General features: G+C 44.4%; 1 protein-coding gene across 1 annotated transcript; it reads left to right on the top strand.

Annotated features, from left to right (window-relative positions):
• The first annotated feature begins 34,945 nt into the window (after positions 1 to 34,945).
• LOC140721468 (uncharacterized) lies at positions 34,946 to 123,114 on the top strand. The gene is made up of 16 exons (XM_073036294.1): positions 34,946 to 35,036; positions 36,537 to 36,797; positions 37,827 to 37,943; positions 40,824 to 40,925; positions 43,823 to 43,936; positions 65,044 to 65,145; positions 65,883 to 65,987; positions 68,966 to 69,079; positions 71,470 to 71,541; positions 81,457 to 81,555; positions 100,480 to 100,563; positions 103,507 to 103,614; positions 109,461 to 109,553; positions 114,301 to 114,396; positions 121,199 to 121,245; positions 121,390 to 123,114. The coding sequence occupies exons 1-16, from the start codon at positions 34,946 to 34,948 to the stop codon at positions 121,465 to 121,467; spliced, it is 1,683 nt and encodes a 560-aa protein (XP_072892395.1). The 3' UTR covers positions 121,468 to 123,114.
• The last annotated feature ends 21,065 nt before the right edge of the window (positions 123,115 to 144,179 follow it).

Here is a 144,179-nt window from a genome sequence, read left to right as displayed (position 1 = left end):
AGTCCGCTTCCCTAAACTCTGCCAAAAGCTCCTTCACCACTCCACAGGGTGGGTTATCAGTGGTCACCTCAGCCAAGGGGACCACTACTGAGGACTGTACCTTGAGGACGTAGGCCTCCCACATTCTCCTCCTCTCTTACTTCTCTGATCAGCTTAACAAGCGAGGGAGGTTGGTGCATCTTACAAGATATTCTTAGACCCTAAGCGATCAGGTCCGGTGAATGGGAACTGTTCACCATTTGGTCCATTCTTAACTGACTCACCTCCGCTGTTTGAACGGCCCCTCTACGTCACAAGCAATTTAGCTGCCTCTGTAACCTAAAAATGTATGCAGAAAGCTTCTCTCCCTTCTCCTGAAACATATTCTGAAACCCCGTTGTAAGCTCCAATGGGCTTCCCATCACGCCAAACACCTTTTCTAGCACAGGCATGTTGGCTGCAGAGGTAACAAAGGGGTTCTGTTTCTTTACAGATCTCACTACATCAACAGCTGGCCCCTTCAAACTTCCAACCAATCTCTGTCTCTCTTGCTCATCAGAGCACTGCCCCTCAGTTACTCACGCGTCCCTTTGTGTGCATCCATGACAGCCTACTCCATACTGTTCAACTCCTTCCTCTCACTGTCTCATCCCAGAACTGTTGGCGATATTCTCTGACATTCAGGTTCGTACTTGCTATCAATTTGTTGTGTCTGTGCAATTACATATCAATTAAATAAAGGCATGCACATGGGAGATGGCTTTAACTGGTGTATTCTCACTACAGTGTGAGAGAGAGAGAGAGAGAGAGGGGCAATGTGCATGTGTAGACAACAGTCCATACGTAGTGCTAAGGGTGGGTCATTGCTCTAAAAGAAATAGATTGGCAAGATAGACAAAGGAGAATCAGTTGAAGTTGTGAACTTGGATTTTCAGAAGGCATTTGACAAGATGCCACACAAGGCTGTTTAATAAGCTACGAGCCCGTGGTATTACAGGAAAGATTGTAGCATGGATAAAGCAGTGGCTGATGACAGGAGTCAAAGAGTGGGACTGAAGGAAGCCTTTTCTGATTGGCTGCCAGAGACTAGTGGTGTTCCACAGGGGTCTGTGTAGGGACCAATTCTTTTTATGTTATATATCAATCAATTGGCTGATGGAATTGATGGCATAGTTGAAAAGTTTGCAGATGACATGAAAATAGGTGTAGAGACAGGTGGTTTTTAGGAAGTAGGCTACTGAAGTAATTAGATTAGGAGAATGGGCAAAGAAATGGCAGATGGAATACAGTGTCAGGAAGTGTATGGTCATGCAATTTGGTAGAAGAAATGAAATGGTTGAATATTTTCTAAATGGGGAGAAAATACAAAAAACTGAGGTGCAAACAGACTTGGAAGACCTTGTGCAGAATTACCTAAAACCTAATTGGCAGGTTGTATCTGTGGTGAGGAAGGCAAATGCAATGTTAGCATTCATTTCAAGAAGACTAGAATATTAAAGCAAGTATGTAATGTTGAAACTTTATAAAGCACTGGTCAGGCCTCACTTTGAGTACTGTGAGCAGTACTGGGCCATGTATCTTAGAAAGGATGTTCTGAAGCTGGAGAGAGTTCAAAGGAGATTCACAAAAGTGATTCCCAGATTGAATGTCTGGTCATATGAAGAGCATTAGATGGCTCTGGGCCTGTATTCACTAGAATTCGGAAGAATGAGGGATGACCTCATTGAAACATATGGAATGGTGAAAGGCCTTGATGGACTGGATATGGAGAGGATGTTTCCTATAGTGGAGGAGTCTAAGCGGACCAGCATAGGCCAGCGGAAGCAACCTCAGAATAGAGGGGCATCCTTTTAGAACGCAGATGAGGAGGAATTTCTGTGGAATCTGGGGAACAGGCAGTTGTGGAGACCAAGTATTTATGTATATTTAAGGCAGAGTTTGATAGATTCTTGTTTGGTCAGGGCATGAAGGAATACTGGGAGAAAGCAGGAGATTGGGGCTGATAGGACAATGGGATCAGCCATGACAGAATGGCGGAGCAGATTTGATGGGCCAAATGGCATAATTCTGCTCCTATCTGCTCTTATACACCTGCCGTGTGAGAGAGAACAGCTGTCAACAGTTGATAGAATGACCCTGTGTCAGGGATGAGGAGATCAGATCTGGATATTTAAATGTTATGTATCCAATCTGTTGTTGTGTACAGATAGGGTCCTAACTAATTAGATTTAGTGGTCTTTGTTATTATTACTGAGAATACATGTGTATTAAGAGATGGAAAAAGAAATGTTTCAATATCATTTTTTTATTCTGACTCTATCTGCCCACTGAGTGTATAAGAGAAGGCAGCAGTCAGTAATCAATGAATTAGTTGGGATGGTATTCTTCACAATTCATTCTTCAGAGGTATCCTCAGTATTGTACCTGCTCAGGGATGGCAGATAATAGGAATGAAAAGCTGCAGTGAAAACAAGATGATAAATGAAAGGTAGAAATAAAATATTAAGAAAAGCGTCAGTACCACAAGCTGAGTTCTTGAAGAAATAAGCATGAATCTGCATAAGAAAGCAGAAAATCCTTCAGGGAGGGAGGGATAGCAGAGATAGAAAAATACAGCTGAAAATACACTCAGCGAACACTTTGTGAAACTAGATGCATGCTAAAGAAATGTTTCCAAATTCAGGAACTTATTTAACTAACCCCGCCTCCAGAAAAAGAAAACCTGTTCTCAGCAGTGAAGGAATCATCTGCCCTATCTGATTTCACATTCTTCAGAGCATTCCTACCTGGGGCGAGGTGGGGGGAGGTGCCCCTGAGTTTGGAGCAGCACGTACTAGTTGTTAAACAAGTGTAGAAAAACACAGATGCCATAGTATGAGTAACAAATGTTTCAAAGGTATCATTTGTACCAAAACTATATGTTGTGGTGGTGGTGGGGGGGGGGGGGGGTGTTGATCAGAGTCAGGAAAACAGACCCCTTTCAAAATTTTTCACAGATGGATGATGTCTGAAGTGGATAAGTGACCAGGATGAAAGTGTGGATGGGTGGGTTAGTCGGTTTGCTGATGATATGAAGATTGTTTGCATCGTGCATAGTGTAGAGGACTGGCAAAGAAGAGATCAGTTGCAAATCTGGGCAGAGAAACATCAGACTGTGTTTAAACCAGTGAAATATGAAGTGTAAAATGTAAAAAACAAGATCCTTCGCAGTGTTGATGAGCAAGTGGATCTTGGGGTCAATGCTCATTGATAATGTTGACATAGATTGTAGGGTGGTTAAGAAGGCAGATGGCATTTAGCCTTTATTAGTCAAGGCAGTGAGTTCAAAAGTTAGAAAGTTTTGTTGCAGCTTTATAAATCTCTCCCTGCCAGCAGGTGGCGTAGTGGCATCAGCCCCAGACTTCGGAGCGAAGATTCCAGAGTTCAAGTCCAGCCAGGTCCCGAGCTGAGCATCAAGCTAGCAACTCAACCTCTTAAAAATCAGAAGGCCTGCAAAAAAAGTGCTTTCACAATGGCATCCAGATGACTTCACTCGGAGTTAAGGGCTTTCTTCTTTTTCTTCTTTATAAATCTTTAGCTTGGCCACATCTGGAGTATTGCATAGAGTTCTGGTCAACCATTATAGGAAGGACGCCTTGGATTTGGAGAGAGTAGAGAAGAGATTTACCAGGATGGCATCTGGATTAGAGGACATATGCAATAACGAGAGGTTGTTTTCTTTGGAGCGTTGGAGTCTGAAGGGAGATCTGATAGAGGTTTATAAGATTATGTGAGGCATAGATAGAGTAGACAGAGAGTATATTTTTTCCAGGGATGAAATGTCTAATACCAGAGGAGTATTTAAGGAGAAGAGGGTAATTTCAAAGGAGAAATGAAGGGCAGTTTTTTTACACAGTGTGGTGGCTACCTGGTGTGATGGTAGAAAATGGAAGCATATGGACAGTGTGTAAACTAAAGAGATTAACTTCATTAGCCATTTGATTACAATTGAATTGGTTCAGCACAACATTGTGGGCTGAAGGGCCTGTTCCTGTACTGTACTGTTCCATGTTCTATGGACCATCCATGGTGGAAGTTGAGAGGAAAACGTGGTTCAGTGATTCTGTTCAGGATGACAGCAGACAAGAAATTATGACAGCAGCTCTTAAACTATCAGAAACCACGAGTACAACACACTGAATTAGTGACGGTGACATGGACAGTTAGTGATTCAGAATAATTGGGGAGTCATAGAATCATTGAGCACTACACCACAGAAACAGGATCTCCAGCACATCTAGTCTGTGCTGAACTGGTATTCTGTCCAGTCCCATTGACCTGCACCTAGAACACAGCCCTCCATACCCCTCCAATCCATGTACGTATCCAAACCTGTCTTAAACGTTCCAGTCAAACCCTCATCCACCACTTCTGCTGGCAGCTCGTCCCATGCTCACACCACCCACTGAGTGAAGAAGTTCCCTTTCAGGTTCCACTTCAATATTTCACCTTTCACCCCTAACCTATGGCCTTGCTCCTTACTGTCTGCATCACCCAGGACATGTCCTCTTCTCATTGCTACCATCAGGGAGAAGGTACAGGAAACTGAAGGTTTCTGATTCAGCAACAGCTTCTCGCCCTCCATCATCAGATTTCTGAATGGACATTGAACCATAAACACGATCTCTACTCGTTTTTCTCTTTAGCACAACTTCTTTAATTTAACTGTTTTACATAAATATATATATACACCGTAATTTACAGTTTTTTTGTTATTTATTGCAATGTACTGCTGCAGCATAACAACAAATTTCATGACAAATGCCAGTGATATTAAACCTGATTCTGATTCTGCTCTTCACTTTGTTTGTCACGGTAACACTTTATTCTGCATTGTTATTGTTTTCCCTTATACTACCTCGATGTACTGATGTGATGAATTGCTCTGGTGTTAAATCTGCTCTTCAATGGGAGTTCAGTGAAACCCTCTCTCACTGCTTCTCCTTTGTGATGTCTGCTGCTCTCCGACTCTTCCACCATGTGCTCACCCAGACCCTCTACCACAACCACGTAACCTTCCTGGGAGCTTGTCTATGCCACCATCTTGTGCCAAATGGCTTCCAGCTGCGTTTTCAGGTCTCTAGGTCTGGACCCACTGAGGATTCCAGGTACTCGTGTTTAATTGACTGCTTCTCCCTCCACTTTCCACACAAGACTCTTTCTGCCATGCAGAGATACCTGGTGACTCTGTCTCAGTATCTGCCACAGCTCTGGGCCTTTCTCTCTCCAGCCTGTCATGGGCCTATTCAATATTTTATCCTGAATTAGATCCATGCCTTCACCTGCCAGATCTTCGCCTTCTGCACATCCAGCAAAGGTTGAAAGATTGTCCATCTCCAGACCACTCTGCAACCCTGTGTCTCTCACCTCTCCACCTTCCCTGAACACTCCAAACCTCGTCCCTCCTGTGACACCATCAGTTCTCTTCTCCTCTCTGATCCCAGCTCTGATCTTTGCCATGTCTTCTCAATTTCCTCCGACCTTCCCCTCTTTGAGGCTGAAGGTTTTTTGTACCCTTTTGCTCACACCTCTGTGAGTTCCATGCCCACTACAGCATTGAGCTCTTCTTCCATCACCACTATCTCCAGGCCCACCTCTTCGGCAAGGATTTCACACCCTGTGCTGATGACCCCTTCTCCTGTCTCCTATCTCTCATCAATGAGGCCTCTGCGCTTCTTTCTTGACGAAGAACTAACCATTTCCCCTTCACCACCATACTCCTTCGTCTGGCAGAACTGGACCTCACCCTCAAAAATTTTTCAAATTTGGCTTCCTTCCTCTTTCTCCAAACTCGAGGTGTAGCCATTGGAACTCGCATGGGCCCTACCTACACCTGCCTCTTCACTGGCAATGTAGAACAGTCCATGTTCGGCCTTCCCCAGTTATACTCCCCAACTCTTCCACTGCTACAATGACAACTGCATTGGTGCTACTTCATGCACCCATGCTGAGCTCATCAATTTTATCAACTTTGCCTCGAACTTCCACCCTTTCCTTAAATTCAGTTGTTCCATCTCTGACATCTCCCTCCCCTTTCTCGATCTCCCTGTCTCCATCTTTGGAGGTAAACTGTCAACCAGCATCTTTTATAAACCTCTGATTTCTACGATTATGTCGACTAACCTCTTCCCTATCTCTTGTAAAAAATGTTATTCCCTTTTCTCTGTTTCTTCGCCTTCACTGCATCTCATTTGTGATGCAGCACAAAGTTTCTAAAGAGCTCAGGGGAGTCAGTTTTCTTTCTGCTGGCTGAAATCAGCTCTGGATCAATAAAAAGAAAGGAGGTGTAAGCACAGTGGCCATTGTCGGAGTGGACCAGTGTTAGTAGTCCAGATTTGGCTCAACAGTCTTGGGCAAACATATCTGGAGGTTCTAAGTAAGTAAGCAAGAAAGTTTCTGGTAATATTTTTTCATTTAGTACATAGCTAGTGTGCTGAGAATGGGTCCGGAGTTAGTGTGTGTTACTTGTCGAGATGTGGGAACTCTGGGAGACCTGCAGTCTCACTGATAACGACATCTGCATGGAGTGCACAGAGTTACATCTCCTCAGAGACTGTGTTAAAGAACTGGAGCTGCAGCTGGATGACCTTCAGCTCATACGGGAAAATGAGGAGGTGACAGACAGGAGCTACAGGGAGATAGTCACCCCTCAGGTACAGGATGCAGGTACCTGGGTGATTGTCAGGAGAGGGAAAGGGAAGAGGCAGCCAGTGCAGAGTACCCCTGTGGCCGTTTCCCACAATAATAAGTATAACACTTTGGATACTGTTGAGCAGCGGCTGGGTCTCTGGCACTGAGTCTGGCTCTGCAGCTTCGAAGTGAATGAGGAGAAGAGGAGTCCATAATGACAGGGGATTCCATAATTAGAGGATCAGAAAGCAGGTTCTGTGGATGTGAAAGAGAAACCCAGATGGTCTGTTACCTCCCATGGCATTCTATGGGGAGAATGGACAGCTGTAAGATGTGGCACATATTGGTACCAATAACATAGGTAGGAAAAGGGAGGAGCTCCTGAAGAGAGAATCTAGGGAGTTAGACAGTAAGCTGAAAAGCTGGACCATCAGGGTAGTAATCACTGGATTATCACCTGTACCACGTGCCAGTGAGGGTAAGAATAGGATGATCTGTCTGAGGAATTGGTGCAGGGGGCAGGGTTTCAGATTTCTGGATCACTGGGATCTCTTCTGGGGAAGGAACCACCTGTACAAAAGGACAGGTTACACCTGAACCTGAGGGTCCAATATTCTTGCAGGCATGTTTGTTAGAGTTGTTGGGGAGGGTTTAAAGTAATTTGGCAGCGGGATGGGAACCGCAGTGATAGGGCTGAGGATGGACAGTTGGTATACAACTAGTCGCAGTGTGCAGTGAGGCTGTGAGGACAGACAGACAAACGATAGGGCAAAATTGCAGTCAGTGGGATGAGTTAAATTGTAACAGGGGCCAAAAGCAAAAAGGGTGATGAAGGTGTTATATTTCAATGTACACAGTAGATGGAATAAGGGAGTTGATCCTGTGGCACAGTTAGAGATTGGCAGGTATGATGTTGTGGGCATCTGAGTTGTGGCTGAAAGAAGATTAGAGTTGGGAGCTTAATATCCAAGTATACACATTGTATGGAAAAGATACGCAGGTAGGCAGAGGGGTTGGGGTGGCTCTATTGGTAAATATTCAATTAGATCCTTGGAAAGAGATCTACATCAGAAGATGTAGAAACCTTGTGGGTAGAGTTAAGAAACTACAAGGGTGAAAAAAAGATCCTGATGGGAATTCTATACAGGCCTCCAAACAGTAGGCCAAATATGGTCAACAAATTACAGAGGGAGATAGAAAACGCATGTAAAAAGGGCAACATTGTGATAATTATGGGGTATTTAAATATTCAGGAGATTGGGAAAATCGGATTGGAAGTTAGGTTTCAGCAGAGTGGCCATTGTGTGAGTAGGCCAGTGTTAGAGTGGGATTTGAGGGTTTGGCTCATCGAGGCTTAGGGGAGGATTAGTCCGTAGGTAGATTTTTTTGTCATTTATTCTTTCTTTTTTTTTGAAAATTTAGAGCAGTGGGGGTGCCGGACAGGGCAGTGGAATGCTCTTCTTGCAGGATGTGGGAAGGCAGGGAGACCTTCAGTGTCCCTGACGACAAAACCTACAAGAAGTGCATCCAGCTGCAGCTTCTAATAGACTGTGTGAAGGAGTTGGAGCTGGAACTGGATGAACTCTGGATCATTCAGGAGGCTGAGATCATTTGATAGACAGCACACACAGTCAGGTAGTTCCACACACTGTGCAGGACACGGGTAAATGGGTGACTGTCAGGTGGAGAAGGTGAGAGGCAGCCAGTGCAGAGTACCCCTGTGGCCTTTCCCCTCAACAGCAGGTAGGATGTGTTCGATACTGTTGAGGCGGGGTATCACCTAGCAGAGGAAAGCCACAGCAGTCGGGTATCTGGTACTGAGTCTGGCTCTGTGCCTCAGAAGGGAAGAGGGAGAAAAGGCAAGTGGCAGTGATAGGGAATTCAGATTGATGAGGGTAACAGAAAGGAGCTTCTGTGGCTGAGAGTGAGATTCCCAGATGATATGTTGCCTCCTGGGTGCCAGGATCAAGGACATCTCAGCTGAAGTCCACAGTATTGTTAAGTGGGTGGGTGAGCGGCCAGAGGTCGTGGCCTACGTCAGTACCAATGGCATGGGTAAGAGGTGACGAGATCCAGTAAAGTGAGTCCAGGGAATTAGGTGCCCAGTTAGAGGGCAGGATCTCCAGGGCTGTGATCTCAGGATTTCTGCCCATACCATGTGCTATTGAGGCCAGAAATAGGAAGATCATACAGTTTAACATATGGCTGAGGAGATGGTGCAGGATGGAGGGCTTCAGATATTTTGATCATTGCACTTTCTTTCTGGAAAGTGAGACTTGTAGAGAAGGTATGGTTTGCACCTGAACTGGGGGACTAATATCCTAGTGGGAAGGGTTACTAGTGCTGCACAGGTGCGGGGTGGTATTAGGGAGGGAGACAGGGCAAGTGACAAAAGTATGTGATCATAATGCCATTAGTTTTATGGTAATTATGGAAAAGGATAGATGTGGTCAGGTTAAGATGCTAAATTGCAGAAAGAATAATTTCAATGGTATCAGAAAGGATATGGCAAATGTGGATTGGGACAGGTTGTTTTCTGGGAAAAGTATACTTGGGAAGTGGGAGGCCTTCAAAAGCAAACTTTTGAGAATACAGAATTTGGATAATAAATTTTGGTAATCTTGATTTTTGAGAGATATTGTGCCCTGGTTAAGTAAAAGGAGATGCATAAAAGTACAGGCAGGTAGGAACAAATGAGATACTTGAGCAGTATAAGAAATGGAAGAGAACAATGAAGAAGGAAATCAGGGGGGGGGGGGGGGGCGCTAAAACAAGACATGGCTTTGTGCGTGGTAAGTCAAGTCTAACCATTTTTACTGTATTTTTGAAGGAAGTTACCAGTGTAATGCCCTATGTTGTAGGTGTTTCATTTTAGCAAAAGCATTGTGTCCTGCTGGTAGAACGTTTTGGTTATGGCTAAGATAAGGAGACCTGCTGTTCAACTTAGGAATGTTGTATCAGCCAGTCAGTATGGTGGGATCTGGAGAAAGTTCTCAAGAGAGTGAAGTGGATGGAGCTTTGTGATGCACAGTAGTCAGGTTTGGGGTCATTTTAGCAGGAGCTGCGGAGTGGGACAGAAGGGAAGATACCACAGAATGCCATGGGAAGGAGAGTCCCCATTGCAAGAGGTGCTTTGTGCAGATGAATATCTCTAAGGATGAGTGCCAATACTCGTAAGACAAAGCCGATTTGTTGAAGATGGCCTTCAAGGGAAGTTAGGACTGTGGTAGGTGTTTTCAGGCAGACTGGGGGTTCAGCACAATGAGTAACGGTTATATCCAGCTTTGGAAAAGATGAGCTTCAATATTAAGACAGGTTTAACAGTTATAGGCCCTTTTATTTCTTCTTTCTTTTCTTTCTTTTAATAACTGTTTGATAAAGCTGCAATTGGTAAATATACTTTCTTTATAATATTATGTGGTGTACAATCTGTTATTTCTTGCCAATTGATAATTGGGTGTGGGCAGAATTTACAAAACATTCGCTCAAATTGAGGTTTCTTTAATCAGAACATCATGACCTTCCTGTTTGGTTATGAAAGGTGGCTTCTCACCATTGAGTCACGTGGCTGTTGTTGCACCAGGAACGTTGAAGGCAAGGCATGGATGTTGTTTACATAGACTTTAGAAAGTCCTTTGAAATGGTCCCACATGGGAGGCTGCTCAAGAAGGTTCAGTTGCTTGGCATTCAAAATGAGGTGGTAATTTGGATTGGACATTGGCTTCACTGGAGAAGGGAGAAGCCAAAGAGTGGAAGTAGATAGTTACCTCTCTGACTGGAGAGCCGTGACTAATGGTGTGTCACAGGGATCACTGCTGGGTCCATTAGTTGTTTGTCATCCATATCAATGATCTGGATGATAATGTCGTATTCTGGATCAGCAGATTTGTGGATAACACTAAGATTGAGGGTCTGGTGGATAGCGAGGAAGACTTTCAAAGCTTGCAGTAGGATCTGGAGCAGCTGGGAAAATGGGCTCAAAAATGGCAGATGGAATTTAGTGTAGACAAGTGTGAGGTGTTGCACTTGGCAGGATCTTCCCGGCTGGGCTTGCAAGATGAGGGGTTGGACACAGAGGAGTGTTTGTAGAACAGAGAGATCTGGAAATGCAGATGCATAGTTCCGTGAATGTGGCATGAATGTGAATATGGTTGTAAAGAAAGCCTTTGGCACATTTTGTGCACAGAAGTTGAGATGCTATATTGAAATTGTATAACCATTTGTGGTCATAATTTGGAGTATTTTGTCCAGTTGTGGTCATTTCCCATAAGACTATTAGACCAGAAAATATAGGAGCAGAATTTGGCCCATCAAGTCTACTCCGCCATTTCACCTCAGCCCCAATCTCTGCCTTCTCCACATATCCCTTCATGCCCTGACCAATTCAAGAATCTATCAACCTCTTCCTTAAGTATACCATACATAAATACTTGGCCTTCAGAGCTTCCTAGAAACATAGAAAACCTACAGTTCCATAAAGGCCATTCGGCCCACAATGCTGTGCCTTACATGTCCTTACTTTAGAAATTACCTAGAGTTACCCATAGCCCTCTATTTCTCTCAGCCCCATGCACCTATACAGGAGTCTCTTAAAAGACCCTGTTGTATCCGCCTCCAACACCATCACCGGCAGCCCATTCCATGCACTCACCACTCTCTGTGTCAAAAAACGTACCGCTGACATCTCCTCTGTACCCACTTCCAAACACATTAAATCTGTGCCTTCTCGTTTTAGCCATTTCAGCCCCATGAAAAAGCCTCTGACTATCCACATAATCAATGCCTCTCATCATCTTATACACATCTATCAGGTCACCTCTCATCCTCTGTCGCTTGTAAAAGAAAAGGCCAAGTTCACTCAACCTATTCTCATAAGGCATGCTCCACAATCCAACAACATCCTTGTTAATCTATTCTGCACCCTTTCTATAGTTTCCACATCCTTCCTGTAGTGAGCTGAGCATAACTGAGCACAGTACTCCAAGTGGGGTCTGACAAGGGTCCTATGTAGCTGTAACATTACCACTCGACTGTTGAACTCAATCCCACTGTTGATGGAGGCCAATACACCATATGCCTTCTTAACCACAGAGTCAACCCGCGCAGCAGCTTTGAGTGTCCTTTGGACTCTGTCCCCAAGATCCCTCTGATCCACACTGCCAAGAGTTTCACCATTAATACTATATTCTGCCATCATATTTGGCCTACCAAAATGAACCACTTCACACTTATCTGGGTTGAACTCCGTCTGCCACTTCTCAGCCCAGTTTTGCATCCTATCAATGTCCCGCTGTAACCTCTCACTATCCTCCACACTACCCACAACACCCATAACCTTTGTGTCATCAGCAAATTTACTAACCCATCCCTCCAGTTCCTCATCCAGGTAATTTATATAAACCACAAACAGAAGGGGTCCCAGAACAGATCCCTAGGGCACTCCACTGGTCACCGGCCCCCATGCAAAATATGACCCATCTACAACCACTCTTTGCCTTCTGTGTGCAGGCCAATTCTGGATCCACAAAGTGAGGTCTGCTTGCATCCCATGCCTCCTTACTTTCTCAATAAGCCTTGCATGGGTTAACTTATCAAATGCCTTGCTGAAATCCATATTCACTACATCTACTGCTCTACCTTCATCAATGTGTTTAGTCACATCCTCAAAAAATTCAGTCAAGCTCGTAAGGCACAACCTGCCTGTGACAAAGCAATGCTAACTATTCCAAATCATATTATGCCTCTCCAAATATTCATAAATCCTGCCTCTCAGGATCTTTTCCATCAACTTACCAACCACTGAGGTAAGACTCATTGGTCTATAATTTCCTGGGCTATCTCTACTCCCTTTCTTGAATAATGGAACAACATCTGCAACCCTCCAATCCTCCGGAACCTCTCCCGTCCCCATTGATGATGCAAAGATCATTGCCAGAGGCTCAGCAATCTCCTCCCTTGCCTCCTATAGAAGCCTGGGGTATATCTTGTCCTAACTTGATGCTTTCCAAAAGCTCAGCAGATCCTCTTTCTTAATATCTATATGCTCAAATTTTTCAGTCATCCCTACAATTGCCAAAGTCCTTTTCTGTAGTGAATACTGAAGCAAGGTATTCATTAAGTCCCTCCACTACCTCCTCCGGTGCCATGCACTCTTTCACTGTTACACTTGATTGGTCCTATTCTCTCATGTCTTATCCTCTTGCTCTTCACATACCTGTAGTATATCTTGGCGTTTTCCTTAATCCTGCTCACCAAAGCCTTCTCATGACCCCTTCGAGCTCTCCTAATTTCATTCTTAATCTCCTTCCTACTAGCCTTATAATTTTCTAGATCTCTACCATTACCTAGTTTTCTGAACTTTTTGTAAGGTTTTCTTCTTGACAAGATTTTCCCAGCCTTTGTACACCGTGGTTTCTGTACCCTACATCCTTTCCCTGTCTCATTGGAATGTACCTATGCAGAACGCCACACAAATATCCCCTGAACATTTGCCATATTTCTGCCGTATATTTCTCTGAGAACAGCTGTTCCCAATTTATACTTCCAAGTTCCTGGCTGGTAGCTTCATATTTCCCCTTACTCCAATTAAACGCTTTCCTAACTTGTCTGTTACTATCCTTGTCCAACACTATGGTAAAGGAGACAGATTTGTGATCACCATCTCCAAAATGCTCTCCCACTGAGAGACCTGACACCGGACCAAGTTCATTTCCCAATACCAGATCACATACAGCCTCTCCTCTTGTAGGGTGATGTACAAATGTACATACTGTGTCACGAAATCTGACGCACCGAACAAACTCCACCCCATCTAAACTCCTTGCTCTGGGGAGATTCCAATCAATATCTGGGAAATAAAAATCTCGCATCATGACAACCCTGTTAGACCATAAGACTATAAGATATAGGAGCAGAAGTAGGCCATTCATCCCATTGAGTCTGTTCTGCCATCCCTTCATGGGCTGACCCAATTCTTCCAGTCATCCCCATTCTCCTGCCTTCTCCCCATACCCCTTGATGCCTGGCTAATCAAGAACCTATCTATCTCTGCGGGATGTTCCTGAAAAGGGGATGAATGGACCCCAGAGAAATCTGAAGGTGAGGCAATTCAACTTTCTGAGAGATGGAGAATAGAGAAATCTGAAGCCAGTGAATTGCCAGTTTTGGAGCCAGTGTAGATCAGAAGCACTGGGATCTGGCTTGAACAGGTATAGTGTGAGAGTGTTGGATCAGCCAAAGTTGATGAGGGGTTTGAGGTGGGAGGCTGGGCCAGAAAGAATTTCCACAACATTCTTGTCCGAAAGACAAGTTCCTGTAACCCCAGTAAAGAGTGGCTCAATATCTATTCAGTAATATGTTCTCATTTGCTGTAGTTTCACAAAGTTCTCTGTTTAAGTGTTTCACAGACACCCCATTTTAAATGAGTACAATTATTTTTATTAACAGATAAAGTTAAAGAAGAGGTTGGTCTCCTTGGCTCATCAGTTTTACTGGATCCTGAACTCAAAGTTGATCCCAGCAAGAGTGAAATAGTTTGGACCTTCATCGGCAGGAGCATTTTGCATCATGTCCCAGGTCACAGCTTAGCAGAACCGAGTGACCAGTTCAAGTTTCGTCTGCACTTTAATACTTCTAATGGTGCTCTGACTGTGAATGGAGCAGAACATGGTGACCAAGGAGATTACACCTTCATTGTGGATGGACAAGAGCTGAGAATAATACAACTACGCCTTGTTGGTAAGTAGCTTTATGTTTCATAGAACGTAGATCAGTACAACACAGTTCAGCCTACAATGTTATGCTGACCTTTTAACCCATTCCAAGATAAATCTAAGCCTTCTGTCCCACATGGACATCTGTTTTTCTTTCATCTGTGTGTTTATTCATAATGTGATTGGGTAAAGAATTCACCATAGTTTTTGTAGTTGTTTTGTTCCAGTAGAGGCTAAGTTGGGCACCTCACCTGATAGAATAAACACTGGGGTGGCAGATATTGAATGCAGCCATCATTCAACCCCCATCTCTGTGACGTACCTGTCATCCCATGGAGGATTTGATCCAACATTCATTGCTGCACTGGTGGGATGAGAGAAGAAGAACTGTTTGTCAAACCTGAGGCTTGGGTTTTCTGTTGGAGAGAACAGAAGGAAATGGTTGTGAAGTGAAAGTGTGGATGGATGGAAAAGGTGGAGAAATGGAAAAAGTAGCAAGAGAAGGGATGGGAGGGGAGGGAGGTACAAAATGCATTAGATTTGTGTGGGAAATGGGGAAAGGGGTGTGGCATGATGGTGAAAGAAATTTCAATAACAATGATAAATGAAAGAAGATGAGATTTATTTATCGAGCACTTTTCAAGCAGGTGATGTAGTTCAAAGTTGCTTGCAATGGGATAAAAGTACAAATATGAAAAATAAAATAAAAAAGTAAATAAAAGACAAAATGATGTTTGTTAAAAGCAAGGTTAAATAAAAAGATTTTAAGCTTTTATTTAAAAGTGTCAACTGAGTCTGAGTCCCTTATAGTTTTAGGTATTTAATTCCACAGTTTAGGAGCATAGTTTTAAAACGCTGACTTGCCTATTTTCTTCTGAGGGAGATTTTTTTTTAATTTAAGAGACCGGTGGCAGAAAACCTGAGAGCCTGAGCAGGATTATGAAAGGAAAGTGATTCTGTGATGTAATCTGGTCACAAACCAGCAAGAGTTTTAAAAACAGGGAAGACAAGATTAATATTAAATTTAAAAGATACAAAGCTCCTGGAGCTGCCAAATTCCACCCCACCTAATTTTTATTGGTAGGTTTATGTGAAATAAAACCATTCTCTGCACTGTGAAGTCAACAATGTATTGTAATAAACTTTTCCATTCTGTTTGATAATTCCAGGTACAGAGATAAGGACTAGAATTTTGGGAAACAGACCAGGGAGAAAGATGGAGGGTATAAAAAGAATTTAGATTGGTGTCTCTTTACTTTTTTGAAATACATACAATGTCCGCAATGATCACATTAATCTTGTTGTTTAAACCCTGCTTCTGACATAAACATTCAGCCCCTGGAGAAGGTGATCAATGAGAAATACTTTGACCCTGGCTGACAAAAAGGCGGTAAACCTGAGGATGTTCTCTGAAATAACAAGACCAGAATCTTATTGAAAAGGCTGAGATGTCAGGGTATCGATGTTCCCTGTGCAGATGGGTCACTGGTGGGTCAAAATGCACTAATGGAGTGTGAGGGAGGGGGTAATTCCACACAGCCTATTAAATGTACACCATCCCCTTCCTCCTGAGGTGTCGTGTCTGATGGTTTCCACGGCAGTGCCCGTTTCATTGATTTCAATGTCTGTTCCTCATGACAAAAGTCAGGAAAGCATTTCCATGTGTGAGGCTGCTCAGTAACACTGGGAAAACAGCAAGAGTTCTTGGAGCTGGTGGTAATTCTGGGATGAAAGGTGGTGATGAATCAACATATAGGAGGGAGACTGAATATCTGTCTGAGTGGTGCCACAGCAATAACCTCTTCCTCAGTGTCAGCAAGACCAAGGACCTGATTACTGACTTCAGGAGGAAACCAGAGGTCCATGAGCCATTCCCATCAGAGGATCAGAGTCGGAGAGGGTCGGCAACTTTAAATTCCTTGGTGTATCATTACAGAGGACTTGTGCTGGGCGCAGTAGTTAAGAACAAAATGAAGAAGGTGCAGCAGTGCCTCTACTTCCTTCGAAATTTGCGGAGATTGGTGTGACATCTTAAAATCTGACAGATGTGTTGTGGAGAGTATATTGACTGGCTGCATCATACCCTGGTATCGAAACACCAATGCCCTTCAACAGAAAATTCTCAAAAATAGTGTATATGTACCAGTCCATCATGGGTAAAGCACATCTACATGGAGAGTTGTTACAGGAAAGCAGCCTCCATCATCAGGGACCCCCACCACCCAGGTTACACTCTCTTCTCATTGCTGCTATCAGGATGAAAGTATGGGAGCTTTAGGAAGCACACCACATTCGGAAACAGGTTTTACCGGTCAACCATCAGGCTCTTGAATCAAAGCGGAGTGAGTGGGAAGATGGATGGTTGGGAAGCTTTTAAAATCCAACAAAAGGTCTTCCACAGATGACCTCCTGTTTGTCTAGCTGACCCAGCAGTCTCTATTCCCCTCCTACTAGAATATATAAATTCCTTTGGGAGTATTTCTGGCTTTACCATAAATTAGGAAAGAGTGAATTCATGCCCTTAGTGGATCAATTTCCTGAAGACTTCCTGAAAAAGTTGTCTTTTAGAGTAGAGAAGGACTGTTTCACCTATTTGGGGATTAAACTGACTAAGAACCCAAAGCATCTTTTCAAAATAACTTTACAGAATCCTTGGAAAAACTCAGAACAAATATCGAGTCCTGGAGGATACTGCCCTTATCTATGATGGGACGGGTAAATGCGATCAAAATGGTGACCCTACCTAGGTTTCTATATCTTTTTCAAAACCTGCCTATATACTTAAATGCATCCTTTATTATGGAACTTGACTCTATCAGATTGCCCTTCGTGTGGGGCTATAAATCACACAGGATATCTAAGGCTCACCTACACAAACATCTTAAGAAGGGCGGCGGTCTCAAGATGGCGCTCATGGAGTAAACCGCTTCTAGGCTTTGCTCCAAACCTTTTACGTCTTTTTAACCTACAAACACCCCTTAAACTTATTCTAAAGGGGTCTAAACATACAGAATTCTTCTTTTTAAACTATTTGAATTATTTTCAACTTGCTGAAATGTCTAAAGCAAAAGAACCGAAACAGACGAAAGAACCGATAACTTTAGAAACAGTTGTGAAGCTTATAGAAGTCAAATTTGAAGAACTGGAGAGAAAAATATTCGTAAAGTTGTTACAGTATGACCAACATTTGAAATCACTTGAAGAAAAGTTCCAGACCCTTTCACTGGAATCACAAAAACAACAAGCAAGTATTTTGGCTCTTGAAGAAGCCGCTCTTAAGAAAGATCGTATAATCGAAAAAATACAAGAAGAGCAAACTTCGACGTTCCAACAAATGGATCGCTATAAAGTTAAAATTACTGATTTGGAAAATCGCTCTCGAAGACAAAATCTTCGGTTAATTGGGATTCCGGAAAAATTTGAAAGTGGTGATCTTACCGTTTTCTTCTCTAAATTTCTAATGGATGTCCTGGGCTCAGAGGTACTGGATATTCCCCCGATAATCGATCGGGCACATCGGGTATCCCGATTTCAGGCAGATTCAAGTTTGAAACCACGGCACGTAATTCTTCGGATTCATTATCCCCATATCAAAGAACGTTTGATTCGGGCAGCTCGTAAAAAAGGCATGATAACCCATCAAAATTTCAAATTTCGCATTTTGGAGGATTATAGCCCGGAGGTTTTACGGGCTAGGCTGGCTTTTAGATCGGTTATGTCGAATTTTCACCAGAAAGGCTACAAGCAAGCGCTGTTATTTCCAGCACACTTGAGAGTCACTCTTCAGGATGGAACTTTCCGGCTGTTTAAATCGCCAGCGGATGCTCAAGGTTTCCTGGAACAATGACATTCTATCGGGCTGACCAATGTAATCTAGCCTATAGATTTGGATCTGTTATAGATTGACGTTTGGTTTTTTTTTGATACGGTTTACATGTATTTCTTACATACGGTTAAAGCTTTTTTTTGCTGGGTTTATTCTGATTTTATATTTTTTCATATTATTAATCTATTAGCATTGAAAATAACTTATTAGGGTTTTTTCTTCCTTTTTGCTTTTCTTTTTTTAAATCGATATACGCTCTCTTTTACACTTTTAACATTTGAATATTAAGATTGGGAAAAAAATAAAATGGCGTTTCTTCTTCCCGACAGACTCCAGTGTTTGGAGCGTCATAACTGTTTTGATGTGTTTGAAAGTTTTAAACTTTCATTTATTGTTTTAATTCTTTTTTTAACCCTTTTGTTTATATACATTTATAATACTAATTTTATATTTTAACTTTTGTTATATCAACCCTTTTTTATAATGTGGGTTGTTTGTATTTTTTTTTAACTTTGTTACGTTCGAGTTGCCGTCTTGAGACAAGGGGGTAATTTTAGTATTAGATCGCTCGCTTGCCTTTTTTTGGCTTTTTTCCTGGGGTTTTGAGGGTGGTGGGAGAGGGATTTTTCTTTTTTCCTCTTTTTTTCGCTTGCTTTTTGCTTAGTTTTATTTCATGGGCTTATATGAAACTACAAAAATGGCTGCAGTGCTGTGACTTCCGGTTTCCACTTGAACTTACTTCCTTCTTCCGGGTTCATGAGTTCACTTTTCTTTCAAACTTATGTGTTAACTGTAATATATATTGTCAATATGGATAAGACTATTAACTTTGTTTCTTGGAATACTAATGGTTTAAATCATCCGATCAAACGGAAAAAAATATTCAAAGTATTCCATAGAATGAATGCTAATGTTATTTTTGTACAAGAGACTCATGTAAGGAAGGTGGATAGTCAGCGGTTGTTTAGGTTTTGGAAGGGCCAACAGTATCACTCAAATTCGCAAGCCAAAGTGAGAGGTGTTTCTATTTTTATAGACTCATCAACTGCTTTTATACATCATGAAACAATTTCAGATCCACAAGGTAGATTTTTGCTTATTACTGGTTTACTTTTTAATCAAAAAGTTGTTTTAGTTAATGTTTATGCTCCAAATACTGACTGTCCTGAATTTTTTAAATGCTTATTTACATCCTTTCCCAATCTGAATCAATATAGATTGATAATGGGCGGGGATTTTAATTGTTGTCTAAACCCTTTGATGGATAGATCCAAGCCCACTCAAACTTTTCCGAATAAATCGGCTTCTCTTATTAATTCTTTTATGATTGATTCAGCTATTTGTGAAATTTGGCGTTTTTTACACCCTAATGACAAAGAGTTCTCATACTTTTCCCATGTGTATCATAATTACTCAAGAATTGATTACTTTTTCATTGATCAGCATTTACTTACAGATGTTATGGATTGTAAATATGACTCTATTACTATTTCTGATCATGCACCTTTGAAGTTATCTATTAAGGTGACGGATTCATATATTAGTACTAAAGGTTGGAGGTTTAATCCTGTTTTACTGCAGGACTCTGACTTTGTCAACTTTATTAAACAGCAAATTGATTTGTTTTTCTCAATAAATTCTACAGCAGAGATCTCTAGTGGAATTTTGTGGGATACTTTTAAGGCATATATTCGTGGACAGATTATTTCATATTCTGCTGGAGTTAGGAAACGAACTAATTCTAAAATATTAACATTAGTTGATAAAATTAAGGCAATTGACAAGATCTACTCATTGACCCCTAGTAAAGAACTTTATAAAGAAAGAGTGGAACTTCAAATGGAGCATAGTTTATTATTAACCTCCTCGATTGAAAGTCAGTTAATTAAATCGAAAGCTCAATTCTATACATATGGAGATAAGTCTGGTAAACTACTAGCTAAGCAATTGAAAATTGCTTCGGATAAGCGACAGATTACTAGGATTCGCAAACAAGATGGTACTTTGACGATTGATCATAAAGAGATAAATAAAGTCTTTCAAGATTTTTATAATTCCTTATATCAATCAGAATGTACTAAGGACTCTTCTATAATGAATGAATTCTTAAGGAAATTGAATATTGCAAAAGTAACTGTTGAGGATAGTGTATTTTTGGATACACCTATTACGGAGTCTGAAATAGAAAAGGCTATATTTTCAATGAACTCGGGTAAAGCTTCGGGTCCAGATGGTTTTTCTGCAGAATTTTTTAAATCCTTTTCTTCCATACTTTCTCCTTGGCTTTGTAAAATTTTTAAAGATGCATTAAGTATAGGCAAACTACCACAATCTTTTTATGAAGCTTCTATTTCTTTAATTCTTAAAAAAGATAAAGACCCTACTGAATGTGCATCCTATCGGCCTATATCTTTGCTGAATACGGATTTTAAGATTTTTAGTAAAATTTTGGCTATTAGATTAGAAAATATATTGCCTCGGATTATTTCTGAGGATCAGACTGGATTTATTAAAAATCGCTATTCATCTTTTAACATTAGAAAATTAATTAGTATTGTTTATACCTCTTCATCTAAAATCCCAGAATGTGTCATTTCTTTAGATGCCGAAAAAGCATTTGATAGAGTCGAATGGTCATATTTATTTAATACATTGCAACATTTTAATTTTAGTTCAAAATTTATATCATGGATTAAATTAATATATCATAAACCTTTAGCTTCGGTCTTTACCAATAATCAAAGATCCCCTTTTTTTCAGTTATTTCAGGGTACAAGGCAAGGTTGTCCTTTAAGCCCTTTATTATTTGACATTGCTTTAGAACCCTTGGCTATAGCCATTCGTGAATCACCCAATATTTTAGGTATTACCCGTGGGGAGACGATGTATAAGGTATCATTATATGCGGATGATTTGTTATTATATATATCTGACCCTGAAAGATCTATTCCTGCTATTTCTTCTTTGTTTGCTCAATTTAGTAATTTTTCTGGATATAAATTGAATTTTAATAAGAGTGAACTTTTTCCATTAAATATGCATATTTCAATTTATAATCATGTACCATATAGAATTGTTACAGATTATTTTACTTATTTAGGTATTAAAATTACTAAAAAACATAAAGATTTATTTAAAACCAATTTTTTACCTTTAATAGATCAAATTAAGCAACTTGCTAATAGGTGGTCCCCACTATCTTTGTCTTTGGTGGGCAGAGTTAATGCCATTAAGATGATGATACTACCTAAATTTCTATATCTATTTCAAGCATTACCAATTTTTATTCCTAAATCTTTTTTTGATATGGTTGACTCTAAAATATCTTCGTATTTGTGGCAGAACAAAAATCCTAGGCTAGGTAAAAAATATTTACAGAAGCCTAAGAAGGAGGGCGGCTTGGCTCTACCAAATTTAAGATTTTACTATTGGGCAGTTAATATACGGTATTTGATATTTTGGACACAAGAATCGACTACAGTTGCTGGCCCACAATGGGTAAATTTGGAATGTAAATCTGTGCAAGATTTCTCATTGATCTCAATCTTAGGATCTTCACTTCCTTTTTCGTTACTCAAAATGAATAAACAGATAACTAATCCCATAGTCAAGTATACATTACGAATCTGGTTTCAATTTCGTAATTTTTTTGGTTTGAATAAGTTTATGCTGTCAAGTCCTATAATATCTAACTATTTCTTCCGACCATCATCTATAGATCAAGCTTTTCTTTTATGGAAAACAAAAGGTATAACATGTTTTCGTGATCTGTTTTTGGATGATAACATTATGTCCTTTGAACAGTTATCTAATAAATATAATTGATCTAAAACCCATTTTTTTAGATATTTGCAAGTTAGAAATTTTCTATATAATGAACTAAAGTCTTTTTCGAAAGAATGTCCATTGGACATTACAGAAAGAATTTTAGCTCTCAATCCTTGTCAAAAGGGTTTAGTAGCTATCATTTATAATATGATTATGAATGTGCAGCCAGATATATCAGAAAAAGTTAAGAAGGAATGGCAGGAAGAATTGCATTGCCCTATATCAATTGAGCAATGGGAAAAAATTTTATCATTGGTAAACTCATCCTCTATCTGTGCTAAACACGCTCTAATACAATTTAAGGTTGTACATAGAGCTCACATGTCTAAAGATAAACTTGCTCGATTTTATTCTTATGTTAATCCAACCTGTGATAGATGTCATTCTGATGTTGCTTCATTGACCCATATGTTTTGATCTTGTCCTTGTTTACAAAACTATTGGAAAGATATTTTTAATATTATTTCAAGAGTTTTAAATATTAATCTCCAACCACATCCTTTTACCGCAATTTTTGGTCTACCAATGATAGATAATAAGCGTTTATCCGCTTCATCCCAACAGATGATTGCATTTGTTACACTAATGGCTAGAAGATCTATTTTACTGAATTGGAAAGAAATTAACCCTCCAACTGTATTTCAGTGGTTTTCTCAAACTATTTCCTGTTTGAGTTTAGAAAAAATTAGAAGTGTGGTTTTTGATTCTTCAGTTAAATTTGAGGAAACTTGGAGACCATTTATTCAACATTTTCATATGAATTAAATGGTCTGATCCTGAACCTTATTGTTACTATCCTGAATTGTGTTGGTGGAGGTTCGGAGTCATCGGCACTACTGTATGTATTTAACATTATGCAATTGCCCATGTTGGTTACCGTAGATTCCGGACTACAGAGCGCACCTGATTAAAAGCCGCTGGCTCTAATTTTAGAAATAAAATCAATTTTTTAATTGTAAAGGCCGCACCGGATTTTAGGCCGCACCACTACTTTTAAATATACATACGTATCGGTAACACAAATTACGTTGCATATACTTTTTTACTGAACAGCACGAACAACATTCCAATATCTCCTAGCGACTGGTAAAAATATATATACTGCAGCCTACCAGGAAAAGTTATTGATCGCCTTTAACTTAAAAGCAGCGTTTTCGCTCGGGTCTGACGCGCTTGCGTAACGCGATCGGGTCTAATCGGGTCTGACGCGCTTGCGTAACGCGATCGGGTCTGATCGGGTCTAATCGGGTCTGACGCGCTCGGGTCTGACGCGCTTGCGTAACGCGATCGGGTCTGACGCGCTTGCGTAACGCGATCGGGTCTAATCGGGTCTGACGCGCTCGGGTCTTGCTTTTCTTCGAGTATTTTCCATGTTGATGAGGGTGAGTACAAATGACTGATTTACAATAATTTAATTGTGAAAGTGCGCTTGATTTATCGTACAATTTCATTGGACCTCTGTGAACTACTCATCAATTTTATTGGTCTACTGTTACGAGGCAAAATGTTTACGAGGCGGCATGAAAAAAAACCATGTATTAGCCGCTCTGGATTAAAGGCTGCAGAGTTCAAAGCTGTTCAAAATGTGGGAAAAAAGTAGCGGCTTATAATCCGGAATCTACGGTAGTTTTTTTTATTAGTTGTTTTTTTTAAATTCTTTTAGTTTTTTTTTGGGGGGGGGGGCTTTCTTTTTCTTCTTTTTCTTTTTTTCTTAATTCCTTTACATTAATACTATGAGTTTGGGAGACTTTATATATTGATTAATACATATCTGATTGTTAATTAATCTATTAATTGTGTACTCTCAAATGTTTTGTACTTATATTTTACTTATGTTTTTCTTAAAAATTAATAAAAAGATTTGAAAAGAAGGGCGGTGTTGGTCTGCCAGTTTTCAAACATTACTATTGGGCAGCTAACTCCAGGGCTCTTACACTCTGGAAATGTGGAGGTGCTGAGACCGAAGAAAAACCTCCATGGCTACAGCTGGAAGCCTCTGTTATTAAATATTCTTCACTTCCTGCTCTTCTGCTTTCCACTTATGCCTCAAAAGACAAGCTAATCCAACAAAACTTTACCTTAAAGAATTCTTTACGAATATTAAACCAGATAAAAGTGACTCACCAAATTCCCAGTGTTTCCATACACGCTCACATTTGTCAAAATCACTCATTTAAGCCTGGACAATTAGATGGGGTTTTTGCAGTCTGGAGAGAGACAGGTATCAAAACTTTCTTAGATCTGTACATCGATGGCCAATTTGCATCACTCACACAATTAAGCTCTAAGTTCAATCTTCCAAATTGACTTTTTTTTTTGCTACCTCCAAGTTAGACACTACGTTAAGGTAAAGTGCCCACAATTCGAGCCTATTTCCACCATCCATCCCTTTCTTGTAAACCTCTTGCTCCCTCCAGACTCCAAACAGTTAATAACAAAATTAGAGAATTGCTTTACTCCTTCATTTTCTACAGATTTTATTAGAGAAGCCTGGGCTAGGGATTTGAACTCCGAGATATCAGTGAAACTTTGGGAGGAGGCGATATCCTGGGTTCACTGTTCTATTAATTCACACTACAGGTTAATCCAGTACAAGGTGATGCATAGATTGCATTATTCAAAAACAAAACTGAATCGCATCTTCCCATCTGTGTCTCCTGTTTGAGTCAAGTGCCGCTCTGCCGAGGGCTCACTAGCACATCTTTTCTGGTTTTGCCCTACATTATACAACTTTTGGACTGCAATTTTTGAGTGGCTCTCAAAAGCCTATTCTAGAGACATTCAGCCCAATCACGAACTCGGCATCTTTGGATGTTCTGCAGTGACTTTTGAGTTGCCGCACAACATGCAGATTGCTTTGCATCTAGGAATGGTGGCGGCTAAGAAACTTATTCTTCTGACCTGGAAGTCTACTACCCCACCTACCTTTGCACACTGGCTCAAGGAGATGTTGTCTATTGTACAAATGGAAAGACTGCGTCTGCACAAACCCAATACACAGAATATATTTGAGAGAATATGGGGAGCGTTCTTGGCTCAGTGTCATATTACCTCACACACATAGTGACCTTGACCTGTCTAGTCTCATGAGTGGGTGTGGTGCCTAACCGGATTCCTTCACTCATTTTATTTTACATTGCTTCCGTGATACCACTATTGTGTCAATTCTTTTTTTTGAAAGTCTATTTATGTAATTTTGTAAGTTGTCTGGCAGCCTTTTTATTTTTGATTTGTTTTGTCTGTGCTCCACCGGAAGCTGCATCTCCCTTGCATTGTTTTGTACGTCTTCAATATGTTCTGTCTTTGTAAAACTGAAAATTGTAAATAAAGTATTTTTTAAAAATCCAACAAAAGGCAACTGAAAAGCCATAAGAAGGGAAAAGATGATATATGAGGGCAGACTAGTCAATAATATAAAGCAGGATACCAAAAGCTTTTTCAGTATATAAACAGTAAAAGGGAAGTGAGAGTTGATATTGGTCCACTGGAAAGTGATGCCGGTGAAGTAGTAATGGGAGACAAGGAAATGGCAGATGAACTTAATCGGTACTTTGTATCTGTCTTCACTGTGGAAGACACTAGCAGTGTGCCAGAGGTCTGTGAGTGTCACTGCTATTACAAAGGAAAAAGTGTGCGGCAAAGTGAAAGGTCTTAAGGTGGATAAGTCACCTGGGCCAGATGGACAACATCCCAGAGCCCTGAGAGAGGTTGCTGAAGAGATAACGGATGCATTGGTCATGACCTTTCAAGAATCACTTGATTCTGGCATGGTCCCAGAGGACCGGAAGATTACCAATGTCACTCCACTCTCTAAGACCATAAGATCTCGGAGCAGAAGTAGGCCATTTCACCCCTTGAGTCTGCTTTGCCATTCAATCATGTGCTGATACAATTCATCCAGTCATCCCCACTCCCCTGTCTTCTCACCATACCCTTTGATGCCCTGAGTAATAAAGAACCTATCTATCTCTGCCTTAAATACGCCCAGTGACTTGGCCTCCACAGTTGCTCGTGGCACAAAATTCCACAAATTTGTAATTTCTCCACATCTCTGTTCTAAAAGGACATCCTTCAATCCTGAAGTCCTGCCCTTTGTCCTAGGCTCTCCTTCCATGGGAAATAACTTTGCCATATCTAATCTGTTCAGGCCTTTTCACATTCAGAATGCTTCTATGAGACCCCCCCTCATTCTCCTGAACTCCAGGGAATACAGCTCAAGAGCTGCCAGATGTTTCTCATACAGTAACCCTTTCATTCCTGGAATAATTCTCGTGAATCTTCTCTGAACCCGCTCCAATGTCAGTATAACCTTTCTAAAATAAGGAGCCGAATACTGTGCAATATACTCCAAGTGTGGTCTCATGAGTGCCTTATAGAGCCTCAACATCACATCCCTGCTCTTGTATTCTATACCTCCAGAAATCAATGCCAACATTGCATTTGTTTTCTTCACCACCGACTCAACCTGGAGGTTAACCTTTCGGGTATCCTGCACAAGGACTCCCAAGTTCCTTTCCATCTCTGCATTTTGAATCCTCTTCCCATCTAAATAATAGTCTGCCCAATTATTTCTTCCACCAAAGTGCATGATCATACACTTTCCAACATTGTATTTCATTTGCCACTTCTTTGCCCATTCCCCTAAGCTATCTAGGTCTAAAAAAAACCATCTAGGTCTCTCTGCAGGCTCTGTTTCCTCAACTCTACCCGCTCCTCCACCTATCGTTGTATCATCAGCAAATTTAGCCACAAATTGATTATTCCATAGTCCAAGTCATGATATACATCATAAAAAGCAGCAGTCTCAACACCAACTCCTGTGGAACTCCACTGGTAACCGGCAGCCAGTCAGAATAGGATCCCTTTATTCCCACTCTCTGTTTTCTACTGATCAGCCAATGCTCCACCCATGCTAGTAACTTCCCTATAATTCCAAGGGCCCTTATCGTGCAGTCTCATGAGCAGCACCTTGTCAAAGGTCTTCTGAAAATCCAAGTACACCATGTCTACTGCATCTCCTTTGTCTACTCTGCTTGTAATTTCCTCAAAAAATTGCAGTAGGTTAGTCAGGCAGTGTTTTCCATTCAGGAACCCTTGCTCGCTCTTGACTATCTTGTCATGTGCTTCCAGATACTCTGTAATCTCATCCCTCACGATCGATTCCAACAACTTCCCAACCACTGATGTCAGAGTAACAGGTCTATAGTTTCCATTCTGCTGCCTGCCGCCCTTCTTAAATAGCAGAGTAACATTTGCAATTTTCGAGTCATCCAGCACGATGCCAGAATCTATCGGTTCCGTCAGGTGCAGGAGTTCTATCCACCCTCAGACCATTAAGCTTCCTGAGCACCTTCTCAGTTGTAATTTTCACTGCACAAACTTCACTTCCCTGACACTCTTGAATGTCAGGTACACTGTAGATGTCTTCCACTGTGAAGACCGATGCAAAATATGCATTCATTTCCTCTGCCATCTCTGTGTCTCTCATTACAATACCTCCAGCATCATTTTCTATTGGTCCCATATCTACCCTCGACTCCCCTTTACCCTTTATATACTTTTAAAAAAAGCTAGTAGGGGACTTCCGGTAAGATGGCGATTGCTTAGCTGCTCCGAACTTTTGTTCCGTTACTGTCGCTACCTTTGCACTAAATGTCTCCATTTTATAAAGCTTAGTTAGGAATTATTTCGGTATCTCTTACTTGCCTGTGAATATATCTAACCTACAATGTCTAGCAAGAGTTCTAAATCCGGGAGAAAAGAAACTACGACTTGAAAATCTCCGAGATGAAATCTTAAAGGAAATTAAAACCACTTTCAAACAGTTAGAAGAGAAACTGGATCGGATCAACGATAAAGTGGACAAACATGCTGAACACTTATCTCGCATCGATTCGACTTCTGAAGCTTTAGAAAGTCGGGTTCGATACTTGGAGACTCTCTGTTCCAGCTTAGAGGAAAAATCTAACAAACTTCTTTTCAAAATGGTGGATCTCGAAAATCGCAGCAGACGCTGCAACATCAGAATTCTGGGATTACCAGAGGCAACTGAGAAGGGGTCAACCATGAAGTTTTTCGCCGAGTTTCTCTGTGAGATGTTTGGGAAGGATCTGCTTCCGAAGCCGCCCGAGCTCGAACGGGCACACAGAGTTAACGTCCCCCCCGGAATTCAGGGTTCCCGTCCGCGACCAGTAATCTTGTGTTTCCATCAATACCAGGTAAAACACAGTCTGATTGTGGAGGCACGTCGCAGAGGCTCTTTTTCTTTCCAGGATACAACCATTCGCTTTGTGGAAGATTTTGCACCCCAGACCTTAAAGATGCGCGCTGAGTATAAAGGCGCAATGAAAGTGCTTTTTGATCGTGGTTTCAAACCTTCCTTTCGTAATCTTGCTGACCTAAGAATCAAGTTTAATACCGGGGAATTCAAGTGGTTCAAATCAGCAAGGGAAGCTGAAGCGTTTGTGGCAAGTCTTCCGGCTATCCAGTCATCTTCGGAATCTGATCGGGCCTCCTAAAATGGTGGATAAGTACTCCTCGTAGTAAAATTACTTTCTCTGGACTCGGAATTCACTTGAATCACTCAGACATTATTCACTGAAACTCTAAAGGCTGTTGACAATCTCTCCCGGGATTTGGTGTGTGTGTGATCTATTTTTACCTCTGTATAACTTTACCTACAGAGTTCTACAACTAATTCTAACTTGTTTTGGAGGTTTGAAGTCTTTAGTGAAGGCCTCCCTGTTTGTTGGTTCACAGTTGAACTGCTGATTTATTTTTCCTCTGTTTTAAATATTTATTTATTTTATCTCTTTCTTTTCTTCACCCCCTTTTTTTTCCATTCTCTGATTTTTTTACTCCCTTCTCAGTAAACGGTTGATAAATACTCGTCTTGAATTTATAATTTTCCCCTTCCTCTTTTTTCTTTTTCCTTCTTACCTTTTTTTTCCCCTTCTCTTACTTTATTCTTCTATAATATTTCGCGGGTAGGTTAGTTTTGGTTTTCTTCCGATTTTCTCTGTATTAAGTTGTATATCTCGGCAGAAGGTGTTCTAATCTGTAGTTATGTTTTCTATTGCATAAACTAGTTACTGTTTGTTATAGCATTTATACGGAACTGCTGTCAATGACACAGATCTGGAAGTTGTATTTGGGTTAATTTTTTTGGTAGAGCTAGCTACTTGTTTTGGTAGCCGTCTAGTTATGGGTTGTGTGGGTGGGGTGGATTTTCCAGTTCCAACATTTCTTTATTGTTTAGGACATGTTTATATTTTGACCTTACGAATCTATGTTTACATCTCTGCTCCCAGACTGCTATTGTACCGCTTGATTTTTTATATGCCTGCTGCCTTTTATGCATTAGTAATTGATAATGGCTAGTGCACTTAAATTTGTGAGCTGGAATGTAAAGGGACTGAACCACCCTGTTAAAAGGAGGAAGGTATTCTCACATATTAAACAACTCAAAGCTGACATTGCTTTCCTCCAAGAAACTCATATTCGTTGTTTCGATAACTCCCGGCTTCTGTCCAAGTGGGCGGGTCAGCATTTTCATTCATCCTTTACCGCTAAAGCTAGGGGAGTCTCCATTCTTATTAACTCAAATATTCCTTTTGAACTCCATAATAAAATATCGGACACAAATGGCCGTTTTATTATTATTTCTGGTAAACTATATAACACTAAAGTTGCACTAGCAAACCTGTATGCCCCCAACTTTGATGATGTTAACTTCTTTGAACGGTTTTTTTCCTCACTACCAGACCTAAACTCATAGTCTCTTATATTGGGTGGTGACTTTAACTGTTGGTTGGATCCTAAACTGGACCGATCGTCCTCTGTTACCAGATCACCTACCAAATCTGCCTTAGCTATTCAGTCGTTTCTCTCTAATTTTGGTATCTCTGATATATGGCGTTTCCTCCATCCTACGGAGAGAGATTATTCCTTTTTCTCACATGTTCACCATACCTTCACTAGAATTGACTATTTCCTACTCAATAACCAACTTATCCCATTTGCCCACACTTGTGACTATCAGAGTATACTGATTTCTGACCATGCCCCAATTACCCTCTCTCTGAACTTTCCCGGTCTCCCTCAGAGGAACAAACACTGCCGGTTCGATTCAACTTTATTATCGGATGATGATTTCGTAAAATTTATTAAAGACCAGATAACCTTCTATTTTAACACTAATACATCACCTGAAGTGCCATCCCAGACTGTCTGGGATGCCATGAAAGCATATTTGAGGGGTCAAATAATCTCTTACACAGCAAATCTCAACAGAAGATCCCGTGCAGATCGAGCAGACCTCATTAACCAGATCAAAGATGTGGATCAATTATATGCCCAAACTAAGAACCCTGAATTATACAAGAAGCGCGTTGAACTCCAAACTAAATTTAACCTTCTGTCCACTCAACCTGTCGAACGCCAACTTCTCGAAAGCAAGAGCCGCTTTTACATTCATGGGGATAAGTCTGGTAAATTCCTAGCCAATCAGCTGAGGCGTTCTAAAGCCAAACAACATATTACAAAGATCCGGAAGGAGAACGGAGACTTTACATCGGATCATTTAGAAATTAATGACGCATTTAAAAATTTTTATTCTCGGCTTTATTCCTCTGAATCCCTGAATAACAATATCTCTGTGGATCAATTTTTACAGAATCTGAATATCCCCTCACTTTCATCTGATTTCAAAGCCAAACTTAATGCACCTATATCACTAGAAGAAATATCTTCTGCAATTTCTGCACTGTCCTCAGGGAAATCTCCTGGGCCTGATGGGTTTCCTGTGGAATTTTATAAATCATTCTCCTCACTTCTTTCTCCTCAGTTACTTTCAGTATTAACTGACTCGTTTAACTACGGAAAATTGCCACCCTCTTTCAATGAGGCATCTATTATTCTTCTTTTAAAAAAGGGCAAAGACCCAACAGAGTGTTCCTCGTTCAGGCCGATCTCTCTGCTCAATGTTGATGTAAAAATCTTAGCTAAAGTGTTGGCTCATAGATTAGAAACCGTTATTCCCTCCATTATCTCTGATGACCAAACAGGCTTTATTAAAAACCATCTCCCTTTTTTTAACATTCGGCGTCTATTTAATATTTTATACTCAGTTCCAACTGGGACTCCTGAATGTGTTATCTCCCTTGATGCGGAGAAAGCATTTGATCGTATAGAGTGGAACTACCTTTTTGCAGTCTTAGAAAAATTTGACCTTGGCCAAAGTTTCATCTCTTGGATCCAATTGCTGTACCTGTGTCCTACTGCTTCTGTTCTAACTAACTTTCAGAAATCCCAAGTATTCAATCTCAAACGTGGCACCCATCAGGGATGCCCCTTAAGTCCCTTTCTCTTTGATTTGGCTATAGAACCTCTGGCGATAGCATTTCGAAAATGTCCTGAACTGACCGGGATTTGGAGAGGGGGTGTTGAGCATAAAGTCTCTCTCTATGCTGATGACTTACTACTCTTTCTCTCATATCCGTCTACATCCTTACCTCTAATGTTTTCACTTCTTGACCAGTTTAGCCAGATCTCTGGCTATAAACTCAACTTACATAAGAGTGAACTTTTCCCAATTAATAAAGAAGCACAAGAACTAATATTTCGTGATCTCCCTTTTAAAGTATTCCATAATCAATTTACTTATCTTGGAATTACAGTCACAAGGAAGTTTAAAGATCTCTTTTGTGAAAACTTTGTCAATCTTTCATATGCTACAAAACAGAATCTGGTACAATGGTCACCTCTATCTATGTGCTTGGTAGGTCGTATCAATGTTGTCAAAATGTATGTTCTCCCCAAATTTTTATACTTATTTCAATCTATCCCAATTTTTATTCCTAAATCCTTTTTTGATTCCTTAGACTCTATTATTTTGTCATATCTGTGGCAGAATAAGCGCTCTAGAATTAATAAAATCCACCTCCAAAAATCTAAAAAAGAGGGTGGCATGGCTTTACCTAACTTTCGCTTATATTACTGGGCAGCTAATATACGTTGTGTTGCCTTCTGGTCTTTCTTCCACGGTCAACCTGAGTGCCCTAACTGGGTGGCAATGGAGTTGAGCTCCACTAAAGAATTATCTATATCTGCACTTCTTGGCTCTGCACTCCCTAGCAGTCTGCCCAGATCAATAGCTAATCCTCTGGTTAGACACACTTTGCGTATATGGGCTCAGTTCAGGAAATGCTATGGTTTCCAAGGGTTTTCCATTTCTAGCCCTGTCGCACACAATCACCTTTTTTTACCTACCACGTTCGATTCAGCATTCCATGTTTGGTACAGGAAGGGCATTAGACATTTTGAAGATCTCTTCATTGATAACCGCTTCGCTTCTTTTCAACAGCTCTCTGTTAAGTTCAACCTGCCTAATGCTCACTTTTTCAGATATCTTCAAATCCGACACTTCACTGCTCCTTTAATTCCTAACTTTCCTGAAATGCCTGCGAAAAATGCTATGGACCTATTTCTCTCCATTAATCCACTAGGTAAAGGTTTAATTTCAATTATCCAAGATAAACTAGCAGCCTTACGACGGGCCCCTGTGGATAAAATTAAAATGGCCTGGGAGCAGGATTTAAATATCTCCTTATCCGAGGAGAGCTGGGACTCAGTTCTCAAGTCGGTTAACTCAACCTCTCTTTGTGCTCGCCATTGTCTCTTACAGTTTAAGATTGTTCATAGAGCCCATATGTCTAAATCTAAACTATCTCGATTCTACCCTGGCATTAGTCCGCTCTGTGTTAAATGCAAGAGGGGCGTGGCCTCTCTCATCCATATGTACTGGCTCTGTCCTAGCTTGGAGAAATTCTGGAAAGATGTCTTCACTACACTATCGGGTATTCTGAATCAGCACCTAGAACCTAACCCCTTAATTGCTCTGTTCGGTCTTTGGGGCGAGACAGATTTATGTCTGGGTCCGACCAAATGCCGAATACTATCCTTTGCCTCTCTCCTGGCGAGACGCTTGATCCTCCTTAGATGGAGAGATGTTGCCCCGCCCACTCATGCGCAATGGCTTAACGACATTATGGCCTGCTTGGACCTCGAAAAAATTCATTATTCAGTTCTCAATTCGGATTTAAAGTTCCATAAGATCTGGGGGCCTTTTATCGAGTACTTTCATAACCTTCCTCTTGACTAGGGTTTTTTTTTTCGTTTCGGTCCCTTGCTTTCAGCTCCCTTTTTTTTTCTGGTAGTAGGCATTATTATCCTCTGTTGCTAAGTGTATTCACAGTCTGGGAGTTTGACTGTCCGGACTTATACTCTCTATATTGTGTGGTGGTTGGTCTGGAATTGTTGTTTTTTTCTTGTGTTGTGGGGTTTGGGGAGGACACTAAGCTCACTTGTCTTTAATTTAGGTGCTTTTTTGTTAAATTCTCTTCCTTTGTAGCATATTGTTATTGTATGCTTAACCTTGCTCTGTATTAATGCTCCTCACTGGGATTTGGGGTTTTTAATTTTGTAAAATGTTTTGAAAAACTAATAAAAAATTTTTTTTAAAAAAGCTAGTAGTATTTTCTTTGATATTACTCGCCTGCTTCCTTTCATAATTCATCTTTGCCTTCCTAATGACCTTCTTAGTTTCCTTCTCCAAGTTTTTAAGAGCTTCCCAATCCTCTATCTTCCCACTACTTTGGCTTCCTTGTATGCCCTCTCTTTTGCTTTTACTTTGGCTCTGACTTCACTTGTCAGCTACGGTAGTGTCCTTCATCCATTCTGATTTGGAATATACCTGCCTTGCACTTCCCTCATTTTTCACAGAAACTCCAGCCATTGCTGCTCTGCTGTCCTTCGTGCTAGTGTCCCTTTCCAGTCAATTTTGGCCAGTTCCCCTTAAGAAGGGAGGAAGAAGGCAAAAGAAAGGATATTGTAGTCTAGTTTGCCTAACCCCAGTGGTTGGGAACATGTTGGAGTCTATTATTAAGGACGAGGTTTTGAGGTATTTGGAGACTAATGGTAAAATAAGTCAAAGTCAGCATGGTTTCTGTGAAGGGAATTTTGTTAGAGTTCTTCGAGGAAGTAACAAGCAATGCGGACAAAGAAGAGGAAGTGGATGTCATTTGCTTGGATTTTCAGAAGGCATTTGATAAGGTACCACAAATGACACTGTTTAGCATGATAAAATCCTACAGTGTTGCAGGACAGTTTCAGCAATGGATGGCAGAATGGCTGGCAGGCAGGAGGCAGTGAGTGGAAATAAAAGGAGACTTTTCTGGTTGGCTGCTGGTGATGAGTGGTGTTCTTGGGGGGTGGGAGGGTTGTCTGTATTGGGACTGGATAAGCAGAGAGTGAACTGTTATTGTGAGAGATGGGAATGTCTACCATCAGGTTAGCTGTGATCTTGTGCAATAGCAGAGCAGAAGAAGAAGAAGAAGAAATGCTCTTATCTCCTGGTGGAGTCATCGGTGTGTCATCATGACAAGCTTTTAGCACTGTTATGTGATCAGCAACAATGAAAATAGAATTGAGGCAGATTTTATAAACAAGCATAAACTTTTATTAAACACTGCTTAACAAAAAAGTGAAATGTAAATAAACGACTAACTTAACCAGAAGTTAACAGCTTTGCGGCAATTTAACAAGCAGCCGAACTCTGGAACAGTTCTTAAAGTGGTAAATTTGAACACAGTCTTAAAGTGGTAAATTCAAAATGTCCAAGTGTTTTATACAGTCAGTAAGGAGAGATTTCCCTGGAAAACAGATTTCTTCCAAGTAATGATGATCTGACGATCTGCCGATCCCAGCCGAGAGATGCCTTGTACAAAGGATTTACAACGAAGGAAATAAAACGGCTTAAAGGAACTGAGCTTTTCCTGGAGAATGAGCACTGCACAAACCTTCCTGTCTTGCAGGGGTTATCTCAGATGCAGGTCACTATTCTTGAAAGAGGATTTGATAAGGTTGGTCCTTTATGAAACCGCCGAACGACACCAACTTTACTCAATCCTTCGGGTACCCATACTTCAGTAAGGTCTTCACTCTCCAATACTTAGACTTTAAAGGTAAATCAAAGGTACACCAAACGAAACTGGCAGTGACTGGCGAAACTGCCAGCACAATGATTCTGTACCTTACAATAGAAAGTAAAACTCCACTTTAAAACGAAACTGCGTCATGAGACAAATACGCAGCATAATGGAGTAACTAACGAATTAAACAATGAATCATCTGCGTAACAACAGCTGTTTCCCGTTATATACCTGTTGAGAACATGTCATCACATGACCTCACCAGTGTGAAAATGACATCATGTGACCTCACACTGGCAGGAAAATTACATTACCCCTCCATCACAAGACAATTACATCATGCTCACAAGATACTCAATTACAACATGGTCATAAGACAGTCACAAGATACTGTTATGATCCCAGCCCCCTCCTTTCTGAGAATCGCAAGATCGCTATTAATTCGGGTCTTGGACCCAGGAAATGAGAGAGAATCCTCAGAAAGACAACGCAACAGATTTGACCATTGTTTCTTGGAGACACCTTTGTGGATTGCAACTCTATGCTACGTGCCAGCGATCAGGGCTGCGTGTACACCCTCGGGCAATGTGGGGTGGGGATTGTATCACCCCACCTTGATTGACATCTACAACTCTGCAAGTCAAGATAAAAGAGGGGCTGTAGGGGGCAGTTCCCGTGATGACGGGAAGCTATTCGGAAGCCACGTGTGGTCCATTTCCCCTGGCCTGGGGAACGGGTGGCTGATAACACCGAAAAGGACTTCGAACTGACAACGGGGAACCCACGTTCCCGATTCAACGGTTTGCGTCCAAAAAGACTGGGCAAGTTTTTCTTCTCACCAAAAATCTCTCTCTCTCTCCAACAAGTGAAACCCAGCGGTCCCCAAAAGCCTGCATGAGCTCGAGAGACTTTTATATTTCCATCGGACAATATTTTACCCCTAGATACCAAAGCGATAGAGCTACTTCTTATTGTTGATTATTACTATACCCGCACTTTAGATTGAGTATTGACGACGTATATTATCTGAATGTTTGTATTAACCTTACTTTTGTGCCCCTTTATAAATAAAAACGTTTAAAAATGGTACCCTCAGACTTCAACGGACCTCTCTATCTTTGCTAGTAAGTGACCCAGTTACGGGGTTCATAACAATACCCACAGGGTATGTAACAACACTGATCTTTTTTGGTGAATGCTCATCATGTGCAGTTTTTTTTGCATTATTTACGAGGTCAAGTTGCTAGCTCAACGCTCAACCCAGATGGAAAGCATGCAAGAGAGTCGGCCGGGCTTCAAACTTGGGACCTGTCGCCCCAAACTCCAGCACTGATGCCGCTACGCCACCAGATGGCGAAACGGCAGAGCAGGATCGAGGTTTAAATGGCTTTTATTTCCATTGTTGTGTAAATATTTGGTGTGTAGAACTGAATGTGCTTATGTTCCTATGTGCATATCTAGTGCAATGTCACATGGTAAGTTTGCTTTCTACTTCATCATAGGAATATCATGGTTTCATATTCTCTCCTTTAGATGAGCTGTCAGAAGCTTCCATATTTACCAACATCGAATCACTGGGTTTCACGGTCGAGCTCACCTGTGATGTCTTTGGAGATTCGAATGTGTATCAGTGGCAAAAGAATGGAGGGGAAATCTCCCAGCATCACCAACTAACAGATGAAAACAGAACACTGGTTATCCCAAGCGCTTCATCTGAAGACTGTGGAGTGTACACCTGCATCACAACCAATCCTGTCAGCTCCATCCAGACAAACTACACCTTAATGTTGCAAGGTGAGCTTCATTTATGAATGACATTTTGCAGTTAACATTTAGACCATATTGGTGGGCTATTGAATGCAGCCGATGCAAATCAGTGTTGCAGCAGAGAGAGGCAAAAGCTGAATTAATTGTGTTCACAGAATCCCAGAACAGTTATCGCAGAGAAGGAAGCCATTCAGCCCTTTAAGAATAGATTGGTTCTATCACTGAGCAAACAACTGAATCCTATTGTTCTGTCCTCTCCCCATAGCTCTGTAATTTCTTTCTTTCAGATAATTATCCAGCCCTCATATGAAATTACAGTTGAATACCCCTTCACTATTCCTGATGATGAATTCTAGATCCTGTCCACTACTCTGCATAAAGAAAACCCAAGATATTTTTAGTTCTTTTCCCAATCACCTTCATTCCCTCTCATGACTGGTTTTAGGAAGTTTCACTATGATCTTCCACTTTATGCCTCTATATATGAAGGCAAAGATCCTATCTTTGTTAAATTACTTTCTTAACTCTTTCTACAAATGTCTTGTTGGTGTAACACTTTTAGAATCGGCTCTTTGAGTTTGTATGCTCTTCTCATTCTTCCTACTCTCGGGATGGATCAATCGGCAGATAATGCACTTCACCGATCAATGAGAACAAACTGCCCACATGTGCATTTGTGTAGCAGCCCCTGACATCAGGTGGAAAGTAGCACCAGAGTGTGTGGTGACACTTGCAGGCTGCCCTGCCCTCAGCACATCCTCAGGTTGTGTTGGTTGTTAATGCAAACAATACATTTCATTGTATGTTGTGATGTACATCTGATAAATAAATGAATCTGAATAATCCATTCTTGACTGGTATGATGATGCATTGTGATTAATGATTCTCAGAGTAGAGTCAGTTGGTGTCAGCCTGGGTCACAGATCGGTGAGATTAGATGAGGGGGTTGGAACATTCCCTTCTCAGCAGTAAATTATGGAACATTATGGCTGTTGCATCATTTGTCATCCACTGCCCGTGAGATGTTTAATGATTTGAATTTAATTTTAATTTCAGGGTTTTCCCTCAAGGACATTATACTGATCGCTGTATTGACTGCAGGACAGGTGATTTCTGTAGCATCTCTTCGTTCAGCCGTGTTACCGGACCAGTGGAGGTGGAAAACCCTCGGAGGTATCTGTCATTGATTAATTTGCTCTTGCATGAACTTTCAGACACCACCCAGTAAACCTGAATGAAATTTAAACCTGAATAATCAAGGGAAAATGTGGGTATTCGATTACACCTTTGACCCCTCCCCCCACATCCCCTCTGTCCCTGTGACCTGTGGGATGCAATTGCCTATTTTTTCCGGGTTTTGATGTGCTTTGCAGTGACACAGAATACCTGAAACAGTCCTGGAGTCACCTCTGACCACACTGCAGAAGATATTTGGGAGAAGTGGCCATGAGAGGAGCCGATTTCATTCACTCGTGTTTGCTGCATTGTGTTCTCTCATCTCACTGTGTCACCAAGTCTGTTTAGAGGTGGGACTGAGGGAAAGATGCCCTTTCATCCTGATGGTGGCTGTGCCTTTGGAAACAGGGGCCTCATTCACATAGAGGGCAGAGTTGTGAAGGGAGTTCTACTCCCCATCTAGTGTCAGGGGTTTGAGCAGTTGTCTCTCAGACCTGCTGGTGAGCATACAGTACATGTGGCTCTTTCTTTCAGACTTGGTGGCAATTTCTCTTGGGTGTTTGCAAAAGTTTATTTTGAAAGAACCTCTCTTTCCAATGCAGTTTTCCACATGGGACACCTCTGTCTCCCAGAACCAAAGAAGATGCAACACCTGCTTTATTACCTCTTCCCTTTCCCCATTCCTGCCACACATATAACCCTCCAGGTAAAGCAGTGAGTGACTTGTACTTCCAATTCTGTGTCCTCACAGCAGTTTCCTGCACATTGGAGAAACCGTTACAGGTTGTGTGACCACTTTGCAGAACACCGAGGGTAACAGTGAGCTTCCAGTTGCCGATCACTTTAGTTTTCTCTCTGATTTCCCATCTTTACCCTCTTCCCCAGTTCCAGCAAAGCCCATTGAGGAGCAGCATCCCTTATTCCACATTGAGTCCCAGGAGCTGCAATAATGAATTCATCAATTTCAGATAACCAGCCATTCCAGTTTATGTTAGAACTGACCACTTCTGATACAAGATCAGAGTGTGTGACCATAACTCTGTTTTCCACTCTCCACAGATGCAGAAATGGAAATCCGGAATTCATTTTTATTCCAAATTTCCAGCAACTGCAGTGTATCGTACACCGTTGTTTTTCTTTCTCTTGTATTTCTCAGGATTTCTCTCACTCTTCTCTGTGACTAGAAACATCAAATCTCTGCACAAATGCTGCTTCTACTGCAGTGTACCTCCAGCATTTTCTCTGATACACTCAGTGACCACTTTATCAGCTCCCTCCTGTACCTAATAAAGTGGCCACTGAGTGTGTGTTCATGGTCTTCTGCTGCTGTAGCCCACCCACTTCAAGGTTCAATATGTTGTCTGTCAAAGATGTTCTGCTGCACACCACTGTCGTAACACGTGGTTATTTGAATTACTGTCACCTTCCTGTCAGCTTGACACAGTCTGGCCATTCTCTGACAAAACATTTTCAGCCACAGAACTGTCACTCACTGGATGTTTTATTTTGCTTTTTGGACCATTCTCTGTGAACTCTAGAGACTGTTGTGCATGACAATCTCTGTAGATCATCTGGCACCAACAATCATTCCGCAGTCAAAGTCACTTAGATCACATTTCTGCCCCATTCTAGTGTTTGGTCTGAACAACAATTGAACCTCATGACAATGTTTGAATGCCATGATGCATTGAGTTGCTGCCGGATGATTGGCTGATCAGATATTCACATTAACGAGCAGGTGTATCTAATAAAGTGGCCACTGAGTGTATTTCAGATTCTCAACACGTGGGGATTTCCAGTCACTATATTGTTTTGGACACATTGTGTTCAGCTCCAGTCACCAGGCAACCGGATGGATTTGAATGACCAGACAGTGATGTTGCCATGGCTGAGGGGCAGGATTTTGCTTTTATTTAAATGCAGAGAGGTGACGATGGGAGATTTCAAAGTAGGAGGATCAATATCTGAGGAGAAGGAACCATTAACAATGTCAGTTAACATTTGCCCTGGAAGAGAAGTTGGCAGTGAAGAGGATCAATTGAACAAGAAGGGGCAGGATTAGAATGGGAATGGTACATCAGAGTTCAAAGTACATTTATTATCAAAGTATGTGTACGATATACAACATTGAGATCCGTCTCCTTACAGGCAGCCACAAAACAAAGACACACAATAGAACCCATTAAAAAGAAAACAGTCAAACACCCGATGTGTAGAAAAAAATACAAACAATAAAATTAAACAGATAACATTCAGAACTGAAGTTGATGAAAGTGAGTCCACAGACACGAAGCCTGACACAGACACACGGTGGCTTTGTAGAGAAACTGAAATTAGAACTGAGATGGGATAGAATCCAGTGAGAGAGAGATGCAATTTCGACACCAGGGCAAAAGGAACATTTGGGAACATTGATCCAGGGGGCAAAGGGATGGGAGGGAACCACAGAGACAGGTGGACAGTCTCAGTCACACCCATCGATGGGCATCTAACATGTTGTTGGAGCAAAATTACAGAGACAAGAGCAAATTCTTGCACTTATTCTTGCACTTCAGGTTAATCTTTGAACAAATAATTTAGTGATGGGGAGGAAGACCGATGATGCTGAATCAGGTGCAGCTGGATCTGATGGTTTAAAACTGTTCTCACCAAGGACATTTACTGTTATGTCTTCTACATTTGGGGGAGATGAGATGGAGGGTTTGCCATTGGTAACAACTGGGGTGAGAGAGTAACAGTTAAAGTGGGGTCAACGGTGGGATTGTGATTGCTTCCTGGGGAGCTAGCATTGATTGATGTCCAGAATGGCCTCCAGTGTCATAATCAGTCTGCATAGATTGTTAACGGCTTTCACATGCTTTTTTTATTTCTCCACAGGACGTCTGGGATACAGATTTTATTTTCTAATCCTGTGGATCTGTAATACTTTGTCACTTACCACCATGTACATTGTGTTCGTGTATTGGTCTGTGGTTGAAGGTACGTGACCAATACTCTTATCATTCACAATTGTTTAATTCAGAATTTTTTAATGTCGTTTCCTTGTACACAAATGTTAAGGAGAGCAAAATAATTATTATTCTGGAATGATGCAGCTAAATCATAATATTTGAATAATAATAATAATAATATTCACTTCAGAACCCATGGTACTGAGGTGGAAACAGATCAACCCTAATCCTGAGGGGCTGCTGATGTGCTGGATTTGATTGAGGTTTAATTGTGTTCATACAATGATATCACAGTGTCAGCACACAGAGACCAGTAGTTTATTGTCTCTGGGTTAGTTTCCTGGAGTCTCTACCCAGTTCCCATCATGAGAGATTCCAGTGGGATGCTCAATATCACCCTCTCAGGACAAGCTGAGGGGAGTAACTACAGGACCCACATCCCCCAAACCAGTGCGAGGGAAGTGTTGCATTTTCAGAAGTCTGGTCTTGGCCATTTAAACAAGTGATGGGGACTTCAGACGGTGTTACTGAGGCTACATTTACTCACTGAGAGGAGACCATGGCAGGTAGTCAGGAGCATCTCCAAGTTCCAGTCCAATGACACTGCAGTTTCCCAACAGGAGGATGTTGCACAGGAAATGACATCACCAGTGTTCCGGATGTGGAAACCCCATTAGGGTGTGAGGATGACCACTGTACACAGCACAATATTGAATTTCTGTGGAGGGCATTTGCACTCTGGAAAAAGTAAATCCCAACTGTAAAACACTGAATCAAAACGGTGCTTTGTAAGGGAATTTCTGTGGTAATGTTTCTCAGTCCCAACGTGTGGAAATAGCTTCCATCTACCATTAATATCTTGAAAACTCCAATTACACCTGAGTAAACTGCAGGGAATGCAGTCCTGGTCTGTGTAATCTCTGATAATTTAACACTCCAGTACACCTCTGCCTTTGGATGAGACATGAAGCCAAGGAACCATTTATGTTCCCTGGGAGAATGTAACGGATCACCTGGTGCTATTTCCTAAAGAGAAACAAAGTTCTCACCAGTATCCAAGAAAATAATTCTCCCAACCGCATCACTAAAGCAGATTTAGCTTGGTTGTCAGAGGCAGAGGTGGCAATGGATGACAAATAGTGTACTGCAGTGATTGGTGCTCGGTCCCCTGTTGTTTGTCATTGACGTTAACGATTTGGACAAAAATGTAGGTGACATGATCAGTAAATCCGTGGACAACAGCAAAATTGGTGTGATAGTGGACAGTGAAGAAAGTTGTCTCAGTGTACAACAAGACCAAGATCATCTGTGTCAGTGGGCATAGGAATGGCAGATGGTAATTAACTTAGGACAAGTACATAGTTCCCTGGAAGTGGTGACACAGACAGACAGGATTGTAAAGAAGGTGCGTGGTGTGCTTGCCTACATCGGTAGGGCATCGAGTACAAGGTTGGGACGTCACGTTACAACTGTACCATCTTTAGTCAGGCCACACCTGGAGCATACTGTTTCAATCTTGCAGACATAAATAAATATTACATAAATGTAATCATAAATGAATATTATATAATCAGAATTAGGTTTATTAGCACCAGCATGTGTCGTGAAATTTGTTAACTTAGCAGTGGTAGTTCAATGCAATACATAATATAGAAGAAAATAATATTAGTAAATAATTAAGTAAATCAATTACAGTGTATGTATATTGAATAGATTAAATATTGTGTAAAAAAAAAATATGAAAGTGAGGTCATGTTCAAGGGCTTACTGTCCATTTAGGAATCAGATGGCAGAGGGGAAGAATCTGTTCCTGAATCGCTGAGTGTGTGCCTTCAGGCTTCTGTACCTTCTACCTGATGGTAACAGTGAGAAAAGGGCATGGCCTGGGTGCTGGGGTTCCTTGATAATGGACGCTGCCTTTCTGAGACACTGCTTCTTAAAGATGTCCTGGGTACTTTGTAGGCTAGTACCCAGGATGGAGCCGACTAAACTTATAACCCTCTGAGGTTTCTTTTGGTCCTGTGCAGTATCCGACCCCCACCCCCCACACCAGACAGTGATGCAGCCTGTCAGAATGTGATTAGACTAGAAAGAGTGCAGAAAACATTCACCAAGATGGTGGGCAGAGTTAAAGTAGATTTTCACTGTGGTCCCCATTCACAGAATTTGTCTGAATTGTTCAATCTATGTACATCAGTGAATAGATATGCAGAGTCAAAGCAGCTGTCAGAAACACTCCTGTTTCCTTCCTCTGTTCACCATCTGACATTCCAACACAAACATCTGGAGTGATGGAGCTGGTGACAGTGATTGACATGTCTGAGTGTTCGATGTTTTCTTCCCCGATGGACTGTTGACCACATCATGAAATGAGGGAAATTGGGTTGCAATCACACTGAATGCAGCCAGTGAGGAATTTCCACCAGTGAAGAACTGGCATCGAGCTCCAGTTATGAATAGCAGACACTATGGAAACTGATCAGAATTGGAATGGAAATTTCAGCAACTTTCTGTGAAATTTATGTTTTCTCCATAATCAGTTGTTGTGGATGTTGGGAGAAAGAAACTATGGATCTTAATGAACTCTTTAAGGTCTGGCCATTGGAACCACAAGGAGCAGCCAGTGCAGAAATTGGCAGCAGGTGACATGTAAAGACTGGGCTGGAGACCCACGTGGAAAATAGAGTGGGCACCGTGAATTATTCATTCTTGCCTGACACTGCAGTTCAGTGTCTTGTTAATCTACTACAGGGTCTGCTGGTGCAGGTCTGGGTCACAGGTTGGCACACTGGGTGGGAATTGGCATCTTCCCTTCACTGGGACATCAGTGCAAGAGTTTGGTTGTTGCAGCCACTGGAAGTTTTCATTGACATTTCTCTGGAGCTTTGTTACATGTTTGCTTATTTGATTTATTTTTAATTGCAGGCCTTTCGCCGTTGGACTTTGTTGTGATTTGTGTGATGATCGTAGGATTGCAGCTTTCTTCATTTTATATCAGTGCACTTCCATATGTGACCAAGATCAAGGAATTACTGAAAGGTATCTGTCATAGTTTAATACACACTTGCATATAAATTTGCAAGCAAGTAAAATGTGACATATCTTCAAAAAGAAAAGGGTATCAAATTAAATCTTGTCTGAATTAACAACACCTTATCCCAATTCTTCCAGTCCTCTACATTTAGGTGAAGTTGTCTTGTTCATTCCAGTTATGAGCTGATGTTTTGCAGTGACACAGAATGCCTGGAAATATTTGGGAATTGTCTCTGAACTGACTCTGATGGGTCTTTAACAGAAGGGGCCCTGAGAGGGGCTGACTCAATTCATTTGTGTTTCACATTGTGTTGAACTTCAATGTAACAGAAAATCAGTTTGGAGCTGATGATCGAGGGAAAGGTTCCCCCCATGATCCTGACAGTGATAAGGTTGGGAAGGTGTAGGACTGTCACTTGGATACTTACAACAACATTTTCATTCAACAGCAGCTTTCTGCTCTGAGGCTTTTACCCCCAAGTTCTTTTCCAGCTTATAAAACAAAGTTCAAAATATTGTTATTCCTTCCTCATGTCCTCATTCAGGAACTTCCTGGCCAAGTCCACTTCACAAATAAATTTTCAACACAGATTATAGTTCAAGAATAGTAACAAAACCTCCAGCTCCTGGCATTAATATAATGAATTATATTAATTTGTAAGGTTTGCCTTATGAGCCTGATTGGAATTTTTTGAAGATGTGACTAAACACATTGATGAAGGAAGGGCAGTAGATGTAGTGTATATGGACTTCAGCAAGGCATTTGATAAGGTATCCCATGCAAGGCTTATTCAGAAAGTAAGTAAGCATGGGATCCAAGGGGACATTGCTTTGTAGATCCAGAACTGGCTTGTCCACAGAAGGCAAAGAGTGGTTGTAGATGAGTCATAGTCTGTATGGAGGCCGGTGACCAGTGGAGTGCCTCAGGGATCTGTTCTGGGACCCTTACTCTTTGTAATTTTTTATAAATGACCTGGATGAGGAAGTGGAGGGATGGGTTAGTAAGTTTGCTGATGACACAAAGGTTGGAGGTGTTGTGGATAGTGTGGAGGGCTGTCAGAGGTTACAGCGGGACATTGATAGGATGCAAAACATGGGCTGAGAAGCGGCAGATGAAGTTCAACCCAGATAAGTGTGAAGTGGTTCATTTTGGTAGGTCAAATATGATGTCAGAATATAGTATTAATGGTAAGACTCTTGGCAGTATGGAGGATCAGAGAGATCTTGGGGTCCGAGTCCATAAGATGCTCAAAGCAGCTGCGCAGGTTTACTCTGTGGTTAAGAAGGCGTACAGTGTATTGGCCTTCATCAATCGTAGAATTGAGTTTAGGAGCCGAGAGGTAATGTTGTAGCTATATAGGACCCTGGTCAGACCCCACTTGGAGTACTGTGCTCAGTTCTAGTCGCCTCACTACAGGAAGGATGTAGAAGCCATAGAAAGGGTGCAGAGGAGATTTACAAGGATGTTGCCTGGACTGGGGAGCATGCCTTATGAGAATAGGTTGAGTGAACTCGGCCTTTTCTCCTTGGAGCAACGGAGGATGAGAGGTGACCTGATAGAGGTGTATAAGATGATGAGAGGCATTGTTTGTGTGGATAGTCAGAGGCTTTTTCCCAGGGCTGAAATGGTTGCCACAAGAGGACACAGGTTTAAGGTGCTGGAGAGTAGGTACAGAGGAGACGTTAGGGTAAGTGTTTTACTCAGAGAGTGGTGAGTGCGTGGAATGGGCTGCTGGCAATGGTGGTGGAGGCGGATATGATAGGGTATTTTAAGAGACTTTTGGATAGGTACATGGAGCTTAGTAAAATAGAGGGCTATAGGTAAGCCTAGTAATTTCTAAGGTAGGGACATGTTCGACACTACTTTGTGGGCCGAAGGGCCTGTATTGTGCTGTAAGTTTTCTATGTTTCTATGAAAAGTACTGTGAAGCTTCAGAGGCAAATTGCACAATAATATGTCAGCAAGTCACAGGGAACAATAATGATGCCGGTGACCCTGGACTGAACATAGAGTTCGGTTTGAAAGGAGGAGCATAAGTGCAGAGTTTCAGACAGGGAAAGTCAGAGTTTGGTCTTTGTGGTAAATCAAAGCACACACACCAGTGGTGGAGAGATGAAGATCAGGAGTTCACAGGAGAAGAGAGTTAGAGAAGTGAAGGAATTTCAAATGCATCTGGACTAAACTGTTGTAGAACTGGGTCAGGGAATGTGAGGTATACAGATTCAGCAGGTTCTGAGAGCACAGATGAGATTTTTTCAATCTTTTTATTAATATCAACATAAGATTAATACATAGATATTGGGATTACAAACTTACAAAATTGAAATGAACATAAAAGGATACACAAGCAATAAGTACAATATAGTTAAGTCTTCCCAAATCATGAATGATACAAATATCATATAAACGAAACACAAAAAAAACTAGGTATAGCATGTTGAAAAAAAGCAGAAAAGAGAAAAAGAAAAAAATATATTATTACCCTGAGAAAAACTAATCTAACAAACTAACCACTAACTAATAAAGAAAAAAAAGGGCTGTTTATAGTATCTATAAAAAGATAAAAAATCATCAGTGTCCCCAACTTCGATCCTCTGGACATATATATAATCAAAATCGGAAAAACAAATAGGATTGGAACAGGATCAAATTACATCATGTGAAAATATTGAATAAATGGCCTCCAAATCTTTTCAAATTTAATAGAAGTGTCATATACGACGCTTCTAATTTTTTCCAAATTTAGACATAACATGGTTTGAGAAAACCAATGAAATATGGTAGGGGGATTAATTTCTTTCCAATTCAACAAAATAGATCTTCTAGCCATTAATGTAAGAAATGCAGTCATCTGACAAGCAGAAGAAGATAAATGAATTGACTCCATCAATAGTAAACCAAAGATTGCAGTAATAGGATGTGGTTGTAAATCAATGTTCAATACCATGGAAATAATATCAAAAATGTCTTTCCAATATTTTTTCAAAAATGGACATGACCAAAACATATGAGTTAAAGAAGGTATCTCAGAATGACATCTGTCACATATAGGATTTATATGGGAATAAAAACGAGCCAATTTATCCTTGGACATATGAGCCCTGTGCACAACTTTAAACTGTATCAATGAGATTTTAATCATTTGGCATAATAACAGGACACCTAAAACAAACATCCCTGAATCAGTAAACATCAACATGGTTCAGTGAGAGGGATATCATGTTTGATCTATTTACTGGCCTCTTTTTACAGTGATAACGTGCTGTGGGTAAAGGTGGATCTGCTGTGTTTAGATTTCCAGTGAACATTTACTATGGTATCATATCAAAGGTTATTGTGGAGAATGTAAAACAGGAAGAAGACAGTGGGCATAAATGGGTCTTTTCTGGTTGTCTGGATGTAAAAGTGGGTGCCGCTGTGTTTGGATCTGGGAACAGGAGATTTTCATAATTTTCTGTAATGTTCTTGCTGTGGGAGATGAAGGTACCAATGATATGGTGGTTAAATTTGACACCAGCATAAGGAGGAAAGTAAATTGTGATAAGGACGTATGGAGGGTCCAAAGCGATGAAAATGGGCAGATCATCTGACAAATGGAGTGTAAGGTGGCAGAATGTGGAATTGTTCATTTTATCAGGGAAAACGAAGGAGTGTATTATTGAAATGGGGAGAGGCTGCAGATGCAGAGGGAGCTGGGTTCACTGGGCATCATTAGCAACTGTCTCAATTTCAGCTTCAGCAAGTAATCAGATAAGGTATCAGAATGTCACATTTATTGTAGAGTGAACTGACTATACAAGAGTTAAAATTATCTTCAGTTAAATAGGACATGTTCAAGTTTATTGTCATCTGACTGTACATAATACAACCAAATGAAACAAATATTCCTCCAGACCACGGTGCACCCACAAAACACAGATCACTCACAGCACAGAAAACAAAATATTACCACAAATACATTAATAAAACATAATTCAGAGTGCATGTAGTGTGCAGCACAGGTAAACAGTAAACAGCTTGCTGAGGGGGAGCAGTTTCAAGTTGCTGGGTGTCAGCATCTCTGAGGATCTATCCTGGCCCAACATCTTGATACAATTACAGTGGCAGCGGCACGACAGCGGCTATATTTCCTGAGGAACTTGAGGACAACTGGGATGTCACCAAAGACACTCACAACTTTCTACAGATGCACTGTGAAGAGCTTTCTAACTGGTTGCATCACCGTCTGGTGTGAGGGGTCACTGTACAGGATCGGAATAAGCTGCAGAAAGTTGTAAACTCAGTCAGCTCCATCACGGGCACCAGCCTCCCCAACATCCAGGACATCTTTTAAAGGCAATGCCTCAAAAAGGCGGCATTGACCCTTCAGGCCCCCAACAACCAGGATATGCCCTCTTCTCATTGCTAAGATCTAGGAGGAGGTAGAAGATCTGAAGACACTGACGTGAAGTTTCAAACCAAACTTGAATCAACGATGGGATCCTCGACAGCTGTGACAGGGTTTGAATTCTATCACCTCTTATAAAGTTAAATCAAGTGACATGGGAGACAGCAGAGCTTCACTTCCAGATGAGCTCAATGTTTTCTCTGCTCACGTTGACTATCAGAACATGGAGGAACCATCACAAACTCCCACATCCCCCGATGATCTGAAGTGTGGGTTGTCTTCAGGAGGGTGAATCCCAGGAAAGCATCTGGAGCGGACTGGGTAACTGGCCACGTACTAAAATGCTGATCAACTGTCTGGTGTGTTCACTGAGATCTTTAACCTCTTGCTTCGGCAGAGTGTGGTACCACCTGCATCAAGCAGGCTTCATTCATATTGGTGTTCAGGAAGAGCTTGGTGACCTGCTTCAATGACTATCGCCCAGTTACACTGAGGTACATCGACAGTGATGACGTGTTTTGACAGGTTGGTGATGAAACATATCAGCTCCTGCCTGAGAGGCGACTTGGATCCACTCCAATTTGACAATAGACAATAGACAATAGGTGCAGAAGTAGACCATTCGGCCCTTCGAGCCTGCACCGCCATTCTGAGTTCATGGCTGATCATCCACTATCAATACCCGTTTCCTGCCTTGTCCCCATCTCCCTTGATTCCCCTATCCATAAGATACCTATCTAGCTCCTTCTTGAAAGCATCCAGAGAATTGGCCTCCACTGCCTTCCAAGGCAGTGCATTCCAGACCCCCACAACTCTCTGGGAGAAGAAGTTTTTCCTTAACTCTGTCTTAAATGACCTACCCCTTATTCTCAAACATATCAGCTCCTGCCTGAGAGGTGACTTGGATCCACTCCAGTTTGCATCTGGAGCAACAGGTCTACAGCAGATGCCATCTCATTGGCTCTTCACTTAATGCTGGAACATCTGGACCGCAAAGATTCATCAGGATGTTCATTATTATCTACAGGTCATCATTCAATACCATCATCCCCTCAAATCTAATCACTACGTTACAAGACCTTGGCCTCAATATCTCCCTGTGCAATTGCATCCTGAATTTCCTCCCTTGTAAACCCCAGTCAGTTCAGATTGGCAACAACATCTCCTCCACGATCTCCATCAGCACAGGTGTACCACAGGGCTGTGAGCTTAGACCCTGCTCTACTTGCTTTACACTTATGACTGTGTGGCTGAGCACAGTTCCAATGCCACATTCAGGTTTGCTGACAACACCACTGTCACAGGCCAAATCAAAGTGTTGATGAATCAGCATACAGGAGGGAGATTGAAAATCTGTCTGAGTGGCGTCACAACAACAACCTCTCACTCAATGTCAGAAAGACCAAGGAGTTGATTACAGACTTCAGGAGAAGGAAACCAGAGGTCCATGAGCCAGTCCTCATCAGAGGATCAGAGGCGGAGAGGGTCAGCAGTTTTAAATTCCTGGGTGCTACTATTTCAGAGGACCTGTCCCGGGTCCAGCATGTACAGGCAGTCCCCGGGTTACGTACGAGTTCCGTTCCTGAGTCCGTCTTTAAGTCGGATTTGTATGTAAGTCGGAACAAGTACAACCGGTAATATTTAGCATCAGTTAGTCAAACGTTTGTCTTAGTATATAGTTTATATTTTACCTTTCTGTGCAAATAAAACACTTAAGAAACATATGTATTCCAATAATTAAACTACTGCATTGCTTCGTAATAATTGTAGCTTTCATCGGGGCAGGGCGTTTCACACGCTCCATTATTCTCACTTTATCCGTTATCCTTTAAAGTTGTTCCGATCATTGACCGACTGTAGCCTAAAGCTTTTCCAATGACTGATGGCGTTTCACCTCTTTCCAAACGCTTTATTATTTCCACTTTATTTCTGATCGCGATCGCTTCCTGTCAATGGAACAGAAACACTGCGGGCGGCAGGTCCCGAGCTCTGCCGGCTTCTGAGGTCCGCTGGGTCCTAAGGACCACCGCATTGAGACAGGCTAAATGGGACAAGTGGGGGCTGTGCTTGGCTTGGGTATTTGATCCTCCACATATTCCGCGTGGAAATTTAAACTGGAGGTGGCAGTGTTTTTTTTAACGAGGTCGAGTTGTGAGCTCGACATCAACCTGGCACGGACGGTACGGTAGTCACCGGATCGACATCAACCCGGAACGGACAGTACGGGAGTCACTGAATCGACATCAACCCAGCACGGATGGTACGGGAGTCACCGGATCGACATCAACCCGGCACTGACGGTACGGGAGTCACCGGATCGACATCAACCCGGCACGGACGGTACGGGAGTGATCTGTCACTGGATCGACACCAACCCGGCACGGACGGTACGGGAGTCACTGGATCCACGTCAACCCGGCACGGACGGTACGGGAGTCACTGGATCCACATCAACCCGGCACGGACGGTACGGGAGTCACCGGATCCACGTCAACCCGGCACGGACGGTACGGGAGTGATCTGTCACTGGATCGACACCAACCCGGCACGGACGGTACGGGAGTCACTGGATCGACGTCAACCCGGCACGGACGGTACGGGAGTCACCGGATCGACGTCAACCCGGCACGGACGGTACGGGAGTCACTGGATCGACCTCAACCCGGCACGGACGGTACGGGAGTCACCGGATCGACGTCAACCCGGCACGGACGGTACGGGAGTCACCGGATCGACGTCAACCCGGCACGGACGGTACGGGAGTCACCGGATCGATGTCAACCCGGCACGGACGGTACGGGAGTCACCGGATCGACGTCAACCCGGCACGGACGGTACGGGAGTCACCGGATCGACGTCAACCCGGCACGGACGGTACGGGAGTCACTGGATCCACGTCAACCCGGCACGGACGGTACGGGAGTCACCGGATCTACGTCAACCCGGCACGGACGGTATGGGAGTCACCGGATCGACGTCAACCCGGCACGGACGGTACAGGAGTCACTGGATCCACGTCGACCCGGCACGGACGGTACAGGAGTCACCGGATCCACGTGAACCCGGCACGGACGGTACGGGAGTCACTGCATCCACGTCAACCCGGCACGGACGGTACGGGAGTCACCGGATCGACATCAACCCGGCACGGACGGTACGGGAGTGATCTGTCACTGGATCGACATCAACCCGGCACGGACGGTACGGGAGTGATCTGTCACTGGATCAACAACAACCCGGCACGGACGGTATGGGAGTGATCTGTCACTGGATCGACATCAACCCGGCACGGACGGTACGGGAGTCACTGGATCGACGTCAACCCGGCACGGACGGTACGGGAGTGATCTGTCACTGGATCAACAACAACCCGGCACGGACGGTACGGGAGTCACTGGATCCACGTCAACCCGGCACGGACGGTACGGGAGTCACTGGATCGACATCAACCCGGAACGGACAGTACGGGAGTCACTGGATCCACGTCAACCCGGCACGGACGGTACGGTAGTCACCGGATCGACATCAACCCGGAACGGACAGTACGGTAGTCACCGGATCGACATCAACCCGGAACGGACAGTACGGGAGTCACTGAATCGACATCAACCCAGCACGGATGGTACGGGAGTCACCGGATCGACATCAACCCGGCACTGACGGTACGGGAGTCACCGGATCGACATCAACCCGGCACGGACGGTACGGGAGTGATCTGTCACTGGATCGACACCAACCCGGCACGGACGGTACGGGAGTCACTGGATCCACGTCAACCCGGCACGGACGGTACGGGAGTCACTGGATCCACATCAACCCGGCACGGACGGTACGGGAGTCACCGGATCCACGTCAACCCGGCACGGACGGTACGGGAGTGATCTGTCACTGGATCGACACCAACCCGGCACGGACGGTACGGGAGTCACTGGATCGACGTCAACCCGGCACGGACGGTACGGGAGTCACCGGATCGACGTCAACCCGGCACGGACGGTACGGGAGTCACTGGATCGACCTCAACCCGGCACGGACGGTACGGGAGTCACCGGATCGACGTTAACCCGGCACGGACGGTACGGGAGTCACCGGATCGACGTCAACCCGGCACGGACGGTACGGGAGTCACCGGATCGATGTCAACCCGGCACGGACGGTACGGGAGTCACCGGATCGACGTCAACCCGGCACGGACGGTACGGGAGTCACCGGATCGACGTCAACCCGGCACGGACGGTACGGGAGTCACTGGATCCACGTCAACCCGGCACGGACGGTACGGGAGTCACCGGATCTACGTCAACCCGGCACGGACGGTATGGGAGTCACCGGATCGACGTCGACCCGGCACGGACGGTACGGGAGTCACTGGATCCACGTCGACCCGGCACGGACGGTACAGGAGTCACCGGATCCACGTGAACCCGGCACGGACGGTACGGGAGTCACTGCATCCACGTCAACCCGGCACGGACGGTACGGGAGTCACCGGATCGACATCAACCCGGCACGGACGGTACGGGAGTGATCTGTCACTGGATCGACATCAACCCGGCACGGACGGTACGGGAGTGATCTGTCACTGGATCAACAACAACCCGGCACGGACGGTATGGGAGTGATCTGTCACTGGATCGACATCAACCCGGCACGGACGGTACGGGAGTCACTGGATCGACGTCAACCCGGCACGGACGGTACGGGAGTGATCTGTCACTGGATCAACAACAACCCGGCACGGACGGTATGGGAGTGATCTGTCACTGGATCGACATCAACCCGGCACGGACGGTACGGGAGTCACCGGATCGACATCAACCCAGCACGGGCGGTACGGGAGTCACCGGATCCTCATCAACCCGGCACGGACGGTACGGGAGTGATCTGTCACTGGATCGACATCAACCCGGCACGGACGGTACGGGAGTGATCTGTCACTGGATCGACATCAACCCGGCACGGAAGGTACGGGAGTCACTGGATCGACGTCAACCCGGACCGGACGGTACGGGAGTCACTGGATCGACATCAACCCGGCACGGACGGTCCGGGAGTCACTGGATCCACATCAACCCGGCACGGACGGTACGGGAGTCACTGGATCCACATCAACCCGGCACGGACGGTACGGGAGTCACTGGATCGACGTCAACCCGGCACGGACGGTACGGGAGTCACTGGATCGACATCAACCCGGCACGGACGGTACGGGAGTCACCGGATCCACATCAACCCGGCACAGATGGTACGGGAGTCACGGGATTGACATGAACCCGGCACGGACGGTACGGGAGTCACTGGATCGACGTCAACCCGGCATGGACGGTACGGGAGTCACTGGATTGACATGAACCCGGCATGGACGGTACGGGAGTCACTGGATCCACATCAACCCGGCACGGACGGTACGGGAGTCACTGGATCGACGTCAACCCGGCACGGACGGTACGGGAGTCACTGGATCGACGTCAACCCGACACGGACGGTACGGGAGTCACTGGATCCACATCAACCCGGCACGGACGGTAAACCCAGCACTGACGGTACGGGAGTCACTGGATCCACGTCAACCCAGGACGGACGGTACGGGAGTCACTGGATCGACGTCAACCCGGCACGGACGGTACGGGAGTCACCGGATCGACGTCAACCCGGCACGGACGGTACGGGAGTCACCGGATCGACGTCAACCCGGCACGGACGGTACGGGCGTCACCGGATCGACGTCAACCCGGCACGGACGGTACGGGAGTCATCGGATCGACGTCAACCCGGCACGGACGGTACGGGAGTCACCGGATCCACGTCAACCCGGCACGGACGGTACTGGAGTCACCGGATCCACGTCAACCCGGCACGGACGGTACGGGAGTCACTGGATCCACGTCAACCCGGCACGGACGGTACGGGAGTCACTGGATCGACGTCAACCCGGAACGGACGGTACGGGAGTCACCGGATCGACGTCAACCCGGCACGGACGGTACGGGAGTCACCGGATCGACGTCAACCCGGCACGGACGGTACGGGCGTCACCGGATCGACGTCAACCCGGCACGGACGGTACGGGAGTCACTGGATCCACGTCAACCCGGCACGGACGGTACGGGAGTCACCGGATCGACGTCAACCCGGCACGGACGGTACTGGAGTCACTGGATCCACGTCAACCCGGCACGGACGGTACGGGAGTCACTGGATCCACGTCAACCCGGCTCGGACGGTACGGGAGTCACCGGATCCACGTCAACCCGGCACGGACGGTACGGGAGTCACCGGATCGACGTCAACCCGGCACGGACGGTACGGGAGTCACTGGATCCACGTCAACCCGGCACGGACGGTACGGGAGTCACGGGATCAACATCAACCCGGCACGGAAGGTACGGGAGTCACTGGATCCACGTCAACCCGGCACGGACGGCACGGGAGTCAGTGGATTGACATGAACCCGGCACGGACGGTACGGGCGTCACCGGATCGACGTCAACCCGGCACGGACGGTACTGGAGTCACCGGATCCACGTCAACCCGGCACGGACGGTATGGGAGTCACCGGATCGACGTCAACCCGGCACGGATGGTACGGGAGTCACTGGATCCACATCAACCCGGGACGGACGGTACGGGAGTCACTGGATCGACGTCACCCCGACACGGACGGTACGGGAGTCACTGGATCCACATCAACCCGGCACGGACGGTAAACCCAGCACTGACGGTACGGGAGTCACTGGATCCACGTCAACCCAGGACGGACGGTACGGGAGTCACTGGATCGACGTCAACCCGGCACGGACGGTACGGGAGTCACCGGATCGACGTCAACCCGGCACGGACGGTACGGGAGTCACCGGATCGACGTCAACCCGGCACGGACGGTACGGGCGTCACCGGATCGACGTCAACCCGGCACGGACGGTACGGGAGTCATCGGATCGACGTCAACCCGGCACGGACGGTACGGGAGTCACCGGATCCACGTCAACCCGGCACGGACGGTACTGGAGTCACCGGATCCACGTCAACCCGGCACGGACGGTACGGGAGTCACTGGATCCACGTCAACCCGGCACGGACGGTACGGGAGTCACTGGATCGACGTCAACCCGGAACGGACGGTACGGGAGTCACCGGATCGACGTCAACCCGGCACGGACGGTACGGGAGTCACCGGATCGACGTCAACCCGGCACGGACGGTACGGGCGTCACCGGATCGACGTCAACCCGGCACGGACGGTACGGGAGTCACTGGATCCACGTCAACCCGGCACGGACGGTACGGGAGTCACCGGATCGACGTCAACCCGGCACGGACGGTACTGGAGTCACTGGATCCACGTCAACCCGGCACGGACGGTACGGGAGTCACTGGATCCACGTCAACCCGGCTCGGACGGTACGGGAGTCACCGGATCCACGTCAACCCGGCACGGACGGTACGGGAGTCACCGGATCGACGTCAACCCGGCACGGACGGTACGGGAGTCACTGGATCCACGTCAACCCGGCACGGACGGTACGGGAGTCACGGGATCAACATCAACCCGGCACGGAAGGTACGGGAGTCACTGGATCCACGTCAACCCGGCACGGACGGCACGGGAGTCAGTGGATTGACATGAACCCGGCACGGACGGTACGGGAGTCACTGGATCGACGTCAACCCGGCACGGACGGTACAGGAGACACTGGATCCACATCAACCCGGGACGGACGGTACGGGAGTCACCGGATCGACGTCAACCCGGCACGGACGGTACGGGAGTCACGGGATCGACGTCAACCCGGCACGGACGGTATGGGAGTCACCGGATCGACGTCAACCCGGCACGGACGGTACGGGAGTCACCGGATCCACATCAACTGGGCACGGACGGTACGGGAGTGATCTGTCACTGGATCGACGTCAACCCGGCACGGACGGTACGGGAGTCACCGGATCCTCATCAACCCGGCACGGACGGTACGGGAGTCACTGGATCCACATCAACCCGGCACGGACGGTACGGGAGTCACCGGATCGACGTCAACCCGGCACGGATGGTACGGGAGTCACTGGATCCACGTCGACCCGGCACGGACGGTACGGGAGTCACTGGATCCACGTCGACCCGGCACGGACGGTACGGGAGTCACCGGATCGACGTCAACCCGGCACGGACGGTACGGGAGTCACTGGATCCACGTGAACCCGGCACGGACGGTACGGGAGTCACTGGATCCACGTCAACCCGGCACGGACGGTACGGGAGTCACTGGATCGACGTCAACCCGGCACGGACGGTACGTGAGTCACCGGATCGACGTCAACCCGGCACGGACGGTACGGGAGTCACCGGATCGACGTCAACCCGGCACGGACGGTACGGGCGTCACCGGATCGACGTCAACCCGGCACGGACGGTACGGGAGTCACCGGATCCACGTCAACCCGGCACGGACGGTACGGGAGTCACCGGATCGACGTCAACCCGGCACGGACGGTACTGGAGTCACCGGATCCACGTCAACCCGGCACGGACGGTACGGGAGTCACTGGATCCACGTCAACCCGGCACGGACGGTACGGGAGTCACCGGATCGACGTCAACCCGGCACGGACGGTACGGGAGTCACCGGATCGACGTCAACCCGGCACGGACGGTACGGGAGTCACGGGATCCACATCAACCCGGCACGGACGGTACGGGAGTCACTGGATCCACGTCAACCCGGCACGGACGGTACGGGAGTCACGGGATCGACATCAACCCGGCACGGAAGGTACGGGAGTCACTGGATCCACGTCAACCCGGCACGGACGGCACGGGAGTCACTGGATCCACATCAACCCGGCACGGACGGTACGGGAGTCACTGGATCGACGTCAACCCGGCACGGACGGTACGGGAGTCACTGGATCCACATCAACCCGGGACGGACGGTACGGGAGTCACCGGATCGACGTCAACCCGGCACGGACGGTACGGGAGTCACGGGATCGACGTCAACCCGGCACGGATGGTACGGGAGTCACCGGATCGACGTCAACCCGGCACGGACGGTACGGGAGTCACCGGATCCACATCAACCGGGCACGGACGGTACGGGAGTGATCTGTCACTGGATCGACGTCAACCCGGCACGGACGGTACGGGAGTCACCGGATCCTCATCAACCCGGCACGGACGGTACGGGAGTCACTGGATCCACATCAACCCGGCACGGACGGTACGGGAGTCACCGGATCGACGTCAACCCGGCACGGACGGTACGGGAGTCACTGGATCCACGTCGACCCGGCACGGACGGTACGGGAGTCACTGGATCCACGTCGACCCGGCACGGACGGTACGGGAGTCACCGGATCGACGTCAACCCGGCACGGACGGTACGGGAGTCACTGGATCCACGTCGACCCGGCACGGACGGTACGGGAGTCACCGGATCCACATCAACCTGGCACGGACGGTACGGGAGTCACCGGATCCACGTCAATGTGTCACGGGAGCGATCTGTCACTGGATCGAACGTCCGTTCTTGAGCCCGGCGCTGATCTCACTGCGCGACCAGCTAACCGGAACCGGGGGTGGGGTTTGGTGGGGGTGGGGCGGGGTCAGGGTGAATCTTACTAAGAAAAATTTAAGCCAAATACCAAGTTAAACACCCAACACAGTGGCAACGACTTACAATGGCGGATGGTGTTCTCCTTCCTCGGTTCGTAAGTACGAGTTGTCCGTAAGTCGGACGTTCGTAACTCGGGGACTACCTGTAAATGCAATTCTGAAGAAAGCATGGCAGCACCTGCACCATTTCCTTAGCAGTTGGCAGAGATTCGGCATGACATCTAAAACTTTGACAAACTTTCTAACATCTACACTTCTATCGATGTGTAGTGGAGACTATATTGACTGGCTGCATCATAGCCTGGTATGGAAATACTAATGACTTTGAATGGAAAACTTGACACAAAATAACAGATTCATCCCAGTACATCACGGGTAAAGCCCTCTGAACCATTGAGCACATCTACATGAAACACTGTCGTAGGAAAGCAGCACCCATCATCAGGGATTCCCACCAACCAGGTCATGCTCTCTTCTCACTGTGGCCATCAGGTAGAAGGTACAAGAGCCTCAGGACTCACACCACCAGGTTCAAGAACAGTTACTACCCCTCAACCATCCGGCTCTTGAACAAAAGAGGATAACTACACTCAACTTCACTTGTCTCATCCTTGAAATGTTCCCACAACCAATGATCTCACTTTCAAGGACTCTGTCTCATTATCTCATGTACTTGTTATTTATTTGCATTTGCGCAGTTGTTGTCTTCTGCACTCTGGTTGATCTTTCATTGATCCTGTTATCGTTACTATTCTAGAGATTTGCAGGGCAGCACACAAGAAAGTGAATCTCAGGGTTGTATATGGTGATATTTATGTACTTTGATAATAAAATTGACTTTGAACTTTGAACAACTGACACTCTGTCAAGACCCTCAGGATTTTTACGTAGAACAGTACAGCACAGGAACCGGTCCTGAGGCAGAGTGTCTGTGCTGAACATGATACCAAATCAAACTCAGCCCTTCCGCCTGAACACGATCCATATCCCTCCATCCCCTGCAGATTCTTCTGCCTGAACACGATCCATATCCCTCCATCCCCTGCAGATTCTTCTGCCTGAACACGATCCATATCCCTCCATCCCCTGCAGATTCTTCTGCCTGAACACGATCCATATCCCTCCATCCCCTGCAGATTCTTCTGTCTGAACACGATCCATATCCCTCCATCCCCTGCAGATTCTTCTGCCTGAACAGGATCCATATCCCTCCATCCCCTGCAGATTCTTCTGCCTGAACACAATCCATATCCCTCCATACCCTGCAGATTCTTCTGCCTGAACACCATCCATATCCCTCCATCCCCTGCAGATTCTTCTGCCTGTCTGAATGCCTTTTAAATGCCTCCTCCACCCCTGGCAGCCCACTCCAGACACTTGACACTCTGTAAAATAATTTGCCTTGCACATCTCCTTTAATCTTTTTCCCATTGACCTTCCAGCAACAGCCTCTAGTTTTCGACATTTCCACCATGGGTAAAAGACTGACTGTCTACCCTATCTACTCCTCTCATAATCTTATAAACTTCTATCAGGTATTCCGCCTCACCCCTCGGCCTCTGACACTCCAGATAAAACAATCAGAATTTGCCCAATCTCTCGTTGTAGCTCATACCCTCTAATCCAGGCAGCATCTTGGTAAAACTTTTCTGCACCCTCTCCAAAGCCTCCACATCCTTCAAACAAAACTGCACACAATATCTGTACAATGTCTGCAACTCTTTCAATATTTTTTTTGTCATCAGAAAAGTTACCATCTAAATTTCCATCCAAGTCACTTCTGCATTACAAACAACAGAGGTCCCAGCACAGATACCTACAAAACACCAAGAGTCACAGACCCCCACCCAGAATAACAACCATGCTGAAGAGTAGAGGTCACCAACCTTTTTAAGCCCAAGATCCCCTACCTCGGCCTTAGTGAAAGGCAAGATCGACCCCAGATCGATTAGTTACACGCATGCACACCGGGGCAGAAAAGACCGGAAGTAAAACACAGCAACCCGGAAGTAGAAATAATGCATGAACACCAGCGGTCACTACAATTTTTTGCACCGCGGACCGGTTTAATATTGACTACATTCTTGCGGACCGGCCGACGGGGGGGGCGGGGGGGGGGGGGAGTGTTTAAACCACGACCGGAATACAGCGATACTCGAAGCAGGTTCCTTATGTCCAATCTGTTCCGCAGTTTAGTTTTCGTGGCTCTCAGCATTTAGCTTCTGTCCCACTTGCTCATGTTTTTGCCACTGAAAAAGCTCAGTGGGTTTGTCTTTAAGAGCAGGGTGCTTGGAGTCAAGGTGCCGAAGCAGTTTTGAGGGATTCAATGCCTCATTACACAACCGCTCGCCCGTCTGCTGCCAGGCGCCTTGGCCAGGTGCAGCTATTCCCGTACTGGGGCCGCGGTGGTCGCAGTCCGGAGACAGCGACCAACCGAGCGAGGAGTGTGACAGGATGTGCATCAGCCCCCCTTGTAGGATCTATCGGCCGAGAAAAGTTTGGCTTGAGGGATGACTTTCAGTAGATCACAGCGAGGTAGCTGCTCTGCTACATACGAAACCTTGAGCCAGAATTAGGTCGTCTGCGAATATTTTAGCACCAGGTTCATGAATACTTGGTGTGGTAAGCAGGTTTAGAGGCAGCGCCCATCTGTCCGTGCTCCTGGCCAGTAGCAACGGCACTTCCCGCCGGCCGCATGTGGCGGCCAGTTACCCGAGGCCAACCAGTGATCCCTGGCGCTAGGGTATCACTGCGTTTAGGCGACTGATGACCTCGCGTGTATTCAAGTTCAACAGTGGGCGTGACAGGGAATGAGGAAAGGTGCAGCTGACTCATCGTTTCCTCGTGGCCCGGTGGTTGGGGACCACTGAAGTACACTGTAGTGCGTGGCGGGGGAGCTACACGCACGCGCACTGGGCAGAAAGAACGGAACTAAAACCCCACAACCCGGAAACAATCTCTCAACAGTATTTGTGTATTTATTTTTCATTTTTTTTCGGGATCTACTGGGAAAGTCTCTAAGATCGACCAGTCGATTGCGATCGACGGGTTGGCGACCACTACTGAAGAGCGTGGCCTCACTCTTCCCGTGGTCGACCCTGGTCCCCGATGCCAACTCAGACTGGTTGCAGATGCTCATCAATCTGTAATCTGACCAAATGTGGTTTCTCATTACCCATGCAAAGGTGCAGGGCCAGACAACAGACCTGGTGGGATGTAGAGGGATTGTCCAACCCAGCTAACACAGGTCTTTACAGACATCTTTAACATCTCTCTGAAACAGTTCACTGTCCCTGCAGGTTTCCAGGCAGCCACCATCATTTCAGTGTCCGAGAGAGACAGTAATTGGCCGAATTGATTACCACTCAGTGGCAGTGACCTCAACAATCATGAAGTGCTTTGAGCAGCTGGTAATGGATCGTATGAAATCCCACCTTCCAGCTACATTGGACCCTTCCCAGATCACCCACCACTCAAACCACTCATGTCAGAGAGTTAACCATAAAACACACACCTTCTCCTTTTGCCTTCCCCGAGTCAGCAGTTGGGTCCATTCTGTGAATTGTGAATCCCTCTGGTCTGTCTGCTGCATCCGGCGTGTCTGGAGAAAGCCACGTTTCCATAAAGCATACAATTGAGCCGACTCTCAGCTGCCTCTGATGCAGCAGTCTTGCCCTCAGATCCGTGATTTTGTTCTCCAGCGACGGCACATTTGCCAACAGGATGCCGGGTAGAGGAGGCCTCATCCCCCTGTGTTTCAGCCTGGCTTGGATTCCCCTCTCCGGCCTCACTTTCAGACATGGCGATGAGCCTTAAAGGCCCCACACCTGACTGGTCCGGGACCTTTTAAGTGTTATTGATGTTCCTGCCTCAAACACAATATACAGGTTGAGTAACCCTTCTCTGAAATGCTCGGGGCCAGAAGGTTGGTCAGAAAGGTTCAGACACTTGGCTTTCAGGATGAGATAGTAAATTGATTAGACATTGGCTTTGTGGGAGAAGCCAGACAGTGGTTGCCTCTCTGACTGAAGGCCTGTGACTAGTGGAGTGTCACAGGATCAACACTGGGTCCGTTGTTTGTCATCAATATTACTGATCAGGATGATAATCTGGTTAACAGGATCAGTAAATATGCAGATTACACCAGGATTAGGGGTGCATGGGAGTGGGGTAGAACAAAGGGATCTGGGAATACAGGTCCACGATTTATTGAAAGTGGTGTCATGGGTAGATAGGGTCATAAAGAAAGCTTTTGGCACATTGGCCTTCATAAATCAATGTATTGAGTACAGGAGATGCTTAGGTTGAAGTTGTCTAAAACTTTGGTGAGGACTAATTTGGAGTATCATGTGCAGTTTTGGTCACCTACCAACAGGAAAGATGTAAATAAGGTTGAAAGAATGCAGAGAAAATTGCAGAGATTTTGGAAGACCTGAGTTACAGGGAAAGATTGAATAAGTTAGGACTTTATTCCTTGGAAAGTAGAAGTTTGGGGAGAGATTTGACAGAGATTTTGAAGGGTACAGATAGGGTAAATGCAAACAGGATTTTTCCACTGAGGCTGGGTGGATCTACAAATAGAGGTCAAGGTTAAGTTTCAAAGTGCATTTATTATCAAAGAATGTAGAAATTATACAACGTTGAGATTTGTTTGCTTACAGGCAGTCACAAAGCAAGGAACTCGAAAGAACCCAGTTGAAGAAAATGAGACCAACTCCTCAGTGCCCAGAGAGAAAGAGAAACAGAAACACCAAAACAAATCATATAAACAATAGAAGCGAGCAACAACAACAGCATTCCGAACCAAACTGAGTCTTTAGATCCAAATCCCTGGAGCAGCCTGGAGTAGGCCCAAAGCCTCGGTATTCACTTCATCATTGTAACGGGGTAAACAGCTGCAAAGTTCACAGACACGAAGCGCAGCAACCGGGGTAGTCTCACAGTCTTAGCATCACAGAGAGAGAAACCCCCAGACTATCTGAGCTGGTATTTAAATTCAAAGTTCAAAGTACATTTTATTATCCAAGTATGTATACATTATACAACCTTGAGATTCGTTTCCTAACAGGCAGCCATGAAAGGACAAAACACAAGCACTAACCCCATATATCTGAAGAAAGTCTCTCTAATGCCCAATGTGCAGAGAATTACAAGAAACATGTCCAGAAGAAAGTAAAAGAATAAATTAACCCACAAAAAAGACCTTCCCTTCCCTTCCAGCTCCAAATCTTAACAAATTTGACAGGACTGATCATTCAGAGCTGGAAGGGAAATTGGTAATGAATGGAAGGTATGCTTCATGGGTAAGTTTAACGTGGGGAGGTAGTGGGATAAAATCCAGACTGAGATAAAATTCCACGATGGGGCAACAAGGACAAAGAGAAAGGAGAGGCTGATGAATAGTCTGACCCACAAGTCTCCATGGAGACAGGAGACTGATGACACTGGGATCAGGAACAGAAAACAAGTTGCTGGAGGAACTCGGTGGGTCAGCAGCATCTGTGAAGGTAAAGGGGTTGCACACACAAAATGGTCCTGCTGAAGGATTTCGGCCCGAAACATCGACTCTGCTTTGTTCTGCCTGGCCTCCGAGTTTCTCCAACATTTTGTGTGTATTCCTCGGATTTCCAGCATCTGCAGATTTTCTCTTGTCTGAGGTAAAGGGGTTGTGAACATTTCAGGTTGAGACCTGATGCTGCTTGTTTTATTTTTACACAAACATTCACGGTTTGGTTCATATCGTTGAAAAACATCAAGGTGAAGACCTGGGAGATAACTTTAGATTCTAGTTCATCCTCAGACTGTTCACTGGGCAAGAGCTGAATCTATTTGTGATTAGTTAAACCAGTTTATCAGACAGGTGTTCAGGCCTGTTAATCTTGAGTGAAAGTGATGGAAATTGTGCCAATGGGCAGAGTCTCAGGTGAATGAGTTATAGTTATAATGGGGAAAGGGGATTTGGTGATATGAAGAGGGTTTGATTCAACACCTCAGTAACTCCTGCGATGTGGACTATAAGTTTGGGAATGTGAAAGGGCATTTGTGAGGAAATTGAGAGAAATTATTTTTCAGTAATGTGGGGTCTGAAGAGGGTGGGAATTTAGGTGGTGGGTGCAAAATAAGAAACCAGCTCTTCCATCCCCCCCTTTCTTGAGAGCAATTGGAAATGAACAAAAACCACTACAAGAGAGGTGTCCTTGGATCGTGTGCACTGCTCACCACTGGATGTCCTGGACAACCTCTCCCCTTACCTGTATTAAATATCCCAGCATTTGGACAGTTCAGCCTGTACCCTTGAGCTGTTTAGTTTCAATGTTGGAATAAACCACTGCCTGATGCTGTGAGCAGCTGTTCCAGTCCTCGGCATCAGAACAGGATTCACAGTCAAACAGTGGAACCTCAGTGTTACAGCTGGGGTTGGTTTTTGTTAACACTGGCAACTTGATGTCAGTCTCAGCCCTTGAGATCATGAGGGAATACAGCAGAGAATATCGACAGTGGCTGTTGCCTTATCTGCTGGACATGTCCAGAGGGAAGCTGCAGTCTATCTGTTTCCACATGCACAGTCACTGGCTGAGGGTTTATCTAAGTTATCAACTGTAAAACAAATCCTGGTAGCAGCCACAAACTGTGTTTTGTGTCTCTCTGAGCTCCCCATTTGCTGCAGTGGTGAGTGAACTCCTGAACCTCCTTCAATCCAAAGCTCTGACATCTGATCCATTTCAGAGTTGTTTGGGTTGCTTGATGTTTAGGACATGCAATATCATCACCAATCGAAACAACCTGAGTCAAGCTCTGTTACCGGGACATTTGTCCATTGATGCATGTGTTACATCATTCATATTGTGTGGTTAACAAATGTTGACCAACAGGCAGCCATGAAAGGACAAAACACAAGCACTAACCCCATATATCTGAAGAAAGTCTCTCTAATGCCCAATGTGCAGAGAATTACAAGAAACATGTCCAGAAGAAAGTAAAAGAATAAATTAACCCACAAAAAAGACCTTCCCTTCCCTTCCAGCTCCGAATCTTAACAAATTTGACAGGAACCCAGTTGAAGAAAATGAGACCAACTCTTTAAATGTTGTAAATTTCTTTTTATTTTTGAAAAGGTTCTAAGATGATCACAATTTTGTGGAAGTTGAAAGCCGTCTGTGATATTGTCCTCATCAATTGTTTCATCATTGCCTGGATCGTCAGTGCTACGATTTTTGGTATGTGGTCAAATAAACTTGTATGAAAGTGATGAACTCAGTTCTCTGCAGGGTGGTTGGAATGCATTGGGTATCTCAGTCAGTACATTGTAAGATGCTTTATCAGGACCACCAGCATCTGCAGTCCTCAGACCCACAACTGGGTGCAGGGAAACCTGCTGGAGGTTCAGACAGTAATGGCCAAACATCAACAGTTCAGAACCACCAGAAACACAGTACAGGTCAGCTGAACACATACAGGTCAGATAAATCACTGGAGGACACACAGGTAAACCGGACTGAGTGATGGAACTTGGGTGATTCGGTGAGTTTCCAGTGAAATTGTGGGACAGCCGCATAACCAATTGTTGTGGATGTCAGGAGAGTCAAACCATGGACCATGTGGGATGTCTGGCTGCAGTGTCGTGCACTCCTCAAGGTGTGGCCATTGGAACACCAGAAGATGCAGCCAGTGCAGAATATTGACAGCAAGTGACCAGGATAGATGAGACTGCAGGGAATAATTCAGGTCTGGAATAACTGGTCAGCATGTTGTTATCCCACATCGGAGGCCATGCAGAGTCAGTTGGTTCAGTCACGTAGACAAAGTTAGCAAGTCTGGGCAGAGGCGGGTACATCTCCTGCCCTGTGGAGATAAGTGGAATAGTTTGGTTCTTTGCATCAATAGGCAGCTGTTACGGTCACTTACCTGATGAATTGTTACAGGTTTACTCATTTGAATTTGTTTTTAATTGCAGGCCTTTCCATCGCGGGAATTGTCAGTATCGTCTTGTCAATCATACTGCCAATTGTGTTCGTTTTAATACTGATGTGCCTGGCCATTAAAAAGGCTTTGGGCGAAGGTATCTGTCATTGTATTTTCACTCTTGTGTATCAACTCCAGTCACATCTCCAAGTAATTTTAGACTCATTTTAATAAAAAGATAGAAAAGAAAAAACCCTGAATAATCTTCACCCCCACCGAACCCTCTGGATCCCTGTGACTTGTGGGATGAAATTGTCTGACATTTTTCCCAGTTATGAAAGTCTGATTTACAGTGTCACCACAGCTGGAATGATTCTGGAGTCACCTCTGATCTGACTCCAGAGGGTCTTTAGAAAAAGTAGTCTGGAGAGGAACGTGTCTCAGCTCACTGGTGTTTGATCATGGTGTTGTCAAATTTCAGCATCATATCGGGTTGGTGTAAAGGATCCCAATGATGGTGAGGTGAGTGAGTGAGTGTTTCTCATCCTTGATACAGTTGGGTGTGGGAAGGCCTCTCTTTCAGGCTGCCAGGAATCTTGCTTGGATATTTGCATCAATTTTGTTTTCAACAGCATCTTCTAATCAATTAATGAAAGGGAACACCACCTTCTCCCTCTTCCTCCTTAAGTTCTAAACCATCCAAAGTTCAAAATATTGACATTCCTTCCTCATGGCCTAGTTTAATTTTTGCCAGTCCTGTTCACTTTGAGAGTAACTTAACCACACAGACTATAGTTATCCAAGAACAGTACCAGTAGCTACTGGTGTTTGTAGTGTAAATGTTCTTTGCTGATTCACAGACAAATTACCAAATGAAGTCTGTCTCCGAGAGACAGGAATCAGGAAAAGTGCCGATGTCCCCAGGTTTGGTCAGGGAGTTGTGTATTAAAGAAGAGTTTAATGGATCAGGGAGGGATAGAGAGCTTTATTGGGGGTAAATTCAAGATAAGGAACAAGACAGCTCAAAGCACAAAGTGATGACGATCAGGTTGTCTCAGGTGGACAGGAGGAAAGGGATGCAGAAATACAGAAACTTGTAGACTGAGAGAGACAGGGAGTGAAATGTAAAGTCAGAGGGGTCTGAAAGAACAGATCAGCATTTTAATATTGAGCCATTGTCTGAGGGAGAACCATGTGGGGCAGTAAACTGAGTACATTACCATCACCAGGGAAGAGGTACTGAGCACATTGTCAGAGCTTCCATCTGCCAAGTCCCAGGTCAAGATGGACTTCATCCTGGGGTCTAAAAGAATGAACTAGAGTTGTAATTTATGATCGGTATTAATTTTTTCAAGTTTTCTTGAGTGGGAGAACGTTGCATTAGATATGAAATCCATTTTCCACTCCTCAGCCCTCTTCCCTAAATGGTCAAATTCCCTCTGCAACCCACAATAACCTTCACTATTACGAACAACACCTAATTTTGTGTCATCCACAAACTTAATGATCAAGCCTTGTGCATTTGCATCCAAATCACTGATAAAAATATCAAATAACAGGAGTCCCGACACTGATAACTGCATCACACCACGAGTCACCGGCTTCCATTATGGAAAACAATTTTCTCTCTGCTTTCTACCTCGGAGCCAATTTTGAATCCCCTGGAAGCCCCTGGATTCATGTCAGGATCATGTCAAAATAAATAATGTTCATTGTCCTATCTATCCTTTTGGATATCTCTTCAAAAAAACTGAATGATTCATCGACCTTGACTCCCTGTACATAAAGCTATGATGTCTCCTCCTAATCAGATTTTGTCTAATGAAATCCTGGTGGATCCTATTGCTCAGAATTCCCTCCAGTAACTTCCCCACCACTGATGTCAGGCTGACCAGGCTGTAGTTCCCGGGCTTGTCCTTGCTGCCCCTCTTAAACAACAGACCAACACCCAGCATCACCATGAGAACAACAGAGGTTCCAGTGCGAGGCTCACCATCCCCCTGTCAGGGTAAACTGTCAGGGAATATCTGTGGCTTTACCAGCATCACCCACATTCTCAGAACCAGTGTGGAGGAAGTGTTGCACGTTGAGAGATCTCCACTTTTGGATGAGACATTAAACCAGAGTCCCATCTGCTTTCTTCAGGAAGGTGTAAATGATCCTTCGGTGTTATTTCCAAAAGAGCAAAGGATTTCTCCGCAGTATCGGAAAAATAATTCTGTTCACCAACATCACAAAGCCAGCTTTTACATGACTGTTTGTTCAGCCTTACTCAGTACAAACTGAGTCTCATTCCCTCCAACAGTGACTGCACTGAAAGTACTTCACTGTCTGGACCAGAGACTGGTAAAAGATGCTGTGAGATTACAGGTTCTGTTTCTCACGTGGAGAAGTTCACTCTGCCCCCGCTCATAGGAGTTGGCTGAATTTTTCAGTTCCTGTGTGACGTCATTGAAACAATATGAAGAATGTAAAGAGCTGTCAGACACACTCCTGTTCCTGGCACGATGCAACATCAGACCCTGATATCTGAAATAAAGTCGCTGGTGACAATAAGTCTGATGTGCAGGTGTCAGTCAGCTGTCTGGGCATCAACCTGCCCTTCACAAGGAGACTTTCTCTCCTCGAATGTGCCCCTGACCAGATTGTGGATATCAGCCTGAGCTCCTCTGGCTAAATGAGTGGGAGAACTTTTGTGACAAAATGTGGAATCGAGTCAGAGGTTGAGAGTTTCAGTGACTTTCCAGTGAAATTGTGGGGTAACTCCATAACCAATTGTTGTGGAAGTTGGGAAATCAAACCCTGGATCATGTGGGTCAGTGTAGTGCACTCCCAGAGGAGTGGCCATTGCAACACCAGAAGGAGCAGCTGGTGCAGAATATTGGCAGGAGGTGACCTGGAAAGATTGGACTGGAGACCTCTGAGGACAACTGATCAGGCTCGGGAATTGTCTGTTCCAGGTTTCCCACAGCACAGGACATGCAGTCGATAAGACTGGGCAGAGGTTGGCACATGCCGGTCTCCGCAGGGTGAAAGTGGATCAGTTTGGCTGTTTGCAACATTGTGCAGCTGTTGTGGTCATTTCTCTGGGGAATTGTTACATGTTTTCTGATTTGAATTGATTTTCACTTGCAGGTGATTCCATCAAGGACGCTTTAATTACAGCCTTGCAGTTGGTTGGCCTGATGTTGCCATTGGTGAATGTTCTGCTTCTGTTTTACTTGATCTACAAGAAGATTTTTGATGAAGGTGTGTGACTTTGTGTAATTCACCTTTGTATATAAACACCAGTCGTCTCTGCAAGTAATATGTGACTAATTTTAATAAAGACATTAATGAAATGAAAAACTTAAAAATTCACCCCCCTTCCCCCACAGACGCCCCCCCCCAACACACTGTGACCTGTGGGATGAAACTGCATCATTTTTCACCCAGTTGTGAAGTGTTGGTCACAGTGATACCATCTCTTACCTGACTCCAGAGGGATCTTTAGAAGACGTCGGGTTGAGAAGAAGCTATCTCAGCTGTCTGGTGTTTGACACGTGGTGTTGTTCAACTTCAAAATGAAATCAGCTGAGGAATGAGGGACAGAATCCCCTTTATTCCAGTGATGGTGAGGTGTTTGCATGATAGGTATCCCTCTGACCCTCGATAGAATTCAGTGTTGGGAGGCCTCTCACCGATCTTTCCTGGATATTTACAATAGTTTTGTTTTCAACAGCACCTTCCAGATAGTCAGCATAAGGGAACACATTCCCCCTCTTCCTTCTCAAGTTGTAAACTATCCAGGGGTCAAAATATTGACATTCCTTCCTCATGGCCGAATTCAAGCAAGTCCTGGCTAGGTTCACTTTGAGATCTACTTCACCGTAGAGGCTAAAGTTGTCCAAGAATAGAATCAATGTTTGTACAGTAAACACCCCCAACTGATTCACTGGCAAATGACCAAATGAAGTCAGTCACCAAGCCAAGTAAAGCAAGATGAGGGCAGATGACCCCAGGCTTGGTCAGACAGTGAGGTATCAAAGAAAAGCTTGAAGGATTAAGGAAAGGTGGTGAGCTTTAGTGGGGTAAATTCAGAGGTAAAGAACAATTTGCTGAAAGCAAAGAGATAAAGCTTGCTGTGAAGGAGAGGATTAGAACAGAAATATAAAGGTTTATAGACTGCAGAGAGGAAGGGGAAGCGAGTTGGAAAGTCAAAGAGGTTTCTGAAAGTATTGATGGGCATTGAGCTATAATCTGAGTGAGAACCAGTGTAGGGCAACAAATCTGAGAAAATGACAATCACCAGGGAAGAAATACTGAGTCAGTTGTTGGAGCTGCCATCTGACAAGTTGGATATCCAGATGGACTTCATCCTGGGGTCTGAAAGAGGCAGCTAATGAGATACTTCATGCAGCAATTTAAATGTTCTCCCTGTTCTGAAAAGTTTCCATTAAATTGGACAACAGCAAACGTGATTGCTTTATACAAAGATACCAAGAAACGACAGGAGAGTATGGGTGAGGGGGATGTGTGGATGTGAAACTTGGCAAGGAGATGGGGTAGAATATAGAGACAGATGAATCTGGAGACAGATACAATTTTCAGTACTGGAGTGATGTGTAACATTTCGAAGGGTTGATCCTGTGGGCAGATTGAAGGAGCAGAGACAGATGTATGATCTCGATCACAACCATCATGGCATCCTGATAAGTTGCTGCAAAAGTTAAAGGATGGAACTAAGGGATTATTTTTACATTCAGGATAATCTTTCAACATGCCTACATAAAATGTTACAGCATGTGGACTGTTCAGCCTGCACCCTCGTGGAGTTCAGTTTTCAATTTGAACCAGAACACTGTCCGATGCCATTGAACAGCTGGAAACAGTGATGTTGTGATTCTCTGCGTCAGAACAGGCTGTACTGTCACACATGGAACTCAGTCACTGGCAAAATGGTTAATTACAGTCCTCCAGGTCACTGGGATAATTCAGCAGAACTGATTTACAGTGGCCTGATATCCCATCCACTGGATGTACACACGGACAAACTACAGAGTAACTGTCATTTCCACATGTGATGCCTGTGGGTCAGTAAGTTATCAAATGTAGTGTTTCCAGAGGGAACCAGAAGATGCTTTTGGTCCCTCCCTGGTCTCTCCACGTTGCCAGTGTGTGAGAGCTCTCTGAACCTCCTTCAGTCCAATGCTTGAATGTCTGGTCCAGTTCTGAGCTGGTTGATTGCCTCATGTTCGGACACTGAATATCACAATGAACCTGACCAAGCCCGGGTTCATCTCTGTTCACTGCAGCACTTCATTGATGCAAGTTTTGAATAAGTTGTGTAGATTGTAACTCAGGGGGATTACTACCATCAGGGAGGAGGCACAGGAGCCTGAAGACACACATTCAATGATTTAGGAACAGCTTCTTCCCCTCTGTCATCAGATTTCTGAACAGTCCGTGAACCCGTGAAGACAATCTCAATATTTTTGCTCTTTTTGCATGACAATATATCTCATTGTAATTTATAGTATATTTTATTTATTACACTGTACAGTTGCCACAAAACAACAAATTTCATGATATTTGTCAGTGAAATTGATTCTCATATCTGATTCTGAGGATTTCAAACAGTTGCAATTTCTTTTTTTTAGCGTTTCTGTTCTTCGCAGGTTTCTTTAACCTGATATTCTTACTTGGCATTTCTGTCAGCACTTCGATTCCAGGTAAGTGCTCGAACATAATTCTGTATTTACATGAATGATGTACTTGGTACTGAGCAGACGGATAGAATGAAGTGTCTCTGTCAGAACATTGTGAGCTGCTTCATCTGGACCACAAACACAGACAGTCCTTGGCCCCACAGCTGAGGACTGGGAAACCTGCTGGAGGTTTAAAATATCTGAATGTCCATTTTAGTTTAAATCTCTGTTCAGAACAACTGGCCACACGAAATTTCAGACAATTATCGAAACGTTATGGAAAGTCAGATTGTGTTTCTGAACATAATCTCAGGGCATGTCATTCCTTTCTGGACTCAGTATTGAATTCAGTAACATTAGGTAACTTGCTTTCTCAGTTTATCTTTGTCAGAAACAGCCATTTCTGCCAGTCATCTATCTGACATTGCCTCATGTTTTTCTCTCTCTATTGACAAGTCAAGTCCTACAGCCCTGTTATTTGTGATGTGTGACACTGACAAAGATGATTTGTGTGCTTCTAATTGCAACAATAACTCAGTGTATCAGAGATATTCCCTTTCATCCACCCATCCCTGCCCCATCTTCTCTGTTACAGAGTGAAAGAGAAGTGCAGCACAGAAACAGGCTCTTTGGCCCATCTAGTCCATGCTGAACAATTTAAGCTACCTACTTCCATCGACCTGCACTGTGTCCATAGACCTCAGTATCCCTATCATCCATGTACCTCTGCAAACTTCTCTTACGGGCCAAAATCAAACTTGCATGTATCACCTGTGCTGGCAGCTTGTTCCACACTCTCGCGACCTTTTGAGTGAAGACATTTCCCTTCATGTTCCCCTTACACTTTTCACTATTAACCCATGACCTCGAGTTGAAATTCTATCCAACCTCAATGAAAAAAGCCTGAAATTTACCTGAAATTATCCGTTCATAACTTTGCATACGTATATCAAATCTCCTCTGTCTTCTCGTCTCCAAGGAATAAGGTCCAAACCTTTTCAATCTTTCCATTTAACCCTGGTCCTCCGGACCCAGCAACATCCTTATAAAATTTCTCTGTACTCTCTCAACCTTATTTACAACTATCCTGTAGGTAGGAGACCAAAACTGCACACAGTACTTCAAATTTTGCCTCACCAGTGTCTAGTACAACTTCAACAAAACATCCCATCTCCTGCACTCAATACTTCGATTTATGAAGGCCAATGTGCCAAAAGATTTCTTGATGACCCAATCAATCTGTGATACCACTTTCAATGAATTATGGACTTGAAGTCCCAGATTCCTTTAATCTACTAAACTCCTCAGTGTCCGACTATTCACTGTGTTGATCCTACCAAAGTGCAATACCTCACACTTGTTTGAATTAAATTCCGTCTGACATTTTTCAGCCCATTTTCCCAGCTGGTCCGGATCCCACTGCAAGCCATGATGGTCTTCCTCGCTGTTCACTACACCCTCAATATTGCTGTCATCCACAAAGTTACTGATCCAGTTTACCACATTATCATCCAGATAGATGATATAGATGACAAATGATGGACCCAACACCAGTCCCTTGACACTCTACTGGTCACAAGCCTCCAGTCAGACAGGCAATGATCTACTGCCTGTAGTCTGTATAGAATCCATGTAAATTATGCATTTAAGATCTCCTTGATCACTTTTGGCTCCATGCATGTATTACCATTCTGATCTTCCAGAGGACCGATTTTGTCACTTGAAATCCTTTTGCTCTTAGCATATCTGTAGAGTCCCTCGGGATTCTCCTTCCCCTCATCTGCTAAAGCAACCTCAAGCCTTCTTTTTGCCCTCCTGATTTCTTTCTTAACTGTTCTCTCATTTCTTATACTCCATAAGCACCTCATTTGTTCTTACTTGCCTGTACCTGCAATGTACCTCTTTCTTTTTCTTAAACAAGGCCTCAATATCTCCTGGAAACCAAAGTTCCCCACACCTCTTGTCTTTACCTTTTATTCAGACAGACACACGCAAGCTCTGTATTCTCAAAATATTATTTTTGAAGGCCTCCCACTTACCAACTGCACATTTGCCAGAAAACATCCTGTCCTTATCCACACTTACTAGATCTTCTCCTACACCGTCAAAATTGGCCTTTCTCCAGTTTAGAAACTTAACCTGCAGACCAGACCTATCTTTCTGCATATTTTCTTCAAAACTAATGACATTGCGATTACAAGATGCAAAGTGTTCTCCTACACACACTTCTGTCACCTTTCCTATCTCATTCCCTAACAGCAGATCAAGTATCACACACTCTTTCATTGGGACTTCTAATACTGATAAAGAAAATTTCCTGAACACATTTGACAAACTCTATCCAGTATGGATCTTTGACACTATGGGAGTTCAAGTCAATATATTGGAAGCTAAAATCAGCAACTGTAACAACCTTATATTTCTTGCAACAGTCTGCGATCTCTCCATAAATTTGTTCTTCTAAATCCCATGGATTTCCGTATAATCTGTAATGTGCCCCATTAACGTGTTCACACTTTTCTTATTCCTCAGTTCCATCATAATACCTCACTAGATGAGTTCTCCAGTCTGGCCTGGCTGAACACTGCCAGGATATTATCCTTGAATAGTAAAATATCCCCTCCTCCTTTAATCCCTCCCGCTCTGTTGTGTCTAAAACAATGGAACCCCAGAATATTGAGCTGCCAGTCCTGCCCCTCCTGCAACCAAGTCTCCCTAATGGCTACAATATCATATTCCCAGGTGTTGATCCATGCTGTGAGCTCATCTGCCTTTCCTATGATACTTCTTACATTGAAATATACACAGTTCAGGACATCAGTCACTCCATGCTCAACCTTCTGATTCCCGTCTATCCCCACAATCTCTCCACTATCTGTTCTGACACTCTGGTTCCCATCCAGATGCAACTCCAGTTCAACAACTCCTCCCCAACCCCGTGCAGCACTTGCAAACCTTCCTACTCGGATATTAGTCTCCCTCCAGTCCAGGTGCAAACTGTGACTTCTGTACAGGTTCTATTTTCCATGGAAGAGAGCCCAATGTTCCAAGAATCTGTTGCCCTCCCTCCTACACCAACTCCTTAGCCATGTGTTAAACTGTATAATCTTCCTATTTCTGTCTTCATTAGCAATCTTGACATCAGTGGTGGGGAAGATGCTGGAGTCAATTATAAAAGATGAAATAACGGCACATTTGGATAGCAGTAACAGGATCGGTCTGAGTGAGCATGGATTTACGAAGGCGAAATCATGCTTGACTAATCTTCTGGAATTTTTTGAGGACGTAACTATGAAAATGGATGAGGGAGAGCCAGTGGATGTAGTGTACCTGGACTTTCAGAAAGCCTTTGATAAAGTCCCACATAGGAGATTAGTGAGCAAAATTAAAGTACATGGTATTGGGGGTAGGGTACTCACATGGATAGAAAATTGGTTGGCAGACATGTAACAAAGAGTAGGGATTAACGGGTCCTTTTCAGAATGGCAGGCAGTGACTAGTGGGGTACTGCAAGGCTCAGTGCTGGGACTGCAGCTATTTACAATACACATTAATGATTTAGATGAAGGGATTAAAAGTAACATTAGCAAATTTGTAGATGACACAAAGCTGGGTAGTAGTGTGAGATATGAGGAGGATGTTAGGAGAATGTAGGGTGACTTGTCCAGGTTGGGTGAGTGGGCAGATGCATGGCAGATGCAGTTTAATGTGGATAAATGTGAGGTTATCCACTTTGGTGGCAAGAACAGGAAGGCAGATTACTATCTGAATGGTGTCAAGTTAGGAAAAGGGGAAGTACAACAAGATCTAGGTGTCCTTGTTCATCAGTCACTGAAAGTAAGCATGCAGGTACAGCAGGCAGTGAAGAAATCTAATGGCATGTTGGTCTTCATAACAAGGGGAGTTGAGTATAGGAGCAAAGAAGTCCTTCTGCAGTTGTACAAGGCCCTGGTGAGACCACACCTGGAGTATTGTGTTCAGTTTTGTCTCCAAATTTGAGGAAGGACATTCTTGCTATTGAGGGAGTGCAGCATAGGTTCACAAGGTTAATTTCCGGGATGGTGGGACTGTCATATGTTGAAAGATTGGAGCGTTTGGGCTTGTATACACTGGAATTTAGATGGATGAGAGGGGACCTGATTGAAACATATAAGATTAAGGGATTGGACACGCTAGAGGCAGGAAAAATGTTCCCGATGTTAGGGAAGTCCAGAACCAGAGGCCACAGTTTAAGAAGAAGAGTTAGGCCATTTAGAACAGAGTTAAGGAAAAACTTTTTCACCCAGAGTGTTGAGGATCTATGGAATGCTCTGTCTCAGAAGGAAATAGAAGCCAATTCTCTGGATGCTTTCAAGAAAGAGTTAGATAGAGCTCTTAAAGATAGCGGAGTCAAGGGATATGGGGAGAAGGCAGGAATGCGGTACTGATTGTGGATGATCAGCCATGATCACATTGAATGGTGGTGCTGGCTCAAAGGGCCAAATGGCCTACTCCTGCACCTATTGTCTATTATCACAACCCTGGAAGTTTTGCCCTTCAGCTTAGTGCTGAACTCCTGAACTCACTTTGCAGAACCTTTTCATTCCTCCTACCTACACGGACCACAATTTCTGGCTGTTCACCCTCCCACTTCAGAATGCTGAGGACTTAATCCAAGATGTCCTGGACCCAGGCACCCAGGAGGCATCATAACATCTGGGAATGTCATTCTTGTCCACAGAACCTCCTTTCTGTTCCCTAACAAATGAATCCCCTGTCACCACAGTTCACCCCTTCTTCCCACTTCCCTCCTGAGTTACAGAGCCAGACTTAGTGCCAGAGACCTGACCGCTGTGACTTTCCTCTGCTAGGTCATCCCCCCCAACAGTATCCAAGTGGTGTACCTGTTGTTGATGGGGATGGCCACAGTGGTACTCTGCACTGGTTGTTTAATCCCTTTCCCTGTCCTGACTGTCACCCAATTTCCTGTGTTCTCCACCTTGGGTGTAACTACTCCTCTGTATGTCCTACCTATCAACCCCTTAGCCTGCCGAATGATCCGGAGTCCTTCCAGTTCCAGCTCCAAATCCTTAACACAGCATGTGAGAAGTTGTAGCTGGAAGCATTTCTCACAGGTGTAGTTGTCAGGGACACTGGAGGTCTCCCTGACTTCCCACATCCCACAAGAGGAGCATTCCACTATCCTGCCTGGAATCTCTACTGCTCCTAACTGAGCAACCATAAAGAAGGAAAAACAACAAAATGTGGGGGGGAAAGAAAACTCTACCTGCAGCAACACACACAAAATGCTGCTGGAACACAGCAGGCCAGGCAGCATCTATAAAGAGAAGCACTGTCGACGTTTCGGGCCAAGACCCTTTGTCAGGACTAACCGAAAGGAAAGATAGTAAGAGATTTGAAAGTAATGGGGGGAGGGGGAAATGCAAAATTATAGGAGAAGACTGGAGGGGGTGGGATGAAGCTAAGAGCTGGAAAGGTGATTGGCGAAAGTGATACAGAGCTGGAGAAGGGAAAGGATCATGGGACGGGAGGCCTCAGGAGAAAGAAAGGGGGGGGGGGGGGAAGCACCAGAGGGAGATGGAGAACAGGCAAACAACTAAATAAGTCAGGGATGGGGTAAGAAGGGGAGGAGGGGCATTAACGGAAATTAGAGAAGTCAATGTTCATGCCATCAGGTTGGAGGCTACCCAGCCGGTATATAAGGTGTTGTTCCTCCAACCTGAGTTTGGATTCATTTTGACAGAAGAGGAGGCCATGGATAGACATATCAGAATGGGAATGGGATGTGGAATTAAAATGCGTGGCCACTGGGAGATCCTGCTTTTTCTGGTGAACCGAGCGTAGGTGTTCAGCGAAATGGTCTCCCAGTCTGCGTCGGGTCTCACCAATATATAAAAGGCCACACCGGGAGCACCAGACGCAGTATCCCCACACCAGCCGACTCACAGGTGAAGTGTCGCCTCACCTGGAAGGACTGTCTGAGGCCCTGAATGGTGGTGAGAGAGGAAGTGTAAGGGCAGGTGTAGCACTTGTTCCGTTTACAAGGATAAGTGCCAGGAGGGAGATCGGTGGGAAGGGATGGGGGGGGGATGAGTGGACAAGGGACTCGCGTAGGGAGCGATCCCTGTGAAAAGCAGAAAGGGGGGAGGGAAAAATGTGTTTGGTGGTGGGATCCCGTTGGAGGTGGCGGAAGTTACGGAGAATTATACATTGGACCTGGAGGCTGGTGGGGTGGTAGGTAAGGACAAGGGGAACCCTATCCCGAGTGGGGTGGTGGGCAGATGGGGTGAAGGCAGATGTGCGGGAAATGGGAGAGATGCGTTTGAGAGCAGAGTTGATGGTGGATGAAGGGAAGCCCCTTTGTTTAAAAAAGGAAGACATTTCCTTCGTCCTGGAATGAAAAGCCTCATCCTGAGAGCAGATGCGGCAGAGACGGAGGAATTGTGAGAAGGAGGTAGCATTTTTGCAAGAGACAGGGTGGGAAGATCAATAGTCCAGGTAGCTGTGAGAGTCTGTAGGTTTATAGTAGATATCAGTAGATAGGCTGTCTCGAGAGATGGAGACAGAAAGATCAAAAAAGGGGAGGGAGGTGTCGGAAATGGACCAGGTAAATTTGAGGGCAGGGTGAAAGTTGGAGGCAAAGTTAATGAAGTCGACGAGCTCAGCACACGTGCAGGAGACAGCACCAATGCAGTCATCGATGTAGCAAAGGAAAAGGGGGATGGATACCTGTATAGACTTGGAACATGGACTGTTGCACGAAGCCAACAAAAAGGCAGGCATAACTGGGACCCATACGGGTGCACATGGCTACACCCTTGGTTTGGAGGAAGTGGGAGGAGCCAAAGGAGAAATTATTGAGAGTAAGAACTAATTCCGCTAGACGGAGGAGAGTGGTGGTAGAGGGGAATTGGTTAGGTCTGGAATCCAAAAAAAGACCGAAGAGCTTCGAGACCATCTCGGTGGGGGATGGAGGTATATAGGGACTGGACGTCCATGGTGAAAATAAGACGGTGGGGTCCAGGGAACTTAAAATCATTGAAAAAATTCAAAGCATGAGAAGTGTCACGAACAGAGGTGGGAAGAGATTGAACAAGGGGGGATAAGACAGTGTCAAGGTATGCAGAAATGAGTTCAGTGGGGCAGGAGCAAGCTGAGACAATAGGTCTACCTGGACAGGCAGGTTTGTGGATCTTGGGTAGGAGATAGAAACGGGAAGTGCGGGGTGTGGGAACTATGAGGTTGGTGGCAGTGGATGGGAGATCCCCAGAGCTGATAAGGTTGGTGATGGTATAGGAGTCAATGGCCTGGTGCTCCTTAGTGGGGTCATGATCAAGGGGTAAATAAGAGGAGATATCAGAGAGTTGTCGCTGTACCTCGGCCAGGTAGAGGTCAGTACGCCAGACAACAACAGCTCCCCCCTTATCAGCAGATTACCTGGACTATTCCTCTTCCCACCCTATCTCTTGCAAAAACGCTATCCCCTTTTCACAATTCCTTCGTCTCCGCCACATAAGTTCTCAGGATGAGGCTTTTCATTCCAGGACGAAGGAGATGTCTTCCTTTTTTAAACAAAGAGGCTTCCCTTCATCCGCCATCAACTCTGCTCTCAAACGCATCTCTCCCATTTCCCACACATCTGCCCTCACCCATCTGCCCACCACCCCACTTGGGATAGGGCTCCCCTTGTCCTTACCTACCACCCCACCAGCATCCAGGTCCAACATATAATTCTCTGTAACTTCTGCCACCTCCAACGGGATCCCACTACCAAACACATTTTTCCCTCCCCCCTTTCTGCTTTTTGCAGGGATCGCTCCCTACGCGACTCCCTTGTCCACTCATACCCCCCCCCCCCATCCCTTCCCACCGATCTCCCTCCTGGCACTTATCCTTGTAAACGGAACAAGTGCTACACCTGCCCTTACACTTCCTCCCTCACCACCATTCAGGGCCCCAGACAGTCCTTCCAGGTGAGGCGACACTTCACCTGTGAGTCGGCTGGTGTGGTATACTGCGTCCGGTGCTCCCGGTGTGGCCTTTTATATATTGGTGAGACCCGATGCAGACTGGGAGACAGTTTCGCTGAACACCTACGCTTGGTCTGCCAGAAAAAGCAGGATCTCCCAGTGGCCACACATTTTAATTCCACATCCCATTCCCATTCTGATATGTCTATCCATGGCCTTCTCTATTGTCAAAATGAATCCTAACTCAGGTTGGAGGAACAACATCTTATATACCGGCTGGGTAGCCTCCAACCTGATGGCATGAACATTGACTTCTCTAATTTCCGTTAATGCCCCTCCTCCCCTTCTTACCCCATCCCTGACATATTTAGTTGTTTGCCTGTTCTCCATCTCCCTCTGGTGCTCCCCCCCACTTTCTTTCTCCTGAGACCTCCCGTCCCATGATCCTTTCCCTTCTCCAGCTCTGTATCACTTTTGCCAATCACCTTTCCAGCTCTTAGCTTCATCCCACCCCCTCCGGTCTTCTCCTATCATTTTGCATTTCCCCCTCCCCCCACTACTTTCAAATCTCTTGCTATCTTTCCTTTTGGTTAGTCCTGATGAAGGGTCTTGGCCCGAAACGTCGACAGTGCTTCTCCCTATAGATGCTGCCTGGCCTGCTGTGTTCCACCAGCATTTTGTGTGTTGTTGTTTGAATTTCCAGCATCTGCAGATTTCCTCGTGTTTGCTGTACCTGCAGCTTTGTTTTTGCCTTTGACTGAAGCCTTGAAGAGCTAAAGCCTCAAAATCTCCACTCTAACTCTGACCACTCCAATGATGGCCGCTCCACTAGCCACTGCCTCACTCTAATTCGTTCATGCCAATCAATCCTGAATTCTGGTTGGACGCTGCCCAAAGTACCAAACTGCCATGAGACACTGCATATTCTGCACAATGGGCGAACGGGAGTGAACTATGTCTTCTCAAGCGTCCGATCTCTCTGATAGGTCACTGCTCAAATGACTATCTAAAGTCATTCTCCCTATTCAAGGCAGGAACCGGGTATTGATTGTAGTTGATCAGCCATGATCTCAGAATGGCGGTGCAGGCTCGAAGAGCCGAATTGTCCACTTCTGCACCTACTGTCTATTGTCTATTCCGAGAGTGTCTAGGACCTGCAATATTAACTCTATTTCACCTTCCACAGCTGTTACACAAACTGCTGTGTGTTTCCAACATTTTTTATTTTTTATTAAAGACAGAGCTGATGGACTCTAAATTGCGAATATCTAAAAGCACCAGTGATACAATCCTCGTTGGGGAGCAGAGTTTCTAATTATTGATTAATATAATGTCATGAACAAAAATTGAAATTCATCAAAACTGGAGGAAAAGCAAGTTCCAATAAGGAAATTTCATCTGTACAATAGGATATTGATAGATTCAATGAGTGGGTGATAACTCAGCGCATGGAGTTGAATAGAGGAAAGTGTGAGATGGAGCCTTTGAGTAAGAGGAATCAGACTGTAATGTCAATGGAGAGGAATTGTAAATGAGTGAATTGCAGAGGGATCAAGATGTTCTTGTAAAGGAATCACAAAAGATCTGGTATGGCATGTAATCAGGAACAGGAGAGACACATTAACCTTCATTGCGAGGGATTTGGAGTTTAGAGATGGGTAAGTATTGTTACAGTTGTGCAGAGTGTTGGGGAGTCCACTTGCTACTGTGCACAATTCTGGTTCCCTTGTTTAAACACAATTGCACTGACTGCAGATAGTCCAAAAGTGATCCATAAGGGTCATTCCTGGGGTGAGTAGCTTTTCCCAACACAAGCAACTGATAGGTGTTTAAAGAAGAGATGGATAAATATTTGAAAGATTGGGGAATTTGGGATTGTGTGGGACTGGGACAGAATTGGCAGCTCTCCTGCTCATTTTTCTGGTGTATTGTTGCATGTTTGCTGATTTGAATGTATTTGTAATTGCAGGTTTTTACAGCGAGGACACTGTCACATTTGCTGCGTCAATCACAATGGTGGTGTTGCTTCTAGTGGCTTTTATTTCATTTGTGATTCTTTGGTTGACAGGTAAGTGCTATTGTCTACACTTGTGTTTAACTGCAATTTCCTTGGAGAGATGATTGAAGTGTAATTTTAAGAGAAAAATCACACCTCCCGCCCCCAGTCTGGGTCCATATAACCATATAACAATTACAGCACGGAAACAGGCCATCTCGGCCCTTCTTGTCCATGCCGAAACATGTCCCTGAGACATGTGGGATGAAATTTCCCTGTATTTTTGCCCAGTTGTGGAGTGGTGTTTCACCGTGACACCACTGCTGGAACGATTCCAGAGTCACCTCTAACCTGGCATCAGAGATGGTACTTGAGGGTAAAATGACTCAACAGATTTGTGTTACACATTTGACAACAAATGTTGTCAAAGGTGCCTTGACTCGTGATGTAGAGGTGAGGAGTGAGGGACCACTCCTCACTGCACACACGTGGCTCCTCCAGGGAAAGAGTTAAGAACATCAAGTTTCTGAGAGTGCACAAAATTGATGATCTCATCACCACCTCTTTGGGCAAGAAAGCAGAGCAGCATCTCCATTCCTTGAGATTGTGTCTAACCCCCACCCCCATCCCCCATGATAACCAGTTTTTACAGGACCCCAATCGAGAGTGTCCTGACCGGCTGCAACTCTGTCTGGTACGGGAATTGCGAGGCATCTGACGACAAACCCAACAAAGGATCAGAAGTGTTGCTGAGAGGATCACTGGGGTCTCTCTCTCACCCAGTAGATATATTTATCAGGAGTGTTACATACACGGGGCACTTAGCATTGTCAGTGATCCCTCCCATCCATCCAGTAATCTTTCTGATCCCCTACCATCAGGCAGGAGATACCGTAGCATTAGGACAAGAACTGTTAGGATAAGAAACAGTTTCTTCCCTCCAGGCTGTAAAACTATTAAACTTCAGGTCTCATCATGTATGGAGCACCAGTAGTGTTATACTGCTTACTTTTCAGTTGTATTATATATGCACCTTGTTATTGGTTAATTTATTTGTGGTGATATTACTCTGTGTTATGCACATGAGTTACATGTACTGTGGTGTGAACATTAATCCAGAGGAAAGTGGTCTCATTTGATGGTATACATGTATACGGTTGAATGACAGTAACTTGAAAGTTGCTCATTAATCCTGATGAAGGGGAGGTGAGAGAGTGGTAAAGCCCCTCCTCATGACATGGATTTTAGCAAAGTTTTGTTAAAGTTCCTCATGGCGTACTCAAGAAACTAAATGTCCATGGGATCCAGGAAAAGATGGTGTTGGAATAAAAATTGGTTGAGAGGGAGGAAGCAAACAGTGAGGATCAATGGGAGTTTCAGTGTCTGGAGGGCCATGTGTGGTGAGTTAAGCAGGGCTCAGTAACAGGTCCCTTGTTGTTTAAGGTTCATGTCAATGATTTGAACTTGAATTGAGGAACACCTTCCGGAAGTTTCCAGTTGATCACAATATCAGCAATATCTCCTCAATACCTGAGGAGAGGGAACTATTAGCAATGGCATTAACATTGGAACCAGGAGAGGAGGTTGGTGATGAACAGGATCTAACAGAAGGAGGGTTTATCATGAAAAAGAAATGGATGGAATACAGACTCAATGGATACAAAGATAGGTGGAGGGGCCGGTAGTGCTGAGGAAACAGAGTCTGCAGAGAGACTTGGATAGATTGGGAGAATGGGCAAAGAAGTGACAAATGAAATACAATGTTGGAAAGTGTTTGGTCATGCACTTTGGTAGAAGAAATAAACAAACAGATTATTATTTAAATGGGGAGAGAATTCAAAGTTCTGCGATGCAATGGGACTTGGGAGTCCTCGTGCAGGATACCCTTAAGGTTAACCTCTAGGTTGAGTCAGTGGTGAAGAAGGCAAATGCAATGTTGGCATTCATTTCTAGAGGAATAGAATATAAGTGCAGGAATGTGATGTTGAAGCTCTATAAGGCACTGATAAGTCCTCACTTGGAGTACTGTGTGCAGTTTTGGGCTGCTTATTTAAGAAAGGATGTGCTGATGTTGGAGAGTGTTCAGAGAAGATTAACTAGGATGATTCCAGGAATGAGAGGGTTAACAAATGAGGAATGTTTGACTGCTCTTGGACTGTACTCCTTGGAGTTTAGAAGAATGAGGGGGGACCTCATAGAAACATTTCAAATGTTAAAAGGCATGGACAGAGTGGATGTGGCAAAGTTTTTTTTTCTCATGGTGGGGGAGTCTAGTTCGAGAGGGCATGACTTGAGGACAGAAGGGTGCCCATTCAGAACAGAGTTGCGAAGAAATTTTTTTAGCCAGAGGGTGGTGAGTCTGGAGTTTGTTGCCACGGGCGGCAGTGGAGGCCAAGTCATTGGGTGTATTTAAGGCAGAGATTGATAGGTATCTGAGTAGTCAGGGCATCAAAGGTTATGGTGAGAAGGCGGGGGAGTGGGACTAAATGGGAGAATGGATCAGCTCATGATAAAATGGCAGAGCAGACTTGATGGGCCGAATGGCTGACTTCTGCTCCCTTGTCTCATGGTCTTATGGTCAATACAATTTCAACACCAGAGCATCGAGGGACATTTGGGAGGGTTAGTCCAGTGGGCAAAGGGAAGTGGGGAAACTACAGGGACAGTTGTACAGTCTGAATCCCAGCCATTCATGGGTTCAGTGCACATTGTTAGAATATTTCAGCATGGTGAATTGTGGAAACAGTGGTGAATTAGGGGTTCTCTTTGCATTTCTGCATAGTCTTTGAATAAACAATTGGTGAAGGAGAGCAGGACCTGATGATGCTGAATAGGGTACAGCCAGATCTGACGATGGGCGTTTAAAGCCATTTTTCACTGAGGACACACCCACACTTGCATCTCTCATTTGAGGGAGTGCAGATGGAGGCTCCACCACAGCAGACACTCAGATGAGGGATTAATGTAGGTTTTCACAAATAAAATGAAGTGAGGCATTTTAAGTTTAATGAAACCCGTAACACATTTTATTGAACTCCCAAACCAACATACAAAAACACGCTAGAACTCTTTACATAATAATGTCATCTCATCCGACCAGCCTCTTAAAGTGAAACCCCAACTCAGTGTCGATGGTTCTGAATTATGTACATTTCTGCCAATCACGTTACCCTACACAGGCCCCTCTGGGATTAACTAAAACCAGCATTGTGAGCCTGTCTGAAGCTCGGATCAGCAGCCCGGCTCGGGTCCTGTGCTCGTCCAGAGGTGATGGCAGGGGCATGGCAGTGGAATACTCCAAATCTCGGTGGGCTGGTTTAAGGCGATCTTCTGAAATATGTTCAGGTTTATCCCTCTTATCAATGATGAAAGTCTTTTCCCTCCATTCCAAAACACAGAATGGGCCATCATAAGGGGGCCTAAGGGGATGTTGGTGTGCATCAGGGTGGACAGAAACAAATGAGGTGGAATGTAGGTCAACAGGAGCCCAAGAGTGATTTATTTTGTAGCCTCGGAAAAATACACACTCTCTAATTCCTTCATCTGTTTCAGATATTTTAATGCAGAAAGAGGGCATCAAAATTTAAAAAAAATGAATTTAAAGAAATGCACAGTTCCTGCTGTTACAATCTCAGCTTAACTTTGGTCCACACACTTGTGTGTCAACTAGTTACGTATGCAGTATGAAAATAAATTAAACATAATATACAAAACCAATATGGTAGTGGCAATTCTAAAAAAACAATACAAACATTAGAATCCCACCAACCTTGAATTATTGTAGACAACATCAAAAATATGAATAATTACATCTCACCTTAACTGAGAGGTACACTCACTTTGGCACACACCTGCTTAACTTCCAAACACGTACAGGCTGGACCCTGAAACAAATTCTCCTCACTCATGGTACTTCGCATAACCACACCATCCTGTGCCGATACCTTACTCACAAAAATCTGGGAAAAGCAGCACCCAGCACTCGATGTTTGTCTTTGCAGAACATTTTAACTCTTCTTTCTGTTCCACATGTGTATAATGACGTCACTGTTTTCTCTTAAAGGCACAGGCAGCTATTTTAGCGTTACCAGGGTGAATGCACAAATACACTTTTAACAATAAAAAATAATATTCAACAGTCACCTGGTTACATTCTCCCCTGCAAACAGGTAAGCATCCTTGATTACTCGCTCAGTGCAAAGGTATTTTTAACCTCTTTTACTGCTTCTCTGAGTGGAACTGAACCTCGACCGGCCAGTATCTGTGACACTGCTGCAGGACTTATGGAGGCCACATCTCGGACTGACCTTGGTTCGTGATGTGGGTTAGAGTGCTGTCCAGCATTTACTCTTTCACTCCTGTGGGATACGACAACAGGAGGGCCACCAACATCTGACCCTGTATCATCAGTCACAGGCGCTACAGTCTCAGTTCCAGACATTCTTACAGTTCCAGAAGATATGCTGTCAAGGCTGGAGTCAAGATTCTGTACACCCTGTTCTGACACATCTTCTACCAATATCACATCATTCTCTAAATCCTCAGAATCTGATTCATGTCCCGGGAACATGAGTTTATAGTCTCCTTTGAGGAGCTGGGGTGGGAAGGTTCTCACAGGGCCTGATGTCCACCCTGTTCACCCTCCTGATAGGCCCTCCCTCCAAAGGTTCCACAGTGGTCAGAATGCAACCTCTCAGGAACACCGTACTTCATAAACCATTCGCTCAAGAGCACCTTTGCTGTGGTATCCGCCTTTTGATCCCGAGCTGGGAATGCTTGGGTGAATTTTGTAAAAAGGTCTGTGACTACTCAGACATTCTCACGTCCATCAGCTGTCGGTTCAGGCACAGTGAAATCTACAACAACAACTTCGAGCGGCCGAGAAGCAAGAAATGATTTCATGGGGGGACGTCTTCGTCTTCGATTGCAAAGATATCCAGGTACTTAGCCAGGAAAGCTCTTAGCTGAGCTTGTTGTTCTTCACTACCCCAATGTCGAGCTTGTCTAGAATTGACTTTAACTTGTGGTTACTACCCTCCTCCTTTACACCAACAGTCACTTGTTCAATGCCAGCTGAGATCCGCTGAAATCTTACAGCACATTGCTGATCACTATCTACACACTCTAACTTTGACAGTATACCCAGCCGGGTCTTTGTGAGAGCCATACATCCTCTTGAGAGAGGTTTAAAACCTGTACTGGTACTGTACGACTACGAGAGTCAACGAGCATGGGAATAACTACAAGACCACCCAGTAGAGGGGTGTGAAGTAGCTCAGGTGACATCATATGGTCACACCCAGCATCTCCAGTGGCCTTCCTAGCCACAATGGTAACTACAGATTCAGCAGGTATGTGCTCAGTATCTTTTCCTGATACTCGGACGACAGCTTTCTATTCAGTAGTTCACATCTGCTCTTTCTGGAAATCATCTCTCCAGCCAGAATCCAACTTTCCTTCTAGAGTCGTGTCAAATCCTGCGTAGACAAGTTGTCTACATTGGCTTATAATGTTCATGCCTACAATGCATGGGACAGGTTGTTCAGTTTTAACAGGATCCCTGAATTCTAGAAAGCCACAATTAGATCAGACCTCCCATCTTTCTCAGCATCCCCCGTAAATGGAGCGATGTGTCTTTCCCTTGGAATGTATGCATAGGAAATTCTGCTTAATTTATCAACAGTTGCCATGGTTTCCTCGTGTCGACCATGCATCTCTCTAATTTGTTCATTGAAATCAGGTTCAGTTTGCTCATCCTCTGAATGTAACATTATGAAAACTCAAGTCCTTAAAGGGTCTCTGTGACAAGCCTGGAATAGGGGTTGCTGACATCTCCTGCAGAAAACACGATGACTTCACGGCCGCAGTTGCTCTGGATCACCGTCACAGTTCTACATCCTGGCTTCAGTCCCTGATGTCCCAACCCGGCATCAAGACTCTACCATGGTCTCCACGTGACAACGTTTCACGGGAACAACTGTCCTGTCCTTCACCACTACCCTATTATGTATTGTATATTGTACTGCATACAAACATCAAAAACCCTCTAAATTGGCTTGGAATTACCCCACTGCTGCTACCAAATTTTGCAGCCTGGGAAGAATACACACTCAGAACAACAAATACTTTTTCAAGTCTTTAATTCCTTCATCTGTTTGAGATATTTTAATGCAGAAAGGAACTACCAAAAGCTTAACTTCGGTCCACACACTTGTGTGTCAACTAGTTACGTATGCAGTATGAAAATAAATAAAATAAAATATACAAAACCAATACAGTAGTGGCAATTCTAAAAAAAAATACAAACAATATTTGAATTCCACCAACCTGTACCTTGTACACAACATCAAAAATATCAATAAATACATCTTATCTTAACTAAGAGGTATACTCACTTTGGCACACAAGTGCTTAACTTCCAAACACACACAGGCTAGACCAGCCTTTCTCAAACTTGTTGCTCTGAAGGAATCCCTGAATTAATTTTCAGGTCTCAGGGATCTCCTGATAAAAATTATTATAAATACAGCTCATGGGACATTAGTGTGATCAGTAAGTTCTAGATATAATAATCCAAAAGTAATTGCCAATGCTCTTTTGAGTAGAGAATGAATTTTTAGCCAAATGTTCTTGAAAAAAACAGGCAGTTAAGCTTAGCTTACCATTCTTTTTTTATCACTGATATTTATTGCAACACCAAGAAATTACATTCAATACAAACAGTTGCCAATTACATTTTGACTGTATAACCCAGCCACCCCCAACCTTCATTCCCACCCCCCCACACCCCTCTCCCCTCCACCAACCAACTGAATAGCAGTGCATACACAGACAGAGCATTCCTATTTTAACAGAAGATCTTTTAAGTTAGATATCAAATTTGTCCACAATAAGATTGTGTTTGGTCGTGCATCATTTACTTTTGCTGATGATAATTCCAGATACAAAATGTCCAAAAAGCTCTGAAGCCAGTAAGTATATGAAATATCATGAGGAGGTTTCCAACGCTGGACTACGATCTTCTTAGCTGCAGTCAGGCCTGCCAGCCTGATTTTGCGTGATTTTTTCCTTAAGTGAAAGGTGGGAGTCATCATTTAGAAGATGTACAGCGGGGTCCATTGGTAATTGTACCCCCATTAGTTCTGTAAGAGTACCGATAACCTTCCCTCACAAACCAAACCTGGATATTCCCACACAACATATACAAAAGAGCTAACAGTTCCGTGGGGGGCAAAATGAGCAATATGGGTCAGGAACCAGTCCCATTTGATGTCTAATTCTCGTTGTTAGATATGCTCTATGACAAAATTTCAAGTGTATATACCGATGATTTGGGTTTTTCGAAGCACCGGCAGCATTATCCCAAATTGCATCCCAGTCTAAGTCTTGTCCCAATTCAGATATGTCCCTATCGCAGGCTTTCATTCCTGATATGGGCATATAATTCTGGGAGTTTAATTTATCATAGATATATGACACTGTCTGTCTTGGAGCACTCTGTATCCAACAATGTTGTTCCTTTAAATCTGACCCCAGGGAACCCCGTAGGCTTTACAAGCTGATCTTACTCTGAAGTAGAAGAAAAGAGAGTGTTTATCAATGTTATATCGAGATACCAGTTCTTGAAAGCTAAGGATAGTACTTGTTGCATTAATATCTTGAAGAGTAGTAATACCTTTATCCTCCCAAGTTCTGTTAGTGAATGGTTCCCCTCAGATAGAAAATGATTATTGTTCCACAATGGAGATGATTTGCACCATACGTTTTTAAATTTTAGGAATTTTTCTGATGCTGTAAACACTTGTAGTATATGGGTTAAAATTGGACCGTAATACAAATCACATTTTTCAGTAGACATACCTATAAGGAGAAAGTCCTTCAACCTTATTGGTGCTATTAGCTCTTGTTCTGTATTTTTCCATGACGAAACTTTATCCTCCTCCATCCAATAGCTAAGACATTTTAGTACAAATGCCCAGTGATACAGTTTAAAGTTTGGACATGCCAATCCTCCATCCGACTTTCTGAATTGTAGAGCTGACCACTTTATATTGGGTCGTTTACCATTCCAAACATAGCATCGTAGTAAGGAGTCCAGTTTTTGCCAATATCCTGCTGGAGGTGCAAGTGGGATCATTGAGCTGATAAAATTAATGCGGGGTAAGATGTTCATTTTAATGACCGATATACGGGCTGGGACTGATGCTGGCAGGTGTCTCCATCTATTAATATCTTCTTCTATTTTTTCAAAATTAAAGAGTAATTTGTTTTAGCCACAGACGATAGGGAAGTATTAATTTTAATACCCAAGCAGAGGACCTCTTTTGTAACCTTAATCTGGGGAGGGAGAGACACCTTACTTTTATCTGTATTAATCAGCATCAGTGCTGATTTTGACAAATTAACTTTGTATCCTGAAGGAAATCCAAATTGCTCCAGTGTTTTTCAAACATAGGGGAGAGTTTGTTGAACATTTGCCATATAAACCTGTGTATTATCTGCGTAAAGTGATATCGAATGTGATGTTGTACCTATTGTAATAGGAGAGATCTGAGGAGAGTTTCTAATTAAATGTGCAAGTGGTTCAATAGATATAGTAAAAATTAAAGGAGACAGAGGGTCACCCTGTCGTGTGCCTCATCCTATGTCAAATAACTCTGAGAAACTTCCTCCCATACACACCCAGGCTGAAGGATTAGCATACAGTGTTTGAGTCATATTGATAAATTTATTGCCGAACTTAAATTCTTTTTGAACTTTCCAAAGATACGGCCATTCAAGGCGATGGAAAGCTTTTTCAGCAACAAGAAATATCAGGCCCCAGGCAGGCGGGATTTTATGTGTTGCACTCAGTATGTGTAAGAGCCAGCGAATATTATCAAATATCCCCTGATAAAGCCCATTTGATCTGAGCTAATTATTTTCCCAACTGCTGTCTGTTTGATCTACTGGCTAAGACTTTGGAAAATATCTTGAGGTCAGCATTTATCAAGGAGATTGGATGGTAATTGGCACACTCCAAGAGGTTCTTACCGGGCTTAGTTATAACTGTGATCAGGGCTGTGTTTAGATCTCTATGGAAAGGGCCATTTCCAATAGCATAATTTAATGTTTCTAACCATATTGGTCCAAGAATATCCCAAAGTGCTCGGTAAAGTTCCACAGGTATGCCGTCTTTACCTGGCGTACGGCCTTTATTTGTAGCTTTGACTGCTTTAAGTAGCTCATCCAGTGTAGTAGGAGAGTCTAGAGTTTTGGTGTCCTCTAATGACAACGTAGGGAGGTCTAATCCACTAAAAAAATCTGTGAAATCATTCTCAGAAGGAACTGAGCCACTTGTATACAATTCTTTAAAGTAATTCTTGAATGTCTCGTCTATTTCCTCTGTTGAAGATACTACTCCACGTTTAGCACATCTAATTGCTGGTATAGACCTTTTAGCTTCCTGTTGTTTGAGCGTTAGTGCCAAAAGATGGCTCGGTCTGCTGCCTTCTGCATAATACTTATGTTTGGTTATATGGATCATATATTCTGCCCTGCCTCTTAATAAGTCATTTAATTCTGCTTGTTTTGTTTTGAGCTCGTTTTCTTTCGTTATGGCGTATCTCCTTTTGAGATCATTCTCCAAAACCTTACATTGTTCTTCTAGGGTGGAAATCTTTCGAAGCCGGCTTTTATGTAGGTGCGAACTGAACCATATTGCGTTATTTCGTAAGAAACCATTGATGGAGGCCCAAATCACTGTCATATCCGAGACACTATTTATTTAAATTTATATATTCCGTCTATTTTGTTCTCAGTTGTGTTAGAAATTTGTCGTATTTTACAAGCTTGGAGTTAAACCTCTACCTAGTAATCTTATTTTTAATTCTGCCATAATTAAAGTAGATATGACTGGGTTGTGATCAGATAGATGCCTGGGTGAAAATGCTATTGAGTGTACCAAAGTCAGCAAACTGAAGGATATAAGAATGTAATCTATGTGAGAGAAAGTTTTATGTCTTGTGGAGAAGAAGGTATAGTCTTTAGCAGATGGATTATGCACCCTCCACACATCAGTTAGATTTAAATCCATTAGAAAAAGTTTCAGTGCTTTGGAAGCAGATTCTTGAGAGCTTGATATAGTTGAAGATTTATCGATGTTATAGTTGACCAAACCATTCATGTCCGAACCAGCATATAGTTGGTAGTCACTTAATTTCAGTAATTGTGAGGTAATTGAGGGACAAAATTCAGCCTCGAATATAGTTGGGGATAGAGACTAATGAATGAAACTTTTTTATCCTGAATGGATGTACAGCGAAAAGCTAGACGTCCTTCACTGTCGGCGTCAGTCCTTTCAATTGACACATTAACACTACGTCTCATTAACATCATAACTCCCTTCGTACGAGTACCATCAGCTGATGCCACAACGGGTTTATAAGAGCAGTTTTGAACCCTGGGAATGTCATTAGGTTTAAGATGTATTTCCTGTAACATCGCGATATCTATTTTCTTTCTGCGTAAGGAATCTAAAACCTTTGAAGGCTTGTAGGGAGAGTTTAATCCCCTAACATTAAATGACACAATAGTAAGATTTTCTAATTTATCTGTGTTGCTCATCTTCCCCTGGATCTGTTGTTGTAAGTTGGTGGTGGAGCCCTTGAGTTACCCCTTCCCACCCCCCTTCCCCCTCCCATGCAACCCTTTACTTTGTAACATCTGTGAGTGTCACTTAGCAATGTCAGACACCGAACATTAACCTCCCCCCTCGAGCACCAACACATTAGAAAGGCAAAGCGGTTCTCATAAACAATCATATAAAAGAAACAAGAAAAAAATACCTGGTCAAATCCGTTAACCTATATAATTGAAACCATTCCCGTCTCAAATATAGTACAACACATAGTCAAAACCCCAACGGCTCTCTTGTGGGAGACTGTCGCTTAGCGATGACGACAGTGATGTCCAGGAACATAAACAACTCTACTGGAGACATAACCCGAAATGAACTTGTACAACTGAAGTTATTCAGAACACACTGCTGTTTTCAGCTTCATTCTTGATGAGGTATGACATTTGGATGTGTTAAATATCACCTTAGAAAGTAAAAAATAAAACGTACATTCTAGGCAGACTTATATCACCTTACCATGTTATCCTTGTACTAACAAGTTAACTGAGCCATTACCCTGAAACTCTGACCTGCAATACTCAGAAACAAACTGGCCCCTAATTAACGAAATCCAAAAATGCATCGAATGACTTTCCAATAAAAGAATAACCAGAAAATTTCACACCTAGTGTGTTAACTTGCCCGTGCCTGTTAGATTGTGCATACAGGCTGGTCCGAGCTCTTAATGCAGTTCCATCTCCTCCTGAGGGGCGTGTGGACTTCGCCCAGGGTCTTCTTCCATATCTCCCATCACCGATGATTTCAGGGCTTCTTTCGCTTCCTCTGCTGAGTTAAACGACATCTTCATGCCCTTGATATTCACTCTCTAAATCACTGGGTATAAGAGGAATGAGTCAATCCCCTTCTGTCGAAGCGTAGCGCGGATCTCCCTGTATCCTTGCCATTCCTGCATCATGTCGGGACTGTAGTTGGGGAAGAACTGCAGCTGGGTGCCATCGGGGAGAGTAGGTTTGGGTTTCCTCGTGCCCTCCAGGATAGCCTTCCGGTCGGTGTACTGTAGAAGCCTAAAGACTATGGTCTGCGGTCTTGAGGTTTTGTTGGAAAAGATCCTTTGTGCTCTATCGATCTCCAATGGAGTGCTGTGGGAATTCTTGAGCGCTGGAATCCAATTAGGCAGCATCTTCTGGAGGTAGCCTCTTGTACCGTCACCCTCAGCGCCTGTTGGTAAGTTAACCAACCACACATTGTTTCTTCTGGTTCTATCCACCAAGTCATTTAACCTCTTCCATATCTTAGTCACCTCCGCAAGACAGGAGTTAGTAACTTTCTCATTCTTGTGTAAGCTAACCTGAATGTTGTCTGTTTTGTTGAAGACCGTGCTAATTTTTTAGTATGAATGTCCACTTGTTCCTTTATCGACCGGAGAATGTTGCCATTCTCTGCCATATGCTTCTGTATGGGGTTGAGAGCCTTTTCCATAGACTCCTTTAGCATGTGGGCTACCGTTTCCTGCAGCGATTCCATCTCCGTTGCCATTGTTTGCTTAATTGGAATAGCTATTTCCTTGGATGAATCACTAGCTTGGTGTCGTCTGCTGGTATCTCGTTTCTTGGTTGAATTTGGATCTTTTTTTGAGGTCATGTCTTTAATTAGATCTTTCTCCAACTCAACCTTGTAATAGGACCATCTATGAGCCCTAAAGAATGTGAAAAAGGAGGGTTATATGTCAGTGCTCAGTGCTGTGCTGCCATCTTGCCTCGTGCCTCACCGGAGTCTTAGTTTACCATTCTTCAAATTAATCTCTTTCTTTCCCTTTCTCATGAATTTTAAAATTTCATAAGGCAAACATAACAAATTTCTGTTAAATAACTGACTTAAGTTAGTAAACTGACTTAATGCTCAGTAAATTTAATTGAAATAAAGGTTGTAAATTGATTTTAATTAATGCTACTTACAACATCAAAATTTATTGACTACATTGAATAGTAAACTTACTAAAAATTGTAAGCCAATGCAATATGAATAAAAATATAGCCTATGACACAATTTAATACAAGACTTTGAAAAAACATTTTCTTACTAAGTGACATGATCAGGCTCAAATATAGGCCTAGCACGTGAAACCTGTGTTTGTTTTTTGCTGCACAAATAGATAGATAGATAGATAGATAGATAGATACTTTATTCATCCCCATGGGGAAATTCAACATTTTTTTTCCAATGTCCCATACACTTATTGTAGCATAACTAATTACAACCAATACATAACTCAGTAAAAATATGATATGCATCTAAATCACTCTCTCAAAAAGCATTAATAATAGCTTTTAAAAAGTTCTTAAGTAGTTTACTTAAATACATTGAGTCCTAACCCCGGCACTTTAACATATCTTACTCCTGGCGGTTGAATTGTAAAGCCGAATGGCATTGGGGAGTATTGATCTCTTCATCCTGTCTGAGGAGCATTGCATCGATAGCAACCTGTCGCTGAAACTGCTTCTCTGTCTCTGGATGGTGCTATGTAGAGGATGTTCAGGGTTTTCCATAATTGACCGTAGCCTACTCAGCGCCCTTCGCTCTGCTACCGATGTTAAACTCTCCAGTACTTTGCCCATGCCAGAGCCCGCCTTCCTTACCAGTTTATTAAGACGTGAGGCGTCCCTCTTCTTAATGCTGCCTCCCCAACACGCCACCACGCAGAAGAGGACGCTCTCCACAACTGACCTATAGAACATCTTCAGCATCTCACTACAGACAATACGCAATTCTGGGTCAAACTTGAGATAAGCACACACAGACTTCACCCTCAACTGGAATGAAACGATCTCTATTCTTGCTTGTGTGCTTGTTAAACAAAAGAAAGCTTGCTGACACATGTAAGAAGTTGAAAACTGCAGCAAAATGTTCATTGCTTTCCTATGAATGGCAGGATACTCTTCTTTCACAGAAATCCAGAACTTGTCCAGGGGCAGGTCAGTAAATCCCATCTTGAGTGCACGATCAGACGGCATCTCACAAAGTTCCTGCTCTTCTCTCAAAGTCAAGTTCTCAGGCTGAGCAGAAGATTCAGAGAAAGGATCCCTCACCCAGTCATACACTTGTGTTGAAAGGGGGGGAAAATATTGTTCAGTTTTGTTCTGCAGTTCTTCCAGGGGGCTTTCAATAAGACTCCAGACTTTCTGATCCTTACTCACTCTCAAGCCTAAGCAGCTTTGGAAACATTTCAAGATTTCCTTTTGCAACATGATTTTTCCAAAGATTCAGTCCCTTTTAAATCCAACATTTTTTTCAGTTTAAGTCAAAACATTTCCTCCAGCACCTTGCAGAGACTTGTTCAGCTGGTTCATATGATGAAAAGTGTCTGCTAAGTAAGCTAGTTTCTGCAGACATTCTTCATCGTCAAAGCACTCAGTAAAACCTGGCCTACTATTTTCTTGCAAGTACTCCTGCAATTCACCTTCCAGCTCAGACACCCTGTTGAGAACTCTTCCTCTGCTAAGCCCCCGGATTTCTGTATGTGGGGGAGATCGGTGTGCTCCTTGTCCAGGCTTTCACACTTTTTAAAACATTCTCAAGTGAATTGGTCTTTGTTTAATAAAGTCAACCATTTCTGAAGCATCATCCAGAACTTTTTCATTTCATCTCCAAGAGTTTTTGACATCAGTACCTCTCTGTGAAGAAAGCAGTGTGTTGTGACACCATCAGGATTTTCTTTTTCACAAGAGAAATGAAACCTCTCATGGAGCCATCGAGGGGCACCATCAGTACAGATGCCAACACGGTTCCTCCAAGACAGACTTTTTGTTTCCAGATATGAAGACAAAACATTAAATATATCTTGGCTTTTGCTTGTTTCGGGCAGCTCTTTGCAACAGAAAAAGTTTTCTTGAATTTCACCATCATTTGCAAATTTTACAAGTGCTACAACATGACAGTTATTGGTCAAATCTGTTGACTCATCACCCTGGATAGAGAAGCTGTTGGTTTTCACTTTGTCACACAAAACCTCTTCAGCATCATGTGACATGTCATCAACACGTCGACTTATCGAACTGTTTGAGGGTGGCCGCCTTCTCACTCGAACAAAATCCATGTTGGAGCCCATTCTCGAGCTACTATTTATGGACAACTGTGCTCGTCTCACGCACACAGAGGACATGCTACAGACTGCAGTCACTCAGTTCACCAAGGCTGCAAGAGCTTTGGGGTTAACGGTCAGTCTGAAGAAAACAATGATCCTCCATCGGAAGCCCCCTGGTGGGGATTACAACCCATCTCGGATCATCATTGATGACCACCCTCTCACCATGTTCACCTACCTGAGCAGTGTCAGATCCAATGATGCTACGGTAGTAAGGGATGTTGACGATCGACTTGCCAGAGGTAGCAGTGCCTTCAGATGCCTCCAGAAACATGTGGAAGAACACCAGCTGAGTCTGTCCACAAAAATCCAGGTGTACAGGGCTGCCGTCATCACAACACTGCTATACGGCTCCGAAGCCTGGGTCTTGTACTGCAAGCAAATCCAGTTGCTCAAGTACTTCCATCAGTGCTGCCTCTGCTCCATCGTGGGTATCAGCTGACCGGATCGTGTCTCCAACAATGAGGTCCCGGAGAAGCTCAACGTCCAAGCATTGAAGCCACTTTGCTGCTCAGGCAGCTCTGCTGGCCAGGACACGTCTCACATGGACAACTCCAGGTTGCTGAAAGCTGTACTCTACAGAGAACTCTCTCAGGGAAAGAGAGATCACCATGTCCTGCACAAGAGGCACAAAGACCTCCATGTAATACAGCACTCACCAATTATCAGCCTATGTTCCACCCCTCTGAACAGTACAACACTCACCATTTATCAGCCTACTATCCTCCCCTCCATACAATACAGTTCTCAACATCTGTCAATGGCCAAATAAACACGGCCCTACTCTGCACTGCCATACTGGGCTGAGAGATCTCTAATGAGATTGCTAATGGGTCTGCTTGGTCACTGCCAACCACTGTCAGTGCTAGCATCACACGTTGCATGGAGTTCAAAAAATCAAAGTTTATTTTTTCAATCACAAACTCTCACGGAACCCCGGTTGAGAAAGCCTGGAATAGATGGCTTTGCTGCCAAGTTTGCAGACAATACAAAGATTGGTGGAGGGGCTGGTAGTGTTGAGGAAAAAGGAAGGCTGCAGAAGGATTTAGACAGATGAGGAGAATGGGCAAGAGAGTGGCAAATGAAATACAATGTTGGAAAATGCATGGTCATGCACTTGGGTAGTAGAAATAAATATGTAGACAATTTTCTAAACAGGAAGGAAATCCAAAAATCTGAGATGCAAAGGCACTTGGGAACCCTTGTGCAGAACACCCTAAAGTTTATCTTGCAGGTTGAGCTGGTGGTGAGGAAGACAAATGCAGTTTTAACATTCATTTCAGAAGGTCTAGAATATAAGAGCAGGGATGTGATACTGAGGCTTTATAAGGCACTGGTGTGGCCTCACCTTGAGTATTGTGAACAGTTTTGGGCTCCTCCTCTAAGAAAAGATGTGCTGGCATTTGAGAGGGTTCAGAGGAGGTTCACAGGGAGGATTCTGGGAATGAAAGGGTTATCCTATGAGGAACGTTTGATGGCTCTGGGCCTGTACTTACTAGAATTTAGAAGGATTTTGAATTTTGAAAGGCCTAGACAGAGTAGATGTGGAAAGGATGTTTCCCATGGTGGGGAAGTCTAGAATAAGCTGGCACAACCCCAGGATAGAGGGGCATCCATTTGAAACAGAGATGCTGAGAAATTTCTTTGGCCAGAAGATGGTCAATTTCTGGAATTGACAGCTTCACAGAGGGGTTCACAGCTAAACAGGTGAGAAGACAGCTGAAATGTCTCCACCCAAGCAAGGCTGCAGGCCCGGATGGTGTCAGCCCCAGGGTGCTCAAAGCCTGTGCTCCCCAGCTATGTGGAGTACTTCACCATGTCTTCAACCTGTGCCTGAGTCTCCAGAGGGTTCCTGTGCTGTGGAAGACGTCCTGCCTCGTTCCTGTACTGAAGACGCCGCACCCCAGTGGCTCCAATGACTACAGACCAGTGGCATTGACCTCCCACATCATGAAGACCCTGGAGAGACTTGTTCTAGAGCAGCTCTGGCCTATGGTTATGCCACACTTAGATCCCCACCAGTTCGCCTACCAGCCCCGACTAGGAGTTGAGGATGCCATCGTCTACTTGCTGAATTGTGTCTACGCCCACCTGGACAAGACAGCGAGCACTGTGAGGGTCATGTTTTTTGACTTCTCCAGTGCGTTCAACACCATTTGCCCTGCTCTGCTGGGTGAGAAGCTGACAGTGATGCAGGTGGATGCTTCCCTGGTGTCATGGATTATTGATTACCTGACTGGCAGACCACAGTACGTGCGCTTGCAACACTGTGTGTCAGACAGAGTGGTCAGCAGCACTGGGGACTGTCCTGTCTCCCTTTCTCTTCACCATCTACACCTCGGACTTCAACTACAACACAGAGTCTTGCCATCTTCAGAAGTTTTCTGATGACCCTGTCATAGTTCGATGCATCAGCAAGGGAGATGAGGCTGAGTACAGGGCTACGGTGGGAAACTTAGTCACATGGTGTAAGCAGAATTATCTGCAGCTTAATGTGAAAAAGACTAAGGAGCTGGTGGTGGACCTGAGGAGGGCTAAGGCACCGGTGACCCCTGTTTCCATCCAAAGGGTCAGTGTGGACATGGTGGAGGATTACAAATACCTGGGGATACGAATTGACAATAAACTGGACTGGTCAACGAACACTGAGACTGTCTACAAGAAGGGTCAGAGCCATCTCTATTTCCTGAAGAGACTGAGGTCCCTTAACATCTGCTGGACGATGCAGAGGATATTCTATGAGTCTGTGGAGGCCAGTGCTATCATGTTTGCTGTTGTGTGCTGGGGCAGCAGACTGAGGGTAGCAGACACCAACAGAATCAACAAACTCATCCGTAAGGCCAGTGATTTTGTGGGGGTGGAACTGGACTCTCTGACGGTGGTGTCTGAAAAGAGGATGCTGTCTAAGTTGCATGCCATCTTGGACAATGTCTCCCATCCACTCCGTAATGTACTGGTTAGGCACAGGAGTACATTCAGCCAGAGACTCATTCCACCGAGATGTAACACTGAGCGTCATAGGAAGTCATTCCTGCCTGTGGCCATCAAACTTTACAACTCCTCCCTTGGAGTGTCAGACAGCCTGAGCCAATAGGCTGGTCCTGGACTTATTTCCACGGCATGATTAACTTATTATTATTTAATTATTTATGGTCTTATGTTTCTATATTTCTTCACTATTCTTGATTAGTGCGACTGTAACAAAACCCAATTTCCCTCGGGATCAATAAAGTATGTCTGTCTGTCCGTCTGAATTTGTTAACACAGGCAGCTGTGGAGGCCAGGTCACTGGTTGTATCTGAGGTGGAAATTGACAGATTGTTGATTGACCACGGCATTAAAGGTTACAGTGAGAAGGTCAGGGAGTGGGACTGTGGAGGGGTAAAAAAGAATTAGCCATGATTGAATGGCAGAGCAGACTCTGTGAGCCAAATAGCCTAATTCTTCTCCTATGTCTTATGGTCTTGTAGGCTTCTAAACAATAATTACTGAACCCATCAGTCTGAATGAATTAAAAATCTGGGTGAAGGAGAAGTGTCCCTTGGATCTTATGGTGAACAATCCCTCAGACATGTATCACTGGTTACCGATGGACTTCCTGGACAACCACTGTCCTTATCCATGTTAAATGTCCCAGCATTTGGACAGTTTAGTCTGCACTCACATTGAGTTCAGTTTTTTCTTGGACCAGAACACTGTTTGAAGCCTTGAGCATCTGGGTGTGGTGATGGTTCAGTCCTCAACAACAGAACAGGCTTCACAGTGGAACTTCAGTGCTGTAGCTGGGGCTGGGTATTGTCACCACAGGCAGGACCACATCAACTGAAACCTTCACCATCTCTAGAATAATACAAAGCTGATTTGCAGTGGATTGTTACCTCATCTGCTGGATATGTACACAGGGAGACTGCAGTGTATCTGACAATTCTGCATGTGTAGACATTCGATAAGGGATTACAGAAGTTATCAAATATGCAATTGTTTGTGTTTATCTGCTGTTTCCTGGATTCTCTGCTTGCTGCCAGTGTGAGAGAGATCCCTGGACTTTCTTCAGTCTGGTGTTCTGATTTCTGCTCCATTTCTGAACTGGTTGGGTTTCCCTGTGTTTAAGAAGCCTGACTGACTCAGGGTCCATCTTTATTACCAAGAACACATTGTAAATTGATGCTTATGTGAAATAATTTGTGTAGAACTGTTACTATGGCTTTCAAACTAATTAGTTTTCATTTATCCAAAGGCACCAGAAGATGGATATCTGTCAGTAATGTTGGTTTTCTCATTGTCGTCGTCATTGCTACAATTTCCTGGATGGCGTTTAAAGGTATGTGCTGAAATATTATTCTGTATTTCCATGTAAATGATGAACTCTGTTCTCTGGAGTTTGGTTGGAATGAAGAGAGTATCTCAGTCAGGATGTTGTGAACTGCTTTACCAGGACCACCAGCACCTGAAGTCCTCAGTCCCACAGCTGAAGTCCTTTCCCACAGGGGGATCTGCTGGAGGTTTAGACTTTAATGGCATTTCACTGATGCTCATGGAACTGAAGGCAAAATGTTGACCTGAGCAGACAGTTGCCTCAATGGGACAAGGCAGAGTGTGGGGATAATTTGCAGGAGATTATGTGACTCATGTTGGGAGAATGAGACTAATGGTGTCCTGCAAGGATCTGTGTTTGGATTACAACTTGTCTCAGATTGACGGAGGGGTGGCAGGTTGCATGACCACATTTAGCAGTGAAGCAAGGAGAAGTGGGAGCAGCTTTGTGGTCAACAGGGATTAATAGATGGGAATGAGCAAAACCAGGGATAAATGCCACTCTTCAGCCAGACAAATTCATCTGGGCATCAGGATTCTGACAAGTCCTTAATAGGTCTTGGAGACAGAGAGGAATTTTGTGTCCCAAATCACAGGAAGGAGAAATTGGTCTTTGAGGATTCTGGTGTACATTTACTGAGCAGAATCTGCAGAAACTAAGGCTGTGCTGAATGGATCTGAGACAGTTAAAGGGTGAAGTAGTTAAATTTTACAAGAAGACAAATTTTACAAGAAAAAGAGCTTTGACCAGCATCAGAATCTAGACATCAGAAGTTAGGAGAGGAGGGTACATCAATCTGGTTCATTTCTCGAGGATAAAAGGCAGCAGCAGGTGACGGTTTAGTGACAAGTCGCCAATCAGTGTTTGGGATTGATTAGCGAGAGCAAGTTAAAGGAAGGCAGGGACAAGCACAGTGTCCATCGTCTCAGTGGACATTGTCAGAGTGGTGATCTCGAGACTTTAGCTCTTCGAGGCTTCACTCAGAGAAAGCAATGGAAAGAAAAACGAGTTTTTTTTTCCCCTTCTCTTCTTTATATATGCCCAGTTAGGACAGCAGAGATGTCAGGCAGGATAGTGAAATGCTCCCCTTGTGTGATGTGGGAAGGCAGAGAGACCTCCAGTGTCCCTGTGACTACAACTGCAAGAAGTGCATCCAGCTGCAGCTTCTAACAAACAGTGTTAAGGAATTGGAGCTGGAACTGGATGAATTCCAGATCATTCGTGAGGCTGAGGGTAGATAGATAGGACATATCGAGTGGTAGTTACACCCAAGATGCAGGACACAGGAAACTGGGTGAAAGTCAGGAAGGGGAAAGAGGTTAAGGAACCAGTGTAGAGTACCCCTGTGGCCATCCCCTTCAACAACAGGAATATCACTTTGGTGAGACCAATACAGAAGGGACGGTTTGTACCTGAACTGGAGAGGGAAGGTTCGTTAATGCTTCATGGTGGGATTTAAACTGGAGTTGCAGGGAGATGGGAACCAGAGTGCCAGAACAGTTAGTGGAAAGGTTGTGTTGGCAGATGTTTGTACAACCACAGATAAAGATAGAAATCAAAAGATTGTGTATGGTGTAACTAGTGTCCTGAGCTTCATATATTTCAATGCAGGAAGTATTGTATGAAAGGAGGATAATGGTGACCAGAGTTGTCCCACAGGGGTCTGTATTGGGACCGATTCCTTTCACGTTATATGTCAATAATTTGGATGATGGAATTGATGGCTTTGTTGCAAAGTTTGCAGATGATATGAAGACAGATGGATTGGCAGGTCGTTTTGAGGAAATAGAGAGGATACAGAGGGTCTTAGACAGATTAGGAGAATGGGCAAAGAAATGACAGATGGAATACAGAGTCGGGAAGTGTATCGTCATGCTCTTTGCTGGAAGAAGGGAAAGGGTTGACTATTTTCTAAATGGAGAGAAAATACAAAACAATGAGGTGCAATGGGGCTTGAGAGTCCTTGTGCAGGATTCCCCAAAGGTTAATTTGCAGGTTGAGTCTGTGATGAGGAAGGCAAATGCAATGTTAGCATTTATTTCAAGAGGACGAGAATAGAATCAGAATCAGGTTTATTATCACCGGCATGTGACGTGAATTTGTTAACTTAGCAGCAACAGTTCAATGCAATACATAATCTCACAGAGAGAAAAAAATTAAAACATAATAATAAATAAACAAATTTCATGTCACATGTCGGTGATAATAAACCTGATTCTGATTCTGAATAGCGATGAGGAGGAATTGTTCAGACAGAGAGTGGTAAATCTGTGGAATTCTTTGCCACAGGCAGCTGTGGAGGCCAAATCTTTGTGTACGGCATATTTAAGGAAGAGGTTGATAGATTCTTGATTGGTCAGAGCATGAAGGGATATGGGGAGAAGGCAGAGATTGGGGCTGAGAGGAAAATTGGATCAGCCATGATGAAATGGCAGATCAGACTCGATGGGCCAACTGCCTAATTCTGCTCCCATATCTTAAGATCTTATGGTCTGAATAAAAGGTCACGGGGAGATAGAGAGTCCTGCTGCTGCTTGAGGGCATCTGGGACTGGGAAACTTGGGGCAGGAAATTTAATTGCAGAATATTGGTTTGTTCCAGTGTTTTACAACTGTGAATCCCTTTTCCTGGGGTGAAGAAGGAGTAACACACACTGTACAAATGTAACCAGGCACTGTGGGTGCCGGTTACCGCACCCTCATGCCCCATCATTTCCACATCCCCTCCCACACAGACTGCACGAGATCATTGGCAGAGATCTGCTCTTGAACAGAGTGTGATGAAAGGTGTGTGAAATTGGAGAAGGTCACTGCTGTCCCTCTTCACAGGAAATTAGCTGAGTTTTTCAGTTCATGTGGGCATCAGCCTTCTGTTCAAGAGGCAGCATTCTCTCCTCTTATCACCTTGATTTGGTTACAGATACAGTTATTCAACTGTTTTTAATTGCAGGCCTCAGACCAGAGGATGTAGGAGTTGCCGTTACATCGATGGTGGGACTGGTGTTTTCTACAGCATATGCTATTATATTCATGTGCTGGACAAGGAAAGGATCTCCAGGTACCTGTTACTGTCTAATTTGCATTTCAGCAGAAATACCAAGTGACTCATGTTGATAAAATGAACTCCTCCCACACCCCCTCCCATCCCCACAGAGTCTCTGGATTCCTGTGGTACCCAGAATGCAATTGTCCTACATGATTGACAGGTTGAGATATGAAGTGGTGACACAGAATGTCTGGAGTTGTTCTGGAGTCAACTCTGACCCGACTGCAGAGGGGGTTTTAGGAGAAGTGACCCTGAGGAGGGAGTGCCATTGAAAAATACAGCACCGAAACAGTCTTGTCGACCCATCTAGTCCATGTCAAACCACGTAAACTCCCATCGACCTCCAGCAGGACCATAGCCCTCCGTACCCCCACCGTCCATGTACCGATCCAAACTTCTCTTCAACGTTGAAATCGAGCTTGCAAGCTCCACTTGTGCTGACAGCTTCTTCCATGTTCTCACAACTTTCATGTTCCCCTTAAACTTTTCACCTTTCACCTTTAACCTGTGAACTCTTGATTGTAGTCCCACCTAACATCAGTGAAAAGACTTGTTTGCCTTTACCCTGTCTATACCCCTGATAATTGTGTGTGCCTCTGTCAAATCTCCTCTCAATATTCTACATTACAGGGAATATAATCCTAACCTGATCAATCTTTCCATATCACTCAGGTCTCTCAGAGTGTAAATTTCCTCTGCACTCTCTCAATCTTGTTTACATCTTTCCTGTAGGTAGGTGACCAAAACTGCACGCAATACTCCAAATTAGTCCTCACCAACGTCTTGAACAACTTCAACATAGCATCCCATCTCCGGTACTCAGCACTCTGATTTGTGAAGGCCAAAGTGCCAAAAACTGTCTTTATGACCCTATCCACCTGTGACTCCACTTGTCTGCAACAAATTCCATCTGCCATTTTTCAGCCCATCTTACCCCTTCCTCATGCTACCCTGCCAGGGGATGGGGTCCCTCTTGTCCTCACCTACCACCCTGCCAGACATCACATCCAGCACATAATACTCTGGAACTTCTGCCATCTCCAACAGGATCCCACCACCAAGTACATCTTTCCCCCCCCCCACCCATTTTCTGCTTTCCACAGGGATCAGTCCCTATGCAACTCCCTTGTCCGTTCATCCCTCCCCACTGATCTCCCTCTTGGCACTTATTCCTGCAAGTGGAACAAGTGCTTCACCTGCCCCTACCCGTCCTCCCTCACTACCATTCAGGGCCCCAAACAGTCTTTCCGGGTGAGGCGACACTTCACCTGTGAGTCTGTTGGGGTCATATACTGTATCCGGTGCTCCCGGTGTGGCCTCTTTTATATCGGTGAGACCTGACGTAGATTGGGAGCCCGTTTCACCGAGCATCTATGCTCCATCTGCCAGAAGAAGCAGGATCTCCCAGTGGCCACCCATTTAATTCCACTTCCCATTCCCATTCTGATATGTCAATCCATGGCTTCCTCTAGTCGTGCTGAGGCCACACTCAGGTTGGAGGAACAACACCTTATATTCCGTCTGATAGCCTCCAACCTGATGTCATGAACATCGATTTCTCTAACTTACGGTAATGTCCTCCACTCTCCTTCACCATTCCCCATCCCCCTTTCCCTCTCTCACCTTATCTCCCTGCCTGCCCATTGCCTCCCTCCGGTGCTCCTCTCCCCTTTTCTTTCTTCCCTGGCCTTCTGTTCTCTCCTATCAGACTCCCCCTTCTCCAGCCCTGTATCTCTTTCACCAATCAACTTCCCAGCTCTCTACGTCATCCCTCCCCCTCCTGGTTTCACCCGTCACCTTATGTTTCTTTCTCCCCTCCCCCACACCTTTTAACTCTACTCCTCAGCTTTTTTTCTCCAGTCCTGCTGAAGGGTCTTGGCATGAAACACCGACTGTACTTTTTCCATAGATGCTGTCTGGCTGCTGAGTTCCTCCAGTATTTTGTGTGTTGCTCGGACTTCCAGCATCTGCAGCTTCTCTCTTGTCTGCGCCTGGAATAACCCTCCTTTTTTTCATAACCAGGCCTCAATATCTCTGGAAAACCAAGGTTCCCTACACCTGTTGTCTTTACCTTTTAATTCCGATAGTCACATACAAGGTCAGCACTTTCAAAGTTTCATTTTTGAAGGTCTCACACTTACCAAGTATGCTTTTGCCAGGAAACAGCCTGTCCCAGTCCATACTTCCCAGATCCTTTCTGATACCTTCAAAGTTGGCCCTTCTCCAATTTTGAATCACAACCCGTGGACCAGTCCCATCTTTTGGTAAATTTGCTTTGAATCTAATGGCATTGTGATCACGCGATGCGAAGTGTTCACCTACACAAACTCCTGTCACCTGCCCTGTCTCATTCCCTAAGAACAGATTAAGTATCGCACATTCCCACATTGGGACTTCTACGTACTGACGAAGGAAACTTTCCTGAACAACAATGACAAACTCTATCCCATCTAGTCCTTTTACACTGTGGGAGTCTCTGTCAATGTGTGGAAAGTTAAAACCACCTTCTTTGCAAAAGTCAACGATCTCGCTGCAACTTTGTTCCTCTAAACAAAGTTTCAGAGTTTGCATATGGTAATGTATACCACACCCCCATTTCCTCATCCTCTGAGTTCGTACAGCACTCAGTGGTTAGGTCCTTTTCAGCTCTTTCTGCTGATTGCCTCTCTGCTCTTCTCCTACTAGGTGTAGGGTCCATGTCAGGCTCTCGGCCAACACGTACCTCCTGCCCTGGAGGTAGAAGTTGATCCCAATGGAGAATTTTGACAAGGCCATTCCCAGCTTCTGGCTTCACCCAGGAAACTGGCGCATTTGACATCTGGCTGTCCGCTATGTAAGGCGTAGACACCCAGTTATCAGCCAACTTCTGCTTCCTCCAAATAGATCAAATGCAGGACTTACAGTACTCTTCAACCTCAGGCTTCATTCGGGGCCAATAGAACCGATCTCGGACCGATCTGTAGGTCTTGTTGTAAAAAAAAATTGCTTATAAGGATGATTCGTAAGGGCAGTGAGATCTGTATTTACTGACAAGTACCTTTATTGTTTCAACTAACAAGAACATGAATTCGTACACTAAATAACTCGTGTTCACCCCTGCTAAGTATCCCTGACTGTCTCGAACAGTGAAAGAATAGCCAAGGTATTACCCGGGCAAAGGAGTTTACGCTGGCCAGGTGTTCCTCGTTGTCCCGATTCACTCACCACGTGTTTCACACAGGGTTCCTCACGCTTGTATCTGCGATGGTTATTCTTCAAAGTTACCAGTACCAGCACACACAAAGCATCCACTTTTATATCCATTCCTTATCAATTCAAATATCACATTCCAGTGTCATTGGACACAGGTCTTGTGTCTGTCCTTCAACACCTTGTTATTGTCTCTGCTCCAAGCCAGAATGAATTTATTGCCCTCTTCCCATCAAGTGACAGTCGATAATTTATGTTCTCAATCAGCAATGAACTCGAATCACTTCAGGCAGGCATCAACTCTAACATTCACAAACCTGCATGTTATATCCAACCAAAGAACATCTCACAAATAACTTCTTATTGGAAATTATCTCCAGTCCAGCAGATTATCTGAAGTATCATTGTGTCTTCTTTAAAACATTGATCAAGCCCAGCATGTCAAGCTCACAAAATGGAGAATAGAGTGTCTTCACAAAATGGCAGCCTCCATCCCCAAGCATGTGGCAGGAACAAAGACAAATAGTCTGTCTACTTCCACTGTCCTTGATTCATTTGAATTGACTGATTTGTAGATTGTCATTCTCTCTGGCCAACAGTCTTGTCAAACCCCAAATAACCAGAATCATCATGAAGTGACTTCAACACAATCCTCTGATGCTTCTCAGGCAAAACCAACTGGGAACGCTGAGTCCTGTCTGGAGGAGACGTGACCCTGTATAAAACCTGGTTCCTCAACTCCAGTTTGTTCCATTCCCTCATCAGTAGGGGTAGGGTAGGGTGTTTCATCTTTTCAACTTGGGCCATATCCCCTTCTGTAACAGATAACCAAATGGCACCTATACAAGGGTTGTCTCACTGGCTACTGCCAATTCCACAGGACTCAAGGCAGGCAACTGCTTTGTATCCAGAGCTGTCAAGTTGCAATAAACTTGTGGAATGGCACAACCCGAAGCTCCAAAATGATCCACAGCTCTATCCTGCCACAGCCTTGCTGCTGATTTCCTTGTGGTAGAAGGCTGGCACATTGCTTTAACACCAGAGGCAGGAACACTCTCCCACTCTCCGTCCATTTCCAGAACCTCATGTGACCGTCGAGACGATGAATCCACACCAATGTTCTGATTCCCCAGCCGATATTTCAGGCTGAAATCATAAACAGACAATGCTGCTGACCAACGGTGACCTGTGGCATCCAACCTCACCAAGGTCAGGATTGTTGTCTGTCCTCACCTCCAACTTGGCACCATATCGATAGTCACCTAACCTATGCACCACAACCATTTTCAATGCCAGAAACACCAATTTGTGCATAGGGTAGTTTCGTTCAGAGGGTGACAGACTCCAGCTGATGAAACCCTCGGGGCTGGTGTCGGTGTGCAGGACGTACGGCAACTGGGGGTTTCCAAAGCTCAACACAGGTGCTTTAGTCAGCAGCTCTTTCAGCAGCTGAAAGACTCTTCACATTTGGCATCCCATCTTTCTACGAAATACTCCGAAGGACTAAGATAAACATTACTTTCTTCTCCTTTTGTTCTCCTCCCTTTATTCCCCAAGGGAAGGCAACCACACAGAAGCTGATTCAAAGGGTGGCGTACTTTGGAGTAATCCTTCACAAATCTCTGGTAGAACCCACAGAATCCATGGAATGAGAGTAGAGTTCTTAAATTCTTGGGCCTTGGCCATGTGGTCAGATACATAGATATTCCATCCTGAGAGACTATGTACCCGACGTAATTGACTGACATTGTGCAGAACTGGCATTTGTCCAGTGACAGTTTTAACCCTTCAGCTTTCAGGTGGTCCAGCACCTTCATTAGTCTCATCTTGTGCTCCTCCAGTGTGAACTCGAACACTATGAGATCATTCATGTACACCAGTACCTCAAGCAAGTTCATGTCCCAACAGTCCTCTCCATGAAATGTGCACAGTGTTGGAGATCATATCTTCCAAAATTTGGGTGTGTCCCTTACTCATGGCACCAGCTCCTCATCTCCAATCTCCAGTAGAACTTCCCATCTTGGAATCCTTTGAATCACGCCTTCCCGTCGGATCAAATCCTGCGGCTGCCTCTCCTGATCCTCTCCTCTCTCCATCTCCCACTAAAAGACCAAGAACACCACCAGTGTCCGTCACAAATGTCCCTCCACCCAGATTTCTCCAGAACCTTCTCCCAATTCCACCATCCTGATTGGCTGACTGGTAGTCCATGTCAATTGCAGCACTTGATCACTGGGATAATACGACTGAGCTTATTTACAGTCGGGTCTTGTCTCATTGGCTCAGTGTGTACACAGAGAGACTGCAGTCTTCCTGCCATTTCCATCTTCACAGCCTGAGGACAATGGATACCCAGGTTTTACAACATATTTCCAGAACTAACGACAAGGTCTTTAGTCTCTCCAGGGATCTGCACGCACTGACAGTGGAGTGAACTCTCTGAACCTCCCTCACTGCATTGCTCTGACACCTGGTCCTTTTCCAACCTGGTGGGATTGTCTCATGTTTAGGACATTCATGATCACAGCCAACCTGACCAATCCCAGTCCATGTCTGTTCTCTAGAACACTTGTCCACTGAAACATATGTAGAACTGTTTGTGTTGATCAGTTTTGAAACAGTTTGAAACAGTTCTAATGTTGTTGTTCATTTCTCCCTGTGGACTCTAGGAGACAAGCAGTGGTGGTGGTGCCTGAATATTTGTAACATTGTGGCTCTTGTCTTCATCCTCATTGCCCTCATTTGCTGGATTGTGTCTAAAGGTATGAGCACAAATATTCTTAAATTACATTAAAATGGTCGCTGTGTTACTCAGTGCAGGAATGGAATGAGTATCTCAGTCAGTACATTGTGAACTGCTTTTTATGGAACACCAGCACCTGCCGTCCTCAGCCCCACAGTCTACAGCTGGGGACTGGGAGACCTGCTGGAGGTTTGACCCAATATAGATCGGTTACAGACAGTGTGTCAGGGATTTTTCCACCAAGTTGAAAGCAAGAATTTGAGCTTTGTCGTATCGGGATTATCCCCCAACGTGCAGGGAAGCAGAAGGCCAGGAGAATTGGGGAAAAGGGGAGCTTTTCATAGATACTGGCGCCAATGCTGGGATGGCAAGAACTGTGCCAACTGGATAGAGTCCACCTGAGGTAGGACCTGTGTTGTAATGAGAGGGAGGGTGGTAAACGGGGAGCTGGCAAAGTCCATAATCGGTAAGAAGGGGGAAGGATCTACAAGAAAGTAAGCATTCTAAATATAAACAGAACAGAAGTGAAAGGATTACTGGAGTTCAGAAATGGTTAATGTTAAAATGAGAGGAAATCCTGTTCAAACTGAGTCAAACATTCTCTTCAGCAATGCAGTGCTCGGGGAAATTCTGTACTGGGGGAAACCAGACACGGTAGTAATGGAAAGGGGACAGAGAATTGAGCTTTGCAGAGTACAGCAAGGGTAGAGAAGGTGAAGAGGCAGAGTGGTGCTGTTTCTCAGGAACAGTATGAAGGGAAAATGAAAAAGTGATGTTAGTGTTGGTGATGAGTCCAATTCCTCCGTCCTCACCAGACCCTCCCCTCAACAGTAGGTGGGACTGGAGCAGGAAGGGACGTCTCCATCTCCTGCAGTGGTGGATATCGGGAGAAGTCTGGGCCCAGTTGGTGCTTTCTCTGCTTCTGCCCATTGATCACTGTGGGCGGTGTGAAGGATTCGGGAGGTGGGGGAGAGGTCTGATGGCAGGGGGAGTGTTTCCGTACATCGTCACATTGTGTCAGGTTGGATGTGGCCAAACAAAGTTATTGAAGATCTGAGTTTTATGTTAATTGGCTCTGCAATTAATCACATGGTTTTATTGGTGATAAATTGAGAGCCTGAAGTGTGTTCTCACATTTAAAGTGGGAATTCCAGACCAAACTTGAATTGTAGAAGGATGCTTGACAAATAGGAGAAAATCTGCAGATGCTGGACATCCAAATCAATGCAGACAAAATGCTGGAGGAGCTTCAACTTGCCGACAGACACAACAGGTCAACAACAGATGCCATTTCACTGGCTCTTCACTCAGCCCTGGAACATCTGGACAGTGAAGTTGCAAACATCAGGATGCTCTTCATTGACCACAACTCAGCATTCATCACTATCATCCTCTCGAAGATCATCACTAAGTTCCAAGACCTAGACCTTAATACTTCTTGTACAACTGAATCCTCAATTTCCTCACTTGTAGACTCTAGTCAGTTCGGATTGGGAGCAACATCTCCTCTGCAATCACATCTGTACAGGTGTGCCACAAGGCTGTGTGCTTCGCCCACTGCTCCACTCGCTTCATTGAATTGAATTGACTTTATTTCTTACATCCTTCATGTACATGAGGAGTAAAAATCTTTACGTTACGTTTCCATCTAAATGTGCAATGTGCAATCATAGTAAACTTAATATAATTGATAATAAATAGAACAGACAATGTAATATAGAGTACACTCAATTCAGTGTGAGTTCATCAGTCTGATGGCCTGGTGGAAGAACCTGTCCTGGAGACTCTTGGTCCTGGCTTTTTTGCTGCGGTACCGCTTCCCGGATGGTAGCAGCTGGAATAGATTGTGGTTGGGATGGCTTGGGTCCCCAATAATCCTTCGGGCCCTTTTTACACACCTGTCCTTGTAAATGTCCTGAATAGTGGGAAGTTTACACCTACAGATGTGCTGGACTGTCGGCACCACTCACTTGTGACTGTGAGGCTAAGCACAGATCCAATGGCATTTTAAAGTTTAAAGTGGTCAGGTTGGCACCGGGTCCAATGCTCCCTCAGTCAACATCTTCCAGTAAGCCCACAAAAATGTCTTTTACGTCTGTTTTTCATATTTAATGTGTTTCTGCACCTGTTAGAGCCAGTGATTTAGTCTGGAGATTGTTTGTGTGATCCAGCACTTCACTCTCTTCAAGAAGATTCCAGGAAGCAAGCATGTACTCGGAAGGCCTCAAGGTGAAGAAACTTTGAGACGGGATGTGAGCCAATGTTCGACTCCATTTCACCGATTAAAGCGCGAGGAAGATTGAGATATAGAGATGAATGCCGAAGGAACGCGAGAGCTCAGTGCCGACTACCTTCCTTTTGATCAGACAGACAGACAAACGTACTTTATTGATCCCAACGGAAATTGGGTTTCATTACAGTCGCACCAAACAAGAATAGTGTAGACAATATAGCAATATGAAAACCATAAATAATTAAATAATAATAGGTAAATTATGCCAAGTGGAAATAAGTCCAGGACCAGCCTATTGGCTCAGGGTGTCTGACACTCCGAGGGAGGAGTTATAAAGTTTGATGGCCACAGGTAGGAATGACTTCCTATGACGCTCAGTGTTGCATCTCGGTAGAATGAGTCTCTGGCTGAATGTACTCCTGTGCCTAACCAGTACATTATGGAGTGGATGGGAGTCATTGTCCAAGATGGCATGCAACTTAGACAGCATCCTCTTTTCAGACACCACCGTCAGAGAGTCCAGTTCCACCCCCATGACATCACTGGCCTTACGAATGAGTTTGTTGATTCTGTTGGTGTCTGCTACCCTCAGCCTGCTGGCCCAGCACACAACAGCAAACATGATAGCACTGGCCACCACAGACTCGTAGAACATCCTCAGCATTGTCCGGCAGATGTTAAAGGACCTCAGTCTCCTCAGGGAATAGAGACGGCTCTGACCCTTCTTGTAGACAGCCTCAGTGTTCGTTGATCAGTCCAGTTTATTGTCAATTCGTATCCCTGGGTATTTGTAATCCTCCACCATGTCCACACTGACCCCTTGGATGGAAACAGGGGTCACCGGTGCCTTAGCCCTCCTCAGGTCCACCACCAGCTCCTTAGTCTTTTTCACATTAAGCTGCAGATGATTCTGCTCGCACCATGTGACAAAGTTTCCCACCGTAGCCCTGTACTCAGCCTCATCTCCCTTGCTGATGCATCCAACTATGGCAGAGTCATCAGAAAACTTCTGAAGATGACAAGACTCTGTGCAGTAGTTGAAGTCCGAAGTGTAGATGGTGAAGAGAAAGGGAGACAGGACAGTCCCCTGTGGAGCCCCAGTGCTGCTGACCACTCTGTCTGACACACAGTGATCGCAGTGGGGAAGGAGTCTGTGAGCAGCCTATCACTGTGTGGCTCACAGAGGCAGGCGGGGAGGCCTCTGCACTCGCGGGGTGTCTCCCTCTTCGTTGTAGAAGGAAGATGTTTCCGTGGTTCCGTGTTATGGATTGGACTACTGTGTTTATGGACCTGTGGACTTTGACAGATTTATGGTTTTTATATTCTGCATTTCTCACCCATTTCTTTCTGAGACGAGGGTTTGGGGTCAATATTCTTGTTCTGTTTGGTGCATGAAAGTGGGGGGTGTTGGGTTTGATGTTTCTCCCTGAACAAATTTCACGTTCTTTTTGTTTTGTGGCAATCTGGAGAAGATGAGTCTCAGAGTTGTAATGGATACACTCTTTGATAATAAACGAACTTTTAACCTTTGATGACACCACTGTTGTTGGCCAGATCAAGGTGGTAATGAATCAGCATATCGGAGGGAGATTGAAAACCTGGCTGAATGGTGTCACAACAACAACCTCTCACTCAGCATCAGAGAAACAAAGAGCTGATTATGGATATAGGAGGAAGAATCCGGAGGCCCATGAGCCAGTCCTCCTTAGAGTGGATAGAGTCAGTAACTTTAAATTCCTGGTTTTATCACATCAGGACCAGCATGTAGGTGCCATCACAAAGAAGGCATGGCAGCTCCTTGACTTAGGAGTTTGCAAAGATTCAGCATGTCATTTAAAACTTTGACAAACTTCTATAGATACACAGTGGAGAGTATCCTGACTGGTTGCATCATGGTCTGGTATGGAAATGCAAGAGTCCAGAAAAAGTGGTGGACACAGCCCAGTCCATCACTGGCAAAGTCCTTCCCACCAGTGAGCACATCTTCGAGTACTGAAACAAGAAAGCAGCATCCATCACCAAGAACCGCCACCGTACAGGACAAGCTCTCTTCCGACTGCTGCCATCGGGCAGGAGGTACAGGAGCCTTAGGTCCCACACCACCAGCTCCAGGAACAGTTACCCTCAACCATCAGGCTCCTGAACCAGTGTGGATAACTTCACTCACCTCAGTACCAAACTGATCCACAAACTATGGACTCACTTTCAAGGACTCCACAACTCGTGCTTCTTTTAGTTTCACAGTTTGTCTTCTGTTGAACTGGCTGTTTGTCTGTCTCTGTTTGTGTGTAGTTATTCACTGATTCTATTGAACTTCCCTGTTCTACTGTGAATGCCTTCAAGAAAGTGAATCTTAAATTAGTAAACAGTGACGTATACACACTTGGGTAATGAATTTACTTTGTACTAACTTGTTGCTTTGTCTCATAAATGCCATTGGACATATGACTGTGTTAAATGTATGTTTAAACTGGGAGTGGGTGTGGAGAATCAGTGTGAACTTACTCAGTGGGTTCACTTCTGTCCATTTCAGATCAAAGCTGCAAGATCAACATTCCAATCTGGATCATATTGACTGTTTCAGCGATCACATTTTTGATGGTGTTATCCAGATTCTTTCCAGTTTGCAGTAAGTATCAAAATCAAAGCATTTTCTGAAGATCTCAATCACTGTGAAAACTTTCCCATGGTCTCACCATCACTTCAGCTTCTAAAGGGAGCCTTTGTGGGGAAATCTCCAGCACATTATCAACTCTGTCCCAACTGGCTGCTGTCACTCGGGAACAGATCTGGCCCGAATTTTACTGTTTCTGTTGGAAGTTCTGCTCAGAGATGCTGGAATCTCACAGTCGGTGAGCTGATGGGGTTTCGGTCTCCTGCTGGAGTGTGGAAGTCTGGAACTTTTAGGCTGAGTTCAGGTGATTTCCTTCCGTGCCTGCCGGGAAATTATTGGAGGGAATTCTAAGGCATTGAAGTTGTGTACAATTGGAAAGGTCAGGATCTGATTATGGATTTGTCAGTAAGTCCCAGAGTCAGGGAAACCCAATCTCTCTAATCTGAGGAGACAGCAAAGAAAATTGATGAAGGCAATGTGAAAGATGTTCTCCATGTGGACTTCAGTAAGTCTTTTGACATGGTCCCACATGACAGACTGATCCAGAAGCCTAACACACCCGGGATCCAAGGTAACAGAAGGCAGAGGTCGTGTTGGAAGAAAGTTTATTTCTGATCTGAAGTCTGCACCTACTTGAGGATTCCAAGTTCATAGCAACACACACAAAATGCTGGAGGAATGCAGCAGGTCAGGCAGTATACATGGAAATGAATAAATAGTTGGTTTCAGACCTAAACCCTTCTTCAGGACTGGAAGGGAAGGGGACGGAAGCCAGATAAGGTGCTGCTGAAGGGGAAGGAGTACAAGCTACAATGTGATATGTGAAGCCAGGTAGGTGGGGGAGTGGGATGAGGTGATAGTTGGAAAAGGGCTGGAGAAGGAAACTGACAGGAAAGGAGAGTGCACCATGGGAAAAAGAGAAGGAGGAGGGGCACCAGTGGGTGGTGATAGGCAGGTGAGGAGAAGAGAAGAGGTAAGTGGAGGGTGGTGCCAGAGTGGGTATAGTAGAAGAGGGAAGAGGAGGGGAAAAGTACTGGAAGTTGGAGAAATCGTTATTCATGCCATCAGGTTGGAGGCTACCAGATGGAATAATGGGTTTTGTTCCTCCAGCCTGAGAGTGGCCTCACATTACAGTGGAGGAGGCCTTGGACCGACATGTCAGAATGGGGAATAGAATTTAAATGGTTGGCCACTGGAAAACTCTGCTTGTTTGCAGATGGAGGGAAGGTTCTCAACAAAGTGTTTCCCGATCTGCATCGTGTCTCAGTAACGTAGAGGAGGCTGCATCAGGACACCAGTTACAGTAAACAAGCCCAATAGATTGGAGATGAAGTGTTGCCTCACCTGGGGGCAATACATTGGTGCCTCCGACCGAGCTGAGTGATGAGGTGAATGGGCAGGTTTAACACCTCTTTCACTCGCAGGGATGTGCCAGGAGGGAGATTAATGGGGAGGGGTGAATGAACAAGGGAATCACAGAAAGCAGAAAGGTGAGGGGGAGGTAAAAATGTCGTTTGGTGGTTGGGTCCCATTGAAGATGGCAGAGTTTGCAGAGAATGATCTGCTGGATGTTCGTGAGTGGTAGCTGAGGACAAGGAGAACTTTACCCCTGTTAAGGGGCTGAGATGATGTGGTGAGGGTGGATGTCCAGGAAATGGAGAGGATGCAGGTGAGGGTAGCATCAATTGTAGGGGAAGGAAAACCCTGTTCCTTGAAGTAGGACTTCTCTGATGTCCCGGCAAGGGAAACCTCATCCTGGGAATAGATGTGGTGGCATTTTTACAGGAGACTGGGTGGGAGGAGCTGCAGTCAAAATAGCCAAGGGAGTCAGTAGGATTATGAAAGATATCAGTAGATAGTTTATTCCTAGAGATGGAGACAGATAGATCGAGAAAGGAGAGAGAGGTGTCAGAAATGAATGAAGTGAATATAAGGGCAGGGTGGAAGTTGGAGACAACTATCCAAGTTCATAGTTCTCTTAAAGAAGCCTTAATGTGGATAAGAGGGTGATAGTGTGGAGAAGAATGTAGACAGCATGCTTGTCTTCATAATTTGGGCCATAAAATATAAGAATTGGGACACTAAGTAAGGTCAGAAATTGAACGATGGGCTGGATGAATTCATGGTGGAGAAGCTGGGACAGTGGCAAATGTTCAGGTTCTTGGGTCATTGGGATCTCCTCTGGGGATGGAGGCAACCTGTAGAAGATAGACAGTATACACTTGAGCCAGAAAGGGGTCAATATCCTTACAAGAGTGTTTGGGAGTGGGATGGGACTCTGAGCTGGAGCAAGACATGGGGATAAAGCAGTAACTTGCAAGAGCAAGTTTAGTCATCTGGATAGCCAGGGTAGTCTATTATAGCACAGAGGCAAAATTCACCAGGGCGAAGAATGCAGGACTGAAGGTGTTGTATTTAAATGCATGTATCATTCGGAATATGGTGCATGAACTTGTGTCGCAATTAGAGATGGTCAATATGACATGGTGGGCATCACTGAGTCATGGCGGAAAGAAGGCCCAAGCTGGGAGCTTAACATTGAAGGATATACTTTGTATTGAAAGGAAAAGCAGGAAGACAAAGGCAGTAGTGTGGCTCCGTTGGTAAGAGATGGAATTACATCTTTAGAAAGAGGTGACATGGGGTTAGAGAATGTTGAATCTTTGTGGATGGAGATAAGAAATTACAACGGTAAATAAAAACCATTATGGGAATCATATTTAGGCCTCAAAATAGTAGCCAAGATGTGGGGCTAAGATTGCAAAGAGAGCTGAAGAAGACATGTAATAAGGGTAGTGACACAATTGTAAGGGTAGACTTCAATATGCAAGGGGATTGGGAAAATCAGGTTGGCGTCGGATTGTAAGAGAGGGAATTGTTGAATACCTACAAGATGACTTTTTAGAGTAGCTTGTGCTTGAGCCTACTTGGGGAAAGGTTATCTTAGATTGGGTGTTGTGTAATAACCCAGATCTTATTAGGGAGCTTAACGTAAAGGAACCCTTAGGAGACAGTAATCATAATATGATTGGATTCATACTGCAATTTGACAGTGAGAAGCATAACTCACATGTATCAGTATCACAAGGGAATAAAGGGAATTACAGAGGCATGAGAGAGGAGTTTGCCCAGGTGGATTGGAGGAGGCTATTGGTGGGGATGACGGCAGACCAAAGATGACTGAAGTTTCTTGGTCTAGTTCACAAGGCCCAGGACAGATATGACCCACAGAAGAGGAAGTTCTCAAATAGCAGGGGTAGGCAACCGTGGCCAACAGAGAAAGTTAAAAACCGCATTAAAGCCAGGGAAAAGTCATATGAGGTAGCAAAAGTGAGTGGGAAGTTGGATGATTGGGAAGCTTTTAAAATCCTACAAAAGGCAACTAAAAAAGCTATAAGAAGGGAACAGATGAAATATGAGGGTACACTAGCCAATGATATAACACGGGATACCAAAAGTTTTTTCACTTATAGAAAGAGTAAAACGGAGATGACAGTTGATACGGGACCACTGGAAAATGATGCTGGGGAGGTAGTAATGGGGGAGAATGAAATGGCAGATGAGCCTATTGGGTACTTTGCATCTGTCTTCACTGTGGAAGACACGAGCAGTGTGCCAGAGTGTCAGGGAGCAGGAGTGAGTACCATTGCTATTACAAAGAAAAACGTGCTAGACAAACTGAAAAGTCTTAATGTGGATAGGTCACCTGGACCAAATGGACCATATCCCAGAGTCCTGAGAGATGTTGCTGAAGAGATAATGGATGCATTGGTCATGATCTTTCAAGAATCACTTGACTCTGGCATGGTCCCAGAGGACTGGAAGATTGCAAAAGTCACTCCACTCTTTAGGAAGGGAGGAAGTCAAAAGAGAGGAAATTTTAGTCCAGTTAGCTTGACCTCAGTGGTTGGGTAAGTGTTGGAGTCTATTATTAATGCTGGGGTTTCGAGGTACTTGGAGACTAATGATAAAATAAGTCAAAGTCAGCATTCTTTCCGTGAAGGGAAACCTTGCCTGCCAAATGCGTTAGAGTTCTTCGAGGAAGTAACAAGCAGAGTGGACAAAGGAGAGGCAGTGGATGTCATTTACTTTGATTCTCAGAAGGCATTTGATAAGGTGCCACACATGAGGCTGCTTAACAAGATAAAATCCTATGGCATTACAGGAAGGATACTGGTATGGATAGAGGAATGGCTGACAGGCAGGAGGCAGCAAGTTAGAATAAAAGGGGCCTTTTCTGGTTGGTTTCCGGTGACTAGTGGTGTTCCTCAGGGGTCAATATTGGGATCGCTGCTTTTCACATTGTTTGTCAGTGATTTAGATAATGGAATTGATGGTTTTGTGGCAAAGTTTGCAGATGATATGAGATAGGCGGAGGGTTAGTGCTGAGGAAGCAATGTGATTGCAGCAGGACTTAGACAAATTGGGAAAATGGGCAAAAATGTGGCAGATGGAATACAGTGTTGGGAAATGTATGATAATGTATTTTGGTAAGAGGAACAAACGTGTGGACTATTATCTAAATGGGAAGCAAATCTGTGCGTATACTTAAGGCAGAAGTTGATCGTTTCCTAATTGGTCAGGACATTATGGCGACAAGGCAGGTGTATGGTTGAGTGGAATCAGGGATCTACCATGATGAAATACAAAGCAGACTCGATGGGCTGAATGGCCTAAATCTGCTCCTATGTCTTATGGCCTTTTAGATTTTGCACATCCATACTCACATCTTTCTACAGATGCACTACAAGCATCACTGCTTGGTACGGAAACTGCATTGCGGTGGACAGGAAGGCTCTACAATGGATAGTCAAAGCCGCCCAACCCATCTCTGGCACCAGCCTACCTGCCATCAGGTGGCTTTGGCTCTGGTGACTATAATTCTTTTAATTTTAAGGTAGTGATGGAAAAGGATAGCATAGGCCCACAGGGTAGATCCAAAACTGGAGCAGGGCTCATATTGAGAAAATTAGCCAGGATCCAACAGGTGTTGATGGGAAGGGGTTGTTTGATGGGTAAGAAGCAAATGGAACACGTGGGGGGATTTTAAGAGAGTGGTAAGTGGAATTTAACATGCTGACCATCTTCAGTCAGGATATTGAGTAGAGGAATTGGGACATTATGCTGCAGTTGTATAAGTCATTGGTAAGGCCACACTCGGAGTACTGTGCACAGTTTTGTTCAGCCTGTTATAGGAAAGATGTAATGAAACTAAAACGAGTGCAGAAAAGACTTACAAGGATATTGCCAAGACGAGAGTTATAGGGAGAGGCTGGCCAGGCTGTCTTTATGGATTAGGACATAGCTGTCAGTACCTCCAGTTGACCTCTGTCTGTTTGTGTGTTTCCCCCTCGCTGTCAGTCTGTGGTTTTGTATTGCCGTGTGCTCCTGTCCCCGCTCCTGCTCTACTCCAGCCTCTGTATTACTGACTACTCCCTCTCTCACCTGTTTCTCATTATTACCTGTGTTGCTGCCACCTGTATCTATTGCTCAGTGTATTTCAGTCCTGTGTTTTCACCTGCTTGTTGCCAGATTGTGCCGGAGAGTTTTCCTGAGCCTTTCCACCATTTGTATCTGTACTCTGGCTGTCTGTCTGAATATCGACTCAGCCTGTTTCCTGATTCTGGTTTTTGGATTTCTCTGTATGTTTTGATCTCTGCCTGAACTTTGATGTACCTCAGGATTTGTTACTCAATTGGTATCACTGTTGGCACAGTACTGGGTCTGAGAATGGATCCCTGTTCCAGTGCCCTGACAATAGGGGAAAGAGGCCATATGGAAATGTTTAAAATAATGAGAAACATAGACAAGGTGGATGGAATCAGCCTTCCCCAGGGAGGGGAGCCCAAAACCAGGGGGGCAGAGATTTAGGGTGAGAGGGGAAAGATTTAACAGGGATCTGAGGAGCAACTTTTTCACACAGAGGTTGGTGAGTAGATGGAATGAACTGCCAGAGGAAGTGGTTGTGGGAAGTACAATCTTTTCATGTGGGAAATACTAGGATCGGTACATTCCGGGACAGTGCTTGGAGGGATATGGGACAAATACAGTAAATTGTTCCGAGCTGGGAGAACAATGTGCTCAGCATGGACTGGTTGGGCTGAAGGGCCTGTACCCATGCTGTATTCTCTATGATTCTACATTGCAACTTTACAAACACTGGATAGGCCACACTGGGAGTACTGTGTGTAGTTCTGGTCACAACACTACAGGAAGGATGTGGTTGCACTGGAGAGAGTGCAGAGGAGATTCTCCAGGATGTTGCTGGATTGGAGGAGTTTGGTTCTGGGGAGAGATTGCATCGGCTGGGCTTGGTTTCCCTGGAGTGAAGGCAGCTGAGGAGTGAAGGCAGCTGAGGAGTGACCTTTATAAGTATACAAGGTTGTGAAAGGCACAGATGGGGTAGAGAGTGAAAATCATTTCCCATGGTATGGCAGGGGTATCAAAAACAACTTTTGGGTTTAAGCTGAGAAGAAGGAGTTCTAAAGGAGATGTGTGGGATTAGTTTTTAAAACAATGATTGAAATCTGAAACACACTGTCAGAGGAGAACACGTTATGTTTAATATTGCAAGAAGGATTTACAAAGGCATTTAAATAGACAGGGTTTAGAAGGGTATGGACCTCGTGGACAAATGGGATTGGTGTCGATGGGCAAAATGCACAGCATGATGAGATGGGCCAAAGGGCCTGTTTCTGTGCTGCACAAATCTGTGACTCAGCTGTGAATAAATGGTCGGTTAAAATAGCAACAAATAATCTTCAACAATGTATTTCATTCATCTGGAATTTATAAAGGATTATTTCATTAATTACAGGCAGAAACGAAGGAACTAATGAGAACAACCATGCTGATAAAAAACAGGTATTTTGTTCATATAAATTCCTGCAGTTTTCTTGTAAATAGTTTGTAAATTCACTGTTATTTCTCCCTCTCTCAATTCACACATGTATAAACTCACTGGAATCTTCCTGCAGTATTTATAACACCACTTTCTGTCCATTTTAGGATCATGGAGAAGAGCAGGAATTACAAACTCTCAGCCCAGGTCACGAAGCTGAACCTGAAAATCATCCGGTCAGTTAGAAGGGACACGGCAGCCTTCAGTTCCAGAGGTGACTGTGAGGGCAGGTTCTGTGTCCCTGCTGTAGACTGGAGCCTGGAAAATCCTTCCCTCCAACAGTGGGAACATGGTGCTCTGCAGCTGTAACTTGTCTCACCCTGAGTGAGAATAAAACTGCACTCATTTCAGCTCTCAGCTTCCGGTGAGAAATTCAATCCTTGATAATCTGGCAAAATTCTCATTGGCACCGGAATCATTTTAAGGAACCATGAAAGAGGAGCCCAGAGGGGCTCGGTCCACAAGACCTTATGGGTTTGTCTCTGATTTAGATCTCTGGAAGGAGCAATAACTACATAACATGTGCTTCAGAAGACAGTCCTGACTGCAATCTGGGACATCAAATGCAGGCTCCCACACACAGCTGAACTGCTTTGCCTGATGAAGACAATCACAATCAGGTTTATTGTCACTGTGTTATGAGATGAAATTTGTTGTTTTGTGACAAGGTCACTGCCTCTCAGATTCCTCGCCTCGGGATCATTCATTGCTGATCTCTACCACATCTCACACTTTACTCCTTGCTGCTGCCTGGCTGGAGCCCTGGAGGGTCACCAAGGCCCCCTTGTACAACAAGCACCTCTTGTGGTTAATGTTCCCCACCAGAATGACAAGGTCTCTCTGAGTCCCTCTCCTTTCCCATCATTTCCAATCTGTTTGTGAAGCAGCAGCACTTCCTATTGCTTGTATTTGTTAGTGCCATCGAGGCTGACTTCCCCTGTCGTAGCAGAGAGGTGAAGTGCTGGCAGCTGAGAGAGATCAAACTGAACATCCCGATGTCACCATTTTCACTCTCGGCCATGGCATTGCTCTTCCACCACGTCGGTGTTACAGGAGTTACCCTTTGTACCCTCGCAGGAGTCAGTTGGAACTGGAGTTCCTCTGTTCACCTGTTTACTGGAATCTGTGCAATGAGATCACCCGGCTACAGTTTCAGGACAATAATCCCCATTCATACACGGATCGTTAACCCTGAGTATAATAATGAGGACGGCATCATCCAACTCGGAGTGACACATCAGTGATGAGCATTTTCTTCATCAATCTACAAACATCCAACTATTACTCCTGGGCCATCCTGCGAAGGGTCACAGAGTCACACAGCACAGAAACAGGCCCTTCGGCCCACTAAGTCCATGCTGACCTTGTTGCCCATCTCCACTGATCCCATTTGCAATCATTGTGGGATCTACATCAAATTTGTCATTTTCCTGCCCAGATTGTCTGCTGTCAGTCAAACTGAGGACAGTGTGTAGACTCCACCCCACCTTTGTGTTGTTGTATCAGACTAAACCAGTGAATCCAAGCCCAGAAATCCTTTCCATTTTGTACAAGTATTAAAACTGCTCTGGCTGTTACACTGATACTGTCATCAGAAATCCCATAAAGATTGTGATTTTCCCCAGTACCAATACCAGGTACAGCATTTCCTCACAAAGTCCCTCCCACTTCTGTACAGTGAGCAGTGAAACTGAAATAAAACTCTATGAGTTTGAATGTTGTATTGGAGGGTGATTTTTGGGATATTTTAATCCTATGCTGTATGTACATGTGTACATTTGTATTTTAAACATGTTACCTGATGCCTCTTTATGACCATTGCTGATTAAATAAACCACTTCTGTTTTGCTGTTGGTGATAATTCTTTAATGGGATCAGTCTAACTATGAGATTCGGTGACCATAACTGCACACAATACTCCAAATTCAATCTCACCAATGCCTTATACAACCTCACCATAACATTCCAACTCTTATACTCAATACTTTGATTTATAAAGGCCAATGTACCAAAAGCTCTCTTTACTACCCTATCTACCTGTGACACCACTTTTAGGGAATTTTGTGTCTGTATTCCCAGATCCCTCTGTTCTACTGCACTCCTCAGTGCCCTACCATTTACCTTGTATGTTCTACCTTGGTTTGCCCTTCCAAAGTACAATAACTCACATTTGTTTGTATTTAACTCCATCTGCCATTTTTCAGCCCATTTTCCAGCTGGTCCAAATCCCTCTGCAAGCTTTGAAAACCTTCCTCACTGTCCACTACACCAGTGGTCCCCAACCACCGGGCCGCAAATCACGTGCTACCGGGCCGCCAGGAAATGATATGATTTGGCAGTATGAAACGATATGAGTCAGCTGCACCTTTCCTCATTCCCTGTCACTCCCACTGTTGAACACACGCGAGGTCATTATGCACGCTAAGTCAATACCCACGCGAGGTCATCAGTCACCTAAACGCAGTGACACCCTTGCGCCAGGGATCACTGGTTGGCCTCGGGTTACTGGCTGCCACATGCGGCCGGCGGGAAGTGCTGTTGCTACTGGCCTTATATGTTCTACCAAAGTGCAATACCTCACACTTGTCTGCATTAAACTCCATCTGCCATTTTTCAGCCCATTTTTCCAGCTGGTCCAGATCCCTCTGCAAGCTTTGAAAACCTTCCTCACTGTCCACTACACCTCCAATCTTTGTACCGTCAACAAATTTGCTGATCCAATTCACCACATTATCATCCAGATCATTGATATAGATGACAAATAACAATGGACCCAGCACTGATACCTGTGGCACACCACTTGTCACAGGCCTCCACTCAGAGTAGCAATCCTCCACTACCACTCTCTGGCTTCTTCCATTGAGCCAATGTCTAATCCAATTTACAACCTCTCCATGTATACCTAGCGACTGAATCTTCCTAACTAACCTCCCATGCAGGACCTTGTCAAAGGCCTTACTGAAGTCCATGTAGACAACATCCACTGCCTTCCCTTCATCCACTTTCCTTGTAACCTCCTCAAAAAGCTAATAGATTTGTTAAACATGACCTACCACGCACAAAGCCATGTTGACTCTCCCTATTAAGTCCCTGTCTATCCAAATACTCGTAGATTCTATCTCTGAGTACTCCTTCCAATAACTTACCTACTACTGACATCAAACTTACTGGCCTGTAATTTCCCGGATTACTTTTAGAGCTTTTTTTTAAACAACGGAACAACATGACCTATCCTCCAATCCTCCAGCACCTCACCCATAGATACCGACATTTTAAATATATCTGACAGGACCCCTGCAATTTCAACACTAGTCTCCTTCAAGGTCTGAGGGAATACCCTGTCAGGTCCTGGGGATTTATCTACTCTGATTTGCCTCAAGACAGCAAGCACCTCCTTCTCTTCAATCTGTATAGGTTCCATGACCTCACTACTTGTTTGCCTTATTTCCATTGACTCCATGCCAGTTTCCTTAGTAAATACAGATGCAAAAATCCCATTTAAGATCTCCCCCATTTCCTTTGGTTCCATACGTAGCCGACCACTCTGATCTTCAAGAGGACCAATTTTATCCCTTACTATCCTTTTGCTCTTAATATACCTATAGAAGCTCTTTGGGTTATCCTTCACCTTGACAACCAAAGCAACCTCATGTCTTTTAGCCCTCCTGATTTCTTTCTTAAGTATTTTTTTTGTATTTTTTTATACTCCTCAAGCACCTTACTTGCTCCCTGTTTCCTATACATGTCATACATCTCTCTCTTCTTTATCAGAGTTCCAATATCCCGAGAGAACCAAGGTTCCTTATTCTTATTCACTTTGCCTTTAATCCTGAAAGGAACATACAAACTCTGCACTCTCAAAATTTCTCCTTTGAAGGCCTTCCACTTACCAATGACATCCTTGCCAGAGAACAACCTGTCCCAATCCACACTTTTTAGATCCTTCCTCATTTCATCAAAATTAGCCTTTTTCCAGTTTAGAACCTCAACCCGAGGACCAGATCTATCTTTATCCATGATCAAGTTGAAACTAATCGTGTTATGATCACTGGAACCAAAGTGTTCCCCTACACACACTTCCGTCACCTGTCCTAACTCGTTTCCTAATAGGAGATCTAATATTCCATCCTCCCTAGTGGTACCTCTATATATTGATTTAGAAAACTTTACTGAACACATTTCACAAACTCTAACCTGTCTAGACCTTTAACAGTATGGGAGTCCCAATCAGTATGTGGAAAATTAAAATCCCCTACTATCACAAGTTTATGTTTCCTGCAGTTGTCTGTTATCTCTCTGCAGATTTGCTCCTCCAATTCTCACTGACTATTGGGTGGTCTATAATACAACCCCATTAATGTGGTCATACCTTTCCTGTTTCTCAGCTCCACCCATATGGCCTCGGTAGACAAGCCCTGTAATCTATCCTGCCTGAGCACTGCTGTAACATTTTCCCTGACTAGCAATGCCACCCAACCCCTCACCCTTCATTCCTCTGCCTCTATCACGTCTGAAACATCGGAACCCCGGAATATTAAGCTGCCAGTCCTGCCCCTCCTGTAGCCAAGTTTCACTAATGGCTACAATGTCATAATTCCACGTGTCAATCCACACCCTCAGCTCATCAGCCTTCTCCACAATACTCACATTGAAATAGACACACCTCAGAAGATTATTACCACCACACACAACCCTTCTATTTGTGACTTTGCATGAAACTTTAACATCATTTATTTTCACCCCCACTCCACTATCTACTCTGGCACTCTGGTTCCCATCCCCCTGAAAATCTAGTTTAAACCCCCCCCCCCCACCCCATAGCACTAACAAACCTCCCTGCAAGTACATTGGTCCCCTGGTAGTTCAGGTGTAACCCATCTCTCTTGTACAGGTCCCACCTGCCCCCGAGGAGGTCCCATGATCCTGAAATCTGAAACCCTGCCCCCTACACCAGTTCCTCAGCCACGTGTTCATCCTCCAGAGCATCCTATTCTTACCCTCACTGGCACGTGCACAGGCAGCAATCCTGAGATTACCACCCTCGAGATCTTGCTTTTTAACTTCCTACCAAGCTCTCTATACTCACTCTTCAGGACCTCCTCACTCTTTCTTCCTACAGCATTGGTACCGATGTGTACCGTGACATCTGGCTGTTCACCCTCCCATTTCAGAATGCTGTGCACGTGATCAGAGACATCCCTGACCCTGGCACCCAGGAGGCAACAAACCATCTGGGAGTCCCTGTCATGACCACAGAACCTCCTGTCTGTACGTTTAACTATGGAGTCCCCAATCACTACCACTCTCCTCTTCTTCCCCCCTCCCTTCTGCACTGCAGAACCAGACTCAGTGCCAGAGATCCGGCTGCCGCAGCTTGTCCCAGGTAAGCCACCCCCCACCCCCACCAACAGTATCCAAATCGATATACCTGTTGTTGAGGGGAATGGCCACAGGGGAGCCCTGGTCTGCCTGCCCTTTCCCCTTCCCTCACCTGACGGTAACCCAATTACCTGTGCGTTGCTCCTTTGGCGTAACTACCTCCCTGAAACTACAATCTATAAACTGCTCATTCTCCCGAATGTTCCGGAGGTCATCCAGCTCCTGCTCCAGTTCCCTAACGCGGTTTGTTAGGAGCTGCAGCTGGACGCACTTCTTGCAGGTGTCGTTGTCAGGGACACCAGAGGTCTCCCTGACTTCCCACATCCTGCAAGAGGAGCATTCCAACATCCTGCCTGGTATCCTCTCTACTCTAAACAAACAAAACAAAACTTACCGGAACCCACCCTCGCCTCTGTCTGTTCACGCTGAAGCCTGTTGAGCCAAAGCCGTCCCACTCTGCTCCCTCCCACTCTGCTGCCCTCTGGATATGGTGGTCTTTTTTTAAACCTTTGGTGCTCTACGTCACATGCCTGCACAGTCTAGCCTCTTTCCCCCGAGCAGTAAAAAAATGACTTCTGTCTGAGATGCCTTTACTCCTTCACCCTCAGCCTCTTGCTTCGATTAGTCATAGTCATATCCATTATGTTTGCAGGAATTTTGTTCAAGGTCATTGGTGTTTCCATACCAGGCTGTGATGAAGCCAGTCAATATACTCTCCATTGCACATCGAGAGAAGTTTGTTAAAGTTTTAGACATCATGACATCACAAAATCCTGAGGTAGCACAGCTGCTGCCATGTTTCCTTCATAATTGCTCCAAAATGATGACACCCAGGATTTAAATTTGCTAACACTCTCACCTCTGATCCTCCGATGAGGACTGGGTCATGGACTCTGGTTTCCCTCTCCTGAAGTCTACAGTCAGTTCCTTGGACTTGCTGGCATTGAGTAAGAGGTTGTTGCTGACATCACTCAGCCAGATTCTCAATCTCCCTCCTGTATGGTTGAAAGGTTCCATTTAATATCAGAGAATATAAACAATATACAATCTGAAATTCCTACTCTTCACAGACACCAACAAAAGCAGAAGAGAACACCAAAGAACAAATGACAGATAAAACCTCAGAACCCAAAGCCTCTCTCCCCCTCTCACCCCCAATCCCACCCTCTCCCACTCTCCTTGCCACTCTCCACACCCTCCCACCTCTCCCCCTCCCGCCCCTCCCGTCCTCTCCTCTCTCTATCTACCCTCTCTCTCACCCCTCTCACTCCTTCCCTCTCTCTCTACCCCTTTCTCTCCTGATCTTCTCCTCACCTATCCTCCTCCCTCTCTCTCATCCCCTCTCCCTCCTCCCCTCTCTCTGTACACCTCCCTCTCTACCCCCTCCCTCTCCACCCCCTTCTCTCTCCATACCCAGTCTCTCCCCCCTCTCTACCCCTTTCTCTCTACCTCTCTAGGCCATCTGCCCCCCTTTACCCCTCTCCCCCACTCACTCACCCTTTCCCACACTCTCTCTTCCCATCTCCCCCTCTCTACCCCCTTCTCTCTGCAACCTCTCTAACCCATCTGCCCCTACCCCTCCCTTCTCCCCCACTCCCAAACTCTCCCATCTTACCCCTCCCCCTTGCCCCACCCTCTCCTCTCCCCTCTCTCTTCCACAGACCCCAAACCCCTCTACCCGACCCTTTGACCTTTAACCTCTGTGAGTATGCGGGTAAGAGAAGGACAGCCAATCTACTGAAAAGCATTCTGGGAAAGGAACGGAAGTCATTACTTATCTTGTTATAACTGGTCCAGTGTGTTGGGTAATCTGGTACAAAAAGTTATGTCTCCTTCCTGTGATGTTGCCTCCAGTAGGTGTCCTTGGTGGTAGGGGGAGCTGTACTGGCGATGGAACAAGTCCAGAGAATTGTCCCTACTCATTTCTTTGGTCTTACTGACATTGCGCACAAGGTTGCTGTTATGACACCTCTCTACCAGCCGACTTAGCTCAGTTCATTCCGTCACTTCATCACCATTCATGATTCTGTGAATGTTTAAGAGCGGTGCTTCGCCACATCGTTGTTGGCGTAGAGAGAATAGAGCAGTGGGTGGGGCGAAGCACGCAGCTGAGTTGATGGTCAGCGAGACGCAGATGAGGTTTTACCATCTGCACTGACTGTCGGTTCCCGATGAGCATGTAAAGGATCCAGTTGCAGAGGGAGGGTCAAAGGCCCAGGTTCAGGAACTTGATAAGTTTTCAGGGGATGATGGTGTTGGATGCAGAGCTGTTTTCATTGGTCCCAGTATTAAATTAGCAGGTGAATTATTGCCGACAAACCAGGAAATCTGGTGACTCGGCAGGTGATTGATAATGTTGTGGAACCTTGGTTTTTCATTGAAGACTCTTTCATCTGCCTGTTCCTGTAGGGAATTAATATGCTTTCACACAATGTACGAAGGTGACATATCACATGGTCACTGTTCCCACTCTTGTTAGTGTACAGTTGACAATAAATCACTCCGTAATCACTAAACAAGCAATATTAAAAATAAGCTCATTAAAATCAAACACTGCTATGTTCTTTGATGCCAGAAGTGCAAGTTTTGACAAAGGGATGAATTCAATAGAGTTTAGTTAAGAACATACCTAATATCTTTTAAGAGGTAGACTGTCCATTTTAAACAGAGATTGATTTTATAACAGATGTAACACCAGATTAATGCAGTGATTACCGATAACAGACTGCTACAAATATAGATTAATATTTGGTTAGTGGATCAAATGATTAAATAATATGAAAATGCTGGAAATACTCAGCAGGCCAAGCAGCTTCAGCATAGAAATATGAAGACAACTTTTGGGTTGATTTTATGTTCGATCTGAGACATCTCTCCTTCCATGGCAGCTGCCTGACCTGCTGGTCATTGGTTTCTCGTGAACTGGTCTCTTTGTGACGGTGAGAGCTTGCTGCTGACATTGCATCTCATTAATCAGTAGTTTCTCCTTTAGATGAACTGTCCAAACCTTCCATCCAGAAAAACGGCAGCTCTCTGAATTCCACCATCCAGCTCAGCTGTACTGTTGACGGAGATTCTCCGAGCTACCAATGGCGGAAAGATGGAAGGGAGGTTTCCCAGGATCAGTTGCTGGACGGTAACAAAAGCCTTGTTATCCCGAGCGCTTCCAGAAGTGACCTAGGAACTTACACCTGTGTTGTCACCAACCCCGTCATTTCTGTCCAGGCAAACTACCTGCTAACTATTCACGGTAAGCTTGACATCATGAGGGTACAGTTCATCATCAGCTGCTGGTGCTGAGCTTCTGAACATAGTCTGTGCAAATCCGTAGTGAAGCAGAAAGTGTAAAAGTTAATTAAAAATCATTAAATATAAGTCATCAGCAGGTTGGTAGAATGAGAAAAAGAAGAACGATTCCCCCTGAAAACAAAGGTGTTGGTCTCCTATTTCCTCGATGTATAGAAGCTGTCCCTCAGTGCTGGAGGTAGTGAGGGAATATTTTGTATTAGGTTGCCGAAGCCTTGACTGTTGTCATCATCATCATCAGATGCGATGCCCAGTTTGAGCTTTGACAGCCAAGGCCCACACTCTCCTGTTTCGGGTCAAGTGGATCAATTCATTGGTATTCATTTCCAGTTCTCTGGCTGCTGTCTCCATCATCATTTGTCTTTGCCTTCCTCTTGCTTTCTTCCCTTCAATCCTTCCCATAATTACCATGCATTCTAACTCCTCTTTCCTAATCACATGTCTAATGAAATTACGTTGCCTTTTCATGATCTCAATCAAGAACAAGACCCACCCAGCCAACACACTTTTTGTCACACTTCCCTCCGGGAGAAGGTTCAGGAGCATGAAGATTTGTACGGCCAGATTTGGGAACAGCTTCTTTCCAACTGTGATAAGACTGCTGAACAGATCCTGACCCGAATCTGGGCCGTACCTTCCAAATATCTGGACCTGATTTTCACTACTGTACTTTCCCTTTTCTATTTTCTAATTATGATTTATAATTTAAATTTTTATTTTATTTACTTTGATTTGTACTTCAGGGAGCTTGAAGCGCAGAAACAAATATCACTGTGATGATTGTACGCTCTAGTATCAATTGTTTGGTGACAATAAAGTATTATCTTATCTCGTACATTATTGTTCTTTTTGTGTTTGCTCTGTTCATGACATCCTTGTTAGATATTTGTTTTGTCCATAATATTCTTTGCATCCTCCTCAAAAACCACATATCTGCTGCTTCAATTCATTTCCTCATGTTACTAGATATTGTCCAACATTCTGAGCCATATAATATAACTGGATAAATGTAACATTTCAGTACTCTGATGTGGGTTGCCATGCCTAGTCTAGTGTTGGTCAGTATACTCTTCATTCTCGTAGAGTTGTCTTTTGCCGTCCCTATTCTGCTCTTGATGTCCATGTCGCATCAACCATCTGATTTCACCCAGCTGACTTAGTCACAGGGCTGTTACACTATAGTGCAAGGAGTAAAAAAATTACTAGAAGTTACAGTACAAGTAAAATGAATAAATGTGCACAAGAGGAATAAAGCATAGAGCAGTACAGGCCCTTCAGCCCACAATGTTCTGCTGACATTTTAACCTACTCTAAAACCAATCTAACCATTTCCTCCTACATAGCCCTCCATTTCTTTACCATCCATGTGCCTACCTAAGAATTTCTTTATCTCGCTAATGTATCCACCTCTGCCGCCACTCCTGGTGGTACGTTCCATGCACTTAACACTCCATTAAAAAGCTCACCTCTGGATTCCCCCAACACTGTCCTCTAGTCACATTAAAGTAATGTCCTGTCATATTGGTCTGCCCTGCGAGGTGGTCTATGCCGGTTATCTTGTACACAGCTCATCTTCCTTCACTGCAAAGAGAAAAGTCCTAGCTCACTCACCCTATCCTCACAAGACATGCTCTCTAATCCAGGCAGTATCCTGGTCAATCTCCTCTGCACCCTCTCTCTAAATCTTCCACATCCTTCCAATGATGAGGTGACCAGAACTGAGCACAATGTTCCAACTGTCTAATGAGGAGTGTTCAAGGTGTCATGGATCGTTCAAAAATCTGACAACAGAAAGGAAGACATTGTACTTAAAACTATGAGTGGGAATCATCAGGGTCTTGTTCCTCCTCTCTGAAGGTAGTAATGGAAAGAGGGCATGTCCCAGTGGTGAGGGTCCATAATGATGAATGTTGTCTTCTTCAGGCAATGCCTATTGAAGATGTTCTTGATGGTGGGAAGGGATCTGCCCATGATAGAGCTGGCTGAATGTACAATCTTCTGCAGCCTCTTTTGATCTTGTGTGTTTAAACCTCCATACCGGACAGTGATGCAATCGTTGTCAGAATGCTCTCCACCATACAGCTGTAAACAGTATGTTGACAGGCCGACTAGGGGGAATGCCATACTAGATCTAGTATTAGGTAACAAACCAGGTCAGGTCACAGATCTGTCAGTGGGTGAGCATCTGGGGGACAGTGATCACAGCTCCCTGGCCTTCAGCTTTTTCATGGAAAAGGATAGAATCAGAGAGGACAGGAACGTTTTTAATTGGGGAAGGGCAAATTATGAGGGTATAAGGCTAGAACTTGCGGGTGTGAATTGGGATGATGTTTTTGCAGGGAAACGTACTATGGACTTGTGGTCGATGTTTAAGAATCTCTTGTAGGATGTTAGGGATAAATTTGTCCCGGTGAGGAAAATAAAGAATGGTAGGGTGAAGGAACCATGGGTGACAAGTGAAGTGGAAAATCTAGTCAGGTGAAAGAAGGCAGCATACATGAGGTTTAGGAAGCAAGGATCAGGTGGGTCTATTGAGGAATATAGGGTATCAAGAAAGGAGCTTAAGAAGGGGCTGAGAAGAGCAAGAAGGGGGCATGAGAAGGCCTTGGCGAGTAGGGTAAAGGAAAACTGCATGGCATTCTTCAATTATGTGAAGAACAAAAGGATGACAGGAGTGAAGGTAGGACCAATTAGAGATAAAAGTGTGAAGATGTGCCTGGAGGCTGTGGAAGTGAGCGAGGTCCTCAATGAATACTTCTCTTCGGTATTTGCCACTGAGAGGGAACTTAATGACGGAGAGGACAATATGAGTGAGGTCGATGTTCTGGAGCGTGTTGATATTAAGGGAGAGGAGGTGTTGGAGTTGTTAAAATACATTAGGACAGATAAGTCCACAAGGCCTGACAGAATATTCCCCAGGCTACTCCATGAGGCAAGGGAAGAGATTGCTGAGCCTCTGGCTAAAATCTTTATGTCCTTGTTGTTCATAGGAATGGTACCAGAGGATTGGAGGGAGGCGAATGTTGTCCCCTTGTTCAAAAAAGGTAGTAGAGATAGTCTGGATAATTATAGACCAGTGAGCCTTTCGTCTGTGGTGGGAAAGCTGTTGGAAAAGATTCTTAGAGATAGGATCTATGGGCATTTAGAGAATCATGGTCTGATTAGGGACAGTCAGCATGGCTTTGTGAAGGGCAGATCATGTCTAACAAGCCTGATAGAATTCTTTGAGGAGGTGACCAGGCATATAGATGAGGGTAGTGCAGTGGATGTGATCTACATGGATTTTAATAAGGTATTTGACAAGGTTCCAAACGGTAGGCTTATTAAGAAAGTCAGAATGCATGGGATCCAGGGAAGTTTGGCCAGGTGGATTCAGAATTGGCTTGCCTGCAGAAGGCAGAGGGTCGTGGTGGAGGGAGTACATTCAGATTGGAGGGTTGTGACTAGTGGTGTCCGACAAAGATCTGTTCTGGGACCTCTACTTTCCGTGATTTTTATTAACAACCTGGACGTGGGGGTAGAAGGGTAGGTTGGCAAGTTTGCAGACGACACAAAGGTTGGTGGTGTTGTAGATAGTGTAGAGGATTGTCGAAGATTGCAGAGAGACATTGATAGGATGCAGAAGTGGGCTGAGAAGTGGCAGATGGAGTTCAACCCGGAGAAGTGTGAGGTGGTACACTTTGGAAGGACAAACTCCAAGGCAGAGACAAAGTAAATGGCAGGATACTTGGTAGTGTGGAGGAGCAGAAGGATTGGGGGGTACATGTCCACAGATCCCTGAAAGTTGCCTCACAGGTAGATAGGGTAGTTAAGAAAGCTTATGGGGTGTTAGCTTTCATAAAACGAGGGATAGTGTTTAAGAGACGTGATGTAATGATGCAGCTCTATAAAACTCTGGTTAGGCCACACTTGGAGTACTGTGTCCAGTTCTGGTCGCCTCACTATAGGAAGGATGTAGAAGCATTGGAGAGGGTACAGAGGAGATTTACCAGGATGCTGCCTGGTTTAGAGAGTATGGATTATGATCAGAGATTAAGGGAGCTAGAGCTTTTCTCTTTGGAGAGAAGGAGGATGAGAGGAGACATGATAGAGGTATACAAGATATTAAGAAGAATAGATAGAGTAGATAGCCAGCGCCTCTTCCCCAGGGCACCACTGCTCAGTACAAGAAGACATGGCTTTAAGGTAAGGGGAGGGAAGTTCAAGGGGGATATTAGAGGAAGGTTTTTCACTCAGAGAGTGGTTGGTGCGTGTAATGCACTGCCTGAGTCAGTGGTGGAGGCAGATACACTAGTGAAGTTTAAGAGACTACTAGACAGGTATATGGAGGAATTTAAGGTGGGGGGTTATATGGGAGGCAGGGTTTGAGGATCAGCACAACATTGTGGGCAGAAGGGCCTGTAATGTGCTGTACTATTCTATGTTCTATGTTCTAGAAAATCCTTATCTTCAGTGACAAATGAAACATCCTCAAACTCGTAATGAAGTATGGCCATTGGTGTGCCTTCTTTTTAGATATGTCCATATTGAAAATGAATTTATTAAGAAAAATCAGAAAGCGTGTCCAATGTTGGTTTGACCTAATACAGGGACTTCATTTGAATGGCTTGTTGTGACAATAAGAGGTTGATCCTTCCTCTGAGAATCCCTTTGTTATTCCGACATGGAACTTTTCTGTTGGCAGATATTTGTCCGGTGGAGTATGTGGCTGCAACAATTGCCCGACTGTCAATATGCGGAATAGTATTTTCTGCAGTGTCATTTATTGGTTTTCTGTCACTGAATTGCTCGAGGAATGAATTGGAAAAAGGTAGGTATCAAATCCTTGCTCTTATAAACCCATGGCTACCCAGTTAAATTAATCTGACTAACTTGAAAACTTTACTGTGGTGGTGGAATTCCATTGCATTCCCAAAGCCCTGTTGAAAATAATGATAAAAATTGAGAAAAAGTGTGACAATACATCTTATCAATGCCCCTCGCATATATTCATCCATCCGTATGTTCATCCATCCTTCACTCCAGGGAAACCTGTCCCATTCTACCCAGTCTGTATTTGGCCCTTATCCCTCCTTTCCTAACTTATCTGTCTTAATGTTGTAATTGTACCAGAACCTAACCCTTTCTCTAGTTCCATATACCACCCCCCCCCCACTTCTCCACATAGAAAAAGTTCCTTCTATGACCCCCTTTAAACCTCTCCCTTCTAGTTTTAGGCTCCTCTACCTTGGAAAAAGAGGGAGACTATTCATCTTTTCAATGACCCTCATGATCTTGTAAACCTCTAGGTCACCCGTCTGTCACCTACACTTCAGGATTAAACAATCTGTGGCCTATCCAGTCTCCTACAGTGGTGTACGGAGGGTTTCCTGTGTCCTAACATTTGTTTTCAATTCTCCACAGGTTCACTGAGGCAGCCCAAATACTTGTTTTTGCTCCTGTTTGCCTGTGACATTCTGTCTCTTGTTGTTATCTTCATTGCCCTCATTTCCTGGATTGCAATAAAAGGTATGTGCAAAAATAGTATTTGTTATTGACGTGAACGTGATCTACTCAGGCAAGGAGGGAGGGAGAAAGCTGTGTGCCCTCTCCATCACGGAGTGTATTGGTCTCATTAACGTTATGGGTGACGTGGTATGTTTAGGCAAAATCTCTTTCTTTGGGTAGAAATGTTGAATGCTAGGGGCTATCACTTTAAGGAGAGAGGGGGAAAGTTTAAAGGTGATGTGGGGGACATTTTCTCACCCAACGGTGGGCTGCCCGGGATGGGGGTGGAAGCAGTGACATTCCAAAGGCTTTTAGACACAGGGAATGGAGCGATATGACTCATGGATGGCATGGTGTTGTAGTTGTTATCTGAGTTCAAGGAGTTTGTATATTCTCCCTCTGACCACGTGGGTTTCCTCCAGGTGCTCCTGTTTCCTCCCTCACTGCAAAGACACACAGGCTAGTAAGTTGAGGGTGTGCAATGTTGGCACTGGATGCAAGGTGACGCTGGCCGGCTGCCCCTGGCACAATCCTCGGAATGTGTTGGTCGTTGATGAAAACCCTCATTTCTCTGTATGTCTTGATATTTTGATGTTGACAGACCTCCACTGGTCAAGGTCAAGCATGAATGTTGCATTGTAGCTGTCTACGTGATACGCAGGCCAGGACGGTACAATATGGTAGCGTAGTGGTTAGCACAATGCCTTACAGTTCCAGTGACCCAGGTTCAATTCCGGCAGCTACCTGTAAGGAGTTTGCACGTTCTCCCCATGACCGCGTAGGTTTCCTCCGGGTGCTCCGGTTTCCTCCCACAGTCCAATGAAATGCCAATTAGTAGGTTAATTGGTCATCGTGAATTGTCCCGTGTTTAAAGTCGAGGATTCCGGGGCGTCGCTGCTTGAAGGGCTGGAAGGGCCTATTCCACGCTGTATGTCAACAAATTGTGGAGGACGAGGTGATGCCCATGCAGCAAGCTCCTCCTTTCCACACAACTGGTGTATCCAAAGGAACGGCAAAAACCGATACAGTTTGGCACCAGGAGTTGCCATTCAGCATTGAACTCAATGTAGGATTGCCTTAGGGACTCCAGCTCCGGATTTTTCCTCAGTGTTAACTCCCGAAGCTTTCCCCAAGGCAACCGAGGTTTGAGGTGTGTTCATGGGTTTAATGATCATTCAAAAACCTAATGGTGGAGGGAAAGAATCCATTCATGATTCGATTAATATCATTCTACAAGCTGCCCAAACTAGTTGGATCCCATTCCCACTCCACCATCCAGTAAGTTCATGGCTCACCTTTCACTTCTGCGGCACTCTCTCCCCTTGACCCTTTCCCTTCGTATGGAGTAGGAGTTATGGTACAGTTACATATAGAGCTGACTAATTCGTCATCTCCATCGTGGACACAAGCCTCCATAGTATCCAGGACATCTTCAAGGAATGGTGCCTCAAAAAATTGGCATCCATCATTAAGGACATCCACCTCAATACTTTTTGATTCTATTTTTTCACTAGTTATTTAACTATTTATATATATCACACACTCAAATATATTCATGCTGTATATATGTCATTGTTGTTGTTCAGTCTTTAAATCGAGTTCAATTCTTTGTGACCTCATGGCCTCCTGCACACCAAGCCTTCTTGCTGGAAGCTGCCTCTCTAAGCACCCATGAGGTTTTCTTGGCAAATTACTGGAGTGGGTTGCCATTTCCTTCTCCAGTGGACCATGTTTATTCTGACCTCTCTGCCATGACCTGTCCACCTGGTGTAGCTGTACATGGTGTAGCTCATAGCGTCACTGAGATGCACGAGCCCCCTCACCATGACAAGGTAATGGTCCATGAGAGAGACTGTATATATACATAATGTAATTCAGCTTTTTTCTCTCTGTTATCATGTATTGCATTGTCCTGCTGCCATAAAGTTAACAAATTTCATGACATATACTGGTGATATTAAACAAGATTTTGATTCTGATTCATACTTGAAGGACTAAGTGTTTCTGCAGGCCGTAAATTAGGAAGGACATTATGGTCTGGGAGTGAGAGCAAAATAAATGACCAAAAATGTGTTCAAAGGGTCAAATTATGAACAGAAGCTACACAGATAAGGGCCATGGCTACAAATTTGTAGAATTGGGGATATTTCACCAAAGTTCTGAATACTTCATGGGAACTCTTGGCATAGTTTGGGAGCAAGTATTTCTATAAGTTTTGGAGTCTAATACCAGATGAGCAGAGTCTGAAAAAACGGAGCCAATATTTCAGAGTGAATAGAATGAAAGCAAGAGTTGCTAAAAATATTGCTAGAAGTATCATTGGATAAAAGATCTGGTGTTGGTATTCAGTGGAGATTAACGGATATTTGAGTAAAGGTATGAAGGAAGTGGAAGATGTGCGTGAATGGAGTCAAATCTGGGTCAGACCTGTGTTCAGTCCATTCTGAGCAGATTCAGGGGTTAACTAACCTGCTGGTGTTTCAGAGTTGTGATCCTAGAAGGTCCCTCACCAATTCATAAAGGAACTTGGACTAATCTGTCCCACTGTCAGATACAACCAGAGCTGACATGTATAAACTATGAGTGAGTTGCTAACTGGTAATAATACCTTATGTTCTCTTAATTTCCCGTCATTTATTGTGGGTGATAACTCCAGGAGCTGCTGATGCATCTGTGGTTGCCCTGTTCATTGTGGTTGGCCTGCTGCCTTTGAACGTGTGCCTGACCATCACCATTGGGAATCTGGGCTGCCAATGTATCAGAAAGTTCTTAGTCTGCACAGGTAAATAGAAGATGATTTATAGAAAAAAATCCCATTTGTGAATGTTGAAACTGATCATCTAATCCATTCCCCCATTTGCACTTACCAGATTTGCGAGCTTTGATTGACATCTGTGGCATCATGAGATTGATCCCTGTGCTCATCTTTTCCATCGTCACCGTTGCTGAGGAGATTCAGCTTAGCAGTGAGTTTACCAACAGCCTTTCATTGTCTTTTGTTTTAATTCTATGGATTGTGTTCAACTTTCTGACATCTCCACCATAAACAGCCGAGTGACAGAGGACAGGAAAGGCTATCGTCCTGGATATAATGTTAAGGCTTTATAAGGCATTGGTCAGACTGCATTTGGAATATTGTGAGTAGTTTTGGACCTTTATCTAAAAAAAGATGTACTAGCACTGAAGAGGATCCAGAGGAGGTTAATGAGAATGATTCCAGGAATGAAAGGGTTATTGTATGTGGAGCATTTGATGGCTCTGGGTCTGTAGTCTTTGGTGTTTAGAAGAATGAGGGGGGATCTTATTGAAAACTATCGAATATTGAAAGGCCTAGACAGAGTGGATGTGGAGAGGATGTTTCCAAAAGTGGATGAGTCCAGCACCAGATGGCACAGCCTAAGAATAGAGAGACATTCCTTTAGAGCAGAGATGCAGAGGAATTTATTTATCTAGAAGTTAGTGATTACATTCCTGTATACATTCTGGGAGATGAAGTTGCATTGGTGGAGGAGTACAAATACTTGGGTGCTCACCGTGACAACAGACTTGACTGGAAAACCAACACCACGGCTATTTGCAAGAAGAGGATGAGCAGACTCTATTTTCTAAGGAAGCTGAGATCCTTCAGTGTGTGCAACAGTAGTCTGGAGATCTTTTCTCAGTCTGTTGCAGCAAGTGCATCTTTACAGCTTTATGTTGGGGGAGCAGCATCGGTGCTGGTGATACAAAAAGACTAAATAAACTCATCAAAATGCTGGATCCGTCCTTGATCCATCCCAGACTCTTTTGCGTTAGTGGCGGAGAGAAGGTCACTGAGCAAACTGTTATCCCAATGGACAATCAGGCACATCCTCTCCATGACCTACTGAACAAGCAGTGGAGCACCCTTTCAAACAGACTCATTCAGCTCCGCTGTCACAGGATCCTTACAGAAAATCTTTCCCAGCAAATGCAATCTTCATATACAAGAGTTCATCTCTGTGTGACAGGAGAACACACATCATAGTGCAATGGTCTCTGTTTTATTATTTAATAAATTATTATTGCACATTATTGCAAATTCTTGCACATTGGTAAACTATTATTGTGTCTATTATTATTCTGTACTCTACTATTAGTTAATACTGATAATTGTGCTTTTTATAAATGTTGCTGCTATAGTGAACGAATTTCCCTCTTGGGATCAATAATGTATTTATCATTATAGTTATTATTATTATTATTATTATTATTATTATTATTATTATTATCAATCAATGAAATTCATTGCCACATGTGGCTGTGGAGGCCAATTCAATGGCTGCATTTAACTCAGAGGTTGATAGGGTCTTCCTTAGTCAGGGCATCAAAGATTATGGGGGGGGGGGGGAAGCAGGATAACGGGGTTGAGAGAGAAAGTAAATCAGCCATGATGGAATTTTGAAGCAGACTTGATGGACTGAATGGCCTAATTCTGCTCCAATATCTAATGGTCTTATGGTTCATCTTGAGTGGGTCATGGGGAGAATGTAATTGATCAAATATCTACTTTATCCCTTGCCATAATCAGAAGGCTAAGTTTGGGGAATTTGGGGAATAGTGGTTAGAGAGATGACTTCTTCTCTGTAGGCCACCTCGTTATTGTTTGAGATTAGGCCAATTAATGTAGTGTCATCAGCAATATTAATTAGTACATTAGAGCTGTGGGTGGCGACATAGTCATGGATATATGGGGAGTAAAGGAGGGGGCTTAGGACACAACCCTGAGGGGATCCTGTGTAGAGGGTGAGAGGGGCAGAGGTGAGCGAGCCCACTCTTACCATTTTTTGTAGACTTTTTCATTCCTGGACACGGGTGTGTCTGTACCAGGCAGTGATGCAACCAGGCAGGATAATATCAATTGTACATCTATGGAGGTTTGTCAGAGTTTCAGATGATATGCCAGATCTGTGCTAATTTCTCAGAAAGTGGAGGTGTGATTGGGCTTTCTTTGAAATGGCATTAACATGCTGGCCCCAGATAGATCCTCTGATATGATAACAGCCAGAAATGTAAAGTTACTGGCAATCTCCACCTCCGATCCCTTAATAAGCACTGGCTCATGGACTAAGGGAGCTTTGTCTGTGGCCGTTCAAGGAGATAAAGGCAGATGTTTCTCATCAGAGCAGGGAAGGAGGGCTCAGTCAGTCGTTATCATGGTTAATATTAGCTGGTGCCTGAAAATCCAGTGAACACAGTTCCTGTGACACTTTGTCAGAAGAGGAGGATTCCCCTCACATTACAGAGTTGTACAACACAAAACAGGCCCTTCGGCCCACCAAGTCCATTTCAACCACTTTACCCATTCACACTCATCCCATTAGGGCCGTATCCTTCCACATCTTGTCTATTTCAGTGTCTGTCTGACATATTTAATAAACGTCACATTACGTCCTCTTGCATCCCCGAGCTTCATTGCTTCGAAAGCAGCCCACCTGACACATTTCAAATTATATTCAGTGTCTCTAACCAGGCCTGTTTGAAGAAAACCCTGCCCAGCTGTGACCAGCATGTAACCTGTTTCACCAGAGGTCACAACACACTGGGCCACTGCTACACGATGATAAGGAATGCCTATCATTCCTTCCCAAGATCGCATTTTGGCAAATCGGATCATTTGGCTGTGCTCCTGCCACCTGCATACAGACAGCCTAAAAAGCAAGGCTCTAGAAATCAGGACAATGAAGAGGAGGTTGAGGGAGGCAGAGGAATGGTTACAGGATTGCTTTGAGTTAGTGGACTGGGCCGTGTTCAAGTGCTCATCTGAAGGTCTGAATGAGTACACCAGGGTCAGAACAGACTTTATTAAAACAGCTGTAGATGAGTGTGTTCCCAGAAAATAACAATCAGTGTTTATTGTCCCAAACAAAGCCCTGAATGAACCAAGAAATCTGGAGTTTGCTAAGAGCCAGATCAGAGGCATTCAAGTCTGGAGATCTAGAATGTTACAAGAGGTGCAGGTCTGATCTCTGGAAAGTCATCCCTCAGGCAAAGTGGAGATTCCAGATGAGACGGGAATCAACGAGGGATGCTCGACAGCTAAGGCAGGGTTTGAATGCCATAACCTTGTGGTATAGCAGGCAGCAGAGCTTCACCTCCAGATGAGCTGAACGCCTTGATCACCAGAACAGGGGGGAAACATTGTACACCCCCATATCCCCAATAATCATTTGATATCAGTATCTGAAGATGGCTTGCTGGATGCCTACAAGAGTGAATTCAAGGAAAGCATCTGGTCTGGATGGAGTACCTGGCCGAGTACTGAAGACCTGTGCTGACCGTGTGGTTGGTGCATTCACGGATATTTTCAACCCCTCGCTCCGGCAGTGTGAGGTACCCACCTGCTTTAAACAGGCTTCAATCGTACCAGTGCCCTAGAAGAGCCTGGTAATGTTCCTCAATGACTATTGCCCAGCGGCACTTACATCCGCAGTGATGAAGAACTTTGAGAGGCTGCTGTTGAAGCATATCAGCTCTTGTTTCAGCTGCAAATTGTATTCACTCCAATTTACCTACTGAAGCAAAAGGTCCACAGCAGATGCCATTTCATTGGCTCTTCACTCAACCCTGGAACATCTGGACAGCAAAGATGCATCCATCAGGATGCTCTTTATTGATTCCAGCTCAGCATTTAGCACCATCATCCCTTCAAAACTAATCAGTAAACCCCAAGACCCAGGCCTCAATACCCCCTTGTTTAATTGGATCCAGGATTTCCTCACTTGTAGACCGCAGTTAGTTCGGATTGGCAAAAACAACTCCTCCACAATCTCTATCAGCACAGAGCACTGCAGGGATATGAGCTTAGCCCCCTGCTCTACTCACTTTACACCTATGACTGTGTGGCTAAATACAGCTCCAACAGCATATACAAGTTTGCTGATGACACTATTGTGGGTTGTGTGAAAAGTGGTGATGAATCAGCAGACAGGAGGGAGATTGAAAATTTGTCTGAGTAGTGTACTAACACCAACCTCTCACTCAGTGTCAATAAGACAAAGGAACTGATTGTTAACTTCAGGAGAGGGAAACCATGAGCCAGTAATCATTGGAGGATCAAAGGTAGAGAGGGTCAGTAACTTTAAATTCCTGGGTGTCACTATCTCAGAGAACCTGATATAAATATAAAAGCAAAGAAAACAGGACAGGGCTTCTTCATTCTCAGTGGTCTGTGGAGATTTGACATGTCATCAAAAACCTTGGCAAATTTCTATAGATGTGTGGTGGAAAGTGTGCTGACTGGCTGCAGTATAACCTGGTGTGGGAACACCAATGCTTGTGAGTGGAGAATGCTACAAAAGGTACTGGATTCCTCCCAGTACGTCACAGGTAAAGCCCTCCCAACCACTGAGCACATCTACATGAAATGTTTCCGTGGGAAAGCAGCATCCATCATCAAAGATCCTCACCACCCATGCCATGCTCCTTTCTCCCTTTGCCGTCTGGTAGAAGGTACAAGAGCCTCAGGACTCGTACCACCAGGTTCAAGAACAGTTACTACCCCTCAACCATCAGGCTCTTGAACAAACTACACTCCTTCTGTTTCTGGTGTCCCCACAACCGATGTCTCACTTTAAGGACTCTTTATCTTGTTATTTCATGCTCTCATTATTTATTGCTATTTATTTCTATTTGCATTTGCAGTCTGTTGTTCATTGACCCTGTTTAAAGTTACTGTTCTATGGATAGATTCGCTAAGTCTGCCCACCAGAAAAGAATCTCAGGTGTATGTGGTGACATGCATGTACTCTGATAATGAATGTTACTTTGAACTTTGTCTCACTACAGACAATTGTGTGTTGAACTCAGTAAGTTCAGGAGACTCCTCCTTGAATGTCTAAATAATCCCTCCACTCCCCCCCCCCCCCCAAAGTCTATCTCTCTTTCTTCTCATTGAGATGCTGAGCGAATGTCTCACCAACATTCCTGGTGGTTCCATTCCAAATCCGAGTTCTGCGTGAAGTTGCAGTGTAACATCAGTTGCTGTTGGTTTTGCTTTGATTATTCAAATGTGACTTTTGACCTTTTTCAGATCGAGTTTGTCATGTATCACATCTAACCTGGAGCACAGTGGTCCCATTGGTCATGGTTGTTGTGATGATCTCTGCTTCTTTAATAGTACAGTTCAGTAAGTATTGAAGAGTTAAGCGTACTTAACACAAGATGTATGCTGCTGTTATGGAGTTTGCCACTGGGTCCAGCTCCAGCAGTACTGACTCAATGAAATCTCAGGAGAGGGTTCTGATCCTTCGTATCACACATTACTGTTGTTTACACTGAAGACTAAATGACTGGTGTTTTGTGTAGGACTTGGGTTGTTATTCGTCCAACCGCAGAAGAGAGCGTGATCTCAGCTGGGAAATGATTTGAGCCACCTACTGATACACAGAGATCAATCATGGGACCTTCGTCATTCAGTGACTGGGTTTGAAGGAGACGACTTGACAGAGTTTTGGTCACTTTCATTGGGCTGCGGCTCCCATGATGCTTGTAGATTGATTAGCATCCTGGGATCTTTTAGTCATTTTCGATCAAGACATCTCATGGCCCAAACCTACAGTGGGTTTGGGAATACCTTCCTCGAAGCAGATTCTTGGGAAAGTTTAGCAGAGATGCAGGGGTGTACTTCATTCGGGGGAAGGAGGGGATGAGTGGTGGAAGTTCATGTCAGAAATCCTGGATCTCCAATGGGAAGACAACCAGTGGA

Source organism: Hemitrygon akajei, chromosome 2 (genome assembly GCF_048418815.1).
Source record: "Hemitrygon akajei chromosome 2, sHemAka1.3, whole genome shotgun sequence".
Classification (NCBI taxonomy): Eukaryota; Metazoa; Chordata; class Chondrichthyes; order Myliobatiformes; family Dasyatidae; genus Hemitrygon; species Hemitrygon akajei.
The sequence above is the reverse complement of the archived record's forward strand: the minus strand, read 5'-3'. Positions and strand labels throughout refer to the sequence as shown.

Excerpts from the sequence above, each read along its gene's own strand:
- LOC140721468 (XM_073036294.1), top strand. The coding sequence starts at position 34,946 with ATGAAACCGCCGAACGACACCAACTTTACTCAATCCTTCGGGTACCCA. Across the intron at positions 65,146-65,882 it reads CGTCAGTGCTACGATTTTTG|GCCTTTCCATCGCGGGAATT; the intron begins GTATGTGGTCAA and ends TTTTAATTGCAG. Across the intron at positions 71,542-81,456 it reads TGTCAGCACTTCGATTCCAG|GTTTTTACAGCGAGGACACT; the intron begins GTAAGTGCTCGA and ends TTGTAATTGCAG.